This window comes from Canis lupus, chromosome 1 (assembly GCF_003254725.2).
Source record: "Canis lupus dingo isolate Sandy chromosome 1, ASM325472v2, whole genome shotgun sequence".
NCBI classification, from domain to species: Eukaryota; Metazoa; Chordata; class Mammalia; order Carnivora; family Canidae; genus Canis; species Canis lupus.
Window position 1 is genome coordinate 40,109,121 of NC_064243.1, and position 124,372 is coordinate 40,233,492.

The 124,372-nt window shown below is 37.5% G+C and overlaps 1 protein-coding gene across 8 annotated transcripts; it reads left to right on the top strand.

The window, feature by feature from the left end:
• Positions 1-10,545: 10,545 nt before the first annotated feature.
• On the top strand, positions 10,546-101,457 carry TAB2 (TGF-beta activated kinase 1 (MAP3K7) binding protein 2). 8 transcript variants are annotated; one of them, XM_035706779.2, is made up of 9 exons: positions 10,554-10,686; positions 34,304-34,452; positions 40,674-40,717; positions 52,149-52,339; positions 63,307-64,822; positions 88,448-88,608; positions 88,802-88,895; positions 90,192-90,272; positions 99,403-101,457. In XM_035706779.2, the coding sequence occupies exons 4-9, from the start codon at positions 52,238-52,240 to the stop codon at positions 99,543-99,545; spliced, it is 2,097 nt and encodes a 698-aa protein (XP_035562672.1). In that variant the 5' UTR covers positions 10,554-10,686; positions 34,304-34,452; positions 40,674-40,717; positions 52,149-52,237; the 3' UTR covers positions 99,546-101,457. The 8 variants fall into 8 exon arrangements, with proteins under 8 accessions (XP_035562674.1, XP_035562672.1, XP_048969604.1 ...); XM_049113647.1 differs by lacking the exon at positions 40,674-40,717 and adding an exon at positions 43,700-43,804; XM_035706774.2 differs by lacking the exon at positions 40,674-40,717 and adding an exon at positions 43,704-43,804.
• The last annotated feature ends 22,915 nt before the right edge of the window (positions 101,458-124,372 follow it).

Consider the following 124,372-nt stretch of genomic DNA (forward strand, 5'->3'; position numbering starts at 1 on the left):
GTAAGTTGAACTTCTCATCCTTATACACTTAAAAGGTAGAGAAGGCTTGAGAGGGTCCCCAAGACAACTAAAATCATTGTTCCACACATGAAAAATTTAATTCATCATTCCCACAAAAGCAATTTGTCCACCTTACTTCTCTGTTTCTGTTAATAGGATCACAATTCCCTGTTATTCAGGCTCAGAATCATATAATCTTCTTTGATAACTTTGTTCCCCTTCACCCCTTATTTTATCTCATTGGCCTAAAGTAATTTTTTAAAATCTACTATTGCAATTTCCCTTGCTTCTGTCTCTTCCCTTTCATTGCCACAGGTTTGTTCAGGTTCTCTAACTCTTTGCCCAGAAATAGTGGCTTTCTGGTCTCCTCCCCTCCCTTCTCTTCCTTCTGCACCTGAGAAAGAAGAGATGAAGTCCAGACCCAATTATATTCCATTGTTAATCAAACTTGAATGGTATACCAGTGCCTCCTAAATTTGTCTCCCACCACTATTCTACTTTTTTTCTGCCGTTCAGCAAAACCAAACTACCTAATATTCCCAAAATATTCTCTATGATTTTCTGACTATACCTTTTCTTCTGCCATCACATGCACCTGGAATGTTCTTTTTTTTTTTTTCTTTTGCAAATCCATCATTTCCTCAAGGCTCATCTGAAACATCATCTCCAAGAAACCTTTCCTGTGATCTCCAACTCTTCTGAACTCCCAGAGTAACTATGTTTCTCTTAAACTACTTACCCTATTATTATCACCACTATAAATTGTTTAAGCAAAGAGAGTATGACCTATATGATGGTATGATGAAAAATCCTGGCATATGTGGTCAGAGGATCTGTTGAAATCCCCACTGTTCACTTACTAATTGCTTTAGATTGGGTACGTCATTTAGCCTCTTACCTTAAGATCTTTAGTTGTGAATTGGTGGTGGTAGTAATCATGTCTGTAACAAAAGAAGTTGTAAAGAACAAAGAATATAATGATGTGAAGAAAAAAACCTGTAAATTGTAAAACACTGTAAAATAAATAATGGCTTAGAATTGACACTTTTAGTGTGCCTTGAGTGCCTATTTGCATATCATGCCAATGTATCAAGGTGCCATATTCCACATAAGACAGTAGCAATAATTTTTAATAAGATTTTGCATCACAGTCTAACCTCAAAAATGGAAAGTGTTATTATTAGTTGGTTGAGAAAGAACAGACTTTTTAAACACTGGTTTTATTAAAGGTAAAAAAAAAAAAATACTGGACACCTATGCCCATGTTAAAAATGTGACATTGTTACAGATTGTAAACAATTGCTAATCATGCTGACAGAAATTTTTCTGAATGAAACATATTTTTATTAAAGAATCTATGATACACACACAAAAAAAGAATCTATGATACATGGTGACAGAGGGAGATAAAAATGAGATTAGCCATTCTAACTCCTGTTTTCAGGTCTAGTCCTGAGGCAAAGGGTAGCTGAGTAAACAAAGAAGACTGTTGATTTCCCGTGAACTTCATTGTTATCGTTCTCCTAAAATAAGTTTTTAAATTATTCATAGTAACAATGTCTGGTGCTTCTCCCCACAGTGGCATCACACAACACATACACACCATATTTCGTACACATAAGAGTATATGTACATATACCACCTTATCTATCCTAAAAGAGATAAGACAAAAATGGATGAGTGACTCTTTCTTCATATCACTGTCTTCTTTCCATGAATTTGCAATCTCTCATCCAACACTCTTACTCTGAGCAATAGACCTTGCTTTCTGATATCTGAAAGTTTAGAGGGCCCATAACATGGCTACCATCCTTCTCTTTCTTTTCTTTTCTTTTTTTAAAAGATTTATTTATTTATTTGAGAGAGATAGAGTGCACAAGCAATAATAGAGGGAGAAGGAGAGAGAATCTGAAGCCAACTTCACATTGAGCACACAGCCCAGTGCAGAGCCCCATCTCACAACCCTGAGAGCACAACCTGAGCAGAAACCAAGGGTTGGACATTTAACTGGTTGCGCCACCTAGGTAGCCCCTATCCCTCTCTTTCTAACCTTAAATTTTCTACATTGTCATTCATATTTCTTCATTTTTATAAAATTTTTATTGAAGTAAAAAAAATATTTAGTAAAGTGCCGAACTCACGCTTAATCTTAATGTATAGCTCAATAGGTTTTTTGCAGATGTTTGAATCCAAACAACCACCACTCAGATCAAGTTGTGAAACATTTCTTGTACCCCAGTAGACTTCTTCATAACTCCCCATAATCAAACTCCTTACCCAGTACCCTCTAGAGGTAACCACTATTCTGACTTAAATCACTATCAATTAGTTTTGCCTGTTCTTCACATGTACGGAATCATACAGTGTGTATTCTTTTGTGTCTAGCTGCTTTCTCTTCCCAGAATATCTATGATATTCATCTATTTTGTTCATCAGTAATTCATTCTTTTTACATATGTAACAGCTGTATTAAATATAATTCATATGCCATTACATTCACCCTTTCAAATTACAAAATTTTGTGGGTTTTGGTATATTCAGTTATGAAACCATCACAATACAAAATTTTAGGACATTTTTATCATCCCCAAAAGAAACCTTATACCTATTAAGCTACTCCAAATTCCTCCCATTTCTCCACCACCTGGCAACCACTAATCTACTTTCTGTCTATGGATTTGCCTATTGTGGACCATTTGTATAAATGGGAACAAAGAGTATGCAGTGTTTTGAGTGTGGTTTTTGTCAATTAACATATTTAAAGTTAATCCATGTAGTAGCATGTATCAGTGCCTCATTCCTTTTTATTGCCAAATACTATTCCACTGATAGAAATACCACATTTTGTTTGTTCATTTAAGGGTTTTGGAGTTGTTTCTACTTTTTGATTCTCATGAAAAATGCTGCTATAAATATTTATGTACACATTTTTGTGTGGACACATGTTCTCATTTCTCTCGAATATATATTTTAGTTTCCAATTTTGATGAAGCCCAGTTTACCTATTTTTTAGAAGTGACAAAAGAAATAATAGTGAATGGAGGCTGTCAAGTTCAAAATCTAGCGGATGAGCTGGTAGGTTGAAGGCCTAGGAAGAGCCAATGCCACAGTTTCAGTTCAAAAGCCAGTAGGGTGGAGAACCTGAAAGAACTGATATTCTAGTTCAAGTCAGAAAGCCATCTGCTGGAGAATTTCCCCTAGGTGGGGGAAGATTGGTCATTTATTCTATCAAGTGTTTATAATGATTGGAAGAGGCCCATCCACATTATAGAGGCAATCTGCTTCACTTAGAGTCTACCAATTTAAATGATAATCTCATAGAAAAACACCCTCACAGAAACACTCAGAATAATGTTTGGCCCAGCCAAGTTGACACATAAAATAAACCAACACAGTTGGGTCATAGAGTGGGCATATGTTTAGCTTTAGTAGATACTGCCAAAGAGTTTTCCAACGTGGATGAACCAATTTATACTCCCATCTGTAGTGCATGAAAGTTCAGGTTGCTCTCTGTCTTTCTCTGTCAACGCTTGGCACTGTTGGTCTTTTAAATTTAAGCCATTCTCGTAGGTAAGTAGTGAGTGATATGTCATTGTGTTTGTAATTTGCATTTCCCCAATAAGAAAGCATTTCCCCAATAAGAAAATATGTTAAACACTTTCCTAGGAACCTACTGGCCATTTGGAAGTCATCTTTGTAGAATACTTCTTCAAGAGTTTTTCCTCATTTAAAAATTGCATTCTTTGGTTTTACTTACTGATTTATAGAAAGGTTTTTTTTTTAAAGGTTTTTTTAAATGTATTCTGAATATGAGTCCATTGTCAATGTATGTACTGAAATACATTCTCTCTTCCTTACCACTCTCTTGATAGTGTCCTTTGATTAATAGAAGCTTTTTTTGTTTTTAATTTCCCATTTAGGTCTATGATTCATCTTGAATTAATTTTTATATATGGTGTGAGGTAGGAATGAAGTATCTTCTTTTTCCGTATGAGTAGCCAATTGCTCCAGCTCCATTTGTTGAAAATATTATCCTTTCCTCACTGAATTGCTGCAGTGCCTTTGTCATAAATCACATTCTATTTCTGGATTCTCTATTATGTTCCTTTGGTATATTCATGTATCCTTGTGCCAATACCACACTGTCTTAATTACGGAGTCTTATAATAAGAATTTAAATTTGGTAGTATAAGTCTTTTAACTTTGTTCTTCTTTTAAATTTATCTTGGATATTCTAGGCCCTTACATTTTCACATAAATATTAGAATCAACTTGCAGTTTGCATGCACATGCACGTGTGTGCTCACACACACACACACATTTGGGGACATTGTCTTCCTTTCTTACTTATTTTTGTCTCAGAAAATATCCCTTCCCCTAAAAAGTTCAGATTCTCCTTTTGTGCCTCTTAATTGTCTAGGTTTCTCTTGCACAGTCAAGCATCATCACCTCATTCCTGCACCTTCAATCTTTCACTGTCCTTTGAATTGTTCCCCTCAGCAGATAAAAGCTGCTAAATGTCTCTTATTTCCTGCCAAAGCAAAACAAACAAGCAAAAACAAATGTTTCTCTCTCTCTTTTTTAAGATTTTATTTATTTATTCACAAGAGACACAGAGAGAGAGAGGCAGAGACATAGGCAGAGGGAGAAGCAGGCTCCCTGTGGGGAGCCTGATGCAGGACTCAATCCCAGGACCCTGGGATCATGACCAGAGCCAAAGGCAGATGTTCAACCACTGAGCCACACAGGCGCCTGACAAATGTTTTTCAACCTTACATTTCCCCCAGTTTCTATGCTCTGTCTTTGTCATCTAATATTTTTAAATATATGCATATGCATTTTAATTTAAAAATTGCTGTAACATTACACAAAATGTGAAACACTCATTGCTCAACCGCTCCAAGACAGTTGTGATTATTTCATAGTATCTTTGTACACACATGCATGTATACTCTTTGGTGTTGTAATCTATGTGTGTTTTTGAGAAGTTTCCTATCTTCTTCTTTCACTTAATATTGTAAAAATTTTTCCATACTGCTCCATAATCTTAATAATTACTTTAAATGACACAATTAATTACACAATAGTATATTCATAAATTTTTGTTTCTTCCAATTTTTAGTCGTGTAAGTAAATATTCCTATAAACATGCTCATTCATGTAGCTCTCCCTTTCATGACTACCAAACCTTTTGAAAGAATAATCTGTACTTCATACTTCTACCTACCTATCTGCTCATTCTTTAACTCCTGAAATCCACCTGCTCCTACACTACTATAAAAAAAAAAAAAAAAAAAAAAAAACCTCTCTTAAAGGTCACAATGATCTTCTCTAGTCGGCAACCCAATGCTTCTAAGTCTACATCATCCTGAATCTCTTCATAGCACTAAACAACACTGTGATCTTTTTGAAACTCCATCCATTCTCCTTCATTTCTGTACTATATATAGCCCAATTTTGCCTACTTCTCTTGCTTTCTCTGCTTCTACTTCATCCTCCAGGGGTGTGTTGTAGACCCTCTCCCCTCCTCCTCTCCTTTGGCAATCTCATAGCTTCATTTATTTTCTCTTTGTTGATGACATCCCCAAGTTTGATCTTCTTTCTGAGCTCCAGTCCCATGTTTTTAGATGCTGATCATCTAGATAGATCTTTGGCATCTCAAATTAGAAGAACTATCACAAAGATCATCATCTTTCCTTCTACAACTTCTCTTCCTACATACTACAGTCATTTAGGCTTAAACCCTGAGTTATCTTTGACTCTCATCTCTTTGTCTTTGACTCCTCAATATTTGTTTCATCATATAAACCAGGAACTGTTTCATGAATGGGCATGTGATTTAATTTTGGCCTAGGAGATGGGGTGAGGAAGTGGCTCTGAAAAATATTTTCCCTCTTAAGAAGATCTCTCTTATTCCTCTGGACATTATGACTTTGAGATATGATCATTTGAACTGCCGTTATCATCTTGCCATTAGCCAGATAATGATGTCAACACCCAACACATCAGAGCAGAGATGGAAAGAACTTGGTCTTTGATGATATTATCAAACTTCTGGATCTTTTAAACCTGAAGTCTACTCTAGTTTATAATATCCAAATTTATGAGATCCAAATTTCCTTATTGTGTAATCCATTTTAAACTGAGATTTGTTACATGCCAGTGAGAACATCCTTACTGATAGACCACTTTACATCAATTCTTCATTATCTCTCATTTGGGCTATTGCAATGCTATGTGATCTTTACACATTCAAGTCTAATCTATTTCATATACCTACTGCTAGATTATCCTTCCTACTGAAATATTTCATCATGTCTTTGGTCTTGTCCAAAGACCTTTTGTAACTTCCTATTGCCTAGAGAATAGTTCAGACTCATCAGCTCAGCATTTGTGGTTTTATGTTTTACATACATCATATTATAGACACACAGAATTAAGCGTTATTCTTCAAATATGCCTCTCCCCTTCCTGCTTTCTTCATGTTTTCTTTCCCTGGAATACTCTTGTTCCACCTACTCCTTTCCATGTGCAATTTTTTTCTTGAAACTCTCCCTTCCCTACTTCCATCTCCGGCAAAGTAATCTCTCCTTCCCCTAAACTACTACGGTCGTTATTACTGTCTACCTTGAATTGGCATTATTTATATAGCATAATCTCTTCTACTACCAGTGCTGTCCCATGGAATCTTCTGTGAAGATGGTTAATGAGCATTTAAAATGCAACTGGTGGCCTGGATTTTTCATTTTGTTTCAATTAATTAATTTGAATGTAAATAGCTATAGGTAGGTAGTGGCCACTGTATTAGACAGCATAATCTTAGACTAAAAGGCTCTTGAATGTAGCACACGGATTATATCTTATCTCTGTAATAACCACAGAGAGTACCGGAAAGGCACAGTATGTTTTATTCTCTCTTATTTTCTCCACAGAGCCTTGTGGCTAATAGACACTGAATATCTACTGGCTCATTACATTTGGAAAACACATTTACCAAATGTAGTATATAAGAAGGGTTCCTAACTATTTTTATTCCAAATTCAAGTAGATTAAATAGGGGAGAAGGGTAAGCTGAACGGACAAAACTCTCACCTATTACTGGGAAACAATGGCTAGCTAGCCCAATGTAAAAGGACCTATTTCTATTGACCTGTTCACCTTTCAACTTTACTCTCTTAATCAAGCAGAGGAACTCTGCAGTTGAAAGCTCTTTGTTTTTTAAAACCTTTAATTTCGCAATATATTTCAAATTCAGTGAGAAACTGCAAGAACAGCGCAGAAATTTCCATATTCACCAGGTTTTAAAAATATTTATAAACATTTCTTAGAATTTAAAAATAATCCTGTAGTTGCCAAAATTTGGGGGAAGGGAGAGAGAATTAATTTTTAGTTGGGTATAGAGTTTCAATGTTGCAAGATGAAAAAGTTTTATAGCTCTGTTGTACAATAATGTGAATATACTTAACACTATTGAACTGCACACTTAAAAATGGTTCGGATGGTTAAGTTTTACGTTACATGGTTTATTTGTTTACCACACACACACAAAATACACACCACTTTCAAGCACAGGAACAGTTAAACCATCTTTGAAAAATAAGTTATAATTCTGGTATAGACTCCAAAAAATAAAACTTCCCTTATCCTCTGAATTGTTCTTCCAGAAGTCAAACTGTTTTTGTATTTTCAAAGCCTCACTTTTTAAAAGTCCTTCCCTATGGCTCATTTTGAACCCCTCGTTTTACAAGGGAACCCCTTTTTCATCATATTCCAACCTCAGTAGAAATAAAACTCTTTAATAAAAATAACCTAGATACAATAATTTCTAAATTTTATCAATGTATAGGTGCATGGGACACATGAGAAATGTGTATGTGTGCACGTGTGTGTTTGTGCATGTGTGATTTATTTTTTCTGAACCATTTGGGAGAATAGTCCATAATAATGTCCATTTACCTTTGATATTTCACTGTGTTTTCTTATGAATAAGGATATTCTTCGACATATACTCAGGAAATTTAACATTGATACAGTAGTTTTATCTATTCTGCAGTCCATATTCCAACTGCACCAATTATCCCCAATAATGTCCTCTTCTTTTCTTAAAAAGATTTTATTTATTCATGAGAGACACAGAGAGAAGGCAGAGACATAGGGTGAGGGAGAAGCAGGCTCCTCACAGGGTGCGGGATGCAGGGACCCAATCCCGGAACCCCGGATCACACCCTGAGCTAAAGGCAGACGCTCAACCCCTCAGCCACCTCCCAATAATGTCCTTTATTGCAATTTTCTCCTCCGGGAAAGGATCCAGTTCAGGGTCACATTTTGCATTTAATTGTCGTGCTTCTCTAGTTTCATTTATTCTGCAGCTTTTTTTTTTTTTTCATGACATTGACAGTGTTTTAAGAAAACAGGCCAGTTATTTTATAAGAATTTCTTCTTTATGGGTTTGTCTGATGCTCCCTCATAAGTAGGTCGAAGTTAAAGCACTTCAATGTATGTTTGCACCTATCATACTCCTAAGTTTATAAAGCATTGTTTCTATTAAAATATTTGTCTCATTAAATAAGTCTCTAAAATATCTTTGTATAAAATTCACAATTATACCATTTCAAAACCAATTGTTGGTTGTGCTTTTTTACTGATTTCAAAGACGAGGGGGAAATTTACTTAATAATAGATCCAATTTCTCCAAATGCATTGATTCAATTATTATAACATTGGGTATGGAAATAATTCTTCAGGCAAGGACTACTCAAAGTATCAAGGTTTGGTGATTTCTTATTACTCACCAGAGAATAAAACTATATCATATCCATTTTTTTTAACCCTATTTCTACATCTCTTAATGATATCAATGGGAGAGAAAATATTTAAATTGATATTGTAACAAGTACTTTCTTGGCTCTTACAATGAAGGTTTTTTGAAATGGTCCTTTATTCGAAGATTACAGGTATTTTTAAATGATGAATGAGGAAAAAGGAACTGAGAAAAGCTCTTTAACTGTATAGAAACCTGTACTTCTTAAAAGATATTTAAAAAAAAAAAGTCATTATAGCTATAGCGCTCATTCTGGAAACAAAAATAAAATGGTCCTTCAGGATTTTTCTGGGGAATAAGTAAGAATCGTTTCAAGGAAGAAACTGGCAGGGATATGGACATCTTGGACAGGGACAGAAAAATGCCGTAGTGTTTTGGACACCATGAAAGCACTAGAATCTTTAAATAAATATTTTACATTGTGAGAAATGTCTGAGTGTTAAACACGTTGTCTTTTTTTTTTTTCTCCTAGGGAAAATTAAACAAATATTTCTTTAAGAAGATAGAAACAAGTCTCCCCTTCTCCCCCCAAGTTGAAGTGTCTTTGGCTCTGCTTCTAGGACTTTCTAGGAACGTGCAATTAAAATAAAATCGAAACGACAAAACCCTTGCAGCATCTAGAGTTTTCTTCCGAGCGTTCTAACCCCAACCTCAGGAGTCCGAGGCTTCTCAGGTCTGCAAGGTGGGAGCGCCGGGGCTGCCGGGGCTCCCGCCGCACGCGCTGCGGGCGCTGCGGGCCGCGGCCGGGTCACGCCGTCAGCCGGCGGCCTCCGAGGGGGTGTGTCGCGGGCCCTCCGCCGCCTCCGCCGCCTCCGCCGCGGGCCCACCTGCTGCCCCCGGCTTCCCCCCCCCCCCCCGCCCCCGCGCGGGCGCCGCCGACCCCGGGCCGGTCCCGCTGCCCGCTTCCGGACGGGCCGCGCAGGCGGAGCGGCAGTTCTCGCCTCTCGGCCGCGGCGGGGCGGAGGACTTGCACTTTCTCCGCACGCGCGGACGCACGAACACGCACACGCACACGCACACGCACACGCGCCGCTCTGCAAAGTACGGGAGGTCGGCATTTAAACATGTAGGCTCGCGGGCTCTCCCCGCCTCCCTGCGACCGCGGCCCCTCTCGCACTGCCCCGGCGGCGGCCCGCGCCCGGCCGCGTCGCCGAGCAGCCTCCCGCTCCGGCCTTCGCGAGGCGGGCGTGGAGTCTGCGAGCGTCGGGGGAGGGGTGCAGGGCGGGGAAAGAGCATCCCCGCGCCGCCGCCGCCGCCGCCGCCGCCGGCCGGCTGGGGGAGGCCTCGTCACAGCCGCCGCCTCAGCAGCGGCCGCAGATCTCGCGGTGTTTGCCGGCGCCGCGCCGCCATATTGTGTGGCAGTATTTTGATTTGCACTGGGCTGGCGGAGCCGCGGCGAGAGCGAGCGAGAGCTGGGGGGGTGGGGGGAGGGCAGGCGAGCGCGAGGGGGGTGGGGGCAGAGGGAGGTAGGGAGGCCGAGCGAGCCGGAGTCGAGGAGCGGGGAGCGGGGAGCGGCGACGCCACCCAGCCCGCGGTTTTGATCTGCAGCGGCCGCCGGCGGGGCGACCCAGCCCGACCCCCTCTCCTCCCCTCCCCCTCAGCCACGAGCGGCGGCGGCGGCGGCGGCGGCGGCGGCCGGAGGGAGTTGGCGGCGGCGGCCGATCGGAGGGGCTGAGCGGGGAGGGAGGGAGGGCTGAGGTGTCCCCCCTGCCGGGTGGAATCGGCGGCGGCGGCGGCGCTGGCGGCGGCCGTGGTGGCGGAGGCGGCGGCGGCGGCGGCGGCGACGGTGGAGACGGCTGCCCTAGTGGGAGAGGCGGCGGCGGCGGCGGCCGAGGAGGAGGAGGGGGAAGCGGCGGCGGCGAAGGGTAAACGGACAGCTCTGCCGGGCCTCGGCGGGGTCCCCGGTCCCGGCTCTCCCCCCAGCTCCCCGCACCCCCCTTCGTCTGGAAGGGGCTCTGCCGACTCGCAGGGCCCTAGCGGGGCGCCCGCGTCTTGCTCTCAGCCTTCCTCCCTCCGCCTCCTTCCTCCCCCAGTGGCGAGGCGGAGTGGGAGGCCCCCCAAGTCCTCCCGACCGGGTGGGGGTGGGGAGCCTCGGGCCGGGCCTGGGCTCCGGGGAGTTAGTGGGGAGGGGGAGGGGGAGGGGGCATTCATTGGAGTCGGGAGCCGGGGAGAGCCCCGGGTAGGGGAGGGTGCCGGGGGGTGGGGAGGGCCCCCGCCTGCACCGGCGCCCCCGGCCCGCCCCTCCGGCGTGTGTGAGATGGGGGTGGGGGAAGCAAAACTCCTTTTTGGGGAGCCTTGGTTCGGATAAAGATGACTTAGCGAGGGTGTTGGGGAAGAGACTGAACGAGTTGTGCGGGGATCCGGGGAGAGCTGAGCTCGGTTCTCTTTGCAGCGCTGGTTTTCTGCAGCCTTCGGGAACTGGGGGAGCAAGCCCCGCTGTGACTGTGTGGCCCCGTGGTTTCACTGGGTCATCCCCGTGTTGTGCCCGCTCGACCTCCAGCCCCGAGATTGTGGTTGCAGCAGGGAGGCTGAGAAAGGGTGCGGGTGTTGCCGAACAGGTGACAGGTGTATCTTTCTGCTGCTGATGCTGTCGGATTGCTGGGGCAGAGCTGTATACCAAAGTTTCCGAGACCGTGCGAGTTTGTATTTATGTGTTTGGCCACGTTTCATTCCATATATAGTATATTTGAGATGTTAGGTTTCCATTCTTCGAGTCCGCTTAATTGTTGTGGAGAAATTCTTCAAATGCTTCTGATAAGAGGAGTTTCCAGGAGAGCGGCAGCTTCATGGGGGGGGGGGGGGGTTCTCAGTAGTTCATGAAATTCAGGTCCCCACTGCGAGGCTGTTTTCCAGGGCCTTTTATTCACTGGAAAGTTCTTGAACGCTAAGGTCGTTTTGGAGGCAACAGTGAGGCGGTATAATTTTGCATCCATTTTGTCTGTTTTAGGTAAGTTTGCAAAGTGTCAGATTTTAGGGGCAGGTTGATTCACTTTTTATAAAAGGAACTGGTCTGTGCTTTAGCTCACTCAAGAAAATGTTGCTCATTATGCAATATCAGATTTGGCTGGGAGTTTTTGGTGGGCATGGAACAGAATTTTTGCTTTCAGTTTTTACACTCTTAACTGGTTGCCACACTTTTCTTCGTACAGTAGCAGAGTACTGGCACCTTGTGTCTGTGTGTGTGACAGTGAAATTGTGATTGGTTTTAATAAACCCTGCAGTTTGAAACTTTAGTTTTGAAACCATTGCATTTTCTAATAAAGGAAGACATGCTTTTCATCTTATTGTATGTTTTGGCTGAGCACTTAAATTAGAAAGAATGGAAGGAATTGTCAGTTAAATGAGCTACAAATTAAAGTAGGGCCAAGTTGGTTTAAAAGGGATCCTGAAACATTTAAAAATGTGTATGGAACAAATATATTGAATGATGGTACTCTCAGTGTGTTAACAGGAAATAGAGCAAAAATTCCAGTGATTCAGAACTTCTGTTGGGTTTTTTTTTTCTTTTTTTCCTTTTAAACTAATCAGTTTCTAATATAGGGTCTTATGATTTAAATATTTAAAGGATCAACTGAAAGTTGAATGCGTTAATTAAATGAGTAAGTCACTCACTGAATATACTCCATTATTTCATTTTTTTCTCTTGGGTGCATGGAATAACTTTCTGAGTTAGAAGGTATTCTCAAAGGATACTGGTGAACTGCCACCATTCACCCCTCTTTAATGAACTGTCCAATAGTAGAGCCTGTGTTTTTGTAACTCATTAAGAAGTGAGTAAATGATAGGAGTCTCATCTGATAACTGGTTTCCTGAAAAATATATTTTGACCTAAAGCAATCCTGTTTGATTGAAGTAACATCTATATTTGGTCCTCTTTTTAGTAGAAAGGAATACTTGCCTTCAACTACGCATTGTTTTAAGATTTGCATACAATTATTACATCGATGAGGTTCTTAAACTCTGCAGATTAAGTAGACACCACCCAGATCCCCAATTATGTTAATGAGTATTTCCTCATTAGTATTAGTAACATGGATAACTATCTTAACATGATTAGTCTGTTTCTTGACAAATAAAAACTTATTCTGTCATTTTCTCTGTAAGGAAAATTCTTTTTTCAAAATACCATTCAGGATGAAATGTACACATTATGTCTCTGAACATACTGCATTTTGAAAAATAGGTGTAATACAGACCATTCACATGAAACTACAGTTTATGCTAAAAATTCCTTGAGGGATGTCTGAATTTTCTAAACATTTTTTAAGATACATAAACCAATTAAGACTAAAAGTTTATTTATTTTTAACAATCATCAACATACTTTGAGAGAATTTTGGTCTTTTATAGATCTTTTGGGAAAAAGTGTCTGATAATCTTTCCAATATGTAAAATTCATAAGTTAAACTGTAATTCAGAAAGGCTTCAATTCTATTATGTCTCTACCTGGCCAGGCTCCCATGACCCAGAGGAGAATAGTAGTAGCACTTTCCTTTGTTTTACTTATGTCATCTTTATTTGATCCATCTGAGATTGGGACTGTCTGTAATAGAAGAGTTACAAGGTAATTACAGAGGCAAATTGGAGATTGGGGCAAAATAGTAATAAGGAGAAGAAGATAAGGGATTATTAGATGAACAATTTTAAGTAGCTGGAAATAACGTAGATGTGTATAGTGGTGGCTAGGAAAATGATCATGTTGAACTGTACCAAGGAGATTTGCTCTGAATTTTTTGATAGACTCTGACCATATGTATGTCATCTTATTTTAAACCCTCTGTATCAAAATGGTAAGGATTTGGGAGACATTGAAATTAAGTGAAATTTAAATGTATATACGTTCATATTATTTACCCCTGGCTCCTATTGAGAAAACACTTAGAGTAGTTTAACATTTCATTTCTTATGATTCTGGTCCTATAAAATCAAGGACACTAGCTTAATCAGAAAGCTAAAAAACCCAAGGAAGTACTTCAAGGGATAGGTAGCTACTATTGTACTTCCACCAACCTGTGATCTTGATAAGAGTCATAGGTTAAGAATGGCTTTCTTTTTCTTTGTTTTCTAAATATTTCCATCCCTCAAAACACAATGTTTAGTACCAAGTAATACCACTGGCCTTCTGGCATTAAAGTGAAGCATTTCATTTAGACTTTCACTCTGATTTTTTATTGACTCATTTTACCAAATATGCTTAGTTTCTAATTTCTTAATCCTCAGAAAAGGAATGAGCACATTCATACTGTTCAAAGCACAGTAAAAAAGTGTCAGCTGGTAAGTTGTTACTTCAGGAGATCCAAGTCAGAATTGCCACAAACTAAAATCATCGATACTAATATCAATAAAACATACCTATGAAAATCAATTAAAGTTTAGGCACTTAAAAGTGTATTTGTTCAAAATATAATTTATATATATATCCCCTATCTCTTGATGTTTGATAAATTGCTGAATGTCTTTTTGATTTGCTTAACATTTTTAGGTAAAACTTTAATAAATTTATTACATTTCTTATCATCTGTTCCAATTCAAAATTTGATTATCAAGGGAACAAAGAAATTTTTTTTTACTTTTAATAACAATATCTTTTTAGTGTTTCTTTCATAGTAAAGGAAAAAAAAAAACCCTGATATTTACTAAATGCCTACTGGATGCCAAGCTTTCATTCACCTCACAAATATTTATTGAGCACTTACTATGTGCCAGGGACCTTTGAGGTGTTGGAGATGGCAGCAGTGACTGACAGACAAAATTTCTGTCCTTATATAGTTTACATTTTAGTAGTGAAAGACAAATGAGTAAAATGTATGTCTGGGATGAAAAAGTACTGTGGAGAAAAATAGGAAAGTTGGTTGGAGAATAGACATTGTTTACTTGCTGTTTTCAGAACTGTATTATCAATATTATCCTTGATTTCAAAAACAAGTTACATTATACATAAATTTTTTCTTGAATATACTTTATAACTTGCGAACACAATTACGTTTGTACTTTCGAGTTACAGTTTCCATTGATGGCAGTTTCCTTTTGTTAGTACTTGAGAAAACTGCTCAGTAGAAAATCTGGAGACTGCTATTCTGATTTTGCCACTGACTAGCTCTGTGATTTGGAGAGGATTACAATTATAAATTACACATTTTGTGTCAATTATCTGATATGTAGAAGGAGTTCAGTAAATTGTAACATTTTTGTTTACACAGTATGTGTCAATTATCTGATATGTAGAAGGAGTTGAGTAAGTTGTAACATTTTTGTTTACTGTTTATTGGAAAGTTCTGTCAAACAGTTGAAATCAGTGACCCTTCCAAGAAGCTTTCATAACACTGTGGGGCATTGTTTAGTATATATTTCATTTGAACCAAATCTTTCTTGTCTGATAGCATAAGGTTAATTAAAATGCATCTGTAACTTATAGTACTATCTGGGAAATTGGTACAGTTGTCTAGTCAGTGTGATATTGGGTGTAAACCTACAGTGTTTTTCTGGTGACAGAACATTGTGACAGTCCTTATCACTTAGGTTGATGAGCTGGATCTGAGCATTTTGACAAATACAAATACTGTGGAAGATTTCAACTTACACAAATACCTAATGAAACAGTACAGCCTGGCATATTTTAAGTATTTGGTAAATGTTCACCTTTTTCATGATTTATGACTCCTTTATTGTGTGAAGAGGTAATCCAAAGAATTCACAAAGTATTAAGGAAAACTTTTATAAAGATAAGAGTGCAGATTTGGTGTTTTTTTGTTTGTTTGTTTTTTGAGGGAAAAGTGGAATAGCCAATCAAATTGCAGGGTTTTGGGTTTTGTTTTGTTTTTTTTTTTTTCCGTTTTCTTTTTTATTCTGGAAGGTCACTAACTGAGCTTCTCAGGGACAGACTGAGCTTATTTTCATTTCAGTCTTGACTTCACCATATCATCAGTGGCTGGCCTCTGCTTAAGAGCTCAAGAAATACTGTGTGTTAAATGTTGAATGGTTCGTAGTTTTCCTGTGTATCACAACTCATTTTGGTGGTAAGCCACTTCTGAGTTTGAAAAGTGACTACTGGACTTAAGTCTTTGAATCTCTAGTTTAAGTATAGACTAAGATGTTAGGCAAAGTCTTCCAAATGCTATTTTTTTAAATCTAGCCAACAATTTGGAAAAATATAGAAACTGAAAGGAAGAAATCAATTCTTTGCAGCTAGATTGGCACTTACTAGCCTATTCCTATGAAGTTGTTGACAGTCAAGTGAAAAAGTAAATAGCAGTGTTTATAAGAAGAATAGAAAAAATAATTTATGCATAATTATAAATTCATAAAATTAAAAGACAAGTTTATCTTTCTCTTTAAGGCACTTTCAGTGAAACTGTAGATTTATACTGGCTTTAAATTAAATGGCACAGTCACGTTTTTACATTCTTATGATGTGGGGAATATTGGTGTTTTCACAGAAGAAACATCCCACTCCACCCTACTTTAACAGTAATCATTTTTCATATGTTTACGTCTTAATATCAACTTTTTCCTGTTTTGTGGCAAGTTATCCTCTGCCTAATGAATAGTAATTTTAGCTTTCTTAAAACCTAAGATTTCCTCAAGTTCTGAGGCATTTAGTCATTTATACAAAGTATTTCTTGGCTTTAAAAAAATGTTCTTCAAAGGTATATAGGAGCAAATTGCTTTATTCAAATATGGTATGTTACAATACTGTTTTAGAAATGAGATAGAAATATATACAATTGAGTATTTCTATATTCTTGTGGGGTTTTGTTTGCTTGTTTTGAACTGTAACCTACCACTAAAAAGGGATACTCCTACACAGTGTCAGTTTGAGTGGTTTCAGAAAGCAAGTCTCAATTTATCCACAAACATGTAGAACATAGATGAGGGCATTGTAAGAATCTGTAGTATTTTGACTGTGTTCTTAAAGAAAATGGCATTCTTGTTTCCCTTAAAAAAACAAAAACCGTCTGACCTACTATAAGTCACAGAAGCCAAATAATAGAGGTTGGGAACGTTCTACAGAGAGAGAAATAAGAGTAATGTAGAATTTAACAAAGATTTTGGTGGAAATATGTGAATACTGGTTGTTACTAATAAATTATTCAAAAGAATTAATCCATCAAAGTCTGTGATGCACTCCCCCCCACTCAGTCTTGCCAAAACAGTAAGTCAAAGCAATGCCACATTCCTAGATACATTACAGAGATTAGTGCTACCGTCAGTAGTCTTGAACATTTCTAGAGGGTAATTCTGACTATTTAACTTGCTTTTTTGGCTGGTGCAGAAGATAGGTTCTGGGAGAATGACAGCAAATTATTGCCCTTTCCCCCAAAAAATGTGTGGAAGAGTCCTTTTGATTACCAAATTCTACCTATCCCCTGGTACTTCTAATCTGAATTATTAAATAATAGTTACTTTTTTAGCTTAAAGTTTTTCTCAACATTTATATTAAGGGGAAAAAAATTTTGGCCCTTTTTGGTGTCAGCAAAACTGAGCACATCACAGATTTGCTTCTTGTCATTTTGCCAGCTGGGCAGGCCAAAGATACTGCCTGTTTGATCAGTATAGAGCCAATGGCGATTCACTGGGATGATTTTCCATTCCCTATCAATGAGAGAAAATACCTGCCAATACAAAAGAAAACTTGAAATTGGTAACTTGACCTTGCAGAACATGGTTCTCACACCAGGCAAGTTTTGCTTAGTCAGACAAATCAACAAAAACAGTAATTCTGTTATGAACTAGAGAGAGAGGAGTTGAGGGGAGTTTACCTAGTTTTAATTGTCAGCAACTGAAGAAAGTATTACTTTGATTTTGAGTTGGTCTCTCTTAACTTGTCACCTTGTCAGACAAAGTAATTTTAGTTACTTCAATAATATACTCTTCTGTAACTAAATATCTTAATTTTACCATGGTGAGGTTCAGTGAGGTCTAATAAAAGACCTGCGCTTTAAAGTCAGATGAGGGGATCCCTGGGTGGCGCAGCGGTTTGGCGCCTGCCTTTGGCCCAGGGCACGATCCTGGAGACCCGGGATCGAATCCCACATCGGGCTCCCGGTGCATGGAGCCTGCTTCTCCCTCTGCCTGTGTCTCTGCCTCTCTTTCTCTCTGTGACTATCATAAATAAATAAAAATTAAAAAAAATAAATAAATAAAGTCAGATGAGCCCCTAGTCAACCTCTGGGTTGTATGTATAAACATATATCTGTAAGTATGTGCCCTTGTATGAATGGCTCAAACTCTTTGAGCCTAGCACTTACTTTAGACAAATATGTATCTAATAGCTATCTTGAATGGTAGTTTTAACTACATTATCTGTATTTTTTGTTACTTAGTACTGTACCAACATGGAACCTGGTGTAAGCATAAATAAACGGTCAAAATGCAAAATATATTCTATGTAATCCTGTACTTTTCAAGGCAGCTTTTCTTCTCTAACTTTCTCATGTCAACTTCATATTGAGTACCTTCTATTTAGTTAAGTTTAATTTTTTAAAGTATTAATCTTTCAAATAGAACAAGGCAAATTCTTGTAGTCACATTAGACATATAGCTTGAATCGTTAGAAGTAGTTTTGCATTCAGAATTTTGCTTTGTTAGATTTTTTCTTTCAGAGTACTTATTCACTTTATTTTTCCTCAACAAATAGAGTGAAAAGGAAGTAATTTACCTACTGTTTAATTTATTGTTACTCTTTAGAACAAGGATGAAATAAACAGAACATCACCGTTATTTTTTAATCACAAAATAAATGTCTAACTTCTTTGTATTTTCCTTACCCTTTCCTGTGAAGAACCTTACATTTTCAATTTGAAAGTAGTCCACACTCATTATTAAGTTCTTTCTAATGAAAAGCATTAGAAAATTGGCATGGATCATATTTGAAAACACCTTAAATATGAGGTTAGATATAATACCATTAAACTTGTGCTAATTTATATAAAATGATCTTTGTATCTTTTCTGTTTTAAATTCCTAGTTAATTTTTTTTAGTTACTTCAATAATACTCTTCTGTGTCTGTAGGGATATAGTGCTAAGTTTCTTGATGTTTATTACTGGATTAACTGTGAATTTTTGTTTTGATTTTTTTTCCTAAAAGTTTTTTTATTTTAATCTATTGAGTGAACTAATGTGATTGTTGTATTTTGCTCTGCCAATTAGTATTAAGTGCTATCTGCATAAATAATATCTTAACCATATTAATAAATACCATCTGTTTATTGATTGCCCAGTAAGTAAACTTCAGAAGTATCCTTGGTATTCTAAGTAATACAAATAACTTATTACTAAAATATAATTGTAGTTACTGTTTAAACAGAATGAATGAATGAATGAATGCATAAATAAATAAATGCCTGCACTTTAACAAGTATGTTTAGAACGTTTTGTAGTATGTATATGAAATCTCTAATCCTAGAGGTAGTAGATACACTTTCGTCTTACGCACGTGCAGTTTTTGTGCAGTCTGTAAAATAAAGCCAGAAATACAAAGAATGGAAATCTAGCCATTAATCATTAGTAACATTATTGCAGAAAGGATTGTGAAGTATATATTTTTTTCAGTATTGTTTCTATACCTAAATAATTTTTCTTTCAGCAAGTCCGAATGTAGTGTATAGGATTATTTATATACACACAAGTTCCATTTTTGTTTTCCTCAAATACCATTATTTGGAAAACTTAACATGTTTTTAGAACTTTTCAGATGGGTCACTTGATGCCAGTAATTAGGTCAGCAGATTAATTTTGCTTTTTTGCCCTTTGCAAGAGAGCTAATCTTCTATGTAGCAAATCAGTAATCAGTTGCATAAGAATTTAAATTGAAGAATCTTCCCTTTAAACATTCATTACATTCACATTTGTGGTATAAAGATAGATATGTGGGCTGTCCTGTCCTGTCTTTTATGCTAGCATTTCCTGATCATAGGTTTTTATTGGTGCTAAGTCATCCCTAGAAAATAGTTATAGAGAAGATAGCAGTTAGGCCAAAAAAAACACTTGCTTTTTGAAGGGAATTCAGAGCACAGTGCATGTTCCATTTTAATCCATTGAGCATATTGTACAGCTACTTGGCTAACTTTTAAAAGGCAATTAGTGACCTGATAAACATGGATGTTTTACTCTTTGGAACTGAAGCAGATGTATGTAGGCATCACAGTTAAGTAGTTGGTAGAATTGAAGAGAAAAGGTACCCAAGGAGATAATCTAAGATACCATTGTCAAACAAAAGTTGGTGGAAATACGAGTACTGTGTATTTGCATTGAGAGTAACTTGCTCTTTTCCTTGGAACTAGCATTTATCTGAATGGTACTTGACTAAGGTACTGTTTGCCACTTTATGATGATTTTCTAAGGAAATGGAAAAATAAGCTTCCATTTCCACATGGAGGATTCTGCTTTTTTACATAGGAAAATGTATTGACATGAAGGGTTGAGCTTGCTGACTTGTCTTTCTTTCATTTTTGAGGTTGTTTTGTTTTTCAGGGTTTTTGTAGGTGAAGTGATTGGTTGGCCCAAGTAAGACACCCTCATTCTCTTCAGGAGATTTTCCCCTCATGACCAATGGCATGAAATTATAGGATCAGTGTTCAAAGCCATTCCTGTATGTCTGCAAGCAGAACAAGAAGTACTCTTTTGGGGAAGGTAGTTGGTTCATGGGAAAATTGAATGGATGATCTTAGCCAAACCAAGCTATAGGATTAGTACCTCAACTTTTATAGTCAGGCAATCAAAAGAATAGAAAGAAACTCCACAGAGTTTGTTTCAGATGCCTTCTATGATATACTTGTGGAAAACACTGGCTAACCCAAGGACTCATTCTTCCACAGTATCTCATCACTGCATTATTTATTAGTCAACCTAATTCATTTATCCAGTAGTTTTGAGTTAGTTTTGAGTTTCTGCCATGTGTTAGGTACTTTGCTAGGTGAAATGGAAAGATTAATAAGATACAGTTCTTGCCTTCAACAGACGTGTATACAAACTAGTATGCTATTCTGTAACAAATGCAGCAATAGTGTTAAACGTAAAACCCTTAAGGAATCTATAGGAGGGAGTGTCTGACTCAGTGAGGGATAAAGGGATACAGAGGGAAATCTTCATGTGAAAGGTGATATTTAATTTGAGGGTATGTCAGATTAGGAGTACAAGCTGGGAGAAGAGAGGCTCTTTCTGCCAGAGAAAACAACATGTGTGAAGGATGGAGGGAGGGAAGTGCACACACCTTCAGCAACTAAGTAGTTTCACCATGCATGAGCACTAATGAGTTAGTAAGAAATGAGGTGGAAAATTAGAAGACAAAATGAAAACACCTGTGTGTTCTGTAAGGTAGATTTGCCTTCAATCTACAAATGATGGAAGGCTGGTGCTTAAATTAACATTCTAAAAAGATATTTCTGGATGCAGTTTACAGAATATTTAGAAAAGAGCCAGGCTTAGAAGGGAGGGACAGGCCTTATAACCATATATTTGGATAAGGAACTGGATTAGTGAATTAAGGCAATGATTAAAGAAAAGAGTAGGTAATGAATTTGAGAAGAGAATACGGAGTGTGAAATAAAACAAGGTAATGATCACACATGCCCTGGCTTGAGTACCTGAGTGCATGGTGTAGTGCCTGCCATTTACAAATGTAAGAACATACCAAAGCAACAGCAGGTGAGGAATTTGAGTTCTTTTTGTTGGTTTCAAGGTTCCTAATAGAAAAGAGCAGTGAGATACCACTTTATTGGGGAGAGACAGGGAAGTCTTCTCTGATTAGACATTTGAGTAGATACCTGATGAAATGACAAGGGAAAGAACTTCCAAATAGAGGCAGTAGCAAGCACAGAGGCCTTTAAGTGGGGGCATGCTTGCCATATTCCAAGAGCAGGAAAGCCACCACACTTGGAGCTGAGAGAAAATGGTAGATGAGATCCAAGTATTCATTTCAAGTAGTGTCTTTAGATAGTAGTAAAGAACTTAGATTTTTTTGAGGATGTGATAAGAAACAGTGAAGGGTTTTAAGACATGATCTGTTTGCCTTTTCTCCTCATTTTATAGAACATATGTTTGCATTGTGTATATATGGCTTTTGTTAAGTCTGGGAACTCATTGCTTAACCTGCAATCCCAAATTTTCTTCTGTTTTCTTCTAAAAGTTTTCTAAAAACTTTACATTTTGGATGCACTTAGCACTCTGTGACCCACTTTGACTTAATTTTTATTGAAGATGTGAAATTTTGATTCAGGTTCATTTTTGTCTATGGATGTCCAGATTGTTCCAACACTGTTTTTTGAAAAATTATATCCTCCTTCCATTGAATTTCTTTTGTACATTGAATTTTTTGTCAAAAATCAGATGATAGTGCTTCTAAGGGTCTATTTCTGGATTCTCTGTTCCACTGATCTTTGTGTCTGTCCCTCCACTAGTAACTATCAGTTGTAGCTATAAATAATAAGAATTAAAATCAGATGGTGAAATTCCTCCAGTTTAATTCTCCTTTTTTCAGATTTTTTCTTAGCTACTTCAGTTCCTTTCCATGTAAAAGTTATAAAATTTTGCAGAAGTCCTGGGATTTTGATAGGAACTCCATTAAATCTATAGATCAATCTGAAGAAAATTTGCATTTTTATTTTGTTGAGTGTCTCAGTCCATGAACATGGTATATCTTTCCTTCCAACTAGGTGGTCTTTGATTTCTTTCATCAGCATTGTGTTTTTGCCAACACACAAACCTTGTACATGTTTTGTTAGACTGCTACCTATGTACATTTTTTGGAGCAATTATAAATGATACTGTGTTTTTAATTTTGGTTTCTAGTTGTTGCTAGTTTATAGCAGTATGATTAATTTCTGTTAGTTGACCTTCTATCCTTAGACCTTGGTAAACTAAACAATTTTAGAAGTTCTTTTGTGGATTCCATGGATTTTCTAATGTGTCTGTTTTATTTCTTCTTTGCAATCTGTATGCCTTTTATTTGCTTTTCTTGCCTTACTGCTCTGGCTAGTACTTCCACTGTTGTGTGGAATAGGAATGATGAGATCAGAAAGGCTTATATTGTGCCTGATCTTAGGGGTAATGCATTCAGTTTTTCACTATTAAGAATATGTTCTGGGATCCCTGGGTGGCGCAGCGGTTTGGTGCCTGCCTTTGGCCCAGGGCGCGATCCTGGAGACCCGGGATCGAATCCCACGTCGGGCTCCCGGTGCATGGGGCCTGCTTCTCCTTCTGCCTGTGTCTCTGCCCCTCTCTCTCTCTCTCTCTCTCTCTCTGTGACTATCATAAATAAATAAAAAATTAAAAAAATATATGTTCTGTAGGTTTTTTGCAGATGCTGTTTATCAGATTGAGAAAGTTCTCTTTCAAGTTTAAGAATTTTTATCATGACTGGGTATTGAATTTTATCAAGTGCTCGTCCTACATTAATTAATAGAATCAAATTTTTCTTCGTTAAACTCTTAAGTGCTGGTAACTTTTTAAAGATTCACTGAGGCTGCTGTGTAGAATAAACTATGCGGGTGGGGCAAAGATATAAGCAGGGAAACCATATTGGAGATTATTGCAGTAGTCCAAGTGAAAGACGATAATGGCTACTTGTGTGGGCAGGAATTGCTGATGAATTGTATCTGAGGTATAAAAGAGAAGTCAAGGATGACTCCTAAGATTTTTGGCCCAAGCAATTGGAACTATAGAGTAGCTGTTTACTGAGTTGAAGAAGACAGTGTGGTAGCAAGTAGATGATTGCCTGGGCTGGGCAACCAGGAGTTTTGTTTTTGAGTATGTTAACTTTGAAAGGCCTATTAGACTTATAAATATCAAGTAGGTGATATGATATACAAACTAGAATTCCAGCAAGAGATTTACATTAGAAATAGAAATTTGGGAGTTATCAATTGAGTTGATATGTGAGAAATTATAGTGATATTTATTAAAAACGGTATTATAATATTTTTCTTTTTATTATATTTATTATATTTGTATATATTTATTATATTTATATATACCATATTTTATTCTAGCATTTTTCTTTATGGCTTATTAGCAAAAATGCTGTATTTTCTGCCACATGAAGAACTTTGTTTCAATTTGGATTGGTTCTGTTTATCAGCAGACTGTGTATCTGACATTAAGTGCACCAGAAATTATGAGATTAGGGGATATATATTTCCTGTAATAATGTATTTAACTGCTTATTTGGTGAGAAGATGACTATAATAGTAGTATAGGCACATGTGTCTTACTTATTTTCAGAAATTGGTCCTAAACCTTTATAAAAGAAAGTATTTCCATGTGTATTGTGAAAAAGCTTTGACACTATTATTTAAATGCCTTATAGGCTTTCTGTGGCAATATTTCTCTTGGGGGTAAAAACAGGACAGCCAGAGAGACAGATCAAAAACAAATACTAAAAACAGGGATGCAAAATATCTAGCAAGGAAGAGACTGTGTCTATTTAGACCCAAATATAAATCAGTAAAGGGAGAGGCTGAGCCTCAATTTAGATAATTGGTAAAAAGACAGATCTTCTGAATTCCATTCAGGTATATTTACTTCATATAAACGTATTTCAGAAAGTATTTTTTAAATGCCACAGTCTTTTCTGTTGTAAATGATTAATATTTTCTTATTGATAATTTTTCTATCTCTAGCACTTTTAGTTCCTCTATAGTAGGATTTACCACATTGTGTTATAATATTCTGTTTACTTTCCAGTGTCTCCCACCAAATGTAAGTTTTTACAGCAGTAGTACAATGCCTTAGCACTTAAGCTCTCTGTATTTGTGAATAAATGAGTGAACTCACACACTCAGCTAAAATTTAGAGCTAGTAACCTTGCTTGGTTTTGAAAGTTAATGAGTTTTTGAGATTCCAGAGTATGAGTTAAGGTCATATGTCACTTCCGAGTACCTCATTTTGAGCTGATGCTTTCAAATGAACATTTTATTCTACAGAATGCACATAGCAACAGTACTAAACCAAAGTTAGTGAGGTACATATTTGCTTTTTGTTATCTGTTCTTTTTTTTCCTTGTGGTAATGGATTTATACAAAATCATCTCAACTTTGGCCCAGACATCTTGTGCTAAGTGGGCACACATTGCAAATAGTAGGCTGGGCTTAGAGTTTAGCCCGTAGTAGTATGTCTCATAGAAAATTCCCTGTGCACATTTTAAAAATCTTTTACCTAGTCCTCCCCATTTCCAGGTAGATGGTAGAGTTACAGGCCAAGCTTCTCGTCAGTAATAATTATACTTTATAATTTATTCCTTTCAGCTTTACAAGACAAACATACCCTGAGCCTTTATTGTTCCAATGCAGATTTAAGTACCCTGAGAACATTTATTTTTGCAGCCATGGTATTTTATTTCTAGATCCATAGTGTGTACATGTATGTGAATATATATGTGTGTGTGTGTGTATGTATCTATATATATGTATATGTCACATTAGTCCATAACAGATTAATAAAGTTTATAGAAGAAGCTGTCTCTGATATTGTTGATGCAATAATAAATGCTTATAAATGTTAGCTGTTTATAGAAAATATTTTATATTATAAATTAGCTATAAAATTATTACCAAAATAATGAACTTAAAGCTCTAATCATTATTGTTATGCTTATTTTCACTTGGCTTTCTTGACCCCACTCTTTCCTGAATTTTATCTAACTCTTCTGATTCTTCTGTTGTTAAGTTCTTGGTCTTCAAGTCTCTTTTCCTGCTTATACCGTTTCTGTAATTCCCTAGGTCATTGCCCCCACCTTCTACTGAAACTCATTACTGTATGATTCTACAAATCCTGTTAACCTCTCTCAGGGAGAAATGTGAGTGATTTAGCTGTTTTAAGAGCTGGAGAATTTGTTATCACTATGAAATAACAGCTTAGGAAGGTCTAAGAGTAGAATAAGCCACCAGATAAGAGACTGTTGTGTTACTGTGATTGTCCAGGTATCAGATACCTGAACAAGGGCACTCTGGGTATAGAGAAGGGGATGAACACAAGAAATATTTGTGGGAGTAATCAGTGGAACTTGGCTATTGATTGTATATAGCAAGGAAAACAATTGAAAACCCTGAAATTGCCAGCTTCAGAATCATACTTTATTATTAATAATTGACATCGAGGTCCATTATTGGTTGGGAGGCAGTGAGATAAGTTTTGGACAGGATAACTTTGGGTTCCTAGCTTGGCATTGTCAGGCTGTTAGTTTTACTTGTTCCAGTCTGTCTACACCCAGCCCTTGCTAGCCTTCCCCCTCACTCACTCTGAATGTTATTGCTATTGATCTAAGAACTTCCCTATAGGAAAAGTAGCTTCTTTTTGGTTACAATCAATAGTAGAAATTGTAATGTGTGGAACATAATTCCTTGTTTCCTACCCACATTGCCATTCTCTTCTTTTAACCCTTCCCTCTAGAGAAAAAGATTATTTAGAATAGTATTTACCACCATCACTACTACAACCTCACCTGACACCCATCCAACCTCTGGGATATTGGTACATAAGTCTGTATATTTTTTAAAATAAATGAATCAACTTAGTAGAGATCTTTGAAGAAAAACTTTGTGAAGTATTCATGATTAAAACAATCAATGAGTAGAGTAACACTCATTCATCTGGTTTCATTAGGTAATAAATATGGTATATAAGATAACTGAAACTTATCCCAAAATGTTTTTTAGATTTTGTGAACAGAGATTTTTATATTATATATACACTATGTAGGTTTTACACACATATATATACATGTATGTGTGTGTATACATTAAATAGCTCCAAATATGTTTCTTTATAATGTTTTACATGAGATTTACTACATTCTGAAATAGGGACATTCGCCTTGCTCCACACTTAACCTGTTGTGAAAGATAGAAATAGCTTTTTGTTTCAGAGCTTCAGAATGAAAGTCAGGAGCCCTAAGTTCTAGTCCAAAGTCTAACAGTAAATTCCTGTGTGAGATATTTTGGTTTTTTTTACCATTGAATTGGTGGAAAGTGGAATAGTGCCTGGCATGTAGTAGGTGCTTAGCAAATATTTTTGAAACAAATCATTGTCTTATGTCTACTTCACTCCTTTTCTGATTTATCACTTGGGACTTCTTTACTACCTAGTAAATAAGCTTCTGAGTTTTTAATATAATAGGAGTATCTAGGTTTTGATTGAAGTGAACTATTAAACTTAATTTATATCGTCTTTTAGCTGTTTAGTGGAATTTTTGGCCTTTTTGATGTGTTTTCTTGTATACTTAAAAGTTGTCAAACAAATGATTTCTAATACTTGATTTATTGAGAATACTTTCCTTAATATAATCTGCATGCCTTTATAATATGTAAGCAGTGTCTTATTTACAAGGATATAACCCATGTCCCCAGGGGTCTTTTAATACAGATGAAGAGACATACAAGTGGAACTGTATGAGAATAATTAAATATTAGATGATGAAGAATTAATCCACAGGTATAGATGGGAGTTCTAGGAATAGAGAGAGCCACGTGGGCTGAAGCAGTAACAAAAGAATTCAAGAAGTAGATGAGACTTGAATTGGTTTTGGAGAGTAGTTAAGACTTTGATAAGCATCAAGATGGAGAAATGACGTTCTAAGCCAGGGCAGTAGCTTAATCAGGAAAGAAAACTGGATTAAACATGTTCAGACAAGCCTGACTGGATTCCTATGGGTGTGAGGACTAGTTGGAAATAAAAGTTAAGTGGACTTAGTATGAGTTTTACTCTAGACTTCATGAAACTGCAGGGGTCAGAGGATAGAATTTAGAGAAATCCTGCGTTTAGATGAGAAAAAAAAAAATACCTCACATCTTTATGTTTTCACTAACAGGAACCTGTAACTGAAATTTAACATTTCCTTGTATTGACAGTCCCCTATTTACAGTGGTTTGGCTTACAATTTTTCGACTTTCTGATGGTGCAAATGAGATACGCATTCAATAAAGATCATACTTTACATGTTGAATTTAGATCTTTTCCTTGGCTACTAATAGGCAGTGCCAGACTCTTTTGTATGTTGGGCCATGGCAGCAAGCCACAGCAAGCCTTCCCCCTATCCCTCTCCCACCCCCCCCACCTCCTTTAGCCACAAAATCATGACTGTAAACAACCAATGCACTTATAACCATTCTGCACCCAAACAGCCATTCTGTTTTTCACTTTCAGTGCATATTCAATAAATTAAATGAGATATTCAACAATTTATTATAAAATAGACTTTTTGTTAGGTGATTTTGCCCTCATGTAAATGTTCTGAGCATTAGCAAGGTAGGCTAAGCTAACCTGTGATGGTATGTTAGGTGTATTCAATGTATTTTTGACTTACAATGCTTTCAGTTTACAATGCGTTGGGAAGTAACCTCATGGTAACTCAAGGAAGATCTGTATTATGATTTTAAGCAGTAAAGCACAGTAGAATTAGCAGTGCCTGTGACTTTATTACTAATAGTAAAGCACAGATATTTTCATATTACTTTATAATTGTTGATATTTCTGAATATAATTTATGTAGATTACTACTTCAAAATTATGATTATTAGACTTTTAGATTTTATTTTGTTGAGTGTTAATAAAGAAGTATATATATTAACATTGCAAATACAGGTTTTAAAAGAAACTTGGTAACTTTCAGTATAATTGGTTTTGTTTGTAATCATTTATGCATTTAATACCATATTTTTAAAAGATAATTAGATTTTTAGTAAAAGTGACTTTCTTTGTAATCCTGTGTACTGCATTTAATGCATTTAGAACTATTCTGAGAGAATATCTGTAGCCAAAGAGGTCAGTGATACCAGATCTAGTAAAACCAGATGGGAAAAGGCTTTAAAAACCATACCAAAGAATTTTAGTTGGAATGATAAGTAGAGGAGGAGGCTAATAAGTTTTTTAATTTGTTTAATTACAGAATGAATACGAGTTAACTTAGAAAATTAAAAAAAAATTTTTTGTTTTAATTTCATTAAGCTTAAAAAAGGATTTATTTCACAGATATAGATAAAGTTTACAAGGTAACAAAAACATGTCAGTAATCTCACACTCATTATTCTTATCTTCTTTTCATGTGTCTGTTCCAGTTTATTAAGTTCTTATGCAGAGGAGTGAAGTATTAAAGTGATTATATAGGAGTATTTTTAATCTTCTGTACTATACTTGATAGGTCAAGTGGAATGACGGTGGTGGTGGGGAGTTAAGCTTTGGGTCTGGTCATTTAGATGTGGGATGATTTGGGTAGTGTGGTGGTGGTAGGGGTAGAATAGAATTGGTGATTCTAAGAGGTATTAAGAAAGAAAGGGCTTGGTGGTAAATATGGGGACTGAAATGCATGGAGTGGTTTAAGGGAAAGTAACAAAGTTAAGGACAGAATGCCTAATTTAGGATAGAAATAATAATAACTGTACAGGTTCACAATACTTTATCTGTAACCCAAGGCCAGCTGTGTTTTGGAATTCAGAATTTTTTAAATTTTAGAAAGGCAAGATGGTATTTATATTGTGTATTACGTAACACCTCCAGCAAGGCCTGAGACATCACCCAATAATTAAACACTAATATTTCTGCAGTGAAACATAGAAATAGTCACAGTAAGCAGGTTAACTAACGCCTATAAATAGCCTCAAGTCAGTTCAAAACAGCTTTTGCCACTACCAGATGAAGTGTTTTATTTATTTATGTATTTATTTATTTTATAGATTTTAAGTAATCTCTAGACCCAATGTAGGGCTGCAACTTACAACCTTGAAATCAAGAGCCACATGTTCCACCGATGCCAGGCACCCTGTCCAGATGAGTTTTGACATGAAGCTTCGTGAAAAAAATCTCTTATGAACTTTTTAGATTTCAGAACTATGGAAGTTCTTGTAGACTAGTGACTATGACATCCAACGAGGAGAGTCTTAAGAGTTGTGTTTTGAGGAATGTTGATGATGAAATGGATTAGATTTGAAAGAAAGAGGGGGAAAGAAAGGCAAGAGAAGAGTTTAGGTTACTTCAGTTTTCAGGCTAAAAAGAAAATTACTATTGATATAAATGGGAAGTTGAGGAGGAAAGCTATTTTGGTAAGGAATTTAAACTTCTCTTTTATTTTTCCAAGTATTCCATATTGGTAGAATGAGCTTAAAAGTTTACAAATGGAGTGTAAAACTTCTTTTAAAATGAACTCTTAATTTTCAGAACCCATGATTCTGACTTTGAGACATGGAAGTATTTCACGGTTGAGACATGGAAGTATTTCAAGGTTGAGAGTCATTGAAGAGGTGTTCCTAGATAATTACGGATTGTGGTCCTACTCACCAAAACAAAACCTGGAAATAGACCGAAGGAAGTAGAGTGAGATACTTGTACCCTAATAGGATTCTTTTCCACGTGGTTGAATCTGATACGGCCATAATAATTTATAATGATGTGAACACACACAGAAGTAGTAACTGTTGCAGCGGCAGTGGTAGCTGACATGTTCTGTTTGCTTTCTACATGCCAGGCAGTGTTCTGAATGTTTACAGCAAACCTAGTGGGGTCATGAAGGCAACTAGGCAGGAAGCATTAACATAGGTAGTATTATTTTGATTCCCAGTTCACTTTAAAAATCTGGAATATAGATAATTCATGAATATATAGAATTGAGTAGGTTTTTTTTTTTTTTTTTTTTTGATGGAGTAGGTTTTAACTCAATTGCCATTCTGTGATTTCTTTAAAAATCTACTTCAATAAGTGGACTCCTACATTAATACTGTCATATAAATAAAATCTCTTAGAAATAGGAACAGACAAGTCTTTAACAAAAATGAAATCAAGTTCAGTAGTTACTCTTAAAATTAGTTTAATTACTTTATATCTACTGTATATAAATGTATTCATTTACTTTATGATTCATAGTTTAAAAAGGCAAATTTTGTCTTAAGCCTTTATTCAGATTCTGCTACTGACTTGTATAATTCAAACTTCATATTTTTATTAAATAAGGACGTTGGTCTAGATAATACATAAGGTTCCTTTCAACATCAGTCTCTACGATTCTGAATGTTTAGGTTTCATCAAGTAGAAGAGAAAGATTGAACTACAACTTAAAGGAGATTCTCCTTTGATTTTGCTGTAAGTGCAGATGAGATGCCTGAGGAAGACAAGCGAGGATGTGTCCTACTGCACCTGCATCCTTTTGACAAATGTTAAGAAGCATAGAAATAACGAGAAGAATGTGTACGCTCTTGACCAGAACAATTTTCAAGGAAAGAATGATCAGTAATCATTCAAGTTAGTAGTCAATCAATCAAGTTAATACAACATAGAGGAAGGCACTGTGGACCTGTAGTTAGAAAGACACAAACACATTTCTGGCCCTCACTCTCTCACTGATTGAAGTTTGGTAATTAGTAGATTACTTAATTTTCTGAAGCTTGCAAAATGGAGAGTAATAACTACCTAGCCTGCTCAGTGGTTTTTCATGAGGATCAAATGATATGATGAATTAGAAAGTACCCAATAAAATTTAAAATATTCTATGGAGTTATGTTATTGCAAAATGGTGGATGAGAATCCTGAAAGGGTTATTTATTGTATTTGATCCGAATAAAACGATTATCAAGGAGGAAACTTAGAGGCAGATTAAAATTGAAGCCATAGTAATGACTAAGTAGAGAAATTTGGCAAGAGGTGAATGGTAAAGACAGATGGCCTAGCATAGCATGTTCAGTCCTTACATTGCTATTGCAGTTTTTTGTATGTGTATGTTTGTGTTTCTCACTTGAGGAGGAAGAGGGTAGGAAGTACACTCATTCTCTTTCCTCAGTGCATTGAATAAAGTAGCAATTTTAAGAAATAGTTTTGTGAATACTTTCTGGACAAGACTTAACTGGTAAGGAAATACTTTGTGGTATGAGTATATACATCGATGTATGTTTTAAATGGTTAAGACTTAAATATGTTCATAGATTGAAGGGCGAGATCGAAAAGGTGGTTGGTTTCCTCAAGGAGATGTGGCCAAAGGAGATAGCATTGGGAGCTATAGATGAAAATGCTGGTCTTACTAGTAAGAGACTATTCCCTGTAAAAAGCACCAGACCCAGTAGATTTTACCATTGAATTCTTAAAACTTCAAGCCCTAGATAACTATTTCAGAGTGTAGAGGAAGAAGGGAAGCTTCCCAGTTCTTTTTACAAAGCCAACATAACATGATAAAATATGAGTGTAAAAGATTATACACCAGTCTCAAAAAAGTCGGTGCAAAAAATGTTTAATAAAACTGTCAAATGGAAATTGTCGTTATGTTAACAGAATAATACTGTAATGAAGTAGTATTCACTCTAGAAGGTGTAATGATAAATTTATTCATATGTTAGTAGGTGAGAGGGGGTTATAAATATCTTAAGGGATACCAAAAACAGGGAGATCAACATTTATTTCTAATAATCCTTCATGAAACAGTTATAAATGAATAGATCTAAGATTCTACATATCTCAGACCAGAAGTCTGCATTTTGTTATTAGAAATATTAGTATTTAGTGAAATATTAAACTTTTTAAAAGTCATTAATCAAGAAAAGTCTGGCCAGTATTAACTATTCTATAGTATTGTCTTTGGAATACTGTCCAAAGTAATTAGACCAAAAAACAAAATAATTATTGAAAGGGAAGAGGCAGATTTATTAGTTGTAGATGACATTGTATATATGGAAAGATAAATCTATTTACACATTACTGTGAGTAATGAGATTTCATTATAGCTAGTTAAAAATTGTTTAAGATTTTTCTTGATGGTCTGTAAACTAAAAGCCCATTGATATGGATTAATGAATGGGAATCCTCATTCTTAAATACTTTTTTTTTTTTCTTTGCCTTCTAGGGAATACAGACTGAATTTAATCCTGTCATCTCCAAGTAAATTGCAGTGTGTTTTGAATGAGACACTTTCCATGTTAACTTTTAAAAACTATTTTGAAATAACATTGTAGCAGTGAATACAGTGACTTTAAGGAAATCTTTTTTTTTTTTTTTTTAATTCCTTGTTACTTTTGATACTTGCTGTATTGCTTGGTAATGCTAGGGAAGGTGTAATCTGATCTTTGAGCCATATTTGGTAAATAATAATTTTGTATGGAACCCACAGTTCTATCAGTAAGAGGAAAATTATTGCCCAAATGTAAGGCTTTTCTTTGCCCTTACAGCATTTCCTGACTTAAAGACCAAGTTATATCATGCATGGAATTGTTTTTGTTTTGTTTTGTTTTTAATGTATGGCATATACCAGGGCAAGGTATTTTTTAACAGGAGTGTGTGGACAAAGGTATTTTCTACTTGTAGGGAGAAGAATTACTTGTCTCCTTGTTTACCACTGATTCTGTTTTTATTCTGAAAGTTAATTGTTACATTTTTATTCATTGTCAGCTCTTGACTTGAGCTCTTACACATTTCCTTTGTAGAAACGACTGCAGAGTTTTAGTTCAAGGCCATCCTGAAACCAGATTTGAACCTAGATCTGTCTCTCCCAGAATATTTTCATCAACAACATGCCATCACACAAGATGGGACATTTACATTTTTCTTAAGAACTACTTAAATTCTGTTTCACTGTGTTGTGTTCCTAGTCACTAGAAATGCAGGGAGTTAAGTTCTTTGAATCCTCGTCTTCACTATTTTTTTTCCTGTTAGAGTTCTCAGTCTGCCATCATTTTGACAGTAGCAGAGCATTCAATTTATTTTGACTGCTCTGACATTTGTTTCTTAGAGAAATTCCTATGGGTGCCAGTTCAGCTCACCAAGCATAAAGACATTTTCCGGCCCTCATACAACAGTCTGCCAATTTTAATACCCCTCCATTTCTGTAACCTTTGTAGTTACTGGGTTTTTTTTTTTTTTTTTTTTTTTTTTTCTAATATGGACCTAACAAATTTACACACACACAAAAATTTGAATCTATTTTGGTAATGGAAAAAAAGAATTTCCAGTGTGGTTATGAACCACATCTTATGAGCTGTTCTTTGCCTCCCACTTTTAGAATTACCAAGTATTTTTAAAAATTGGAACCTGAAATTCAGTTCATTGCTTGGACTCATTTCTTAAGAAATGTCTGAGAATTGATTGTAGGAAATTAGGGGAGCAGTTAGAAGATGATTGGAAATAAGATAGCAAAAGGAGCAAAATGACCTGAAAATGAGGACTTTACACTTTTACCCGTGAAAATGGATTTGTTGTATTTCTTCTATATACTCTGTAGTCCCATATTGGACATTCTGTTGCCAAAAAGTACCGCAGATAACAAACACATAAGCCACTGTTTCAGTATCTGGAACTGGGAGTCTAGAGTAGAATTGGGTAAAGTAAGACAATGACTTTAACTCACGTAAATAGCATTTTCTGGTAGCTTGTAACTTAAGAGATCCTTTTTCTACCTCAGAATATTTTATGTGAGACACACTGGGAACTACCTCTCTGCTATTAGATCTCATAATGTTATCTGGTCACGTTTCTTATTCTGCCTACCTCTAGTTTACTCTAGTTTCTCTTCTGCTTTCAAGGCTCCAGACCCAGTTCCTGGACCTGCCCTGGAAAAGAAGTATCCAGTAGAGATGAGCTCACTGCAGTTACTTAATTAAAAATTTGTAAGCTGCAAAAATGGCAATGGGCCAACCAAGAACAGCTACAATTTGAATTTTTCTATTTCCAGGTATGCTAAAGTCCATGGCACCAGTCAAGCTTAGCCTGCGTAACTGCCTTACTATGACATCTATAATAACCAAAACTTTACTTTCAAAATCTGTGGTCCTCTTGCTTTCAAGTACAGTAACATTCCTAACATCTAGGTAACATGCAGCTACTCTTGACTTTAACATACCTTTTGCCTGAATATTTCTAATTTAACTTGTTTGCTAGTAGTAGCAAACTAATGCAAAAACAATTTAAGAAAAATAGATTTGAAATGCTATTGAGTTAGGCCCTATATATGTACAAAAAATACTCCAGTCTTCATTGAAAAGTAGATCTTAATGACAACAAAACTGTCTTCCTTTAAGAGGTTCACATACAGTACAAGTATTACTGGGAGTTAAATAAATGACCCTAGTTCTCTCAACTGTTCTACACTACTAGTAGCCTTTACATAGAGTTAATGTATTCTTCAGTAATTAGAAATCATAAGATTTCTAATGGAACCAGATACTGTATTATGTAGTACTTTTTACCTGAAGAATTTTAAATGTAAGTATATAACTATTATTTGCTGTATTTTTACTTGGTTCAAAATAAATCAGGTGAGAAAGTCATAGTACTTGGAATTGTCCTGGAAAATAACAAAACCAAAAACTGAGGTTTCCTGTTGCCTTAGATTTTAACGGAATCAAAACTGTTTATGGATAGCTAGAGGGCAGAGGGCAGTTAGCTTTTAGGGACTTTTATTGCTTTTACCCACTTTTATAGATTTAGAAACAAGATTAATTCATAAAAGGTGACTTTTATTTACTAAACTGACAGCCATACAAATCTTTGTTTTTATTTTTTCTAAAGATTTATTTGAGAAAGAGTGGGAGGGGGTCTAGCAGAAGTAGAGAATCCCCAAGCAAACTCCTTGCCAAGTGTGGAGTCCAGCATAGGGCTCAGTCCCACGGCCTGTGAGATCATGCATGACCTAGCCGAAGCCAAGAGTTGGATGCTTAATTGACTGAGCCACTCCCCATATCTTTTGTTTTTCAAGTTCAATTCAGAGGAATTGAACAGAGGAATTTTATATCCTAAGTGTGAATTTAAAAGATGATTCTAATATCCTAGCTTGTACTTTAAAAACTCTCTCCTTTATGTTAACATATATTGAATTTAATGTCAGTCAGTGTAGTAAGCATTGGGTCACTGATTATGTCCCACATGATTTGTTTGGTACTGAAAGGATTGTATCTTATGAAGTGTTGAATTAGGACTGGAAAGGGTTACTATAGGATCATTAGGGAATTAGAGGGGAAATTCAAGAGACAACTGCATTTGAATTTCAAGTCTTAACTAGTTATCACTGTGACTAGTAATGGTGAAACTTTTCTACATTACTGAATGTGAATTTTGTATAAAATACCATACTAGACACAGAAGGGATGTGGAAATGAATAAACCTTGCTTTCAGTGATCTTACAGACAAGTAATACTAAAAAAGTACCAGAATAGGAGTGTGAACAGTGTACTGGAGAATACCGGAGAGAAGCAACTTTGTGGGGAAGGTAACACTTCTACCAAGCCTTGAAAGATAGAAAAAATTCTTTTGAGAGAATGGCAAGAATATTTCCAAGTTATGGTATTGAAAAGTGTGTAACATGTTTTAGAAATTGTAAGCAATCCATTGTGCATAGAGAATAAGTATACAGGATATGTTAGAAGATCTATATCATGCATGCTCTCAAATAGGTGAATAAGTTGGGACTTAAGTAGTAGGTAATGAGAATCTGTTGAAGATTTCTTAGCATCGATGCACTTAAGTAAGTGAGTCTTTTTGAAAAGCTGACTGTGGTAGAGTAAGGGTTGACTTGATGAAGTCAGAAATTAGACAGTTATAATACCTAATTAAGGATAGCATTTATTGGTCTATGTGCCAGAGTTCTCTGTGTGTGAAGAGTTTTACCTACAAATTTCTCATTTAATCCTTATTACAGGAATGTGAGAAGCAACTGAAAATTACTTATTGCTAGGCATTTAGCACAGGACCTGGGCAACAGTAATAGTAAACTTAGTAATGCTACATTGTGATTATACTATAAACTCAGAAAAGTATTGTCCACTTTTATGTGTGATAACTTTCTATAAGATACTGTGTTTATTGAGGGATTCATAGTAACAATAAACCTCCTTTTTCTACTACCACCTGCCTTTTTCTTTTAAACAGTTAAACCATCCCATTGGTGGATGAGTACTTTCTCAGTTTGAAAGCTGCACATTAGTTACATTGAGTTAGCCTTGGTTGAAAAAAAAGGGGGGGAGGAGGACCGGGCTTTTTTGTTTCAACAGGACTGAACCTAAACTTACAGCCCATACATAACATTTAAATCAAAATGTAACTATAGATCTCATCTGTCAGATATCTGGAAAAGACAGAATTGTTGCAGCTGTTAACTGAAACAGTAACAGTTTCAGCATTGATAACCATAGGTTCTATTTGGAAGTATATATAGTTGGCTAAGTACAGGTACTTTGAAATTATTCTACTCTTATTCTCCTGCCTATATATCAGAATACAAAGAATGATGGATCGTCTACCATCCACGTGTCCCTTTACCTTGCCCTCTCCAAAATAGTGTGTTCTTTCAGAACTTTTCCTGTGTATTCATATAACAGCTTTTTAAAATCTATTTTTTGTATCCCCCCTCTTTTTTTTCCCTAACCACAAAGGATATCCTTACACATGAATTCTGCATCTTTTTTCTTTCATTAAAGTCGTAAAAGGTCTTTCCATTTAATTGTTTGGATATCTTAGTCCACTTAAAAAAAAAAAAAAAAACAGCTGCATGGTATTCCTTCATATTGCTATACAATAATGTACTTATTCATGCCTCGATAGAGGTTGTTTTTAGTAATACACATTGAAATTAAACGTGTTTGTCTCAAGATTAGATTCTTTTATCGATAAAGGAGACCTCCAGTACTTTAGTATTTGTAACAGATTTCATTCAGCCCACCTCACAGCTGATTGCAGTAGCAGTGGGTTAGGGACACCACAGTTATGAACTGATGGTTTAGAATTCTGATCCACAACTCACTTAGTGGGAGCTGTGTATATATCTCCTAATGTGTCTACATATGATTCTCTTCCGTTAAAAGGAATGGTGTAACAGTTGTCTCTGCTTCACATGTGGGGAAGATAAAGTGAGATAATAGATACATATGTTTATAGGAAGTCCAGTATAAATCTGAATTCTAAATTATAATCTTTTCAAAAGCAAGGATTCTATTTTATTCATCTTTGCTGATTTAGAGCACACTGCATGGGATAGAGTGGGCAGTGTTTATAGAATGGTCCCCAGAAATAAAGGTGGCCAAAAAGTAGTTCAGGCCAGTGGAATTTTTTTTAGATGTATTTTCTGCATTATCAGGAATCTGTACAGTTTTCACTGAAGATTACACACCTTTTCAACCTTATTTCTCTGCTCCACTCAGCCATAATTCTTCAAATTTATCATGTTCTTTCATGGCCTTTGCCCCAATAACCAACAGTTGTCAGAGATAACCTGTAAGACCTTTATTATTCCTGACTAAACTCAAGCACAGCATTCTTTGTGATGTTTCCCCTGCCTTTCCTTAGTAAGTTTTAGGCACTTCTTCCTCTTAAGCTTCATTGTAGCTCATATACCTGCAAATGGCATAGAGTACCTGTTGCTGGCTGAAGACATGCCCGCCACTGGGGCATGGTGGTGGGTTTTGGTGGCAGGGCCTGGAACTTCAGAGATAAATCACATGAATCGAGAAAGTGAGAGGCATATTGTTTGTGCTGACTTGTGGGAGGCAGCATGTATGATGCAGAGAAGGGCCATTAAAATCTTGTGTGATATGCCCATCCTTACCTCACTTCTACAGCCTCCTCTTGCATCACACTGTCTCCCTGTGAATCTCACTCCCTGCACTTCAACATTAGCCAACTACTTAGGGCTTCCTGAACTTCCATGCCATTTCACTCCTTTAAATCTTCCCTCAGCAACTGCCTGTGCCTGAAATATTCTTTCCCTCTCACCTGTCTACCTAGTGAACACATTTTATCTTCCAAGACCCTGCTTAGGTGTGCCCTGGTATAATGAATCCTTTCCTTAAGTCCTCCCCTTCCCTCAAAATAGACTGGCCCTTCGTTTCCCCTTTTCTGCACATTTTATCTGTAACAACTTCTTATTACATTTATTTATTGAATGTTTTGTCTTCCCCTACTAAAATGTAAATTTCTTGAACATATGCAACTGTGCCTTTATTTTATTCTCTCAGCACCCACTGTAGTGTAGAATAAGTAGCAGGCACTCAACAAAGCTTGAGTAAGCAGTGCATATAGTACATATTGAAAAATATAAAAATGATAAATAAGAAAATAGGTTCATAAATAAAAATGTTAAGTAGATTGTCACCTTTATGTATATTTTACAGTTCAAATTTCCTATTAGGAAACTCCAGATTTATGGGTGTTTGTAGGATGGGATTTCTGGTTCTTTATTCAGTTATATTATACAATTAAAAATATTAAATCAAAATTCTTTAAGGGTATCTAAATTGAATTATGAAATAGATTTAAATATATGTATATTATATATATATATAATAAATTTGCTAATAAAAGTTTCTGTATAGATCTGAGATTACTCTTGACCATCTAATAAAAAATTCATTCACCGGAACTATAACAAGACTAATAGCCAACTACATAGAACAGTTTCACAGTGTAAGATTTCAAAGATAGGCACATGCAAAACAAAATGAGATTGCATTGTGTTGTGTTTTATTTTATTTTATTTTTTATTTATTTATTTTTTGCATTGTGTTGTGTTTTAGAGATTTGGTTCAATTTAATAATTTTACCAATTTTACCTTTGTTCATTTGAATTCTCTGTAATTTCTTTTTAAAGTTCTGAATACTGTTATAGTAATGAAGTATTTTATTTAATTGTTCTTTACAGATAAATTTTTATATATTTTCTCCATTAGCAGGCTTGGTAGTCTCCATTCACCACAGTCATATTACCAAGCAGGTTTATACGTATAATTTCAAAATTGCCAATTTAAAATACCTATCTATTTACACTATGTCTAATTCATGAACATAATTGACACATGCCCAATGCGGTAGCACAACACATATCTAGTACCTGACCAGAAGTCCACTCTGGGGAGAAGTCTGTTGAGGGCCATGACATTAGAAGGAAGATGGATAAAGTTATAGGAGATGTACCAAAAAAAACATGGGGCCCAGTAAATTTTTTTTTTAAAGATTTTTATTTATTTATTCATGAGAGACATAGAGAGAGAGAGGCAGAGACACAGGCAGAGGGAGAAGCAGGCTCCATGCAGGGAACCCGACATGGGACTCCCATCCCGGGTCTCCAGGATCCCTGGGCTGAAGGCGGTGCTAAACTGCTGAGCCACCCAGGCTGCCCCCCAGTAAGTATTTAGAACTGCATGGGGATCAGTTGATGAAACTTCTCGTAGGTTTCTCTCACTCTTCATATTAAGATGCCATTTTAGATTATATTTTAACTAGCTTATTAGAATCTTCACATGCCATTGAGTTCGTTGATTCATTACAGATGTTTATGGTTGATATAAGATGCAAACCAGTCCTTCCAAGTACTTTTATCTTCCTTTATCCTCTCTTTTTCCCTCTTATCCATAATAGGAACTTATTGTCATCATTTATTTATATTATATTTTCTTTTAAAGATATTATGCACAGGATGGATTATCCAAAAATTACAGTAGAAAGGAGACACTGAAAAATAATTTTGTCTCCCATCTTAAAGCCCTAATGTATTGGAAAAAAGTAATGAGATATGAATTGGAAAATACACACAAGGTAGTTAGTTATATAATATGTTTTGATGAATTATAACCATTCTGTCTTAGATTTATTGCACTTTTCTTGATCTTTAGAAAATGGTAGCACTCACCACAAAACCACAATACATAAATTGCCAAGTGTGGCTGACTTGCACATTCTTTTAGAAGAACTTATAACTAGTAGACCTTTTAACCATAAGAAATTCATGGACTTGAGGCAATGTATTAAAAGAAATTGGAACATTTTCTTTTTAAGAGGAGATAGTGTATAGATCATTATGTACTTCAACCTTTGATGTTTGTTTTTTCCTTTACAAAGTAAATTATTGCAGGGTTTTAAAGTTGAGAAATCAATTTTCTGCTAACATAATCCTTTGCTCCTTTCAGGCTTTTAAATAACACAAAAGCCGAACATGATAGCTAAATTTAAAGTAAGTAGCATTTAGATGACTGAGATGGTATGTTTCTGTTACTTTATTTTTATGCAAATAACTGCCTATGTAAAGTGGTTCAATATTACAACTGTTTCATGCTAAAGTTTATGTTAAATGTGGGTTATAATTATCTTGCTCTTAGGCTTAAATAGTGATAGTATTTGAATTTTAGATTTTAATTGCATAGCTATAGTTGCATTTTAACTCTTGAAAATAACAATATTGTAGATTTGGTGGAGGTGGGGTTTGCTTTGCCTTAGTAAAGTGGTAACATAATGCTCCAAGAAATATAATTCTAATAATTTGCTCTTAAAACTTTGTTGAAATTTTTCACGTTCAATTAATGACATTTGTAAATTCTTTTGAGATTAATCGGATGTGAAGTGCATCAACTATTACCTAACTAGAGCATTTGATGACATGCTTAGATAAGGTATCAGTAGAGTAAAAAGTAATTAAAATAGTGTATGTAATTAGAAAATATATATTTTTAAGGTTTAATTCTGAAATCATATTAAGCCTAGAAGGTTTCAAAATTTGCTTTAACCTTAATTTTTTAAATGATAGCATCATTCAACTATTCTTACTGCATTACCAATGCTTCTTTCTCTGATGAAGATACTCTTTAAGAATAGCTCATCCACAGTCTGATAATGTCAGCCAATCCACAGAAGACACACAAACTGTCATAGTTATGAAAAACTATTAACATCATTTTGACAATAAATAGAGAAGTTGAAACATTCTGCCTCGCAGTAGGCATCTTGGAGAAGTTCACAGTCGTTGAGGTCAGAAGGGCTTTGCAGTACATAGTTCTGTTAAAATTTAACATACGTGTTTCTAAAAATCACTGTGCTATGTAAATCATGAAGAAAAAAGCCACAGGGCTTATGGAAAAAGTGGAATTCAGGATACAACACTCAACGACTATCAGAGAACATTAAAAAAAGATAGGAACCTTAGAAAATGACAGTATAGTTTTAAACATGTTAAATGATTAAGAAATATGTACTCATACACAATATACAAAAGATATTGTACTTTGATAAAGTCTTGAAGTTTGCTTGTGGAAGTGAGCATAGATGTGGCAGCTTGTTATTGGAAGTGGTTGAAGAAGTGTTTCCTAAAATCAGGAGGAAAGTTGTAACACAAGATGTGGATAGGTGGGACCATATGAAGACATGGTGAACTGAGATGGCAGGTATTTGAGGTGTGTTCATAGTTACATTTTGTGTATTTACAAGCAGCTTGTTTCAGCTAAGTGTGGTTTTTCTGTATTCACCTAGTGTTTCTTGCTGGTGAAATCATAGCAAAATTCACTTAATGCTGAAATTGTTCCCTACTATATCAATTGCATAAGAACAAATTTGCAGTTCCAAAACAAGTAACTATAGCAGCATTGACTTACAGCTGAGGGTAATGGATAGATACATGCCACTTTTTATAGTCGTCTTCAAAATCTAGACATTATCTGATGCATGGAGATTTATTGCAGCAAGTATTTACTGAGCATCTATTATTTGGTGTATACTTTCTAAGTATTTAGGATACAGCAGTGGACAATGTAGTCTTTCCATTTTGGGACTAACAGTACTTGTATAAAGAATTTTGTTTGTTGTCAAGGATTGGTTTTAAGAAATAAAATTAGATGGAAGAGGAAGTCTAACAAAGTCTACTGGGCAACAGGCTTTTCTCTAAAGTTTTATATAAAATATTAAAACTTTAATGTTCTTGTATCTCAATGAAGGTCTTCTATAATAAAGGCCTTTCTCATCTTCTGTAACCACTTTCCACCCCTTCTGTCCCTCCTTTCTTCTAGCCAAGCAGATGACTGGTTCACTATCTCCAGAATCTGCCTCCTATTTAGTTGTCTTCATACTTTAACCTTTAAAAAAAAAAAAGTTAGTTTCCAGGGCACCTGGGTGGCTCAGTCAGTTAAGCATCTGCTTCCCAGGGTCCTGGGATTGAGCCCCACGTTCGGGGCTCCCTGCTCAATGGGGAGCCTGCTTCTCCCTCTCCCTCTGTCTGCTGCTCCCCCTACTTGTGCTTTCACTCTGTCAAATAAATAAAATCCTTTTCTAATGTTAATTTCAATTTAGTTAGCATATAGTTCTATTAGTTTCAAGTGTACAGTATATGAACTCACCAGTTCTGTACATAATAAGTATACTCTTAATCCCCTTCACCTGTTTCATTCATCCCCCTACCCACTGCCCCTCTGGTAACTACCACTTTGTTCTGTATAGTTAAGAATCTGTTTTTGGTTTCTCTCTTTTTTTTGTTTTATTTCTTAATGCACACATAGAGTGAAATCATGTGGTGTTTGTTTGGTCTTTCTTTGACTTATTTCACTCAGTATTATACACCTTTAGATCCATCCGTGTTGTTGCAAATGGCCAGATTTCATTCTTTTTTATATTCTTAAACTTCCTAAGTACCCATGATTATAGATCCCTACCCCCCCACCCCCACCTTCCTTCAGCCCAGAGAGTCCTTTAAACACATATAACACAATTTATACCACTTCTCTGGCACTTGTGTACAGCCTAGTACTGTTTGGTTTTTCAGGGAGCTTTGCCTGAGTTTCCTAGTTACATGAGTTATTTGTCCATATACTTGGAAGAGGAAGGCTTCAAAGGTTCAGTCAACTTTTTCAGTATTCTACAGCCAGGTTAGCATGCAGTCCTGTTTGCTAAGGTTTTGTTCCTTTGTACTTTGTAGGAATTCATGGTATTTAGCATAAATAATTATTACTACCAATGTGTATTTTTTTTGCTACAGGCCAGGCAAGTGCATTGCAATTTACTTTTACTGTGTTACCACTAATCCTTGAAATTCCTTGAGCTCTTTTCTCCTTTTACAAAGAAGAAATGATAGTATTAGTGACTAGTACTTGCATAAGCTATTTTATTTACTTGTTTGCTTACTCTCGCTATTTAAAAATTATTTTATATGTATTATTTAATTTCATAATATGAGGTAGCTACTCTATCATCGCCACTTTATAGATGAGGAGACTGAGGCACAGAGAAGTTAAATGATTTGCCCAAGAAGATACTGCAAGTGGCAGATTCAGTTTCCTAAGTAAGTAACCACAAATTACAGAATCCTAAATTTATATTTAAGCAGCCACCACTATGTGTCCAATACTGTGCATTTTATATACATTATCTCATTTGTCTCATTAAATGAAACAGTGCCCACTAATACAGAATTGAGGTTGAAATATGTAGCAATGTTTCTCTGCTTTTAACCATTAGCATAGCATGTTCTTTCACCAGAGAATTTTAGAAAAGGATGGCTAAAATAGAATACTGTTTCTTGAAATTCTATTCTTTGGGAAAATTTTAAGTCTATCTCAGAGTAACATTTAATTTATTCACTGATTTCTTTTTTTGATAAGATCTTACACTAGCAAAAGTCAGTACTTTGTCAGGTTTAAATTTTGTAGATCTAAGTAGTTTATACAAGGTACATTATCAATTACTCCTTTTATTTTTAAAGTTGGATCTCATCATTTGTTCTTTTCATTTTAATAAAACTTTACTTTGTATGTATGGCACCTCCTGAACAGGAGCAGTCAACTTTAATCTTTGATACACTTTTACTATGTCCATAGTCACTGTCAAGGCAGTTTGCTAGAAAGCAGTGTATCTCATCTGAATCTGTAACTTCACTAGAATAGTAGTGATTCCTCTTAACCTCACCTCACCCTATCTTACCCCCTTTTTCTCATTTCCCATGGGATGAGAATTGTAAAAGCTTTGTTGTTTATTGTACTTGATGGAAAACTAATTTTTGGCCACATGTGATTAATATTCTATATTTTTTCATTAAGAACACTCACACTTTTCTTCCCAAATGCCAGTATGAGAAAGTACCTTGGAGATGGAGCTCATCCCCTATAGTAGACCAACTGGCTAGGCTAACAGTATTTACCCAAGAAAAAGTAATATAAACTCTGAATATGGATTTAAGCAAAAATTGTGAAATAAGTAATTGGGCAGATAGGCATAGGAGTCGAGAAGCATGGTGGTGTGTATATATGGGAACTGAGTTGCAAAGCTAAATCTTCATTATCTACAGTAGGAAATCCATAGATAATGTGTAAAATCCATAGATAATGTGTAAAAACCAAGAAATAACCTTATGATCGTCTTATGTAGGAATATGGAGAAACAGCCCAGTGTTGATAGGGTTTACTCTATAGAACAGAATAAGAGTAGGAAGGCATGAGGTCTTAGAAGTTGATGGTTTCCTGATAAATTTTATAGTACTATTTGACTTGTAAACTGTGTACATGTTTTTGTCTTTACAGTTTTATTTAAATTTTTCATTATAGAATATGTCCTGTTAAAATATTTTCTAGATAAATAAGGTCTTTTAATTTTTTTTTTTTTTTTTTTTTGGTATATACTGTTTAGTTGTTTAGACTGAAAGGAATGTTGACCTTTAGGGAAGAATTAATAATGACTGTATAATGTTTTATATATAATATAACCAAGAATATTTTTCTTTAGGTGTTCTTAAATTATATAGTAGGATTATTTACAGCACTCAGGTTTTAATTAATGCCAGCACCAGAGATGCTTCTCAGATGTTTATCTGCAGCCCAGACCTACTCTCTGAGCCCTGGACCCATCAATCTCTATTCCTTCTGTGATAACATCTTTTTGGGTGTTTTAAAGGTGCCTGAGACTCAGTGTGTTCAAAACCACACCAAGTAATCTGCTCTTTTGTTTCCTTGGTCCTATTCTATCAGTCATTATCCGAAACCAACCTTGTCACCTACTTCTTCACCCCAATATTTAATCCAACAAATTGCATTAATTTTTACTTCCTAAATATCCCTTCAGGTTTTCCTTCTGCTCAGCCTCCACTGCTGTTTCTGCAGACACAAGCTATTAGCATTTCCCAGCTAGCCTCCAGCAGTGGTTTTCTAACAGGGCTTCTCATATATTTTGCCCTTTTCTGCATACGGTAGCCATTTGTCATGCATACATGATTTCTTGATAGGGTCCCCTTCCCTGACTCTGAGCTTAAATCTTCAGTGGTCGTCCATTACTCTGAAGACAAAACTTCCAAATTGTAATAGCCTCGAAGGTACCTCATGACTTGGGCCCTTTTTCTTGCTCTCTGCTCTCCACAGTTTTTCCTCATGTACCATACTCTCTGTCTCTGAATATGAACAAATATGATAGCCACAAGCTAGACTAAGCTGGCAGCAGGAAGCAGACAGAAGATAAAATAGTGTGCAAGTTCCAATAAGCTATCTGAATTAGAAACTTGTGTCGATGTGCCTCTGATACAGGAGTTTCTGTGACTGGAGAGCAAGGACATGGAGTATACTTTATCTTTGGCACAGTATCTGCTGCATTTTAGGCACTCTTTGAATGTATGGGTTGTGGATAATTAGAGGAGGATTATTCCAGTTTTTGTATCTAGTTGCCTCATAAATGAATCAGACCTAGAAGTCCTGTTGCTTTTCTCTTTGTTGTTTTTTTCATCGAGGACCATGGTCTCTCTTCTTGTGGGTACAGTTTAAAAAATTAGCTGTGTTACATACTTACAGTCCTGGAAAAAATCACTATGACAAATGATGGTGAACATGAAGACTTGCTAACTATCATAGCTTAAGGTGTCGGTGAGCTGTTTTACTGTACTTAGTACTCTGCACCGACACGATAATTGTTGAGAGGTCAAAAACAAATTGTTTACATAATCTTTAAGAAAGGAAAAAATAAGGCACATTTTTATAAGGCTTTCCAGTATATTTACTGTTAGATTCTGTAGTATTGTATCTATTCTACTATTTAGAAACCTTAAGAAATTAATTCTCTCAGATCACTTGAGGTGGTGACAGTTCATGTGCCAACACTTTGTACCAAATGCTAGAAACATTTCTAGAAAGTATGATTATTTTCTCCAAAGATCAGTCATGCTGCATCTCAGTTATAGAAAATATGTTTCCATTTATTATTAGAAATAATTTTCCAGATTAAGTTATATTGCATGGTTTTCCTTTTGAAATTAAATCCCACCTATTGTTTGTTTCAATAATGAATTTAGTTGTAAAATTTATTTACTCACCACAAAGGCTACATTAAAAACACTTATCTTGCCTTGTCCTTAGAGACTACTCTCACTTCTTGGGATGCCTGGGTGGCTTAGCGGTTAAGCATTTGCCTTCTGCCCAGGAAGTGATCCTGGAGTCCCCAGATCGAGTCCCATATCGGGCTTTCTGCATGGAGCCTGTTTCTCTCTCTGCCTGTCTCTCATGAATAAATAAATAAAAATAAAGAAAGCATTAAAAAAAAAAAGTTTACTCTTGCTGGATATAGAATGTGAGTTGATGTTTTTTCTTTCAGCACATACATAATGTCATTTGACTGTCTTTTGACCTCCATAATTTCTGATGACAAGTCGACATCATTGGAATTGTTTCCCTCTGTCATTTCTTTTGCTGCTTTCAACATTTTCTTTGCTTTTCAGCAGTTGGACAGTTAGGCCTATGTGTGGTTTTTCTGGGCTTTTCCTCTTGAGGGCTTGAGCCTAACCTGTTTAGGCTTTGATATTCTTGAGTAAGATCTTTTTATTTGTTTTTGTGTTGTTGTTGTTGAAAACAAGCTCTGGCTGGTTTTATTAAGCATTTTGCTTTTTACCAGTGTGTTCTAATGTACTTCTAGTGATATTAGAATCCCCTGGATCAGTGATAGTCAGTATATATATACTCTGCAGAGTTTTCCACATGCCGAGCCCCAATTCAGTAGTATCGCCACCATAGTGACGGACACCATTTTTGGCCCTTGGGGTGTAATACTGTTTCAGATTTCCTCAAGGCTGGGCAGTTGTTAGTGAGGGTGACTGGTTCTGATCATCTTTAGCATTGGCTCCTGCCCTAGCAAGGACTTTCACTTTTCATGAGGAGTTTGAGCCTTGAGTTGATCTGGAGAGCCTAGAGTTGATTGATTCTAGCAACTGTTTTGTCATCTTTGCAGCCACCATCTTCTGCCTTATGTGTGGGATGACCCCCAACCAGTGGCAGCCACCAGAGTGTCCGGGGAGGTAATCAAGATCTTCATGATCTGTAAATTTATCTTTTACTAACTTGAAGAAATTTTTAGCCACTGTTTCTTCAAATAGTTATTTTCTATCTCACTGTCCCCTATCCTTCTGGCTCTCCAGTTTTAAGTACCTTAGACTTTGTGATATTTTCCCACAGGTCCCTGACATTCTCTTCCTCCCCACCCTCAGTCATTAATTTTTCCTCCATGGAAAAATTTCTGATTGGAATAATTTCTATGGCTTTATCTTCAAGTTCACTAACTATTCTGGTATTTCCAACATATGGTTAAATCTACCTAGTAAATTTTTTATCTCAGGCATTTTATTTTTCATTTTTTGAACTTGTATTTGGTTCTCCTCTCTTTTTTAACAAGTTTTTTGTTTTTTGTTTTTTTCTTTTTCTTTTTAACTGAGATTCAAGCATATTTGCCCTCACATCTTTCAGCATAAAGTAGCTGCTTTAGAATCCTTATGTGCTAGTAATTCTAGCCTCTGGGTCATCTTGGTCTCTCTTGGTTGCCTTCTCTCTTGAGTATGGGTCAGTTTTTCCTATTTTTTACATGTTTCTTTTGAATGACATGTAGAGACTCTGGATTCTATTTTGTTCCTCCAGTAGTGAGTATTAATGTTTGGTTGGTTTCCTTGCTTGCTTGCTTGTTTGCTTGCTTGCCTGCTTACATTAGTAGGCAGTTAACTTGGCTGAACTTCTAGCTACAAACTCTGAAATCTGTTATTTTAGCTTTGGCCAGGTTGCTTGGAATCTCACATATGTGTAATTTGGGATCAGAGATGTGTGCAGAATTTATACATAGGATTTGGTGCTCCTTTCTTTCTTTCTGTGATTTACTTACTAGGCTTTCAGCTGTTGCGATTATGCCAAAGTCTAACCTTTGGCTAATTAAGTGAGTAAGGCTGTAGGTTCTCTGTCTAGGTTTCAGCTACCCAAACCATCTGGGGCCTACTCTTTGGCTAAACGCCATTTAAAAAAAAAAAGGAAAATCACTCCATGCTGTTTGTTACCTTCTAAGTACTGACTCCCCCCGACTTCTCCTGCCTATCATCCTTCTATTGCTGTTTATGCCTTCTGCCTTCAAGTAGTTGCTTTTATGCTTTGTCTGGTGTTTAAAGTTGTTTATGAGTTGATCTAGTAGGAGCTACTCAGCCATTATGGGAAATATAATCCCTAAAATACAGTTGTATGTTTGAACAATCTTCTTGTTTGTGTACTTGATGATCTTTGTAAGGAAAGCAAGTGTGATAAGAGTTTTTCAAAAAATCTTGGAAATTTGTGTTTTAATAATGGAAATAAGTCTGAATTTATATTCATGATTCATTATCCTCTAATAAATGTCCTCAATTATACCGAAAATGTATTTGCCTGTCTCTCAAAGGGTGTAAAAATTTCCAGATCTAGATCATTTGAAATGTGTTTTAGAAGCAAAGTAACATGAAGAAACCATGCAATAAAACCTTCATTTCATCCAACAAATGTTACATCTTTGACCTAGGTCCTGGGGTATGGCAGTGAACTTCAAAGTTCTTGATCCTGTGGAGTTAATGTTTTGGGAATAGATAGATAAGTAATAAATAAATACATATCAGGTACTGACTTGCTATGAAGAAAAGCAAGGTATGAGGATGTGATGGGCATTATTTTAGAGAGATTGGTCGAAGAAACTTTCTGAGAAAGTGACATTTGATCAGAGATCTTAATGAAGTAAGAGCGGAGGCCACGCATGTATCTGAGGGTATAAAATGTTTTAGGCAGAAGGAGCAGCAAATGCAAAAACCCTACAGGAGGAAGAGTGGCTTTTTTAGAACCAACTAGAGCTTAGACAACCTGGAGAGTGGTAGAAGTGAAGTCCAAAGGGGTGGCATTTAGCCAGGGGCCTTGTATTGTAAGATCTTTAGCAGGGGATTTTGCCCAAATTTACTTTACACAAAGATCACTAAACTCAGTAGAGTAAGGGGCAGGTGTGGAACAGAAAGTGAAGGCAAGGAGGAAAGCAGTTGAGAGACCTTTGCAGCGGCACTCTAGGTAAATTACAGCGATAGCTCAGATGAGAACAATAACAGAGGTGGGAGAAAGTGATCAGATTCTAAATATTGTTTATAGATACAGCCAATGAGACTTGATGCTGGATTCGAAATGGGATATGAAAGAAAGATCAACTGGATAAATGATGGCACCATTTACTGGGATGAAAAAAGACTACGGAAGCATTGGTTTGGATGGCGGAGGGAATTAAGAGTTTAATTTTGGACATACTAAGTTTGAAGTGAGTTTTAGTTGTCCAAAAGGAGCTGTCAGGCAGGTAACTGGCTATATTAGTGTGCAACTCAAGGAAGAATGCTCCCTTGGCCTTGCAGATAGAAATTTGTAAAGCCTGTGTGTAAGGCAGTATATTGGGATGGAATTACCTGCAGAGGAATGTAGGTGTAGTTGAAAAGAAACTAGTTCTGAACTCCATTGTCTACCAACATTTAGATGTCCAGAAAAGGAAGAAGGTCTAACAAAACTGAGAGGGAGCTGCCAGCGGTAGGAGAAACACCAGAAGAGTATAAATCTCAGAAGCCAAGTGAAGCACTTGTTTAAAAAGGGATTGGCTGACTGGGTCCTAAGCTGTGGTTGGACAGGCACTGAGGACTGCTCTCTTTAGGTCTGACAACCTGAAGTTTTCTGACAGCTTTAATAAGTATAGTTTTAGTGGAGAAAAACTGTGAAAGCCTGATTGGGTTTAAGAGAGATTAGTAGGGAGGAAAGGAAGACACTTAAGTATAAACATCCCTGTCAAGTAGTTTTAGCCCAGAGGAGGGAAGGGGCAGAGAAATGAGCCCATCACTGAAATGAAGTCAAGGGTAGCTTTCTCAAGTTGAGCAGTGCTGTAGCTCGTTCACATCTTTAGTAATTTTTAAGTATCCTTTACTAATTTTCAGTACTTCTTTTTTCTTCTATACCCCATTGTCACTTTTACCTCTGAGATGTAACTAAGCCAAAGTCACAAAGACAAAAGAATTAAGGAGTTTAATTAAATAATGATAAACTAAAAGGCTTTATTTACTGTGAATGGTATCTAAATGAACTTCTATTCTGTTGAGGACTCAGGATTCTACCATAACTGAATTTAATAAAAAATATTTTAATATCCACTGCTCCACTGAACACTGCCTACACAGTGCTAGTTACACAAAAAGGGACAAAGAGATCTAATTCCTATATTCATGGTGTTTACAAATTTGGTCTTTTTTAAGCTTATGTTAGCAAAATTAAAAGAAATACTACAGATAAGTCTGTCTTAAAAAGATTGTCTCATTGTTAAATTTATCATAAACTGAAATGATTAAGCAAGTAGCATGATATTTAAATATTATAATATGTTATTTAGGTTTAATATACTTACATACTATTTATATCCCAAAGAGGCTTTCGATACTAAACATGGTTTACATTAAGAACAAAAACTAGGTAGATAGTTCTCCACTTTGGCCACACATGAGAATTACTTGGGGAAGTTTTAAAAATCTGTGTACCCAGGCTGCTCTCCCGCCAACTAAATCAGGACCTTTGAGGTTGAGGCTCTAACATTAGTATTTTTTAAATGCTGATTTTATAACAACAATAACATCAGGAAGTAAATTGCTACTAATTCCCTGAGGATGAATTCATTGCACATTTAAGAATTGATATATCTGAAAATTAAGATATCAAGTGCATTGGGTTATAGGTCATTTTTAGACAAAGCATGCAAAGTCATTTGTAGAGCCAGACTTTATCAGGATCCAAACTTTAAAAAATTTTAAGTAGAGTAAATAAGATTACTCATCTAGGGCTGTCCTATGATTATTAAGAAAAATGTCAATAAAGTTATTCATTTTCCCCTTTTAGAAGAATGAGGGAAGACATCCTTGACGATAATTTCTTAAATGCCTTTTGGAACAGCCATCCTAAATCATACAAATAGGAATTCGACAGTCTAAAAGTTTGCCAGTAAGAGTTATAATTGAAAATTATTGTATGGAGAGCATTATAGGACTAAATAATATTTTGATAACTTATATGAAATGTTAGGTACTAGGGACTCCTGGGTGGCTCAGTGGTTGAGCGTCTGCCTTTGGCTCAGGTTGTGATCCCGGAGTCCCGGGATCGAGTCCCACATTGGGCTCTCTGCATGGAGCCTGCTTCTCCCTCTTCTTATGTCTCTGCCTCTCTCTCTGTGTCTTTCATGAATAAATAAATAAATTCTTAAAAAAAAATAAATGTTAGGTACTAAAGCAAGTACCCTATGTATTGAAATTTTTAAACCCACAACAATATTCATTCTCTAATCAGTTGTCATTAAAATTTTTTTTCTTTCTTTCACAGAAAATGCTTGGACAGAAGAGATGAGTGCTATTTCCACTAAGGCCTAGAATTGCCTACTGTACAAATAGTCCTGATCAGGCAATATACGAATGGCCCAAGGAAGCCACCAAATTGATTTTCAGGTTTTACATGACCTGCGACAAAAATTCCCTGAAGTACCTGAAGTTGTTGTATCCAGGTGCATGTTACAGGTCAGTGTGCAATGATTTCTGAACTCATTCATACAAACCTGGGTTGCTGTTTTTTTTTTTGTTTTTTTTTGTTTTTTTTTTTTAACATCGGAAGAAAACTTTTATCTTCTTGTTGGCATTAGTGTGCTATGATGAAAAGAAATGAACTCTGGTATCTGATAGTCTGGTGGCCTTTCACAAGGTATTTCAGCTCTCTGGCATACAGACCATACCTACCTTGTAAAGGAGGGTTGAGGACTACATGGGTGCCCAATAGAAAGCTTTGGTACGTGGTCCATGCTTACTATGAGCTTGCTTCACTTTTCCCCCACCTGTTTGCCAGAACATTTTTCAATTCCATCTTCATATGAAAGTGAGAAAACCATTAAATAAAGAGTCAGGAAACATGGATTCTAATCCCAAATGAGCACTCCAAGCAGATTTGACAAGTAATATGTCTCCTTTATACTCTAGTTTGCTTTGTCTGTAAAACAAAGGAATTTGACTTAAATGATGCCTCAGGTCCCAATTCAAAAGAAAAAAGTGTTTTTTTTTTTATTTTTCAATTTAATCTTGTAGGTTTTCCAATTAATATTGCTAACCATCTAATAAATTTTTACATCTTTCTTGTATGTACAATTTTAGAAATCCATAATTCCAAATATTTAGTGAGAGTTGTACCCTCTCATTTGATTAAATTAGAAGTCTTTCTATCACAAACTATCTTTCAGCTTGTAAAAAAATAGAGATATAAAAAAGTAATTTGGGCTCATATATTTACTCGACAAATTATTTTTAAAGTTTGAAATTGTATGAAATTTTTAAAGGCTCAAGTACATCTGTACTTGACACCAAGTGACTACATTTTGTTCATGCCCTTATCACCTTTTATATGTACATTTTAGTGCTCCGCCTGCCCTTAGTCTTGTCCAGTTTTGTTCTCCAATCTATCATCACTTCTGCCAAAGTGTCTTTCTAAATGCAGATATTGTCATGTATTTGCCTGCATAAAAACCTCATGATTGTTTTCCATACCCTTGAGTAAAGTTCATATATTGTGACTAGGGCATACTAGGTCTGTGATCTGGAATCCTGCCTCCTTCTGCAGCTTCGTCTCTTGCCTCATCCTTCCTCCTCACATTCTGTGCTGCAGACATCGTCAACTAATTGGAATTCTCTGAACATCCCTGGCTTTTTCTAGAGTATAGTGTTTAAGAGCATATGTTTTGAGTTAATGGTACCATACTGTGTACTTGAAATTTGCAAAGAGTGGATCTTAAATGTTCTCACCACCACTAAAAACATACAGAGATGAGGGATGGGTACTGTGAAGTGGTAGATGACTGATTAACCTGGTTGTGATAATCATTTCACAATGTATAAATATATTAAATCATAACATTGTATATACCTTTTAAAAATCACATTGTACAGCCTAATATTATACAATTTTTGTTAATCATACCTTAGTCAAATTGGAGGGAAATAGGGCAGCCCAGGTGGCTCAGTGGTTTAGCACCGCCTTCAGCCCAGGGCATGATCCTGGAGACCCGGGATTGTGTCCCACATCAGGCTCCCTGCATGGAGCCTGCTTCTCCTTCTGCCTGTGTCTCTGCCTCTCTCTGTGTGTCTCATGAATAAATAAATAATATCTTTTAAAAAAATGGGGGGGGAATAAGTAACAAGTAGCATAGGTTTTATTGATAAACAGACTTGAGTTCAAGCTTTAACAGTTACTAGCAGTAATTTAATTAACCTCTCTGACCCTCATTTTCCTCATCTCTATAGTGGGAATAAAAAACTTCACAGTGAATTAAATATAGGTAAATGCAGGTAAAATAACTGGCAGGATACTTGATTCATGATGAGTGCTCAATAAATGTTAGCAGTCATTACTAATAACAGTAATAATAGTAGTAGACCTATAATAAATATTTGGTGAATTAATCAGTCCACATTAGTTGATACAGTATGTAAAATAAAAAATGAAAAGTAAAAAAAAAAAAGAGTGGGGTCAGAAGTTAAAGTATGGGGAGGAACAGAGATAGTGAGAGGGAAGGTGTTTCCCCCTAGAACACAGGTACTTCTTTCTAACTTTTCAAGTAGACTTTTATAATAAATTAATACTATATTGAGAGAGTTTAGTGAGTAACTGAAAAATAGAAAAATAATATAGGTCCTTCAATAAAATGTTATAAGGCTTAATATGAAGGAACTATCCAGAATACTCTCCCATAGCACAGCTGTAGAGATTTTAAAGAACCTTAACTGAGAGTAATAGAGCATTTTGTAGAATTTAAAATATTTTCAGAAAAAAATAGTGCTGCAGTATGGTTTTTCCGTGTATTTAAAACAAAACGCAGGATAGTATGTATAAGTGAGGATGAGGGGCATCTGGATGGCTCGGTCGGTTATGTGTCTGCCTTCAGCTCAGGTCCTGGGATCAAGCCCCGCAGCAACAGGGGCTCCCTGCTCAGCAGGGAGTCTGCTTCTCCCTTTCCCTCTGCCCCTCCCTCACTCTCTTGAGCACACTCTCTGTCAAATAAATAAAATCTTTTAAAAATAAATGAGGATGGGAGAATAAATATAAGTGTGTATATCTGCCTCTATTTGCATAAAGAAATACCAGAAAGATTAAAGACAAAATTAATAAAAATAGCCACCCATAGTGAGCAAGAGGGAACAGGCCAGATAGGGATGGAGGCAGAAGTGAGACACCTCAACATTAATCTTTCCCTATTGTTTTGATCTATATAAATTATCTATTTTTTTAAATTAATAAGCATGTGTTCAATTTTACTAAAAAAAAAACAAATGATTTTGAATTTCTTTTGGGCTCCTGGTAATAACACCTTCATAGTGTTTATCTGGTTTTACAAAGATAAACCGCCCTGAGGCATGCCTCCCAACATCTAATGATAACTAAAATGAAATCCATTTTGCTTGCAAATTACCTGTGAGACCACATTATTTTAAATTGAATTGATAATCATTCTGGGCATTCAAGTAATGTGGGTTTTAGCTGCTATAACAAGAAATGTTCAAAGAAAGAAATGGGAATGCTCCTCTGGGAACACATCTTCCAAAACCTGGGGAAATATTTTTAAACTGTAAAGGTAAATTTAGCTACCTCTGAATGTACTTGTAAACATCTTTTATTTGGTGACAGCCTTTTCTTTTGGGAGCTGCTCTCCCTTTCTCGGTTGGGTAGGCTTCTCTTCTTTCTCTGGAGAGAGCTTCCCTATAAAATACTCCTTCAGAACTTTTCTAGGTGAAAAAAGCATGGCATAGGAAATAGAAGAAATTAGTCATCAAAGAATGCTATGCTGCCCTTTGTGTATATGCTCTTAAACATCTTGCTTCTTAAAAGAAGAATGGAGGTATCTATCCTCTGCTTGCTGCTTTATTTACTGCTCAGATTCCTCTTTTTGGAACTACTCCTATCCATTCTATTTGATAATTAAATCTTAGAATACTGTAAAAATATTGCATAGTTGACACTGATTTTTTTCCTTTTTTAACTGAATTTTTCAATTCTCTTAAAATGACAATTGAATCTACAAGTTAAAAATTTGCTATTTCTTTTCAAAGTAACGCATTAATAGTGTTTACTCAGTATTTCTAAGACTTAGTATTTAAGTCCTGTAACCTTAGTTGAAGGCTTTTCAGATGACCTCCACCAATAGTCCATATCCATATTCTTATTAAAACAACTGTCATGGGGATCCCTGGGTGGCTCAGTAGTTTGGCGCCTGCCTTCGGCCCAGGGCGTGATCCCACGCCAGACTCCTTGCATGAAGTCTGCTTCTCCCTCTGCCTGTCTCTCTCTCTCTGTCTCTCTATCTCTCTCTCTTTCTCTCTCTGTCTCTCATGAATAAATGAATAAAATCTTTTAAAAATAAAATAAAAAACACCTGTCATTCTGTATTATATTTATTTGTGAATATATTAATGTCCTCTACTAGACTAGGAGATCCTTTGCAGCAGTTGTATTCCTTTCTGCTTGCCTAATGGAAGCTCAGTAAATTGAAGAAGCAAATGAATCAGAGTTAGAAAAATGATCGTAGGGGATATTTTGATCCTATCTGTAATCTCCATGTCTGTGCAAGAAGCTTGGGGAAAAATTAAAGAACTGGAAATAATGAGTCAGACCTTTTGTAACTTTGAAGAGAATGCAGATTTGCATATATACAAAAAAAGCAATGATTTTCAACCTTTTAGAAACTCATCCCACACCTTTTGTTACACTTAAAGGAAGTCTCACTAAAAATAACCAGAGTGTCTTTGAGAAATAGGTGATTCCAGGTCTAGGATAGGAAGTGTTCAAAGATGATTTTGGACTTGTTATATCAGAAAACAAGCTGTGAAAGACTCCTAGGTTCATGTCATGTATACATGAGCCAACTTGAAGTCATTCCCACTAGCCTAAAGATAGGATATAATGATCATAATCAATTGATACACATCAAAATGTTAAAGATACTGAAAAAAATTTTAGGTTGGTAGGGACACCAATTCATTGTTCTAAAAACCAGTAGAGAGGGAATTTATTTATTTATCTTGTTTCTTCTGTGCAAAGAGTACTAAGTAGTTGAAGAGAGCAAGTTCTTTGAAGACGGATTGCAGCTAGTACATGAAGAAGGAATCTTATAATTGAGATATCACCAATATCATCATTTTGCAACCCCTAATGAAATAAAGATTCTAAACGTGATTATCAGTAACTGCTAGAAATCAAGCTGGATCAGGCTGATAACATCAGAATCTGCCAGTCAGCTTTAAGATCACAAAAGGCCAGGCAGACATTATTGTGTCTCCTTGTGTGACTCAGTAAGAAACAGACCCTATTAAAGAGACTTGCCAAAAATTCACACGTGAACCTGCTTACACATAGAGTTACAACTACTAGTTCCCAATGAAATACAGCGTATGTTGACCCCACGGAGTGCATCCATCCGGTCTAGATGGGAAATTCAACTGCACAAGTTATCAAGTTTTCAACAAACAAATGGCTCAAAAATTTTTAGGAGGAGGAGGATTGATATTAGAAATAATAATAAAAGGCATATCAACCAAATTAAATATGTGGACCTTCCTTAGATCCTCATTCAGACTAACTAAAAAGACATTTATGACACAAATGGAATTTCGACACTGTTTAGATATTAGATGTACTAAATATTGAATATTTTAAGTGTGACTTAAGTCCCTTTTTTAAGAGAAACATACTAAAGTATTTACAGATGAAAACGAAATGTCAGAGACTTGATCTAGCTTGGTGAGGGGAGTAGTTGGGGCACATACATTAGATGAGAAAAGATTTGCCATATATTAATATTGTTAAAGATCGGTGATGAATAGAGGTGAGTTTGTCATATTTACTCTTTATTTTTGAATATGTTTAAATTTTTTTTTAATAAAAAGTACATTTTCTTTTATCCTATTGTGGCTTTATAAAAATCCCTGTAAGTACTTATCAGTGTTTTGCTGATAAAGTGATATCTGTAGAGGGTGAATAACCTAAGGACATGTGAGTTACTGGCATAGCTGGGACTAGAATATATTAAATCATCAGATTTTATAAAGAATTGAAGGGATTTTTGAGAGCTCGAGAGAATTAAGGAGGAAAACTTTATAAAAAGGAGTATCCACTTTTAAAAAGGAAGCGTGAGATTGGGTTTAGCAGACAATACACATTTTAATTTGAGGATGTTGGCAGAGGAGATGAGAAGAACGGGATCTTTGTGAGCTTTGGTTTAGTAGATGGAATTTACTAAGAATATCAATAAAGTTTGTTTGAAGCAAAAAGCAAAAAGGTTTGGCAAAAGATAAGATCTAACTAATAAGAAGTAACTGATAAAGATTGTGGTGAATTTTTAAATTTTATTTGAAAAACTAATAATCAATTCAGAATTACGAATAGGGTAAAATTTTTATAGCATGAGAAATTTGAACTGTTAGTTTGGGAGGGAAAAAAGTCAAACCTTGCTCACTAACTTTGTTTTGCATTACCCGTTCAAACTGTGAAATAGTTTGAACAATACTTCAAGATGCATTTGGAAGTTCAGTTTCCTTTAATAAGATTTTATCTCCTATCAAACCACCTGTAGACATTTTAACTTGATTATTCATTTTTTATGTCCAAACCTGACCTTTTTCTGTCAAGCTCCTAATCTTCCAACCCTCTTTGAAGTCTCTTTCTCTCTTTTCTTTTTTTTAAAGATTTTATTTATTTATTCATGAGAGAGACAGAGAGAGAGAGAGAGAGAGAGAGGCAGAGACATAGGCAGAGGGAGAAGTAGGCTCCCGGCAAGGAGCCCAATGCGAGACTTGATCCATGGGATCAAGGACCTGAGGCAAAGACAGACGTTCAACTGCTGAGCCATCCAGGCATCCCAAAATCTCTCTTATAGCCAAATTGTATTGATATTTCTTTGTAGTCTTTCATAATTTGTGTCCACTATCAACAGTCATTATTTTCGTGTCTTCCAATGATAGTCTTGTCAAGAGGTTTTCCTTTTCCTATTCATCTTGAGTATCAACAGACTACTTTCCCAAAATAACCCTTTGTCTTTACTTCTCAGTTCATTCATGTTCGTTCAGTGGTTCTCCCTGTTGCCTATCTCAGAGTCCAGACTTTAGTGTGACTCATTTTTCAAAATCCTCAATTATAGGCATACCTTGGAAATATTGTGGGTTTGGTTCCAAACCACCACAATAAAGTGAATATCATAACAAAGCAAGTCAAGTGAATTTTTTGTTTTCCCAGTGCATATAAAAATGTATACTATTTTGTCTGTTGATAGTGCAATAGCATTATATCTAAAAAGACAATGAACATACCTTAATTTAAAAATGCTTTAGTGGGGTTCCTTCATGATTCAGTTGGTTAAGTGGCTGCCTTTGGCTCAGGTCATAATCTCATGGTCCTGGGATCTAGCCCCTCGTAGAGTTCCTGCTCAGCGGGGGGTCTGTGCCCCTCTCCCCACTGGTGCTTTATCTTTCTCCCTTTCAAATGAGTAAATAAAAACCTTAAAAAATACTTCATTGCTAAAAAATGCACCATTATCTGAGCTTTCATTGAGCTATAATTTTTTACTGCAAGGGTCTTGCCTCCATGTTGTTGATGGCTGGTGACTGATAGGGTGGTGGTTGCTGAAGGTTGGGGTGGGTGTGGCAGTTTCTTAAATTAAGACAACAGTGAAGTTTGCCACATCAGCTGACTCTTGCACAAATGATTTCTCTGTAGCATCCAAGGCTATTTGATGGCATTTTACCCACAGGAGAACTTCTTTCTAAATGGAAATCAGTCAGATCCTGCCGCTGCTTTCTCAACTAAGTTTATGTAATATTCTAAATCCTTTATTGTCATTTCAACAATCTTCCCAGCATGATCACCAGCAGTAGATTATATCTCAAAAAGACCACTTTTTCTCTTCCATTCATGAGAAGGAACTCCTAGTTTGTTAAAGTTTTATCATGAGATTACACAAATCAGTCATATCTTCAGGCTCTGCTTCTAGTTCTCTTGCTGTTTCCACCATATCTGCAGTTACTTCCTCCTCTGAAGTCTTGAACCCTTCAAAGTCATTCATGAGTGTTAGAATCAGCTTCTTCCTCACTTCTCTTAATGTTGCTATTTTGACCTCTTCCTGTGAATCAAATGTTCTCATGGTTTTCAATTTACTTTGCCTGGATCTATCAGAGGAATCACTGACTATGGCAGCTATACCCTTACAAAATATATTTCTTAAATAAAAAGACTTGAAAGTCTAAATCACTCCTTGATCCATGGGCTGTAGAATGGATATTATGTTAGCAGACATGAAAACAAGATAACTCTCTATACATCTCCATCGAGCTCTTGGGTGACCAGGTGAATTGTCAGTAAGCAGTAACATTTTCAAAGGAATCTTTTCTGTTCAGTAGGTCTCAACAATGGACTTAAAATATTCAGCAATCATGTTGTAAACAGATGTGCTGTTATCCAACCTTTGTTGTTCCCTTTATAGAGCAAAAACAGATTTACCATAATTGTTAAAGGCCCTATGGTTTTCAGACTCATAAACGAGCATTGGCTTCAACTTAAAGTCTTCAGCTGCATTAGCCTCTAACAACAGAGTCAGCCTGTCCTTTGAAGCTCTGAAGCCAGGCATTGGCTTTTCCTCTATAGTTATGAAAGTCCTAGATGGAATCTTCTTCCAATATAAGGCTGTTTCATCTACACTGAAAATTTGTTGTTTAGTGTAGCCACTTTTATTAATTATCTTAGCTAGATAACTTGCTGCAGCTTCTACATCAGCACTCATTGCTTCACCTTGTACTCGATATTATAGAGATGGCTTCTTTCCTTAAACCTCATACACCAACCTCTGCTAGCTTTAGACTTTTCTTCAGCTTCCTCACCTCTCTCAGCCTTCACAGAATTGAAGAGAGATTAGAGCCTTGCTCTGGATTACACTTTGCCTCAAGGGAATGGTGAAACTGGTTTGATCTCCTATCCGGACCACTAAAACTTTCTTATATCAGCAATAAGACAGTTTTGCTTTCTTATCATTACTGTGTTCACTGGAGTAGCACTTTTAATTTCCTTCAAGAACTTTTCCTTTGCATTTACAACCTGGCTCTTTGGCACAAGAGACCTAGCTTCTGACCTCCCTGGCTTTTGACATGCCTCACTAATCAGTTGTAGCTTTTGAAAGTTGAGATACGTGCAGCTCTTCCTTTCACTTGAACACTTAGAAGCCATTGTAGGGTTATTATTATTCATTAGCATAATTTCAGTATTGTTGTCAAAGAGAATAGGGAAGTCTAAGGAGAGGGAAGGAGATGGGGAAACAGCCAGCAGTCAGAATAGTCAGAACACACGCATTTATCAGTGAAGTTCACTGTCTTATATGGGTGTGGATCATAGCACCCCAAAACAATTAGAGTAATAACATCAAAGATCCCTGGATTGGATGCCTAGTAGCTCAGTCAGTTGAGCATCTGACTCTCGGTCTCAGCTCAGCTTGTGATACGGGGTTCATGGGATCAAGCCTCAGGTCAGGCTCTGGGCTCAGCACAGAGACTGCTTGAGATTGTCTCTCTCTCTCTCCCTCTGCGGCCCCACCCTCACCACCCCCACCCCCACCCCCGCGCTCATGCACATGTTCTCTCTTTCTCTGTGATATAAATAAGTAAATCTTAAAAAAAAAAATCACTGGATCATGGATTGCCATAAGAAATATAATAGTAATGAAAAGGTTTGAAATATTCTAATGTGACACAGACTTGAAGTGAGCAAATGCTATTAGAAATACGGTGCCAATAAATTCACTTAATGCCAGGTTGTCACAAACTTTCAATTTGTGAAAAAACACAGTATCTGCAAAGTGCAATAAAATGAGGTATGCCTGTATTTAATCCCAATCTACTTTTCTTAAAATTTGTTCCACAAAATCTCCTATACAAACCTTTAACTCCAACTAAGTCTATTCCAGTTAGCTTGTTTAGAATATGCTTTTACTTATTATCACATTTATGTCTGTCTTTACTCATCCCATTCCCTTTACCAGGAATTCTTTTTTTCCTAGCCAAGTCCTGCATATACTACTATATATGAATATGAAGCCCATCAGACTATGCCTTTGTATAGTAGTCTACAGTACTAACTCTGTTGAACTTAAAAACCATTTATTATTTGGCACATCATGTTTTAATAATGTTACCTTTTCATAAATCCATGGTTTGTCTCTAAATTGAGTTGCAGAATTCTTCTAGGGAAAATTTTGGTTTTATATGTCATTGAGTCTTCCACAATCTCAGAGTACAGTGCATATTTTAGGTGTCCAGTAAATATTTTTATGGATGATTTATGAGTAGTGATCAGTCTCTTGAGGATTATTTAGAAATAATCTGTTGCTGTTTTTTGTTTTCATTTCTGTGGAATAGATTTATATGGTGCTGTTTAAGGAAGAGAGATGAGCTCAGTTGTTCTAGGTGCTACCTTGAGTCTATATTTCATATATATATATATATATATATATATGTGGGAGGTTTTTTTTACACAAATTAAGAGGAAGCATATACAGAATTGAAATGACTTTGTTGTGTATTTTAGGGCTTTTTATATTTAAATACTATATATATAATTTTTTAAGATTTTATTTATTTACAGAGTGCGAGCATGAGCAAGGATGGGAGAGAGAATCCTTAGCAGATGCCATGCTGAGCATGGAGCCCAACACAGGGCCTAGTCTCATAATCCTGAGATTATGATCTAAGTGGAAATCAAGAGTCAGATGCTTAACCGACTGAGCCACCCAGGCACCACCTAACATATATAATTTTTTAAAAGGTCATAAGTTTAAAACAATTCATATAGCACTTGAATGTGCAGAATATTTAATTATATGGTATTATATGCTAAGGAATATATTACTTGAATGGTTATGTTTTGTTCATTATTCAAATCATGTTTTTAATTAGGTTATCATTTTACTATATTTGCATGAATCCATTTTACTGTAAAATAGCTCCTAAAACAGAACAGTGATTTGGTTTGCTGTCAGCTATTGCTTTTTATTTTATTTTATTTTATTTTTTAATTTTTATTTATTTATGATAGTCACAGAGAGAGAGAGAGAGAGGCGCAGAGACACAGGCAGAGGGAGAAGCAGGCTCCATGCACCGGGAGCCCGATGTGGGATTCGATCCCGGGTCTCCAGGATCGCGCCCTGGGCCAAAGGCAGGCGCCAAACCACTGCGCCACCCAGGGATCCCCAGCTATTGCTTTTTAGAAAGCTTTTCCATTACATTTGTAGTGAGGATTTGTAATTCAAGTATTTGCACAAGAAATACCTTCTTCTTCTCAAAAAGATTCAAATATGTCTGTTAGAATTGTATTAACTAATCACTTGTTAATCATGTAATATTTTAGTAGTGATGAGAATATAAGCGTTACCTTCTGGTGATTAACATCAAGCTATTTTTATTTTGTTTTATAGAATAATAATAACCTGGATGCCTGCTGTGCTGTTCTCTCTCAGGAGAGTACAAGGTATCTTTATGGTGAAGGAGACTTGAATTTCTCGGATGACTCTGGAATTTCTGGCTTACGAAATCACATGACTTCTCTCAACTTGGACTTGCAGTCACAGAATGTTTACCACCATGGAAGAGAAGGAAATAGAATGAATGGAAGCAGGACTCTAACGCACAGCATTAGTGATGGACAACTTCAAGGTGGTCAGTCCAATAATGAACTCTTTCAGCAAGAGCCACAGACAGCACCAGCTCAAGTTCCTCAAGGCTTTAATGTTTTTGGAATGTCTAGTACATCTGGTGCTTCAAATTCAGCACCACATCTTGGATTTTACTTAGGCAGCAAAGGAACATCTAACCTTTCTCAACAAACTCCCAGATTTAATCCCATTATGGTAACTTTAGCCCCAAATATCCAGACTGGTCGTAATACTCCTACTTCTTTGCACATACATGGTGTACCTCCACCTGTACTTAACAGTCCACAGGGAAATTCTATCTATATTAGGCCTTACATTACAACTCCTAGTGGTACAACTCGACAGGCACAGCAGCATTCTGGCTGGGTATCTCAGTTTAATCCTCTGAACCCTCAACAAGTTTATCAACCTTCACAACCTGGTCCCTGGACTCCTTATCCTGCATCTAGTCCTATGTCACATACCTCAGCCCAGCAGCCAAATCAGCAAGGCCACCAGACCTCTCATGTCTACATGCCCATCAGTTCACCTACTACTCCACAACCACCAACAATTCATTCATCTGGTAGCTCACAATCTTCTGCCCATAGCCAATATAACATTCAAAATATTTCAACAGGACCTCGAAAAAACCAGATTGAAATCAAACTTGAACCCCCACAAAGAAACAGCTCTTCAAAATTGCGTTCTTCTGGACCTCGAACCTCCAGCAGTTCCTCTTCAGTCAACAGCCAGACCTTAAATAGAAATCAACCCACTGTTTACATAGCTGCCAGCCCCCCAAATACTGACGAGGTGATGTCCCGTAGTCAACCCAAGGTCTATATTTCAGCTAATACTGCCCCAGGAGATGAACAGATCATGCGGAATCAGCCCACCCTCTTCATATCCACAAACTCTGGAGCATCTTCTGCCTCCAGGAATATGTCTGGGCAAGTGAGCATGGGCCCTGCCTTTATTCATCACCACCCTCCCAAAAGTCGAGCAATAGGCAATAACTCTGCAACTTCTCCTCGAGTGGTCGTCACTCAACCCAATACAAAATATACTTTCAAAATTACAGTTTCTCCTAATAAACCCCCTGCAGTTTCTCCAGGGGTGGTATCCCCTACCTTTGAACTTACAAATCTTCTAAACCATCCTGATCATTATGTAGAAACAGAGAACATTCAGCACCTCACGGACCCTACTTTAGCACATGTGGATAGAATAAGTGAAGCACGGAAGTTGAGTATGGGATCTGATGATGCTGCCTACACTCAAGGTAATAATACTGAAGGTGGGGTCACGTTCCATGCCGGGCTTTTTGGTGTACGTTTGGTTTCACTGTAGAAATGGCTATCCCCATTATTATTTCATCTTTTAAGTGTTGCCCCAAATCATACTATTTTTAAAACCTCTTGAGAATATGCAGATAAATTTTGAATTTTAATTTTACTATCCTATAACTTAAAGTTTGGAGTATAGGTTTATTACATCTTCAGAATAATCCACTCTGGTTTGTCTACTTTCTTAATGTTTTAACACTTTCTTTTCAGTTAACTCTCTTCTTGGTGGTGATATTGACTTGCCCTTTCAAATTTCTGCAAATAAAAATTCATAAAAACACATCTTAGTAAGAGATTAGTGGCCTTGTTTAACCAGGCAAATTCTCTATTTAGCTATTTTCATTTTTCTGATATGACATTGTTAGTCTTATTTAATATCAAAATCTAACTTCCTACAAATCCTAGAATAATTACATCTAAGAGAGTTTTTAATTCCGTTCTTGATAATTAGTTCTTTCATCCTCCCTCAAACATCAGTTAATTCAGCCTTTCTTTTTATTTGGAATTGTGGATAAAAACATGAATCTATCTGACTTGATTATCCCTTTCTGAAATAGACTAGTTGATATTGGCATAATACTAAGTTATATCTGCACTAATTCAGGTAGTGATCATTTCTGTCATATATTTTACTTGGTCACTAAGTTACTTAATCTTCAGGAGGAAATCATTAAACTCATTCAGATAAGAAAGTAGAGGTTAAGTGTTTGTTTTCTTGAGTTTTGATGCAGGCTTGTAGATTAGCTGGGAGTCCTTTAGAGCAACAACATATTGTAGTCATCTTTGCATATCCAGTGAGTTGTTGCAAGTATGTAGGTGGAAAATACTAAATTATCACCCCCTTGCAACATGCACCCTAATACTACCTCTAGTATCACTTGTCCTTTTAAAAATTTCTAAAAAGAATGATTTTACCTGCTGAGTTTCTCAGAGGAGCCTGATTGCTTGGGCTTATTTTATGTTTTAAACTATTATATTCTTGTGATTCTCAACTTAAGCTGGGCTTTGGTTCTTTCAGATTTTATAAACATCTATAGGGCTTTCAAAGAAGGATGCCCAAGGCTCATCCCAAACTTGCTCAGTTAGAAGGTGAAGCTTAGGTCTGCATGTGTGTTTTAAAGGTCCATGGGTAATTCTGATTGCTCTAGAAATTGTGCTAAAACTTTTGTTTGTTTTCCATATATCTCTGATGAAATTGGAAACCTTTTTGTTTCACTTTAGGTAGTACATAAATTTTAATATACCATTATTCATTTCACTGATACTTAATTCCTATTCTTCTCCCAAAGTCTTCTCCTATTCTCCTTCCATCAAAATAACAGATTTCCTGTATTTAGATAGTTGCTGTTTCTTAAATAGAGGGTAAATTATTATATGAAGATAACTTGATGTGGGGAATTTTCTATTGAAAGAGACATAGTCACATTTAACTGGAATATGAATAAACAGTATTGCTTAAATTTGCTAGCTCCAGTTTCTCTCATTCTCTTCTGAATCTGCTCCAGTCAGGATTTTACCACTGTAGTCACCCAGAATTGCATTTGTCAAGGTCATGAGTGACAGGATTGTTACAAAATCCACAGTCTCGGGATCCCTGGGTGGCGCAGCGGTTTAGAGCCTGCCTTTGGCCCAGGGCGCAATCCTGGAGATCCAGGATCGAATCCCACGTCGGGCTCCCGGTGCATGGAGCCTGCTTCTCCCTCTGCCTGTGTCTCTGCCTCTCTCTCTCTCACTGTGTGCCTATCATAAGTAAATAAAAATTTTAAAAAAAAATCCAGTCTCCTTTCAGCCCTCATCTTCCTTGATATATGTATCAGCAGCATTTACCAGTCAAGCACCCTTTTTACTGTGAAATATTTTGTTCTTTTGACTTTTAGGATACTACTCTAGAATTTCCATCTCTCTTTTTATTCTTAGCTGGTTCTCTGTCCCTCATCTCTTATCTCTTTATCCTTCCACTTCTCAAAGAAATGAGATCAAAGCCTCAAAGCTTAATCTCAGCCTTTTTTCTGTCTGTATCATTCCCTAGGTGATCTCATTCAGCCTCATGACTCTAAATATTATGTGCTAGTGCTGGAATGCCTGGGTGGCTCGGTTAAGCATCCAGCTCTTGATTTCTGCTCAGGTCATGATCTCAGTGTTGTGGGATCAAACCCCACCTCAGGCTCTGCACTCCGCACAATCTGCATAGAGATTCTCTCTCCCTCTGCCCCTCCCACCCCCATTCTCCCACGTGTGTGCTCTCCCTCTAAATAAATAAATAAAACCTTTTTTAAAAATAAATATTATGTGCTTATGATTCCCGAATTTTAACTCTAATCTGGACTTAGTCCCCAAATTTCAAGGCAGTTTATTTAACTGGTTATTTAACATCTCTATTTGAATGTTTACTAGGCATCTCAAATTTTCTATATCTGAAATACTTTCTGACATTCCTCCCAGCTTACTTTTCTATAATCAGTCCTCCCACCTCAGTTAATGGCAACTTAACTCAGAAACTTCACAAACACCCTTGACTCCTTCTTTCTTTCAGATTTCACATCTAATTTGAGAATAAAATCTATCAGTTCTAACCTTCAAGGCATATCAAGAGTTCTCCCTCTTCATACCACCCTATTGTCACCATTCTGGTCTGAGCTAATGTCATCTCTCAAGTGGATATTGCAGTAGCTTACATGCTTTCACTCTTTCTTCCTTATGGTCTTCTTTCAACTCAACAGCCAGAGAGACACTGTTAAAAACATAAGTCAGATTATATCACTCTTTTGCATATGATGGCTGTTTCATTCACAGTAAAAGCTGTGAAGCCTTACATGATCTATTGCACATCCCTCATCTCTTTGCCTTCTATTTACCACTTCAGTCACTCTGTTCCAGCCCTACTGGCCTTCTTGCTATTCCTTAAACATGGAAGACATGCCTTAGGACCTTAGTACTTGCTATTCTTTCTGTCTGAAATTCTCTTCTCCCAGAAACCACAGTTAACTCCCTTCAGATCCTTACTCAAATGATGCTTTTTTCTGTGAGATTATCTCAGGGCTTCCTATGTTACTCTCCACCCCAGTGCTTCCTGTCTTTCCATCCTTGCTTATATTTGCTGAGAGGGGGAAAAATCTAATATTAAGATACATAATAAGTAATACTTACCGGAAGCTTACTGAGTGCTAGGCAATTTTCTGAATGCCCATTTATTTCTCACAACCAACTATTATTGGTATTATTCCTATTATTTTATTTTCAGATTAAAATATTTAGGAACAGGGACCACCTCAGTTAAGCGTCCAACTCTTAATTTCAACTCAGGTCATAATTTCAGGGTCGTGAAATGGAGCCCCATGCGGGGCTCTGCACTGAGCATGGAACCTGTTGGGATTGTCTTCTCCCTTTGCCCCTCTTCCTGCTCGCTTGCCCTTTCTCTGTCTCTGTCTCTCTCTCTCTTTCTCTCTCTTACGTAAGTAAAATAATAAAATACAGTACATACTTAGGAAGAGACTGGGTAAGTACCTTGTCAAAGGACAAGTAGCAGAGTCAAAGATTCTAACCTAGGGAGTTGACAGTGGAGCCCACAGTCTTAATCACAGCACTTTAACATCTTTGCACATTTTCAAAATAAACCCTCTGGAAAGATGCTTCAACTTTGTATTGTAGCTTCACATAACCCCTGGTACATCATTGTGTGGTTCACATGTGCCCCTATTTAAGAAATGTGAAGCTAAAAGATCATTTAGTAAAAATAAGTAAAACAAAAGCAGCCAAAAGGAAAGAAATCACAACATACAGATATAATTAGAAAAAGAACTTGAAAAATAAAGTAATACCCTGAGAAGATACAGGGAGCACCTTCTAAAGGTACCTAAACATTGAAAAAAGTTGCTGAAGGGCACCTGGATGGCCCAGTCCGTTGAGAATCTGCTTCTGAGTCAGGTCATAATCCCAGAAGCCTGGAATTGAGCACCATGTCGGGCTCCCTGCCCTGCTAGGAGCCTGCTTCTCCCTCTGCCTCTGCTCTTCCCCCCTGCTTGTATGCTCTCTCTCTCTCTCTTGAATAGATAAATAAAATCTTTAAAAATTAAAAATTAGGATGCCTGGGTGGCTCAATGTTGAGTGCCTACCTTTGGCTCAGGGCATGATCCTGGGATCCTGAGATCGAGTTCTGCATTGAGCTCCTCACAGGGAGCCTGCTTCTCCCTCTGCCTACATCTCTGCCTCTCTTTGTGTGTCTCTCATGAATAAATAAATAAAATCTTTAAAAAATTTTAAATTTAAATTAAAAAAAATTTGTTTTAAGTTTCTGATGAGTGAAGCCTCTGGTTTGAGAGTTTGAAGCCTACCCAAATAGCAAATAGCAGAGTTCCTTAGAATCTGCCACTCAAATTACTTCTCTTCACTAATAGCCTTCAGACAGCTTAAACAACCATACTCACTTTCTTTAGGCATATCTACATACCTGTGGAATTTCTTAACATCCGTGTGGCTGTGTATCCTTGTATTATCTGTCTCCGCACACACTGTTTTGGGGTAGGTACTGTACTGCAACCTTTCATCTTGTTTCCTTCTGTTTAGTATGGAACTGCTGTTGACCCAGATTTACGTATCATCCAGTGACAAAGTCTTGATCTAGTGTTTCTTTGACTTGGTTCTATTAAAATCAAAGGATTTTTCTTTTCTAAAATTCTGTCTTATATGATGTTAACTTACACGTTTGTGATGCCTTGTAGTTTATACATATGGTGACCCAAATAATACTGATTTTTTTAAAAAGATTTTTAAAATTTATTCATGAGACACAAGAGAGGCAGTGACATAGGCAGAAGGAGAAACAGATTTCCTGCAGGGAGCCCAATGTGGGACTTGATCCCAGGACTCCAAGATCACAACCTGAGCCAAAGGCAGACGCTCAACCACTGAGCCACCCAGGTGCCCCAATACTGATTTTTAAGCAAGGATCTTTTGTGAACTATTGATTTATGTAGTGTGGGTAATAAAGAGAAAAGAAATCTGCCTGCTTCCTGCAGTGAAATTGATCTTTCTAAAGCTCCTGGAACATACTACTTCAGAATAGGAAAAGAAGTTGAGCCAGGTACTAGAGTCATAGGAAAATATTTTTCTCAGATTGAGGAGGGAACATACGTAAGTAAACAAACTGCATATTTTTCATTTGTATTCCATCTAACATTTTAGATCTACAACAAAACATTTCAAAAATGAGAATGTATGTTTATAAAAGATACATTGTTTGATATGCCCTCTGCTATAGAATGAGCAGAAGAAAAAGATAAATTGAAACTTCTACCCCGATCCTGCTCATTTCATCACCAAGGCTCCAACCACCACTACAAAAGGAAATAAATTACACTTGAGCCTTTAAACTACCACAGGAATCAGAGACACAAATGAGTGCCCAGTAGAAGAGAAAAATTCAGGTTAGAGAGAAATTCCATTTCAAAGTATATGGATATGAAGAAGACTCACTCTTCTTTACCTGCTAAGAACAAACATTGAACTCAAAATTCTCATTAGTAAGGTTATTGTGTGGCCAAATAGCCTCATTTTCCCCTTGAGTCATAGTACCTGACTCTATCTAACTTCTGAAAGTGCCAGTAAATACCTGATCATTCACTGTATTCTGAGACTTTCTGGTGTCCTCTCCCATTCATAGAAGTATGCTTTTAGTAACATTGGCAACTCCTATGAATATGGAGAACAAATGTTTCACTCATTCAAACCAGTTTTCATGGCAAGGCAGGGAAAGGGCCTGCTTTCTATGCCAGAGGCTTTTACCAGACTACCACTGCTGTCAAAATGATTTCTTCTTCTTTGTTATTTCTACAAAAATCCATCGTGGTATTGGCCTAAATGGTACTCTACAGTGTTAAAAATTACATATGTAAGGTCATAAACATTTTTAATGGTACCTCAACACTTGTTTTCCAGTTATATTTGTGATACTATCATATTGTTAAAGCAGTACTCTTGACTTAGAACCTAAAATAGAAAAATAAGAAAAATAACAAGATGAAAATTAGCTTCTTGAACTTTGTATTTCTCATTCCTAGTTTTTTTTTTTTCTAATATGTCTCAATCACAACATCTTTCTATTTAACAAGATTTAATAAAAATGTTTAATCATGGGACACTGGGACACCTGGGTGGCTCAGTTAAGCATCTGCCTTTTGCTCAGGTCATGATCCCAGAGTCCTGGGATCAAGCCCCATGTTGGGCTCCTGCTCAACAGTCTCAGAAGAGACTGCTTCTCTCTCTCCCTGCTCGTGCTCACTTTGCTTGCGCTCTCTCTCTCTCTCTCTGATAAATAGATAGATAGATAGATAGATAGATAGATAGATAGATAGATAGATTTTTGAAAATGCTTAATCATGACAAAAATTGAGAGGGCTAAATGTTCTTTTCAAGAGAAAATATAACTTCAGTTCAAATTTTTAAATTTGCGTTTTGCCTTTATGCATCTGCTGATTGGAAATGCCTTTCTTTACAATGTTGACTTACTATGTTGACTTTGAAATTATGTTTTTTTTTTAATAAAGATTTTATTTGTTTATTCATGAGAGACAGAGAGAGAGAAGCAGGCTCCCTGTAAGGAGCCCGACGTGGGACTCGATCCCAGATTCCTGGATCACGCCCTGGGCCAAAGGCAGACGTTCAACCACTGAGCCACTCAGGCGTCCCTGAAATTATGTTAAATAATTACATCAAAATTAAGCTTAACTAACATCAAACCTGTACTTCAGAATTTTCATAGGTTCTTCCCTGTCTCCAGACTACCTTTTTTAATTTGAAATAAATCTCAGGGTTGGAAGAGACTTTAAAAGTCATCTCAAATTCTACAACCAAGCTTACCCAGTCCACTTGCCTATCTAACACTTAGTCCTTACAAGATTCCTAGTAAGTATAAATCCATTCTGTACATGCTTACATATCTTGAGAGAAACAAGCTGCCTCCCGAAGTAGCACACTCCACTTGTGTACAGCTCTGCCTCCCAGCAAGTTATTTCCTATATTAAACTGATGTCTTTAAAAAGTATTAGGCAAGTAACATACGCATATGATAAAAGAAATTTCAACTTCTTCCCAACAAGGAAGATAGAATGAAAATGTGTCTCCTTTCAACTCCTGCCTATAACATCCCACCAGCCCTCCCACCACTTAACTCTCAGAAGTAACCTCTGTTAGCTGTTTTTATCCTCCTTGTCTTCATAATCACATGCACACAGTATCCATATATGGGTATACATAAATACACCTATGCAGAATTTTAATAATCTACACATACCCTACAGTATATATAAAAAACATTTTAGAGTGCGACTACACAGTTTTTGCTTAACCTCTTAAGATCATTGCATTTCAGCATGCACAAATCTATTTCATTCTTCTAACTTTTTAAAACAGGTTATTTTTTTTTTTTTATTTATTCATGAGAGACACAGAGGCAGAGACATAGGCAGAGGGAGAAGCAGGCTCCTCGCAGGGAGCCCGTGTGAGACTCAGTCCCAGACTCTGGGATCATACCATGAGCCAAAGGCTCATGCTCAACCGCTGAGCCACCCAGGCATCCCAGGTTAGTTAATTTTAATAGCTTTATTAAAATAGAGTTAATCCATGAAGTTCACTTATTTACAGTGATTTTTGGTATAGCCACATACAAGTCACCATAACCACAACCAACATAAGCATTTTTATCACCTCAGCAGAAACTCCATACTCTTTAGCCATTACCTGCCTATCCCATTACATCCCCACCCTTAGCCCTAAGCAGCCAAGCACTCATCTACTTTTCTGTCTCTAGGTTTTCATATTCTGGACACTTCGTATAAATGGAATTACATAATAGTCTTTTGTGACTGGCTTTTTTCACCTAGCATGATGTTTTAGAAGTTCATCCGTGTTGTAGCATGTGTTAGTACTTAATTCTTTTTTATAGCCAAATAATGTGCTATTCCATAGGTATATACTACATTTTTGTTCACTCATCAGTTGGTGGACATTTGGTTGTTTCCATCTTTTGGCTATTATGAATAATAATATGAATACATATACATATTATGAATAATGCTGTAAACATTCATGTACACTTTTTTTGTGGACTTTTTTTTTTTTTATTTCTCTTGAATATATACTGGGAGTGAAATTCCTGATTCATATGGTAATTCTGTTTAACCATTGAGGAACTGCCAGACTGTTTTCCAAAGTGGCTGCACCATTTTGCATTTCCACCAGCTGTATATGAGGATTTTTATTTCTCCACATCATAAACAGTATATGCCATCATTTGACTTTGAATCTTGCCATTCTAGTAACTATAAAGTGGTATTTCATTGTGGTTTTGATTTACATTTCTCTGATGGCTAATGACCTTGAGGATTACTGCATGTATTTATTAACCATTTTTGTATTTTCTTTGGAGAAATGCCTATTTATATCCTGTGCCCCCTTTTAAATTGGGTAATTTGGCTTTATTACTGAGTTGTATGAATTTTTTGAATATTCTAAGTGTAAGTCTCTTATGTGATTTGTAATTATTTTTTCCCGTTCTGTGAGAGTTTTTTGTTTTGTTTTGTTTTGTTTTTTGTTTTTTGTTTTCATTTTAAAAACTCTATGCCCGATGTGGGGCTTAAGCTCACAACCCCTGTGATCAGGAGTTGCAGGCTCTACTGACTGAGCCAGTCAGACTCCCCTATCTTTTCATTTCCTTGATAATGTCCTTTGAGGCACAGAAGTTAATTTAGTGAAGTCCCAACTTATTTAGTTTGCCATTTCTCCTTTCATTGCTCATATTTTTGGTGTTATATCTAAGAATCAGTTGCCATATCAGAGGTCATGAGAATTTACTCCTATGTTTTCCCCTAAGAGATTTATAGTTTTAATGCTTGTATGTTGGTCTTTGATGTATTTTGAGTTAATTTCTATATAATAGTATGAGGTAAAAGTCTAACTTCATTCTTTCACATGTGGCTTATCCAGATATTCCAGCACCATTTGTTGAAAAGACTTTTCTTTCCTCATTGAATGGTCTTGGCACCCTCATAGAAAATCAGTTGACCATAAACCCATGTGTTTATTTCTGGACTCTTAATTACTTTTCACTGATCTACATGTCTATCTTTATGCCAGTACTACACTGTCTAGATTATTGTTGCTTTGTAGTAAGTTTCGAAATCGAGACATGTAAATTCTACATTGTTTTTTTTCCAAGATTATTTTGGCTATTTGTAGTACCATGATGTTCCATATAAATTTTAGAATCACTTTGTCAATTTCTACAAAGTCAGTTGGGATTCTGATAGGAATTGCACTAAAATATTTTTCTACGTGTACTTGATTAAAAAAAAAAAAAAAAGCAACCAGAACAAAAGGATGCGTAGAGAAAAGTTCCCCTCACCAGACAACAAATATTTCATTTTGTATTCTTTTAGAAATTGAAGTTTTTATACAAATGAAATATAGCGTTTTGCCTTTTGTCTTACCAGTATTTTTGTCTGTATCTCTGAGAGTATTCTATGTCAACAGGTACAGATCTCTTTTCTTAAAAAATGGCTGCATAGTATTTTGTACCATAATCCATAACCAGGATTTTCTTGATAGACCTATGGTCTTGTTTTTAGAAACTGCTTCAGTAAAAATCATGTACATACATATTTATACCCATGTACAAGTATGTTGGCAGAAGACATTACCAGGAGTGAAGCTTCTGTGTCAAAGGATATGTGTATTTTTAATTTTGATAGATATATCATTTAGGCTTCCTTATGCTTCAGTAACAAACTGTGTTTAACAACCAAGGTTTATTTCTAGCTCACTTGCCACTATAGATTAGGTGATGGGCTCTGTTCTATATCATCCTCACTTAAGGACCCAGGTTGAGGGAAGCTCTATGATTGTTCAGGCAAGACAGAGGAAATATAACAAATCAGTACTGACTCCTTAAGCTTCTACGTTGACCTGTTACTCTTTAGTAAAACAAGTTACAGAGCCACACCTAACTATATCTGATTCCTAGAGAATGGGGAGGCATAATTCTCCCGTATACACCTGGAAGGCAGAAAGCCAGAAATATTTGGTGCAGGACACGGATGACTACCACAGAACATGTTGCCAATTTTGAGATTCTATCTACCAGTTTATACTCTCTCATATTTGTAAATAGGAAACACTTTGAGCAACACTTATAAGAATGTTCAATTCCTCCTTCCCGCCCCTGCCCATCACTATAAATGATTGAAAAAAAAAAATCTTTGTCACTCTGGTAAGTGAAAATGTATCGTTTTGGTTTTTAAAAATTTGTATCTTTAAATATGAGTGAGGTTGAGCATCTTTTCCTGTATTTTTAAGCTGTATTTTGTGAACTTGCCTGTTTATGTAGGATACATAGTCTTTTTTTCCTAATACATAATTACTTTTAACATGGTCAATAAATTTTTTTGTTTTATTTATTTATTTTTTACTTTTACATATTCAAACTTACCAATCTTTTTTCTTTCTGGCTTTTCAGTTTTATGTCTTATTTAGAAACTAGCCCTTCACAACATTCCAAGATTGCAAAAGACCAGAGAAATCTTACACATATCCTCTCTTAAATTGTAGTGATAATCTTTGAAACCATATTGAACTGGCCTCATTTTTCTGTGGTGACCTTTCAAAAACTTGAAAGTAACTACCATATCCCCCTTTAAAGGATAAGCCTTTCTAAGCTATAATATAAAAGTCCCCATTTCCTTTAATGGTTCATCCATTTGTGGAAACTCTTTTGGTATCTCTAGGTCTGGTTTTCTTTTGCTCTAAAACAAAAATAGTAGCCAGTGTCTGTATGTCTTAATGCTATAAGATTGCATTTAGAATCTTACATACAAATAAAGGACAACAAAGTATTTATCTACCAGAAGCCTCTTACTCATCTATATCTATTTGATATGAGTGTATAAATAATTTGTTTCTTAAAAATAATTACAGGACTTTAGCATCATTCCTCATAGTTTTATTATATCTATTGCCCAGATACAGACCTAGTTGCAGCACTGTTGAAAGATCTGATTTCAGACTGTCCTTAAAAATGGCAAAGTAGGTATGCCTGAGTGGCTCAGTGATTGAGCATCTGCCTTCAGCTCAGGGAGTGATCCTGGAGTCCCAGGATCCAGCCTCTATGCAGGCTCCCTGCATGGACTCTGCTTCTCTCTCTGCCTGTGTCTCTGCCTCTCTCTCTCTCTCTATCTCTCATGAATAAATAAATAAAATCTTTAACAAAAAAATGGCAAAGTAGATGAAAACATCAAGATACTTTATTTTAATGAGTAATTGCCATCTTTGAATCTTTTGTGATTCCATCACTGAGTGACAATAATTATACATTGGTGCATAGAACAGACACCCCTACTCTCAACAGTTACAGTCTAGAATAGCCTTGATTTATTTTAGAAGCAGACATTTTACCTCATTAGGTATAGTGACGTAAGCATGTACTTGACTTAGGCATATAAAATTGTTATGACAAAAGTATAAAAGACTTTAGAAATAAGTACCTATTATATTTCCAGTGGCAAATTTCTCTCTTTTTAATAAGCCATAGATCTTTGTATCCATAAATACTTGATACATTTTCCAGTATCAAAGGTATTCTTTTAATATGTACATTGCATCATTGTACTATTTTTTTTTAACTTTTGGAGAAATTAGATGTTATTTAGGCTGTTGAATACCTAAAATTAGTAAAATTAACACCATCTAAAACTTGGAAGCGTGTTTTTCTGATTACAAATAAAGTTGAGAAAGAAACTGTTTACATCATTCACTGGAAGTTGACAAAAACTGGGTAAAAACTAAGCTTTTCAAAACTACCACTTAAAAAAATGCCTAGAAATAAATAAATAAATAAATAAATAAATAAATAAATAAATAATAAATATAAATAATAAATATAAAAAAATAAATATAAAGAAAAAATAAAAAGGGCTCAAATATTTGAATTAACTAATAGTTATTTTAACAACCACAAAAGGGAGTTGCGTGCTTAAATTATTTAAAATTTATTAAATGCAATTTGCTAAAATGCAATTTTGGTGGGTTTTTTTTTCTTTTTTCTTTTTTTAAAATTTAAATTCAGTTAATTAACATATAATGTGTTATTGGTTTCAAAAGTAGAGGTCAGTAATTCCTCAGTCTTCTATAACACCCAGTGCTCATCACATCACGTGCCCTCCTTTAAAGTCCATCCGGTTACCCCAGCGCCATACCCTCCAGCAACCCTTATTCCTCTGCTAAAGAGTCTCTTACTGTTTGTCTCCCCCTCTGATTTCATCTTGTTTTATTTTTTTCCTCTCTTCCCCTATGAATCCTCTGTTTTGTTTCTTTATTTCTAAAATGTAATTTTAGAAAAGAGGATTTAAAAGGTACTGACTGTTGTCAGTCCTCCTTGCATGTGTATTTCAAAGTAAAGTAGATAGGTTTAGAAAACAAAGTCAGTGTGTGATTAAGATGTTAAACACATCAGTTATTTTCTTGGTAGAACTCGCATATTTTTAAAAAGCCACCTTTCTGCATTGTGAGCAATCTAAAAGTCTTACCATATTTCAAACTGTATTCTGTTGTGCTAAGTGATAAATAAATACTAAAACTGAACATTCAAGGAGACTCTAAAATAAATGTCACGTTTTTGTTTTATCAATATTTCTATTTCTTGGACCTAAAATTAGTATTTTACTCTATCATTCATTAAAAGTCAAATTGTTGTCATTATTTTTCATTTAATAGGTATTTATCAAGTGCCTACAATTATCAGGGTTTAATAATAGATACCCAGTGGGTACAAACTTGAATTCAGTGTTTACTGTCAAGAAGCTTGAGGTTTAGTTGAGAGATGTACTTGATAATGGAAAATAGAAAATGCAGAATTTTTCCAGTGTAAAATGAAATGAACTCATATAATAAAGTTTCTCCTTTAGTGAAATACTGATCTATAAATACAAAGTAATAATACATAAGTTATTGAAATAGTTTAACTTTGCTTCCTTCACACTTTACTCATGATGTTAATTTATTTAATGCCCTTTGAACAGGTAGTACAGAAATTAACTTAAGCTCCTTTACTATTAAAATTATCTTGGGGTCACCTGTGTGGTTCAGTTGGTGAAGCATCTGACTCTTCAGCCCAGGTCTTCATCTCACGGTTGTGAGTCCCAGCCCCACTTTGGGTTCCACGCTGGACAAGGAGCCTTTGTTTTTTTAAAACAAACCAATAAACTTAGATTCCAGAATAATGAAAATTTAATTAATGTGGTTTTGGCTGAACGAAATATTGTTATAATGCAAATATTACAAAAGTATAGCACAGTCTTTATCAATGCCTTATTATAGTTTACTCATATATGACTGGATATTTTAATTTTATCAAGGTATACATACTTGTATATATATACTTTTATATGTATTTTATAATATATGTTATGTTTTCTGTCTTCTGTGTAGAAACACAATGTGTCTAGGTTTAGGTTTTTCTTTAAATCATCTTTGTTCCACATTCAGTGAATTCCTTCAGTTTAAAGACTGGTGTCTCGCTTTAGTTCTGCAAATCCCCTCCTGATTCCTAGCTTGTCCATTGTCTCTTTCTAGAACTTGTTCAGCTATTTGGCAGCCAAGACCAATTTTCTACTTCTCATCATTATATCCTCAAATATTCTACCTCCTTATCTTTCTGGTCTATTCTATAATTCAGTAGATTTCCTTAATTTGTGTTCTAACCTATGTATGAAATTTTCATTTCAGCAATGATGTTTTTAATTTCTAAGAGCTAGTTCTCTAATTCCTTTCTCATAGCAGATTGTTTTATGGATGTATGTATGAATATCTCAGATCTCTTAATGATGCTAATTAAGTTTTTGTCTATCTCCTGAGTTATCTCTGCTTAATCTGGGTTTAGTCTTTATCTAGATCTTTCACATGTCAGAAGTTATTGCAGTACATGGTGAGCCATGGCTATTGGTTTAAGGACTGTGAAAGCTAACTGGAAACCTTGTGTAATAACAAGAGACTTGTCACTTGAGAGACTTTGCTTTGCGAGGAATAAGTGAGGAGCCCCAGCTAGTAGGAGAGAACACTCTGCGATCATGACCTGGCATTTGTATATGGGGACTAGCTTGAGAAATGTGTGTTGTGGGGCCTTACAAATAAACATGCAGCTACTTATCCTGCAAGATAGGGTAAGGTTGACTGTTCCATAAACAGATACCAATTAAGGCCCTGTTTTCTGGCCCATTCTTTACTTACTTCCACCTCCTGTCCTCAGGTGCATTCTCCAGTCTGAAACTTCTTTGGGTTTCTGCAGTGCAAATTAGCTGCTGCTTTGTCAGCAGTGCCCTCCTTGTCTTTGAGATTATGGCTTTCCCTACCCTCCTTCATTAGGCTGCTATTCCATCTGCTTTCAGTCTTCCAAAAATGTCTTGAAATCTCTTATCCATTAATTGCCTTCTTTTTCTTGTTTATAATTGGATTGTACTGTCTTATTCCTCCTTGCCATTTTCTTGGGGTTTCAGGAGGTAGAAGATTATGTATTGTTTAGTCATCTTTAAATGAAAGTCCTGGCTAGTATAAATGATTCTTCAAAACTTGGCTTTTTTTTTTTTTTTTTTTTAAGATTTTATTTATTTATCATGAGAGACACAGAGAAAGAGAGGCAGAGGGAGAAGCAGACTCCATGCAGGGAGCCTGATGTGGGACTCCATTCGGGACTCTAGGATCACGCCCTGGGCTGAAGGCAGGCGCTAAACTGCTGAGCCCCCCAGGGATCCCCCATAGTTTGGCTTATTAAGTCCATATTAGTCTATATATAAATAAATGACAAGAAAGGAGAGAGAATTTTTCCTTTAGCTTACCCACTGAAGTCTGTGTTACAAATCACCCCTCCTCCCATATAAGTACATACTACTAGATAGCATATGAGCCCAAATCATCTGTATGTGTGGTTGATGTGATCTTGTTTGTAACATTTTCTTCACATGTCAAAACAAAGAAACAAAACCCAAAAGCCAGTCTCAGGTTTCTCAAATCCTTTTCAAAGTAATTTCTTATAACAGAGGTAGAATTTTCTAACCTCACCCTGTGGCTACAGCCCAGTTTGTAAGGCTGCCTGACTCTCTTTCTAAGCTTCCTAAGCTTTGTTTGGACCCCGGAAGTATAATCGTCATGTTTCTTTCTCTGGAAGCTAGCACCCAACCCTTCTCATTTAGTAGAGCCTGATTCAGAGCAAAAGTGATTTTATAAATGAACACTTCAATTACTTTTCTTCATTATGAGTCTAATAATGGTTCTTAGTGGATATGTCCTTTATGATAGTTTATACAGTGAAGGTTAAAATTGGAGACAGACCACAACTAGAGAAAGAGTTCATTGGCTTTAGCTGAGTTTTCAGTGATTCACCTTGAAACCTTCTTTTCTTTGTCATTCATCTTTCTCAGATTCCTATCTAAAAATCCCAAGCCACATATGAAAAATTAACTAGACACATAAAAATCCAGGCACTTAGAAGAAAGAATTGCTAAGAAATAGAGGGTCATATCTCTTTCCTACTATCTTCAGAGCACTTTTTATTCTGTTTATAATCAACAGACATACTTAAGAGATCCTGAATAGTCCATAAACTACATTTGTCATTTCTAAGTAATACAGTCATTGTAACTCTTCTCTAAGATTTTGTTTTCACTGGAAAGAAACCTCTCATAAATTCTGAGAACATGGATTCACAGTATTTTACTTTAGGGCTTCAGTCTAATCATAGGCTATATCTTGCCATTTTTTGCAAAGGCAAGCCATGTTTTTAGCCATTGCAAAAACTCCTTTCTTTGTGAATCCCAGGGATGTATATTTTTTCGGTTTCAGAAATGTTCTGAAGAATTTACTCTTTAACTTCAAAATATCTCCACAATCTCAGCAACTCTGGCTCCTTCATTTCACCTAAGTCTTTTTTTAATCAAATTTCTGCCTGTTGTTAAAGGGTATCTCCTACTAGTGTTGGTCTTCTGTATAGCTCTCAACTCTGTGGTATACTTCCCTATTTTGATAGAAACATTAAAAATACCATATTAGGGATTACTAATGAAGCTATTATGACAGAGAGAGTGTGCAGCCCCTGTCCCAGAATGTCTGAGTGTTCTGAGATACATTGGTTGGAAAATTTGAACTATTTCTATGGTTTTCCAAACAGAATTAAAGTTCGATGCTTAGTCTCCCCTCCCCCCCGCCATCATTAAGTAAAGAACCCTCTTTATTTCATAACATATTTTGCCCTATCTGAAATGAATATTACTATACTTGCTTTATTTTGATTCTATATTTGCTTGGTATTATCACTTTCAAAACTTCTCTTGTAGGGATACCTGGTAGCTCAGTCCATTGTGTGGCTGGCTTTTGATTTCAGCTCAGGTCATGATCTCTGGGTCCTGGGATTCAGCTCCCTGTTGGGCTCTGCACTCAGCAGAGAGTCTGCTTGAGGATTCTGTCTCCCCTCTCCCTCCGCCCCTACCCTCACTCACACACTCCCTTCAGCTCTCTCCAGTAAATAAATAAATTTTTAAAAAAGGAAAAAGGAAAAAAAAACACTTCTCTGGTGGCCTTGAAGATTTTCTCAGTATTTTTGGTTTTCAGTAGTTTGACCATAGTTGGTCTGGTTTGTTTTGTTTTAATACTACTTGGAGATCTCTGGGCTTCTCTATCTATAATTTATTGTCTTTAATTAATTTTGGAAAATATTTGCCCATTTTTTCTTCAAATATTTCTTCTGACTGACTTTTCACTGATTACAAGTATATTTAAACTGTTTGATATTTCCTGCATCTCTTGGACGCTTTGTTCTTTTTTCTACTTTTTTCTTTGTGTTTGAGTAATTTCTGTCTTTCAAGTTCACTGATTCTTCTGTATCCAGTGTGCTGGTAACCTGTTGAAGGAATTCTTTATCTCTGATGCCATAGTTAATTTCTAGCATTTGACTTTTTTTTTTTTTTTTATAATTTCCATATCTCAGATTATCTTTTTGTTCCTGACTCTTGTGCCCCTTTTTAACTAGATCCTTTAAAATTAATCTTAGTTATTTATAAAATCCCTGTCAGGTAATTCTAGCATCTTGGTCATCTTCTATTGATTGCCTTATCTCTTGGTGATCAGTTGGATTTTTCTCTTGCTTTTCTGTGTATCTCGTAATTTTTTGTTGAATGCCAAATATTGTGTGGGGGAAAAAAAAAACAGAAGAGACTGGGATAAGTAGTGTTTGAACCCAGAAACAAAAACACCTTTCTTTTCTGCAGGTTATTAGTGTAAACGGTTGAGTCAGTTTAGTCAAGAGTGGAGCTGGCTTCAGGTTTTGATGTTGCCTTTCACATAGCACAGTCTTCGAATATCCCCAGCAATTGGTTGCTCTTACTTTGTGTCTCTTAGAGTGGTACCCAAAATACAAAATATTTATTTTACTTTAATCCTTTTACTCCTGACCTTTCTGTGCTGTGATGGGTCCCCTTTTATTCAAATGTCCTAGTATGATCAAGTCTCCACATGATTTGATAAAGGACCAAATGGTAAACTATATGATTTTACAAGCTCTGCAGTTTCTGTCACAACTGTTCAGTTCTGCTGCTGTAATACAAAGCAACCACAGACAATAAGTAAACATGCGAGCTTGGCTGTACTCCAGTAAAACTTTTTTCACAGAACAGTCAATGGGCCATATTGTCCAGTGGTCCATAGTTTGTTGACCACTTGTTTAGAGCCTTGTTCTGGCACACCACCACCACCACCCTACCTCTATAATACAAGCTCCACAAGGGCAGGGATTTGTGCCTATTCATTGATTTCACAAGTAAGCTCTCAATATATTAAAAGAATGTGTGAGTAAATGGTTTTAAATGTGCTTCATAAGAACAGCATATAGCTAAATTTTAGAAATCTAGTGTGCTGATCTCTTGTATCTAAACGACATTTAATTGTAGTTGTGATTACTGATATATTTGGAATTATTCTTGTCATAATTTTTTATTTTCTATTTCTTTCCCCTTTTTCCCCCTTTCCTGCCATCTAAGTTTAATCAGATCTCCATTATTTCTCCTTTTGTTTGGTCTTTTAATTTAGAAACTACATTCTATTTAGCTTCTTACAGTAGTGATCCCTAAATATTTAACATGTCTGTATGTATGTGTGTGTGTATATATATATACAGTTATGTTTTGTTTTTTATAGTTATGTTTTAAGTAGGCTCCATGCCCAACATGGGGGTGTGAACTCATGACCCCAAAAGATCAAGAGTCACAGTTTCTATTCACTGACTGTGCGGGTCAGGCACTCCTAATATGCATATTTGGTTTAGCAACATTTGCGAGTGTTCTTCCTAAATACATCTAAGACCTTAGAAAGCTTCTCTAGTCTTCCTATTTCCAATTTCTCATTATTTGGCAATGTTTTACTTTTTTCTAAGCAATTTATGCCACCCCACCCACTGCCATGGTCTTTCTCCTTAGTTATAGAATTAGAACTTTATTTGGGTTTATTCATCTCTTCTTTCCTTTTATAATAATTTCCTTTTTATCAAAAAACATCATTAGTAGTTCAGCAGCAGTCTGTAGTCAATAAATTCCCCTAAACTTTATCTAAAAATGTATTTATTTATCCATGCTCTGATAACCTAGTTAGATGATCAGATTTTGCCATTATCTTCTGGAATCTGTTATTTCTTTTCTTTAGTTTTGGAAAATTTTCAGCAAGCATCTCTTCAAATTTTGCCACTCCTCCATTCTTGCTGTTGTCTCCTTCTGGAACTCCTTTGTAGATTTATATGAGATTTTTTTAATCCCTTTCATGTCTATTGTCACTTTATCTCTGTGTGTTCTGGGGAAAGATCTTAGATTTATCTTCTAGGTCTTTAACCATGTCTGATCTGCGGTTTAATCTATTTGACTTTTTCTTTTCAATGACCATTTTTCATTTCTAGGGTTGTTTATGATACTTTTCCTTCTCCCCCCCCCCCAATTTTTTTTTAAGATTTTATTTATTTATGAGAGATAGAGAGAGAGGCAGAGACACAGGCAGAGAGAAGCAGGCTCCATGTGGGGAACCCAACGTGGGGCTCAATCCCGGGTCTCCAGGATCACACCTGGGCTGAAGGCGGTGCTAAACCACTGAACCACCCGGGCTGCCCCCCACCCCAAATTTTTATTTAAATTCTAGTTTAGCATATAGTGTAATATTGGTTTCAGGTGTAGAATTTATGGATTCATCACTTACATACAACACCCAGTGTTCATCAACAACAAGTGCCCTCTTTAATGCCCATCACCCATCTAGCCCATCCTTACCTAACTCCCTCCATCAACCCTCAGTTTGTTCTTTGTTAAGAGTCTCTTATGGTTTGCTACCCTCTTTCTCTTTTTTTTCCCTTCCCATATGTTCATCTGTTTTGTTTCCTAAATTCCACATGTAAGTGAAATATGGTATTTGTCTTTCTCTGAGTGACTTATTTTGCTTTAGTATATCCACTATGGCTACATCCACATCGTTGCAAATAGCAAGATTTCATTCTTTTTGATGGCTGAGTAGTATTCCATTATACACACACACACACACACACACACACACACACACATATGCCACAGCTTCTTTATTCATTCATCAGTTGATGGACACTTGAGCTCTTTTCATAGTTGGCTATTGTTGATACTGCTGCCATAAACATCAGCATACCCCTTCAAATCTGTATTTTTTTTTATCCTTTGGGTAAATACCTAGTGGTGTAACTTGCTGGATTGGAGGGTAGTTCTATTTTTACCTTTCTGAGGAACCTCCATTCTGTCTTTTAGAGTAGCTCCACCATTTTGCATTCCCACCAGCAGTTTGAGAGGGTTCCCCATTCTTTGCATCCTCTCCAATATCTGTTGTTTTCTTTGTTGTTAATTTTAGCCATTCTGACGGGTGTGAGGTGGTATTTCATTGTGATTTTGATTTGTATTTCCCTGATGCCAAGTGATGTTGATCATCTTTCATGTGTCTATTAGCCATCTGGATGTCTTCTTTGAAAGAATGTCTATTCATGTCTCCTGCCCATTTCTTAACTAGATGGATTATTTGTTTTTTGGGTGTTGAGTTTTATAACTTTTTCATAGATTTTGGATACTAATCCTTTACCAGATATGTCATTTACAAATTTCCGTAGACTACCTTTTAGTTTTGTTGATTGTTTCTTTCACTGTGTAGAAGCTTATCTTGATGAAGCCCTAGTAGTTCATTTTTGCTTTAGTTTCTGTTGCCTCCAGTGATGTGTCTAGTGAGAAGTTGCTATGGCCAAGGTCAAAGAGATTGCTGTTTTTATGGTACTTTTCCAAATCTATCTATTCTTTTATTCATGGTATCTTTTGTTACATTATTACTTACTCTGTTATCACTGTAGTCATCTTAGACTTTTCCACAGCTTCTTTCAGGCTATCTTATAATCTTTAAGTTTAGAGAGCTCTTTCTGGGCATTGATTCTCATGGTAGATCATTTTCTTGTTTGGTCATAACTTTTCTATTGAGAGCTTCTCTTCGTTGAGGATTTTTCCTTACGGATTTCCATAGTAATAGCTCCTTGGTAGTGGAAGTGAGTTGCCAGAGCACTTTGCATTTGCTTCTGCCAAACATTCCAGGAAAATCACTATCCTGGAGATAATTGTCATAATACACTGTGAGGTTCTCTTTCTGCCCTTATAATATAAATTTTGATCCCCCAAATGTGATATAAGCTGGGTTTCAGTTTTTCAGGAAATCTGATCTCATCCCTGCTTCATATATAATATTGAATAATACCACAAATGTATGTCTTGTTTTATAATCTCATGCATATAAACCACCATTATTTAGTCATTAGAGACTATTGAAGGATTTAGTCATTAGGGAGAAAATCTTCATTAATTTTAAGGAATGCTACTTTTAAATAAAATAATCACTAATTTGAACAAACTTCTAACTAATGCCACTTGAGAGACATTGTTGGTAGATGGTTGGAGTTTAGAAGTGAAGATAAGTATATTATTTCTTTTTCTTTTGCCTTGTCCTTTATTCTTACTGCAGTCCTGCCTCCATCTTTTCTTCTTTTTGTCCCATCAAAAAATAACAACCCACATCCTCATCTTCTTTTAGAATAATGAACAACCCCTAATGTAGAATTCTTATATTTTACAGGATAAAACTGCAGTTTAAATAAATAAGCCAAATTGATATAACTTTGACAAAACAAGTTTGATAGGGAAGTAACAAACGTACAGCAATTTTCAACCAGGAACATGTATATCTCCAAAAACATCTCCCTGCAGGCACAGAATATATCTTAAAATGGAGAAAGCTTTTATCGTTTATCAAAAAGAATCAGCCATGGTTTTTAAAACTTGAAATGTAACTCCCTAGTATTTATTTCTTCTAGTAAAAAAGAATTACAGAGAGAAGCATCTGTAGATTATAACAGTGTTAGATTCTGTTGGGAAAAAATTATCTACTACTTAAGGTTAATTTTGAAGTACTTGAGCCTAACAGCCTCTCCTCCTCCACATCCTAATTCTGATCTAGAACGTACTACCAAATTGAATGGCCCGAATATACTTTAATATGCCAGAGTTTTTTTCTTATTTTTGAGATTCATGGAAATTTGAGATTAGTTGAAGACAGTTGTTCAGCATTAACCTAATCTGGTCACTCTACTTGATTTCTTCGTTTTAGTAACTAGTTTTCATTTTTAAAGGTTGTTAATTGTACTTTTCTAAATCTGCCTGTTTTCTCATGGTAGAATCATTGCAAGCTGACTTTTTATAGAAATAGATACAGGTATCTGAACTTCTAGTCCAGTATCCTAAAAAAATGAGGCCTACATTGTCCAAGGACTAATCACAAGAACATACACTGATTTTTATGGCTTAATAAGATTTCCCAAGCACTTTATCATTCATGCTACAAGAATGATTGCATAATTTCTTTCTTTTTTTTAATATTTTATTTATTTATTCATGAGAGACACAGAATGAGAGAGAGAGGCAGAGACACAGGCAGAGGGAGAAGCAGGTTCCATGCAGGGAGCCCGATGTGGGACTCGATCTCAGGTCTCCAGGATCAGGCCCTGGGCTGAAGGCGGCACTAAACCCCTGAGCCACCTAGGCTACCTGCATAATTTCTTTGTTTAACAATCTTTGGACAGGGCAGCCCAGGTGGCTCAACGGTTTAGCGCCGCCTTCAGCCCAGCGCCTGATCCTGGAGACCCAGGATCAAGTCCCATGTCAGGCTCCCTGCATGGAGCCTGCTTCTCCCTCTGCCTGTGCCTCTGCCTATCTCTCTGTCTGTGTCTCTCATGAATAAATAAAATCTTTAAAAAAAAAAAAAATTTTTTTTTGAACAATAGGGGCACCTGGGTAGCTCAGTAGGTTAAGCACATGACTGTTGATTTTAGCTCAGATCATGATCCTCAGGGTCATGAGATTGAGCCCCATGTTGTGCTCCCTCTCCCTTGCCTCTGCCCTTCCCTACCCTGTGCTTGCTCACACTCTCTTTCTCTTTCTCTCTTAAAAAAAAAAAAAAAAAAATTTACAAAATATAAGTGATTTCTCTAAGTAGTATCATTTTTGTTTTGTAATTTGAACAATTAAATTACTAACCTTTAACAATTTGGAGCACCGTATGGCTCAGTTGGTTAAGCATCCAACTCTTAATTTTGGTTAGGATCATGATCTTGGGGTCTTGGGATTGAGACCTACATCGGGCTCTGTACTGAGGGCTCTCTCTCTCCCTTTGCCCCTCTCCCCACCCCACCCCTGTTCATATGCACAGCTCTCTCTCTTAAAAAAATTTTGAGAGTGTTAACATTCATCTGGATTGAAATCTGTTTTATTTGTTGCTTACATCAAAATGGACTTAGCTTAACCCACATACCCTTTTAAAATGTCCATAAGGTGTTCATACTAGAATACCTTATGCAGAGTCCAAACATGTCAGGCTTCTTGGAGTGAGAAGGTTTTATCCTTTCAAAGGGTCAAAGTATGAATTAAATGGTAGTTAGTGGAGCCTTTAGAGAAGTAACAGGCTAAAAATACTGTCGTTAGCCATAAAGTGGATTTATCCAAACACTTTATCACTCGTATGTGGACTATAAGAAATAGTGAAGGTGAGGGAAGGACTGAGTGGGGAAAATTTAGAAAGGAAGACAAACCATGAGAGACTCCTAATTCTGGGAAACAAACAAAGGGTTGCAAAAAGGAAGTGGGTGGAGGGATGGGGTAACTGGGTGATGGGCAGTAAGGAGGGCACATGATGAGATGAGCACTGGGTGTTAAACTCTATGTTGACAAATTAAATTTAAATTTAAAAATTTAAACAACTAGCAACATTTGCTTAAATAATTGAAATAATTTTCAAGTTAAAAATTTTGAGATTTCAAGCATTTAAACTCAGAATATCTTAAGGTATCTTGGCATACTCTTATTTGTCACAGAAATATTCACTTGTTTTGTTTTCCCAAGGCTGCTTCAAGGTTAGTTGACTAAAAGTGGGTGGGTCCTCATGTTCACTAATATGTATTGCAGCTCTGTTGGTACACCAGAAGGCCAGAATGGAACGGCTTCAAAGAGAACTCGAGATTCAAAAGAAAAAGCTGGATAAACTAAAATCTGAGGTCAACGAGATGGAAAATAATCTAACTAGAAGGCGCCTGAAAAGATCAAATTCCATATCCCAAATACCTTCAGTAAGTCTTTCTGCAACTCTTGTGACCTCTCTGCTTGAACATGAGAATAGGCATTCTGGCATAAGTTTTCTAGAAATGCTTTTAATTCATAGTTGTTTCTTTGCCCTTATCTTTTCCTGCCAAACTCCACTCTTTCTTAGCTGATGATAAGAGAATTCAATGTAGATCCTTCTCACATGGAATTATTTTTCAGCTCGAAGAAATGCAGCAGTTGAGAAGTTGTAATAGACAACTCCAGATTGACATTGACTGCTTAACCAAAGAAATTGATCTTTTTCAAGCCCGAGGTAAAGTTCAGTATATATTCAACTGAAATTCATTGTATTAATTTATCAACTCTTTTCCTGAGCTGAAAACAAATTTAGCAATTATAATCATATTGTCTCAGATTTGACTTTGGAGCCAGGTAGTACTAAAAAACTATTGGGTTTTTCTCCCTGTCCCCCTTCCAAAAGAAATTATGTATTTGATTTAGGAGTAATTTGATAAAATTTATATTCAAATTCACTTCAGTCTTGTGTTAAGGGAAGACAATGATTAGTATGTCTGGCTGTATTGTCAAAAGTATTGCTGTTATATATTAATAGAATCTATAATATTATTGTATTTATTAAGATTAAAAAATAGGTACTCCTGTCTTTTTCCTATTTCCCTTTTTCATTTTACCTTTTAAGAATCATAAGTAAAAAGGCATCCCTTCCCTAATGTCACTATCTTAATTGATAAAATAGAGAAGAGAATAAAAATATGGCTTATACATTTTTAGAACAGCTTATTATGAAAACTTGAGCTATTAGTGATAAGCGATACTTGGTTCTTATAGCAAAAAATCTTGACAATTTAATTCAGTTCCATAGACAACTAAAAAGAAATTTTATAACTTAAATCTGGTTTTGAAGTTAGGGAAATAATAGAAATATATGAAGTGGAAAAGACAAGAGAAAGAAGCCAACAAAAAAAAGTCCTTAATTACTCTTTTGAGTGTGTACTAAAAATCCATCACACTGAAAGTTGACAATGTTGTATTTTCTCTTAAAACTTGTTAGTCCTGTATCTTGAAACATGCATAGAAAATACCACAGTTTAACTTTAAGGAGAGAAAAAGGAATTTAGTGCTGTGCTAGCTAGCAACTGTAGTTCTTGAACTTTTTCCTTTTATCATCTGAACTATTATTTTAAGTTAGTGCAAGATTTTTAATACTTATTTGGGGCCAAGCTATGTAGTTGCCTAAGACCATGTCTGATCATTTGAAATTATATTTTAAATTGTTACATTTTAAGTTATTTTACCTTGTCACATAGAACAGTGGTCTAGTTCTAATTCTTTTATTGTCTTACTAACAGTTTGATTTGACCTCTTACCCCAATTACCATTTAGACCTCTGTTATGAGTACTGTATTATACCTACCTCAGCTGTTTTGACATCCTTATATGTAATTTGAGATTAGATGTGCAAAATAAGTGAAAAGCATTTCTTCTATTTATACTGTGATCTTTTTTAAGAAAGAAAATATTTGCTTTTTAAAAAATTAAATATTTTTGAGCTATAAACATTGATGTATTTACTTTTTATATATTTCAGGACCACATTTTAATCCCAGCGCTATTCATAACTTTTATGACAATATTGGATTTGTAGGTCCTGTGCCACCAAAACCCAAAGGTTAGTGTATCCATTAAGTGTGAAAACCGTTACATTTGAAAAGCAAGATTTTAGAAAATTTTGTTTGTAGCAACCTTCCACTCTAGAAGTGCCTCAAGCTTTGGCATTTTTGGATTAATTCATTAGGAAGATAGTTATTTATTTTCACTTAAATGCTGGGGATGGGGGGGATGCAAAAGTAAAAGGATTACTCTTTAAAAGTAATATTGCATGTCCTTAGGAGTCATTATATACTCCTAAAATAGCAAGTCTTGGAAATAAAATAATCAGGTGCAAAAATTTGTACTCTTTAAAATTTTAGATAACTAATGAAGAAAACACCTTAGGGAAGTTTATTTTTCATGAGTATTCTGCTTATGCATGATTCTGTATAATCAAAATACTCTGAATTTCAAATGAATTATTTTTGAAAAATCGCTACCTATCATTTTACACCATTGGTACTTTTGTATGCATACAAAACTCTAAGGTGTGGATTTTTTTACTCAAGGAATTAAAGTATAGAGAGAAATGAGAACAAAGAAGAATAAGGATGTTACTAGCTCTTTGGCTTGTTACAAGGCTTTTCACATTCTCACCAGGTATCCTATTCTCTCTATTCCCTCTTTTTATAAAAAAAAAAAAAAAAAAAACTTAATTTGATTAGGACTCGTATCTTCATGAGTTTTTTGGTTTTTGTTTTTTTTAATATTTCTAAATGTAGTTAGCTGGAATGCAATGAATGATTACTACAGAAGAGCAAAAGTGATAATAGGGCATTTGTCACAGTAAGTAGTGGTTAAAATACTGGATGCTGTTTGGATATTAATTGAATAAAGGAATAAAGAAAATAGTGGCATACCCTAGTTCCTTAAAGTAAGCAAAGTATTTCTAGATTTTGAATGAGTTGCTTTAATATAATTTTTTCATTCTCAAAAACTAGTTTTTCTTATAAAAGGATTCCTGTTTTGCTTCAACATAATCTAGTACTGATGTGTTGAGTATAGGAGAGAATATAGATGGAGGGTAGGTGGAAAATAATGAAATAAGATTAGTCTTGACAGTTTGAACCAGGATAAGAACATGAGGATTTATTTTACTATTCTATTTCTATATATGTTTAAATTTTTTCATGATAAAAAGTAAGGAAAGGTAGAACAGTAAAAAGCACAGATGGAAGCTTTTCCTTAAATTTATAATATGTCAGGGGGAGGGGTCCAAGATAGTGTCATAGAAAGATCCTGAACCCACCTCTTCTCAAAGACATACTATATATACACCTATGTATAGAGCAGTTCCTTTGATGAAGAACTGTGGTCTGATTTAACAGCTTCTTCAGAACAAAGGATAGAAGGACCATATAGAGATTAGGAGAAATAGAGAAACAGAACCATGGGAACCCCACCCCCTGTGTGAACTCAGTGGAGAGAGAGAGCACTTGAGGGACCCATGCACCAATTTGCCCACCTTGGCCCCCTAAAAAACTATAAAGGGTAGCTAGAGGAGTTCCTGGGTGGCTCAGTTGGTTAAGCGTCTGCCTTCAGCTCAGTCGTGGCCCTGGGGTCCTGGTATTGAGCCCTGGATCAGGCTCCCTGCTTGGTGCAGAATCTGCTTCTTCCTCTGCCCCTACCCCCGCCCTGCTTGTGGTCTCTCAATCTCTATAAAATAAATAAAAAGCTGCTTTAAAGAAATAAAATTAAGGGCAACTAGAATATAAGTGAATACAACCCATTTACCAAGTATCTGTCAAATGGGAGAACTGTTGGAACTCTCTCTAGGGTCTGAAGTGCAGGCAAGCACCATGTTTACCTTCTCCCACCACCTTGACAGCATACATGGCAGCAGAGTCTAGCCACTCTAGTCACCCTGCCCTCTCAGCAAAACTTGGACCTCTTTCCACACAAGCTCCAGCCATTTTTCCAGAATAGCCCCCCTGTCCTTGTGCCCACCTGAGCTCTAGCTATCCCACTAAGGTGGCCAACAGTTCAGTGCACACTAGTACTCCCTCAGCCTGCACCCACTACAGCTCCAGCCATCCTACCAGGGCATTCCTGCATGGAGTACTCTAAGACTTCATTCATACTTGGTATAGCTCCAACAAGCCAGCCAAAGCTGCCAGGCACATGTGGTCTATACAGGGACATTCCTACACAGAGCTTCTCCTTCATGACTGGGAAAGGTAGCTATGTTGCCTAATTCATAGAAACAAACACAGAAAGTCAAACAAAATGAGACAGGAATGTGTTCCAAACCAAAAAAATATTACAGAAAAGGAACTAAATGAAACAGAAATAATAAACAATCTACTTGATAAAGAATTAAAAGTAATGGTCATAAAGATGCTCATCAAATTTGAGAGAAGAGTGGGTGAGTTCAGTGAGAACTTTAACAAAGAGATACAAAATATTAAGAGTTGAAGAATACAATTAGTGAAATGAAAAATACACTAGAGGAAATCAGATTAGAGGATGCAGAACAGATAAACCATCTGGAGCCAGGGTAATGGAAAGGACCCAAGCAAAAGAAAAAAGAATATTAAGAAATGAGCAAAAAGAAAAAAGAACATTAAGAAATGAGGATAGATTAAGGGACCTCTGGGACATCAAGAATAGAGACATTCATATTATAGAGGTCCCAGATGGAGGAGAGCAAGAGAAAGGCAGAAAACTTATTTAAAGAGTTGAAAGTGTTCCTAACCTAGGGAAGAAAATAGATATCCAGGTTCAGGAAGCACAGAGAGTCCCAAATAAGATGAGCCCAAAGAGGTCCACACCAAGACACATAATTAAGATGTTAAAGATTAAAGATAGAGAATCTTAAAGCAGTAAAAGAACAGGAACTAGTTATATATAAGGAAAAATCCCATGAGACTGTCAGCTGATTTTGCTACAGAAACTCTGAAGCCAGAAGGAAGTAGCATGATATAGTCAAAGTGCTGAAAGGAAAAAACCTGCAACCAAGACTACTACTCCACAAGATTATCATTTAGAATTGAAGAGCTAGAGTTTTCCAAACGAAGGTTAGAGCTCATCACCACTAATCCAGCATAATAAGAAATGTTAAAGGGATAAGAAAAAGCCATAACTAGAAATAAGAAAATAATGAAATGAAAAAATTTCCCAGGTGAAAGCAAACATTAGAGCACATGGACTTAACAAATAGAGAATATTTCATCCAAAACCAGCAGAATACATATGGTCAAGTATGCATGGAACATTCTCCAGGATAGATTACATTAGGCCACAAAACAAGTCTCAGTGAATTTAAGAACACCAAAATCATGTCAAGCATCTTTCCAACCACAATGCTATGAAACTAGAAGCCCAAAGTTAGTAGAAGGAAGGAAGGAAATAATAAAGATCAGAGTAGAAATAAATAAAATGGAGTCTAAGAAAAATGGAAAAGATCAATGAAACCAAGATCTAGTTCTTTGAAAACATAAGCAAACTGATAAACCTTTAATCAGACACATCAGGAAAAAAGGAGAGTGGATAAAACAGAAATGAAAGAGAAGTAAAAACCAACATCACAGAAATACAAAGGATTATAAGGGATTACTATGAAAAATTTCAAGCCAAGATTTCAGCAACCTAGAAGAAATGGATAAATTCCTAGAAATAAATTTGCACTATTCCAGGACTGAAGAAACAGAAAATCTGAACCGACCTATTACTAATAACGAAATCAGATCTGGAATCAAAAAACTCTCAACAAACAAAAGTCCAGGAGCAGATGGCTTCACAGGTGAATTCTGCCAAACATTTAAAGAAGAGTTAGTATCTTTCTTAAACTATTCCAAAAAATAAAAGAGGAAGGAAAACTTCCAAATTTATTCTACAAGGCTAGCATTATGCTGATAAAACCAAAGACACTACAAAAAAAGAAAATGACAGGCTAGTATCCCAGATGAACTTAGATCAAAGAATCCTCAACAAAATATTAGCAAATGCAATTCAGCAATACACTAAAAGGATCATTGACCATAGTCAGGTGGGACTTATGCCAGGGATCCAAGGATGGTTTAAAATCAATCAACATGATACACCATATTAACAAAGTGATGCAAAAAACGCATTTGCCTAATTCAATCTCTTCATGATAAAAACTCAGTATTTGAAAAGAACATACTTCAACAAAATAAAAGCAATATATGACAGACCCATAGCTAACATTGTAACCATTGGTGGAGAACTGGAAGCATTTCCTCTAAGATCAGGAACAAGACAGGGATGTCCATTTTTGACATTTTTATTCAACATTTATTCAATTGGAAATTCATACCTGCAGCAATCACACAAGAAAAAGAAAAGGTATCTAAACTGATACGGAAGGATTAAAACTGTCACTATTTGCAAATGACATGATTCTTTATGTAGAAAATCCTGAAGAGGCACACCTGAGTGGCTCAGTGATTGAGCGTCTGCCTTCGGCTCAGGCCATGATCTTGGCATCCTAATTAAGTCCCACATCAGGTTTCCTGCAGGGAGACTGCTTCTCCTTCTGCCTAGGTCTCTGCCTCTCTGTCTGTCTCTCTGTGTCTCTCATGAATAAATAAATAAAATCTTAAAAAAAAAAATCCTGAAGACTCCAAAAATACTATTAGAACTAATAAATGAATTCAAAGTTGCAGGATATGGGGATCCCTGGGTGGTGCAGCGGTTTGGCGCCTGCCTTTGGCCCAGGGCGCGATCCTGGAGACCTGGGATCGAGTCCCACGTCGGGCTCCCGGTGCATGGAGCCTGCTTCTCCCTCTGCCTGTGTCTCTGCCTCTCTCTCTCTCTCTGTGACTATCATAAATAAATAAAAATTAAAAAAAAAAAAAAAAAAGTTGCAGGATACAAAATTAATATGCAGAAATCCGTTGCATTTCTGTACACTAACAACAATGTAGCAGAAATTAAGACAACAATCCCATTCATAATTGCATGAAAGAAAACTAAAATACCTATGAATAAATTTAACCAAGAAGGAAAAAATACTTGTTCTCTGAAAACTGTAAGACATTGATGAAAGAAATTGAAAACAACACAAACAAATGGAAAGGTATACCATGCTCATGAATTGGAAGAATTGTTACTGTTAAATGTCTGTACTACCAAAGGAATCTACATTGAGATTCAGTGTAGTCCATACCAGAACACCAATGGGATTTTTCACAGAACTAGAACAAATAAGGTATGGAACCCAAAAGACCCCAAATAGCCAAAGCAGTCTTGAGAAAGAACAAAGCTGGAAGTATCACAGTCCCAGATTTCAGATACGGTACTGGGACAAAAATAGACACATAGATCAATGAAACAGAGTAGAGTGCCCAGAAATAAACCCACACTTATATCATCCATTAATCTACAAAAAGGAGGAAAGAATGTACAATGGAGAAAAAAATAGTTTCTTCAGTAAATTGAGACTATTAGACTGCTATAAGCTCAAAATGGATTAAAGACCTAAATGTAAGACCTGAAATGAAAAAATTCTTAAAACAGGCAGTTACCTCTTAGACATTGGCCTTAGTGACATTTTTCTAGATATGTCTCCTCAGACAAAGGAAACAAAAGCAATTATCAAACTGAAAAGCTTTTGCACAGCAAGGAAATCATCAATAAAAGGAACAGGGGGCAGCCCCGGTGGCGCAGCGGTTTAGCGCCGCCTGCAGCCCAGGGCATGAACCTGGAGTCCCGGGATCAAGTCCCACGTCAGGCTCTCTGCACGGAGCCTGCTTCTCCCTCTGCCTGTGTCTCTGCCTCTCTCTCTCTCTCTCTCTCTCTCTCTCTGCATCTCTATGAATAAATAAATAAAATCTTAAAAAAATAAAAGGAACAGGCAACTACTGAATGGGAGAAAAAATTCACAAACCATATATCTGATAAGAGATTAATATCCAAAATATATAAAGAACTCCTATAACTCAACACCAAAAAAACCCAAATAACCCAATTTTAAAATGGACAGAGGACCTGAATAGACATTTTTCCAACAAAGACCTGCAGATGGCCAACAGACATGAAAAGATGCTCAGTACCACTCATCATGAGGGAAAGGCAAATCAAAACTACAGTGAGATAACACCTCACACCAGTCAGGAGTGGCTAGTATTAAAAACACAAGAAATAACAAGTATTGATGAGGATGTGGAGAACAGGGGAAGCCTTTGTGTACTATTGGTGGGAATCTAAATAGGTGTAGCTTCTGTGGAAAATAGGATGGAATTCCCTCAAAAATTAGAAATCCCACACAGTTCAGTAATTCCACTGCCGGGTATTTACCCAAAGAAAATGAAAACACTAGCTTGAAAAGATACATGCACACCTATGTTTATTGCAGCATTATTTAAAATAACCAAAATACGGAAGGAACCTAAGAGCCTGTTGATAGATAAATGAATAAAGGTGTGGGGGGGAGGGGGGTGTGCAATGGAATATTATTCAGCCATAAGAATGAAATCTTGCCATTCATAACAGCATGGTGGACCTAGATAGTATTATGCTAAGTGAAATAAGTCAGACAAAGATAATACACCATATGATTTCACTTATATTTGGAATCAAAAAAAAAAAAAACTGCCAAAACAAAGCAGATGCAGACTAATAAACAGAGAACAAACTAATGGTCACTGGGGTGGGAAGAAATGAACAAACTAGGTGAAGGAGATTAAGTGGTACAAACTTCCAGTTATAAAATAAGTCACAGGGATGAAAAGTACAGCATAGGGAATATAGTCAATAATATTGTAATAACTTTGTATGGTGATAGATGGTAACTACATTGTGGTGAGCATTGTATAACATATAGAATTGTTGAATCACTGCGCTGTATGCCTGAAACTAATACAACAGTGTACATCAACTATACTTCAATTTGAAAAGTTTATAACATGTCAAATACGATGAAATATGGCAATTATTACCCCAAAAAGGAAAAAAAAAATCCATTAAAAGCTTTTTCAGAAACAATAGAAGCTTGTATGCTATTTTGGAGAAATATGAATCAAATATTTTTGCCTTCAGGCTAAAATAGAGAATTTACTAGTTTCATTTGTAGAGGTTTATTTAGTTAGAACTGATTTTGCAGTTCTGCTTTACACTGCAGTGTTTTATTTTTTTAAATAGCTAAAATTAGTGTGGAAATCACATGCCATTCTTTACAATCTAACTTCCTCTAAATTCTGGTTTCCAAATATCTGTAATAAAAAGATTTGTAAGTTTAAATACCAAATGAGATTGTGCAGACATAGGAAAATCATTGGAGATTTTTCATTTAAAAAAACTCTGTAGGGGGATCCCTGGGTGGCGCAGTGGTTTAGCGCCTGCCTTTGGCCCAGGGCGCGATCCTGGAGACCCGGGATCGAATCCCACGTCAGGCTCCCGGTGCATGGAGCCTGCTTCTCCCTCTGCCTGTGTCTCTGCCTCTCTCTCTCTCTCTCTGTGACTATCATAAATAAATAAAAAATTAAAAAAAAAAAAAAAAAACTCTGTAGGTCTCCTGTTGATTACCTTAGATATTAATAATAGTGTTAATACAAGTAGTCTACCTTCCTAAAAGTCTTTGTAGTTAAAAAGGTTAGACAGTTTTTTAAATGTGCCAGGTGGGAATGTTTTCTAACACCTAAGTGAGACCAAAATTCTAGTAAGTAGGATGGAGGCCCGGATTAAAACAATCATCCTATAAAATGTTTCCCAAGTATGAAGTATAAAATTATTTTATGTGGTAAAAAGTCCAAACAAAATTTTAACTATTTATTTTAACTAGTATTATCAGACCCTCAATTTTTCAAGTATTTTTATTTAAATGAGCCTTAACTAGATATTTTTAAATTACTCAATTTAAAGAAAATTATTGTATAAATAGTACTCTCAGGTTGCTCTTGCCTGTGTCAAAAATGGTCATGATGCCTGAAAATTGTGACTATTTCCTCAGGTTGACAATTTTGCAATAAAGTGTTCCTTTGGACTAATCAGTAAATAATAGTGCTGCTAAATAGGTCAGAATGCCAAACATCACTTAATTATTTTAGATTTGTTGTAAAAGCTTGATTTTCTCTATTTTACCTGTTTATCTTTTAAATTAACAGAAAAGTTATATAGTTACCAACTCAGTAGAGTAGTGGAGTAGGTGGAATTTGCAAATTAATACACAGTGTTTTAACATAGTTTGAATCTTTACATGGTTAACCTTGACAGGAGAGCTCTAGCAATGCATGCTGCATTTTTTTTATACCTCCCTAAACTAATTTGTAGGAATATTACCCTAAATTTCTAATGGGATCTGCCCCCTTCCAAAAAAAGTAGTTTCATAAATGTAATTTTCATCTTAGGCACAACCTTGGAAGAGGAATGTAATTATCCCTTACATTTAAGCTATGTTAATCCTTCCAAACACTGTAGAACATCAGCCTCAAGGCTGCAGTGGCTTCACTTTCTAGGAAGGAGTAGACCTGAAGACCTGGTTTATCTAAGATCAGAGAACAAAGAAGAGTGAGAAGCAGAGCCAGGAGCAGAACTCCACTCTTGCAGCCCTCAACCTCTATTGTTCTGTAATAAATAATGATTTCAAACTAAACTAAGAAATAAAGTAAGGTAGAATTTTTACACAGATTTACTTCCCGAAGTCTACTATTGAGATACAGTTAAGACTTTAGAAATTAGCTCATGTTTCTCTTTTATTTGTGTTGTTCAAGGCTTATATTTTTAGCAGATAGAGAACATTTAACAAAAACATCCATTCCTGATAGAAAACAAATATAAATACTTCTTCAGTGGGGAACAAAAATCTAAGTTCAGTTCAGTAGGCTCACTGTCTACTACTGTATGGTAGTAGGACATTTTTCACAGTCTCAAGGTGACATGGGAATCGTTGCTGTTGGTTCCCATATGGATTGATTTCCCTTTTCTCCTGCTATCAACTCAAGAAAAGAATGCTCTTTTCCCCCTGAAGGAGATAGTGAGGGGACCCCATCACGTCCATGTTGGTATTCCCCAGCAGAGAAGCGCCAGAGGTTGGTGAGAATGGAGCACGTGTGTCAGCTTCAGCTAGCTGCATTATTTGGTTGAACAGGCTGCTTCATGCTTTGCAATCCAAATGGTGCTTAAAGTTGCCAGTAATTTATGACTTTGTGATTTTTTGCTTCTAAAATAATTCGTTTGCTTCCTTACAGATCAAAGGTCCACCATCAAAACACCAAAGACTCAAGACACAGAAGACGATGAGGGGGCTCAGTGGAATTGTACTGCCTGTACTTTTTTGAACCATCCAGCCTTAATCCGCTGTGAACAGTGTGAGATGCCAAGGCATTTCTGAGCCAAAAGGCACTATAGCTCTAAAACCACATTGGAAGTTCAAGAAACCTAGTCTGTCATCAGGGGAAAAGTTTCACTGCTACATAGGATTTTGTCAAATTGAAGGTGTGACGAGATGGTGTGTGCTAATGTTAAATGTCAGCCCACAGAGCTAATAATACCTCAGTCTAATGTCATGGGCAGTTGAAATTCATCACATGAGGGAATCTGCTGAGAGACTTGGTTGCCCGCTGCCTAACTACGTACAGTGTTACCAGTAGCCCATTGTGGATAATTGTCGATATATTAATGCCTAGGTGTGCCCAGTACCTTGTCCCCTCATGTCACTACTGAATTTTGACAGGAGGAAGGAATAGAACGATGGCCTTTTTTTTTTTTTTTTTTGAAAGCTTTCGGTGAAACACTACAAACATGAAGAAAAGGAACAAGGTATAACTATTGAAAAACTGTTTGCTGCCGCAAGGTGCCAATGGGTAGGGGAAGAACTCCATGAATCTGTGGTACTCTTGGCCTCGTCTTTGTCTTCCCTGAAAACGTCTCCACTCTGTGAAGCCAGCATCTGGGGTCTAAAGATGAAAAGGAAAGCAGCATGCATTGTCTGTACAAACATGCAGTGAAATATCCCGAAGCTTTTCCTACTGTACAGATCTCTCGAGTCTGCTTTAAGTGATTTCTTTTCTTTATTATTTTCTTATATTTCTATATGTATAGTGTAATAGTCTTTTGTTAACTAATTTTCTTTTTTCCTTTTAGTGATTAAGCACGATCATGTCCCTTTTTAAGCCTTACCTGAGAGAAGCAGTGCCTTAAAATAAAAAAGCATTAATGAAATGAAACTGTGCACAAAATAACTTTCCTCTACTTATTCTGTACTTTGCCCTCATGAGTACCGCTGTTCTGTGAAGACATGCAGATGCTGCACACTGCATTGCAGGAGATACTACAAGGCTTCTGTCTGTAAGTCACACTATATCTGCCGACTTCAGCAGTGGGTGGCACGACACACTGATCTTCCACAGGGAAGCTTAAAACAAAAGATATTTTTAACCCACTGACAGAGCAACAGGTTAAGCTTGCTTCATCTGCCTGGTGTCCCACAGAACTTTCACAAGAGATTACTATTGGGAAAGTACAGTTTTCAAAACCAGCAACAGCAGCAGTTACCTACAGCCCTGGTTTGGGGAGAAGTTTAAATGCTTTACTGTCGGGGCAATCCATTTCTAAACCTGACTTGGTGGCAGTATCATGTGTATTTATAAAACGAGGCTAGTCATATTTAGGACAACTGAAGGAAAGCTGGAAAAAAAGAAAAACGAGCAAACTTGAACACTGAAGCAACCTCAAGCATCTCTTTATTTTGATGATATATTTTTATAAGGAAAATAAATATTCAGATGATCGGGAATGTATATAACTAAATGAAATCAAGAAAAGGAAATAACAGTATGCATTTAAAAAACAGAATTATGAAATTATATATCAGTGCTTAGAATGGGGCTAAGGGAAGTGCTGAAATGTAGCAAAAGGTAGGAGATGATGTTGACTGTCACCCATTGTAAATGTCTGCAAATGGATATTTGTTATACAAGCAGGATTATTACAAGTGATCTATATGAATGTCAAAGCCGTGACTTCCAGGCTTTGCATCTTGTATATGGGAAGAAATACGACAATCCTAGTTAATTAGACCATAGACCCAAAGCCCTTACATTTGATGCATTTTGTTTTAAAAGTAGGCCTTGTTTTTCAGCTTCATCTGCAGTTCTATGTGAAGATTGATAAATCAGTTTTTACTTGTTTTATTAATAAAACGTAATTTGGATATCTTGAGTTGATGGTTTTGTGATTTAGCTGGGTAAACTATCTTTGTAACAGATAAGTTATTTATAAAAATTAAAAAACTTATATTCTAATTTGGATTTTGTGACTTGTTTTTAAAGTTTGTGGGATAGAAGACAATTTATACCTCAGCAGAACATTTGATAGTTAATTGAAATCAGAGAAAACTCATTCTCTAGAGTCTTCTCGTGACATCATGGCATTCAGCTGCCTTTCTTGGATTATTTTTCTCCATTCCCCCAGGCTTTTTAACTAATGGAAGAGAGTGACCATTGTTTCAGCTGAACCTCCTCCCCAAAAGGATATTGCTTTTTCATACTTATTATTTCTCCTTTCATTTCTTTTGGGTTTTTAAAGCTTACCTCACTGAAAACAGGATATCTTGGGGTCACTTGGCCTGAGGAGTCATTCAGTTAACAATGTTTGATTCCATAATGTGTAGGTGCTGAGGATCCCAGTGGTGCTTCTCTTGAAGAGAACCTCTATATTAAGAGTTTTCAAGAGACATAACTTGGTTTTTCTGAGCTTGAAAAAGGCGGAGTAGCATTCGCTGGTCTCTTTGCCATGACTGTAGAAAGCCCTACCTTGCCTCCATTGGTCTTTTAAACTTAGTGGGACAGAAATACTCTTTGCCAAGGAATATGAAGCTGGTGGTCTGGAAACCACCTTCAGGAATTACTGCACTAAAATAGAATTATAGGTACTAAGAACCTCAGATGGAAAGATAAACTTCTGTTTCTCATCACTAATTATCCTTGGGTGCGGATATTCTCTATATTTAAGGGGGAGGTGGGCAATTGGCAGTTCATGTAACTTGACTTCTCAGGAAAACCTCTGTATTAACAGAATAGTGGCCAGTATGTGCTATTATAACTAATACATTATGCAAAGATGCATGTTGTATTGCAGATTTTTCTGGGAAATAGGAAAATTAATTTTTTCTTGTAAAATTTCCATTTACTTCTTTAAATGACTGATCTAGATCAATCTGCAGCCTAATATTAATTGACTTTATGTTGGAGAATTTAAATTATGCAGACAGTCCTATCCATAGACAGTCAAAACTATGTTAGCCATTAACTTCAAACATATTTTGATCCAAGCACAATAAATTGCAGACTTTACTGACATTTCAATTACCTCTATCCTGGTTGAATATTGTTGGGACAGCTTAGTGAGCAGTGATGGGTTTAAGAAGTGAATGGCATAAGGTCTAATATCCCCTCCATGAGTAATTGAAGTTGGCTCTACTGCCTTAGAAAATGCATAGTTTCCCTTATAATATTACAAAATACTTACATTTCTCTATGATAAATGAACATATTTTTGGCACCAGTTTTTAGATGCTACAATTATTATATCCATATTACTTGAAGATGAAATGGTTCAGGGCTGCATTTTAATTTTTATTGCTTCCATCTGAAAATAAGGCAACTTGAGAGAAAAGACTTTTAAAGAAAACAGTTTTGTAGCTTTATATTTGTTAAAAGTGGGGAAAAAAACAGTATGTTTTGGTTGGTTTTTTTAAGGGAGTGTCATACAAAAATGATCAGTAATGCATTGTCTTTGCAACTACAGATTCCTATATTATAGGTTCAAAAATAGAACTGCTGTGTTACATTATAATAGTTTGACTTGCCTAGTTATTTAGAAAGATTATGAAAGCGCTTGCATTTTTTTATTTTTTAAACTCCAGTAGAGTTAACATACAATGTTATATTAGTTCCAGATGTAGAATATAGTGATTCATCAATTCTATATTCAGTGCCTTTGCATTTTTAACACCACGGCACCTTGTTTCCTAGGTGGACCACTCAGGCCCTACTAATCAGCGCAGTTGAAGTCCAATTCAGGTATCTCCCTACATTGACCCTGTAACCCTAGGAGAGTTCTTTGCTTTTATTTCCCTTCGTTGTTAAATGAAGATAATTATATTAATTATGTTAAACCGGCCTCATAGGAGCACTGAGGACATTAATGTGAAACTAACTGAGCCAACCCCTTCTCACTAGGAATTTCATTGTCCTAAAACAGTGGGCCATGTTTTTGAATGAATGGTTTTGATGCATTTTTCTCAACAGTATCAGTGAATAAAACGGTAAGTTTGCTGTTATTTGTCTAAATTGGTCTAGGGACATCTCAGTGGACCAGAATTTGGTATTTCACTGACTGCCTTTTAATGTCAAAAGGTTAGTTGCTTTGCAAAAATTACAAAATTATCAAAGGTTGACCTAAAGATCAGGTGTGTTTATATTTCTGTTGTATGTCCAGCTATCTAAAGAATGTACAGGCATGCCCGGGTGGCTCAGCGGTTGGGCGCCTGCCTTCGGCCCAGGGCGTGATCCTGGAGACCCGGGATTGAGTCCCACATCAGGCTCCCTGCGTGGAGCCTGCTTCTCCCTCTGCCTGTGTCTCTGCCTCTCTCTGTGTCTCATGAATAAATGAATAAAATATTTTAAAAAAATAAATGTACATTTTATGATGGAGTATAACAAATTCTTCAAAGGACTTACTCCAATGTTTGCACATTAGCATTTGTTTTAAGACTAAAATTGACCAAGGTACACTTTGTTCTAGCCTCTCTCTCTTTACCAGTCCCCTTCTTTTAGCCTCCTTTTTCACCCCTTAGGGCAGGAATACATCCGTCCCCTGATCCCAACTACATTCCAAAAATGTATGGATCCTCGTAGCACAGAGAACAAATACTATAGTATTTTCACCATGGAAGTGCTTTCCAGAGATTTTTGAGGGAAACACTCCCACCCGTGAGCCCACCCATCACTTCCTGGCAGCTCAGTGCCTTTTCCACACTGCTCTAAGTGGTTCTCCTGCCTCCAGTTTAACTCTCACCTGGCCCAGTGCAGCTAGGATTGGGATTAGAAGACCACACCCATACGCTCCTGTTTGGAGATCTTTATCGTCTCCCCATTGCTGACTGGGCTTACTTACAATATTCTGTAGCCTCTCACCCACATCTTCAAGATGGTTTCTTACTTTGTGACAATACTCTTCAACTAAATTGGCCTGTTCACTTCCTTTAATCTTGCACGTCCCCACTAGTGTACTTTCATCCGTCCCATTTCCTCTACTTAAGTTTAAACCTTGAAGGATCAGGTCAGGGGTCAAGGTTATGAGGCCTTCCCAAACTGTACCTTCTTGTAGCACTTGCTATATTTTGTGCCCACGTGGCATTTATTGCTGCCTTGACCTGTCCATTTACTGACAGGGTTGGTATTAGGAGCCCTTTGTGTCTCCACAGTAAATGATTCTTGAGGACCAGTTCTCTTAATTCCAAGTTAATCAATGGGTACAGCCATTTTGAATTTGGTATATGTTTTCCCATTGGATCAATAGTTGAAGATTCCCAGGCCAGGCCAGGAATGCTTTGCATTTTAAATACTGGGAGATAGCACAATACTATTGGGATATGTAAATGTAACTAATTAATGGGATGTTTCCGTTATCGTCTGTGTGGTTCTGCAAGAGTATAGAGAAGTAGAGACCTTATGGAAACCGTGGGAATATAGAAATTGGCATTTGAAACGGAGGCTTCTGATTTATATCCAATTTTACTTGAAAGCTTAAATTTTGCCTTTTCTTGGATTCGGATATTTGAGTGGCTGCTTGTTCTTAGACATCATGAGGATCAAATGTTTTAAATATTTTATTTGAGAAAGAGCATGGGTGGGGTTGGGGGTAGGCAGAGGAAGCAGCAAACTCCCCACTGAGCAGGGAGCCCAACGTGGGGCTCAACCCTGATCCTAGGACCCTGAGTTCATAACCTGAGCTGAAGATGCTTAACTGATTGAGCCACCCAAACACCCCTCAATTCTTTTTAATCTCACAAAGCAGAAGGACGTGGAAGAATTTTTTTCCTGAGAAGACTAATCAAGAGAAGAAGGAAACCCAGAAAATTGAATGCTAAGGATGTAATAACCCTCTCCTCCCCTTTTCCAAGAAAGGTGAAAAGGACCCAGACTGCCTATATGATGCATGCTGTAAAACAAGTGTACGTTTTATACAAATTGGCTTGGAGTCTATTATTACCTTTTGGTTTTTAACAGAATTATTTCACAAACCCATATGCTGAAGAACCAGATACTTTTCATAGACAGTCTACACATCTTAGAACACTGCTAACCCAGGCAGCCACCCTCTACTAAGTGACTGAGAAGCAAGTCGTGCAATCTCATTGCAATGAATGATAGGTGTTCTTTGTTAAGACTGAAGTATCCTAATAAAAAAATGCATAATTATATTTAATATCAAGTGGCAAAAACATGACAGCAAAGTTTTTGAAACTTGCCACTTGCATTTCTCTCAACCACAAACTCTTACCGTTCACAACCATTAATAACCTACAGCTAAATGCAGTGGGTTCACATTACACGAAACAAATGGCCCCCACATTCTAAGACAAGTGAAATAAAGAATAAGCAGGACTCGCTGAAAACCTTAGGCCAACTGTCATTTTTTTTTCTCTGAGCATCTGTGCTGTGGAATCTACATTTGCTGCAGTGCAGAGATCTTGAGACTCCCTTGGATTTGTACAAGGCTTTCATTTTCATAGCATTTTGACAGACTCATCCATCCACAAGTAAAAGGATTTTATAATTGTAAGGAACTTCATTGATTCTACTTTCTCAGTTTTCTACAAGCATGATACTCAGAAATTCCCTTTCATTCTCAAAAAGTACAACTTAGTAACATTTTGGCTTTTTCTTCTCTAGACAAAATAAGTACCTTCGGTTGTTCCTCATACACTTTCACTTAGGGACTAGCTTCCTCTAACCATTTTTTGGAATTATGCTGGGATGTGGGGACTTGGGCATCCTGGTTGACTTAGAGAATGGGCTTAATGCTTGTCTTCTGGCACTTGCATGTCATATGCTTTTGCATTGGAGATTTCTTACTGTGGGGGTGACCAGCAGAGCACACTGCCTATGCTTTTCAGAGCGGTTCCATGGAACCTAGCTGACCTTAGAAGGATGCTATCCAGTCACTCCCCCTGCTCTTTGCTTTTGTTGTCTGTTTTCATTCCGTCAGTGCTTTTATCTCGTGGCTGTTGACAGTTTTATAGAAACACTTTTTCTAGTGTTTTAGATTAAACTTTAATTTCTCTCTCAGTGTTTACTGTAAAGAGAATCCTAAATTAATCCTTCTCTACACATCTGGGCATTTTTTCAGTAGGTTTGTATGTCACTCACCAAGGGACTGAGCAGTATGGCTGTGCCGATTCTTAGCCTCAGGACCAACCATGGTTCAGTCCTGTGGGGTCAGAACATCTCACGATCTTGGGTGGCCAAGACTGCATTTTCCATGTAGATGTAACTACCTCATGTTCCATTTACCTGTTTCTCTCACAAACATAATTAAATTGATCTGACAAGATCTACTTCTTCAGCAAATTGGATGCTATGCATCTTTTTAGATAATGACCAACATGCGCTTTGTGCCTCACTCTGTGAAGCACTATTCTAAGTGCTCTACAAATAGGAACTCATGTAATCCCCAGAAGAGCCCAAAGAGGTAGATGTTATAGTATCCCCATTTCATAGTTGAGGAACTGAGGCAGAGAGAGATTGAGTGACTTGCCCAGGGTCACACAGCTGGTAAGACTCAGGGCCAGAATTTCAAATCAGGCAGTCTAACTCCAGTCCCACTTTTAACCAAATTGATGTTTATTCCTACTTATTCCAAGATGGCTACAGTGAGTTATCAGCTCTCGATCTCTGGAATCATCTTTATTATTTTAGTAGACAGTTTACATTTCAACTCGTGCTTCTCCCTCCTTTGCCAGTCTTCCTAATCCTATTCTAACTTGCGAGGCCAAGGCCTCTTCCTGTGCTCGCCACTGCACATCCTGTTCCCAACGTGGACCTGGCACTCAGCAGATGCACAACAAATTTTAAGTTCACCTTATAAACTCAGTGACCTAGCATGGCTTTATTTTTCAGCTACTTCCCTCAAATGCTTCCCAGCAGCACATTCCTACCATCAGCCAGGCAGTGTTACTTGACAAGGGAGGGAAAGTCGCTGCCTTAGAGCTTCAAAGGGGAAATAAGTGTGCACGCACAGCCAATCCTCACAATCTCAGATCCCGTAGCCTGTGAATTTGCCTGCTCACTATATAGCCATTCATGGACGTGTGCAGCCCGGTGAAAAATCCAAGTCTCCTGACTCTCACATTCCCAGCTGAGGTCAAAGGGCCAGTGCTCTGCCTTCTTGCTCCAGCCTTCCTACCATAAACAAGTGTCTGTTTTTACGGTTCAGTTAGTGCCACGCTTTGTGCACTTGTGTGCTTTCTTGTCAGTGATTTTGCTGTTTAAAATGATCCAAGCATAGTAGTGCTGTGTAGTGCTCCTGAGCGCAAGCAGACTGTGATGTGTCTCACCGAGAAAATGCACTTTGTTCAGGCATAAGTCATGGTGTCCTGGCCTGTGAGTTCAGTGTTAATGAGTCAATAATACACATTAAACAGGAACACAGAAAACAAGGGCACGTATCAATTGGTTGATGAAATCGCGACCAGAGGCTGTGGGAACTTCACCATGTATTTGCCCTAGGCGCAGTGGTTTAGTACTTACTAATTCAGTGTTTGTGATGACTTTATAGGACTTACAGAACATAAGGCAAGTGCTGAACACAGAGATCCAAAGCCCTGGCAGATCCCAGAAACCACAGGGGCTTCACGGAGATCTGCAGGTAACCTCACATGGCTGAAAGGTGAGTACAGGAAAGAAAAGTCATTTGAATCATGCTGTGAAGCAAGATTAAGAGTGTACTTGATTTGATAAGTAAAAAGAGCAATGAGAATGTAAGTCCATAAACATGGACAGTGGCTGTATTCGTAGTAGCCAAAAAGTAGAGACCAACCCACATTGAATAGGTGAAGGGATAAACAGATTGCAGCCTCTCTGTTGGGGATGCTCAGCATTCAAAAGCAATAAATACTGTGCAATGATATCCATGAATCTCAATGCTATGCTGAGTGAAAGGAGCCAGACACAGGAGTACATCTTCATGACTTCATTTATATAACATTATAGAAAGGGCAAAACTATACTGTGTGCAGAAGCAGTGGAATAGGATTCGCTGAAAGGAGGCACAAGGGAACTTTCTTGGGGTGATGTGTATGTTCTACATCTTGATTATGGCAAGCCTCCATGGGTATTTGCATTCGTCAAAACTCATTTAAAAATGGATGCATTTGAGGGTGCCTGTGTGGCTCAGTCAGGTAAGCATCTATCTGACTCTTGATGTTAGCTCAGATCATAATCTCAGGTTCGTGAGATCAAGCCACAAGTCAGGCTCTGTGCTGAGTGTGGAGCCTGCTTAGGATTCTCCTCCCTCTCCCTCTGCCCCTTCCCCCAGCTCTCATGCACTCTTGCTCTCTCTAGAGAGAAAGAAAGAGAAAGAGAGAGGAAGGAAGGGAAGGAAGGGAAGGAAGGGAAGGGAAGGAAGGGAAGGAAGGGAAGGAAGGGAAGGAAGGAAGGAAGGAAGGAAGGAAGGAAGGAAGGAAGGAAGGAAGGAAGGAAGGAAGGAAAAGGGAAGGGGAAAGGGAAGGGGAAAGGGAAGGGAAGGGAAGAGAAGGGAAGGGAAGGGAAGGGAAGGGAAGGAAAGGAAGAAAGAAAGAGAGAAAGAAAAGAAAGAAAGAAAAGAAAGAAAGAAAGAAAGAAAGAAAGAAAGAAAGAAAGAAAGAAAGAAAGGAAGAAAGAAAGAAAGAAAGAAAGAAAGGAAGAAAGAAAGAAAGAAAGAAAGAAAGAAAGAAAGAGAGAGAGAGAGAAGAAAGAAAGAAAGAAAGAAAGAAAGAAAGAAAGAAAGAAAGAAAGAAAGGAAAGAAAAAGAGAGAAAGGAGAAAAGGAAGAAAGAAAAAGAAAGTTTTTAGAAGTGTATGCATTTTGCCACTCTGGAGAACAGTTTGGAGGTTCTTCAAAAGGTCAAAAATAGAACTACCCTATGATCCAGCAATTGCACTGCTAGGTATTTACTCAAAGGATATAAAAATACAGATTTGAAACAGTGCATGAACTCCACTGTTTATAGCAGTATTATCAACAATAGCCAAACTATGGAGAGAGCCCAAATGTCCATCAACTGATGAATGGATAAAGTAGATGTGGTATATGGATGCAACGGAATATTACTCAGCCATCAAAAAGAATGAGATCTTTCCATTTGCAATGACATAGATAGAACTAGGGTGTATGATGCTAAGTAAAATAAGAGAAAAAAAATACTATATGATCTCATTCATATGTGGAATTTAAGAAGGAAAATAGATGGGATTCCTGGGTGGCTCAGTCAGTTAAGCATCCAACTCCGGGTTTGGCTCCACTCATGATCTTGGCTTCTCAGATTGAGCAGTGCATGGGGCTCTGCACTCAGCAGGGAATCTGCCTCCCTTCTCCCTCTCCCTCTGCTTCTCTCGTGCTTTCTCTCTGAACTGAATGGATAAATCTTTTTTTTTTTAAATGGGAAAAAAAGAAAGATAACAGATGTACATATAGGAAGGGGAGAAGGAAAAAAGGAGAGAGGGAAATGAGACATAAGTGACTCTTAGCAATAGAAAGAAAATTGAGGGTTGCTGGAGGGAGATGGGGAGGTGGGCTAGATAGGGAACGGGGATTAAGAAGGGCAGGTGTTATGATGAGCACTGGGTGCTGTATGTAACTGATGAATCTCTTAATTCTACTGCAGAAACCAATATTGCACTATATGTTAACTAACAAAATTTAAATTAAAAAAATAAATGGATGCTTTTGTTACATAAAATTGTGTAATTTATATGAGTGTATTTTTATTATATATAAATTAAAATGGTAAATTTGTTTTAAAAGAAGCCTTGGGAGGGAAAACATCTGATATATATTTCAATACCTTTCCCCCATCCCGATGAACAAACACCCATGAGAAAGGCAAGTAAGTGGAAAAGCAAAAATACAAAACAAGTGACCAACAGATGCTCCCTTAGTAATTATTAGGCATAAAGTAAAACCTTGACATATCTAACGCTCAAGACTCCAGACATCATCCAAACGGGGAATTTCTATTATTCACACTGTTGCTGACTTGTATTTGATTTACAACTTTCTACTAATAGTATATATACCAATTCTTCTCTATCACCACTATATCTATCTGGTGACCAATATATCTGGTTGATCTAATTCTCAAACTGTAAAACTATTGAATTAAGATAACTGCATGAAGTCATCCTGTGTTTAGGAGCATTGTGTTGTCATCTTGTTCTAAGGGAGCTCAGTGTGAAATCGGTACATACTTGTGCACTGTGAAGAGGCCAAGTGAACTGTGCCATACGTATACCAAAATCAGTGCCACCCTAGTACTTTGGCTCTTCTGGTTCTTCCAAAGGATCGTTCAGTATTGGGGAGGGAAGAGCCACCTTGTTCTGGTGGTGCTCACACACCCATACAGCCACCATCTGATGTTCCATAGTCACCAGCATCAGGAATGGACACAACGGAGGCACAGCCTCTGGCCTTCTGGTAGCTTCAACTCTGCAGTACAAATAGAATTCTGCAGGGAGCTACCCACCTTTAGTTTTCCCAGCTTTAAATATGTTTTCATTAAGATATATGTTTAATTTTAGTAATTCTCTTATATGTAAAATTAATGTCTCTGGTTATACTCACTATGCAGTATCTTATGCTGACAAATCCCAAACAACTTTCTCCAGTTAAACCTTGATTTAGAAATTTTATTTCTTTTTTATCCATTCAAAAAATGCTATGTGCTAAACATACTGGGTCTCGGTGATGTGACAGTAAGTGAGACCCAGTGATACTCTTGGGCTCTCCCATAGCTCTGGACTGTCATGCCATCTGCTTCATTATGTCCCTTCTCTAGATGTTGCCCAATTGCTTTGAGAGTGGTCTTGTCATATATATTTTGTTCTCAGATTCCCTCTTAAATAGCATATGCTCAAACTCAGAATAAACTTCTGTGAGCAAACATTGCCTTTATTGAAAACTATACACTTTAGTGCTCTCTGCCTTCTGCTTTTGTGATATAGTGGAGAACCTCGTTAGTCACGGGATGTTACTAAATGCTCAGAACATTAGCTTTTAATCACTTCAGAACTGGTTTTCGTGGCGATACTGGTGAGGTGGGGTGGAAAGGGAAATAATCAGGTAAGCCGCACTGACATTGCAGCTCCCAAACGCTGGTACATTTTGCTCTAAATACTGCACTCTTTGGATCTTGCATTTGTGGTATGCTGAGCAGCATCTGATTTTCTTTAAGTTGGATGGATTCCCAAATCCAACATCGTTTTTTGTTGTTGTTGCTTTCTTGCTGTCTTTGAGTCCATATTGTGTTTAACAAGGACAGGGGTATGGAGGGTACCTCAAAAAGTTGACTCTTGCCCGCCTAATGCCGCACTGGGAAACCGCACGTGTGGTTTCTTTCCTGGGGCTCGGCGTTCCTGCTTTCTAAGCACATCCCGAGGGCGTCTTTCATCAGCTGAGCCCTATGTGGCACCGTTCCTAACTGCTGAATGAACAGAATGGAAGTCAAGCAAAAGAAAAGCACGAATACACACACAGGCATAATTACAAGGGAACATTTTTAAGTTAAAAACATTGCTCACCCGGAAAAAACTTGACAGAGAGAAATTTAAGCTGTTTTCAGTTTTCCCTTCAGAACTATTCTCTTACAGGGCTGATATTTTCCACAGCTCAAAAGAAACTATGAGCAGAGAGCAGAGGATTAAAGTTTCGATTAATTCCAAAAGACAGCACAAACATGGTCTGGTGGGCCCCAAGGCACCTGATGTTGATCAAGGCCTCGAATGTCAAGCGGAGGAAGCCGCGGGGGGATGGGTGGCGGGGGGGGGGGGTCCTGGGCCCCAGGGGAGCCGTCGGCATCCCCACACCCGCCCCTCTCAACTCCATCCCAGGTGGCACTGCCTGCAAATGCACGTGAAGCTGTCACCGCGCAGCCTGCGAGTACAGGCCTTGTCGGCCGCGGGCGTTCACCCACCGCCTATGCGGGCCCGCGGGGGCCTCAACCCGCGCCCGACCCATCCCCGTCCTCGCGGACAGCGGCAGCTGTGCCGGGGCCCCGGACGGACGGACGGACGGACCCACGGACACGGACGGCGACCTTGGCCGCCGCTCCCAGGTGCCGAGCTCCGGCCTCCCGCCTCCAGCCCCGCTTCCCTGGCCGTCCGCGACCCCACAACCCCGGGCGCGATGTGCTGAATTTGCATAAAGCAGGATCCCTTTGGGTCCGCAGGCTGCGGTTTCGGTTCTAACACTCCGCGTTCCAAGCCCCTCGGCCCCTGAGAAGCGGCCGGACGCGAGCTTTCCCGCCCCCGGACCCCGGGGGGGCCCAGCCTCCTGGGGGGGGGGGAGGGGGGAGGGGAGCCCGCGCCCCCGCCCGAGGACCAGGTCGGCCGCGCGGTCCGCGGAGGGGGCGGGGCCACACGGGCGGCCTCCGGGTCCTCCGCCGCCGACCGAGCGATCATCATGATCAAGGGACGATCTTGTTTCGTTTGCTGCGTGGGATTCTGCGTGGGTGGGTGAGGCCCTCGGGAAGCGCCTGCAAGGACGCTGCTGGAGCTCTCTGGGCAGCACAGCCAGCCCCAGCAAGAGCAGGTGTCTATGAAGAACAACCGCTGGCCCCTCCAGGACAGGGTGGGTCAAATGTCGACGACTACCCGCAGGCTGGTGCTCGTCCTTCAAGAAAAGGACTAGACCGCACCAGGGGCTCGACTTTGGCCCCCAGGGCTGAGAGCCTAGAGAGGCAGAGGCAGAGGCAGTAAGTAACTCGGTTGGCCTTGGCAACTGACACTTCTGTGCTGGGCATGCACTAACCTCCATCGTTGCCCCCACAGCCCCTCCACTCGTGTGCCCATCATGCCAGTTCCAGGGGGTCAATAACAAAATCTGACCAATGGCAACTGGCTGAGTCATTTTGTCTGCTTGATTGTTCATCGCCTCTTCTGTAGTGATGCTTTCCAGTGCACATAATGTGTGATGCAAAAACCTTATTTCACGCCCACTCCCATATAGCCATCACATGCCTCCACCCCAGACCTCCTTTTCTCCCGTTGTCCAGTCCTTTTCTTTGCAAGCACCTCATCAGACAGTCAGACCATTGGCTACTGCCCAGGGATCAGTATTAGTCTCTTAGGGCACTTCTCCTTCCGCTCAAAGGGAATGGCCATGTGCACCGCTCACAGCTCCCCACACCAGAAGATTTTCCCTCTCCGTTGTCTTTCGGGATCACCCTGAGGGCCACCATAATGTAGCCATCCAGCATTTTCAGCTCACACCCACATACCACAGTGACCCCATTCTTTTTTTTTTTTTAAGATTTTATTTATTTATTTATTTATTCATGACAGACACAGAGAGAGAGAGGCAGAGACACAGGCAGAGGGAGAAGCAGGCTCCCTGCAGGGAGCCTGATGTGGGACTCGATCCCGGGGCTCCAGGATCACACCCTGGGCTGAAGGCAGCGCTAAACCACTGGGCCACCCCTAAACTGACCCCATTCATAAACCAAGCTTGGGCTTTTTCTTCCTCCTTTGCTGGTCATACAGGACCCACCCACCCCCATTTAAGGCCATAAGTGTGAGCTGGGTCCCACTGGTGTCGTGGGGCCTGGCTACCTGCTCATGTAGCCTACATGTGCCCTCTGGTCCTGCTTGGGCTTGATCCTGGGTGGATTGCTTCCACCTAAAAATGAACGGAGGTGGGTCCATTCAGTTTTATGATTTGATGAGTCTGACGGAACCCAGCTTGTATTAGACAGTTCTAGATGCATGGTCAGTTGGTGCCCCACAATCAAGGCCCAGTAACACCCGATGCTATTTCTCAAAAGAAGTATAATTCTCTGCTGTGGCCAGCACCGCCTTGCGCGCGGGGGTCTGTGCTGTGATTCTCCCACTGGGACTTGCCGTAAGTCCTATCTTGCTTCTTGTTCCACCGCTGACACCTTCAACAACACCTTATGGTCCAGGCAGCAGGTTGCTTACACTGCCTCCTAGGCCTGCTACAAAGCCCTTTCCCATCCCTACCCCACCCGAGCTGGCAGTCTTTCATACCACCTGGTATATGGGCTGGCGGAGTATTTGTATGGGATGTGTGGCCTCCAAACCCCAAGGAAGGGGCACTTGTGTGTGGCTCAGTCGGTGAAGCCTCTGCCTTCAGCTCGGGTCGCAATCTCAGGGTTCTGGGATCGAGTCCCACGTCTAGCTCTCTGCTCAGTGGGGAGGCTGCTTCTCCTTCTCCCTCTCCCTCAGTGCTCTCCCTCTCTCTCTAATAAAATACATTTTAAAAATCTTTTAAAACAACAAAACAAAACCCAAAGAAGCCCATCAGGCACTGTGCTTTCTTTGTGATAGATGATGTAACATAACAGCAGTGTGTCCTCTATTTTGAAAGAGACATCTGAGCATGCCCCTGCCCATGACTAAAAACTTCACTGAAGTAAGCCCCTGAAACTTCACAGGGTTTATCTCCTACCTCTGGTGAGCCTCTTACCAAGCCTTCTGCTTACTGGTCACCTGCTGCTCTTCCCCTCTGATCAGCGTGAGATCATCAATGTAATGGATCAGCGTGCTGCTCCGTGGACATTGCAGACAGCTCGGATTCCTTAGACTGCATCCTGACAGAAGGCAGGAGAGCTAACACAGCCCTTAGGCAAAATTGTAAATGAATATTTTCCATCCAACATGAATACAAATTGTTTCTGATCCTCTTTCCTAATTGGAAAAGAATGCATTTGCCCGCTCAATGACTGCACACCGTGTACGTGAGGCCTTATTAACCTGTATTACTCTGGCGTAGTATCGTATGCGACCCAACAGTTGAAATCAGGGCTCCGGCTCCATAGAGCCTACCGTAGTCTCTGGTCAGTCTCCAGGGTGCAACCAGTTTCTGCAAGAGCCAGACTGCTAAGTTAAATGCAGCTATGATGGGGACCATCATCTCTGCACTCCAAGTCTTCAGTGGGTTTACTAATCTCCACCCTTTCCCCTAGGATGCAATATTGTGTTTTATTTACTTTCTTGGCAGGGAGTGGAGGTGGCAAGGATGAGAGGGGGAAAATCCCATAGGCCTAGGACCCAATGTGGTGGTGACTTCAACTGCCAAGTATATCAACTCCAATTATATACTCAGGGACTGGGGAAATGATCACTGGATAGGTCCATGGACCAGACTTTAGCCAGGACTTCATTGATCATCTGACCTCAATGAGTCACATCTCTAACAGAGCATCATAATGACACTTCAGATCATGCATATTAAAGTCAACTCAGACCCTGTGTCCATAGTCCTCCAAATGTCTAGGTTTTGTCCTTTCCCAGTATCTAGTTACCTGAGTAAATGCTACAGGTCCCTTTATGGAAGGACTAGGGGAATATTACTATATATATTTGTCATGGTTTTAGAGGATCCTTCTTCCCAGGGACATGGCACCTCTTCAGTTAATGGGTTGAAAATTTGAAAATAAACTCTGTTCCAGGAACGAAGAAGGGGCCATGACTTTATTTAGGCAACTTCCCTTAGCTTTCTCACTTCCATTCTTGACTTTCTATTATAGATGTAAAGCAGCAACCATATGATTCCTTGCTGGCCAGGTCCCCGTGGCCACCCCTTCCCTCTTGCTGGTCATTATAGTCTTTGCAACCTCCCAGCTTCTGGTGGCAAGTGCTGCCACTGGCATCTATTACTTCATGGGGGTGGGAAGCCAAGTATTAATGAGCCCAGCTCTGTGGCCATCCCTTTTACCATCAACCCTGGGCTGCAGAGGAAAGCCACCACTGAACTTCCTAGCAATGCTGGGTCCATCACCAGTGCATTCCCAATGGCCTTGGGGAACCCCAGAGCCCTCCCTGGAACATTTTCTCTGGCAAGCCTTCCACCCTTATATAAGATATGCTTTCCAGCATGACCACTCTCCTCTGTCTCTTCATTCCTTCCTTTACCATCTGGGGCAACTCAAGCATTTTCATTTCACTCTGTGTTGGCCACCACACTTCCAGGCTTCTATCAGCCATTCAGCAGGACTTTGCCCCCTCCTCTGGAAGCCTTGCTAGGGTATTAAATCCTGTGTCCAACAAAGTGCCCCCAATCAATAAATTCTGCTTATCCAATCTCAAATTCTAGCTCCTTTAATCAAGCTCCTCAAAATCCAATGCTGGGGATACTCCCTAGCTCCTGGCAGTGCACTAATTCTTGCAACTCCTTTAGCATATAATCATTTTCCTCCCTAGTGAAGTGCTGTCTATATACAACCAAATTATACCGGGATTGAACCCTAGTTATCCGTCTGTAGGCAGGAGAAGGTTTGAGGGTGGCTCTGTAGGACAGAAGCCTCTGCAGCGTCTTCAGCTCAGGGAAGTGTCACTTCCCACTAGGGAAGGGCTGGTCACCTCTGCAAGCCCAGAGGGTTTGAGGGAGTCTGCAGAGCCAACATCCTCAGAAGCATCCCCCCCACCCCCAGTTATCCCCACCCCATGCTTGTGAGCCAGGTTCTCCAGCCAGGGCAATGATCTTGGCAACATGACAGATCTGCCTTGACCAAGTATTTAAACGTCTTTGGAGCTGTGACTTTGTGACTGTTGGGTCCTCCATTCCCTGTTTGCCTGTGTCAGTTCTTCCTCTACAAGGAGACAAAGGCCTCTTTGTAAGGAGGCCCTCTGGCTCTCACCCCCAGCCTCTATCTGCTCATAAGAGCCTTACCGTCTCCCTGCAAGGCATCAATATGGTGTGGGGGTTGCCAGCTGACCCTGCTCCCCCTGTAGACGTTGTCCTCCCTTCTTTCCATCTGAAGGATGGGTCCCTCCACCAGGACCTTCTCCTCAGGTCACCACTGGTGGGATCTTTAGCAGCGGGGCTGCCACCACGTACCAGGCACTCTGTGTCTCACAGGCCACTCAGAAGGGTAGCCTTGTCGCCCTCCAGAGAGTGAGTGGGTCATCCAGTCCTTAACTGCCTCTCGTTTCCTTGGGCCTCTCCCAGCAACACTTGTGTTGGTTCAGGTCCCATGAGAAGGAGATACTAAGATGGGTGAGATGTGGGAGAGATGCAGTGGGGGCAGAGCTGTGAAGGATAAAGAAGGAAGAAGCCAGAGAAGGCAGGAGAACCTCCAGAGGCCAATACACACCTCACCCCCTGAAGGTGAGAGGACAGGAAGGAGGGCTGAGCTAACCTCAGTCCTTGCTCAGAGTCCTGGAAAGAAAGTTGTGGAACAGAGGAGAGCTGTATCCCAGGAAAGGGTCTGAATGAGTGCTCCTGTCATGCTGTCGTCCTTGGCTGGGAGCAGCTCGTCAGAAAAGGGCCTTAGCACAAGGACGGTGTGAACCCGGAGAGGAGTGGCTGGGGCTGTCTGTCATCTGTGCTACCTGTAGTGAGGGGTCTGAGGGGTGCATTTCTGTGGCCGCCACAGCCAAATCCCCCGCCCACCTCCACCATTAGCTCCAAGGATGGCTGACTCTCAAAGAGCAGCGGATTTTGACAGCTCCCACGGGAGGTGCTCCATGACCGATAGACGGGTGCTCTTCCTGGCCAGTGGGGAGCAGGGTGATTCAACACAGATCTGGTCTAAGTGAGATAATTCAGAGAAAAACAAATTCCATATGACCTCACTTATATGTAGAATCTTAAAAAGCCAAATTGGGAAACTGAGCCAGGAATAGGAGGAGGGGGGTAAGTACTGGGAGATGCTGGTCAAAGGGCATGAACTTCCAGCTATGAGGTGAAATAGGTTCTGGGGATCTAATGCACTGCATGGCGATTGTAGTTTACAAGACCAAATGACACACTTGACAGTTGCTCAAAGAGTAAATCTTCAATGTTTTCATCACACACACAACAAAAAAGGGTAAATACGTGAGGAATAGAGGTGTTAACTAGCCCTACTATAGTTATCATTTCACAGTGTGTACGAGAAGGAAGTCATCACATTGTGTAGTTTTAAACTCATATCGTGTTCTAATATCACAGTAAAGCTTGGGTGGGGGACGTCAAGCTGGTAGACAAAGCTGCATTTTTTCAGGCTCTCTTGGTCTAGTATCAATAACGCAGCACCATGATTTGGTTTTTTCTATTGTGAAGCACAGTGTGTATGAGATTTAATGACATTCTGAGAAACTCATCTTCATTAGCCATGAAAGAGAATGGCAAGTATGGTACCTCAGACAGTTTTGGTGCAAATATTTGTCATTATATGTATTTTTAAATCTTGTGACAGCTTACAGCCTTCACATATTTAGAAACGATATCTCTTCTTCCCAACTCTGACCCGCCTTATCCAGCAAGGGCTTGAGGAGAAGAAGTAGATGCGGCACCAGCTTAATGAGGAGAACTGGAAGGGGAGAGATCTAGCACCTGTATGCCTGGTGCCTTGGCCTGCCATAAACAAGACAAGCAGACTCTCAGAATTCAGATTCACCGGGTGGGGTGTGAGAATCCAGGAGGAGGGAGGCTGCCAGGAGGGCAGTGACTAGTGAAGGTACCCTGAGGCTCCATGCTGTTCTGGGCTTGGAGAATTTCAGGAGTTTGGTTGGGAGGTGGGGAATGAGAGCAGAGACCCTGTGGCAGGAGAAACCTGGTCTCTCTGAGGAGCTGACGGACTGGCAGGCAGCCTGGGGTCCAGAGAGAGGAAGGGAGTGTGGCCTGCACGAAGGTCACAGTGGGAGATGCTGGCTGGATATGCAAGTCTGTGGCCACATTATGAGTTTGGAGTTTCAAGAGGCCTAGGGGGCACTAAACAGAGTGGGTGCCTGGTCAGAACTGCCTTTCCTAGAAGCTTGCTATGGCAGCAAGTGTGAATGGAGTAGAGGGGCAACAGGCTCTTATATGGGCAAAGGTCACAAACAGGCAATTCTCAGACATGGAAAACATGACAGCCAAGGCTCAAGGGAGAAGAGCTAAACCTCACTGTAAACAGGAAAGTGCAAATCAGAACCACAGTGACATCAACATGAGAAAGGATAAAAACCATATGATCATTTCAATAGATGCAGAAAAAGCATTTGACCAAGTACAGCATCCATTCATGATAAAAACCCTCAACAAAGTTGGGTTAGGGGGAAACATACCTCAACGTAATAAAGGTCTGAGATAAAGAAAACCCACAGCTAACTCATATCCATTGGGGAAAAATTGATAGCTTTTCCCCTAAAGTCAATAACAAGATAAAGATGTCTACTCTCCCTGTTTTTTTCAACATGGTACTGGAAGTCCTAGCCTCACCAATCAGACAACAAAAATAAATAAAAGGCATATAAATAAAAAGGAAGAAGTAGAACTTTCACTATTTGCAAATGACTTGATAATGTATGTAGAAAACCATAGATACTCCACCAAACAATTGCTAAACCTGATAAATGAATTCAGTAAAGTTGCAGGATACAAAATCAATGTGCAGAAATCTGTTGTATTTCTGTACACTAATAATTAAGCAGCAGAAAGAGAAATTAAGAAAATAACCCCATTTATAATTGTAGCACATATAATAAAATATCTAGGAATAAACTTAACCAAAGAGGTGAAAGACCTGTACTCTGAAACTATAAAACATTGATGAAAGGCATTAAAGATGAAACAAAGAAATGGAAAAATATTCCACACTCATGAACTGGAAGAACAAATGTCGTTAAAACTCTATAGTACTTAAAGCAATCTACAGATTTCATGTAATCTCTATCAAAATGCCAGTAACATTTTTCACAAAACTGGAACAATCCTAAAATTTATATAGAACCACAGAAGACCCCAAATAGCCAAAGCAATCTTGAAAAAGAAGAACAAAGCTGGAGACATCACAATTCTAGACTTTAAGTTCTATTACAAAGTTGTAGTCACCAAGACAATATGGTACGGGCACAAAAATAGACACTTAGATTAATAGAACAGAATAGAAAGCCCAGAAATAAACCCACAATTATATAGTCAATTAATCTTTGACAAAGGAGGAAAGAATATGCAATGGGAAAAAGTCTTTTCAACGAGGGGTGTTGGGAAAAGTGGACAGCAATATGCAAAACAATGAAACTGGATCACTTTCTTACACCACACGCAAAAATAAACTCAGAATGGATTAAAGACCTAAGTGTGAGATCTGAAACCATAAAAATCCTAGAAGAGAGCTTAGGCAGTAATTTCTCTGACATCAGCCATAGTAACATGGCTTCTAGATATGTTTCCTAAGGCAAGGGAAACAAAAGCAAAAATAAACTATTAGGACTACACCAAAATAAAAACTTCTGCACAGCAGAAGAAATTATCAACAAAACTAAAAGGCAACCAACCTATGGAGTGGGAGAAGATATTTGCAAATGACATATATGATAAAAGGTTAGTGTTATGAAACTCACCCAAAAAACAAATATTTCAATTTTAAACACGAGCAGAAGACATGAACAAACATTTCTCCAAAGAAGACATGCAGATGGGGTGCTGGGTGGCTCGGTTGGCTAAGCATCTGCCTTCGACTCAGGTTGTGATCTTGGGGTCCTGGGATCAAGCCCCATTATTTACAATAGCCAAATTATGGAAGCAGCCCAAGTGTCCATCAATAGATGAATAGATAAAGAAGTGATATATCATCTATCTATCTATCTATCTATCTATCTATGGAATGGAATATTACTCATTAAGAAGCTGATTTTTTTCTTGTCATTTTCCTGTAGTTCCTGTGTTTTCTATAACGAGTATGTATTTCTTTAATAATGCAATGTACATGCACATTATTTTCCAAAGAGAAATCAATCTTAGGAGTCTTCAGTGGATGCGTACATTGCGTGGTTATAGGAGGTAGGGCACAACTCCCCTGCTTAGGAGAAGGAAGGCAGGGCAGTAAATTCTGGGGTGGCAGCTACGCCGGCCATCAGGTGACATTTTTCACTGCATTGTTATTTGGGTTCAGCTTCAGTTGCTTGTTTATGTTTCCCCAGGGAATATGATAGTCTTGCATCGTTTATCACATTTCTTGAAGAGCCCATTTTAGCGAGGAGAACAGGGAATACAAAGACAAAGCTACACCCCAGGCCAGCACCACACACACAGCTGGATTTTGTACAGTACAGCAACCGTGAGCCATGTGTGGCTATTTAAATTTGTAAGTAAATTAAATAAAATTCAGAGTTCAATTCCTCAGTCACAGGAGCCACATTTCAAATGCTCAATAGCCACATATGTGTAATGACTACTCTCTTGGACAGAGCAGAACATTTCTGTCATCATGGAAACTTCTATTGGTCGGTTCCAATGGAGAAAAGTAACTGGCTTTTCCCATATACAAAGATGGCTCAACAGTAAAAAAAAAATTATAAATGCACACTAACAGATTAAAGGGGGAGATGTGATCATCTTAATAGATGAAGACAAAACAGGGAATTAAACATTTGTTCGTGCAAAAATAAATAACACCAATAATAAACCATGGGAGTGTGTAAAGAAAAAAAAAAACAGAACTAATTCATAATAACAATAAAACTCTAAGGTACCCAGGAATTATTTCAATAAGATATGCACGCATACCTTTGTAGAGAAAAAGATAAATCACTACTACAGAAAATAAAGGCAACCTAAATAAATCTACAGATATGCCATATTCTTAGCAAGATTCAGTATCACCGAGACGTCAATCCTCCACAAATTAGTACATAAACTCAAAAAAAGTATAATAAAATTTCTAGTAAGATGTTTTGTAGAACTTGACCAACTGACCCTGACATCACCCAGAACAATTGAGGACCAAATATAGCCAAGACTTTCCTTAAAAAAAAAAAAAAAAATAGAGAAGAGACCTGCCCTATCATTCATCCGTTCATATACTCATTCAACAAATACTGAGCACCCACTGTGTACTCTAGCTTAAAGAGCCGGGAACATAGCAGTGAACAAAACAGTAATTCCTACCCTCATAGGGCTTGGTCGCATTCCGAATATGAAGACCTGCTCTAAAGCTATAATAATGAAGATGCTGTGATGTTAGCACAGGCACAGATGAACAGAATAGGGAGACCAGGGGAAAAAAAAAAAAACTTGACATAGGATGGGGTTTGAGAGAGGAACACATTGCCCACATGGAGAAAAGGATTTCTCACCACCCACAAAACCCAACTATAGGTGAAGACCTAAGGGGAGATGAAAAACTTTAAAACTTTGAGAAGAAAATACAGAAAAATATCTTTGTAACCTTAGGATAGGGAAATACTTCTTATAAGACATGAAAAGCACAATCTACTAAGAAATTGTTGATTATCTGGCTACATAAAAAACTACAACTTCTGTTCAACAGAAGTCCCTAGAGTTTAAATAAACCACAAACTGGGAGAAGATATTTCCAAAGCATATAACTGGGGGGAAAAAAATCATTACCTGGTATATATAAGAGATTGCTCCATATCAATAGGAAAAAGGTAATACATTAGAAGATGAGCAAACGGTATGAATAGGCAATTCACAGAATAGGAAACTCAAAAAGCCAACAAACAGCAAAAGATAGAAATTAGGAAAATGCAAATCGAAACAACAATATGGTTAAAATCAGATTGGCAAGGAAAAGAACAAAACTAACGAAAGGGACAAAAGAAATATGTTACGAATGTGGCCAAAAATAAGTCCACACACCACTGGTTAAAAGTGGAAGTTAGTTCAACCACACAACACACAATGAGGCAGAATTTGAGAATCGAAGTGCATGTTCCCTTGGCCTTTGCACATGAGCACAGAGACTTGTGTAAGAACAGCCATTGCACAGAAAGTGGATTAGTGGTTGCCTAGGCTAGGCTGGGAATTAACTATAAATGGGCCTTAGAGAAGTGATAGAAAGGATAGGGAGTGATAGAACTGTTTGAAACTTGACTGTGGTGATGGTTGAACAACTTTGTTAATTTACTAAGAAAAAAAATCACTGAATTGTATACACTTTAAAGGGGACACACCATATAGTATGTAACTTATACCTAAATAAAATTGTTTTTAAATTGTCATTTCAGGGTGTCTGGGTGGCTCAGTCGATTAAACATCTGCCTTTGGCTCAGGTCATGATCTGAGGGTCTTAGGATCGAGTCCTGCATAGGGCTCCCTGCTCTGTGAGGAGTCTGCTTCTCTCTCTCCCTTTGCCCCTCCTCCCTGCTTGCTCGCTCTCTATCTCTCTCACTCTCTCAAAGAAATAAATACAATCTTTAAAAAAATAGTCATTTCAGCCTTATCTGCAATGATAACAAAATTGAAAACGGCCAATAATTTTATAAATTGACTGTCGTAGAGACCCAATCGAATACAATGCAGTGGTTCAAAAATAAATAAATCAGAGCTACTTACAGTGACAGGAATAAACCTCCAAAATGAAAAGTAATGGCCAAGGTGGTAAAAGCCACTTGCCAAATGATATAACGGAAATGGAAATATTTACATAAAATTTGAAAACATACAGAACGATGCTATATAATGTTTATGAATACATATAAATATAGTGATGGCATTCAAATATGCACAAGAATGGTAAACACCAAATTCAAGATAATGACGGTCTCTGGAGAGCAAGGAATGAGAATACAACTGCATCTGCAACGTTTCATTTCTTTAGAATAAAGCAAAACACTGAAGCAAACATGGCAATTCAGGAGTTTGTTATAACGTTCTCTGTAATTTTCCTGTACATTCGACATGGTTTATTACGAATTTAAAAATACAACATAAAAGTACATTTTATTTGTCCTTCCAGCTGCTCCAAATTCTGGCTGCTTTTACATCTTCCATCACAAAGAGCTGTAACTGCCAGGGTGCAGAGTATTGGTAAGTGTTCCCTATATTTTATAATCATCGTCAACTGTTGACTGGTTACTGGCCTCAGGATGGGCACTGCTAGACTTTTGGGAACCCATGATGATGCAGAAAGCCAAAGGCGGATCAAGTTGGAGCGCGGTCAACGGTCTGGAGCCCAGGTCAATTCAAGTTGGTACAACAGTGACACCTAATGGTCAGTGTCGGTACTTGC

Excerpts from the sequence above, each read along its gene's own strand:
- TAB2 (XM_035706781.2), top strand. The coding sequence starts at position 52,238 with ATGGCCCAAGGAAGCCACCAAATTGATTTTCAGGTTTTACATGACCTG. Across the intron at positions 64,823-88,447 it reads TCAAGGTAATAATACTGAAG|CTCTGTTGGTACACCAGAAG; the intron begins GTGGGGTCACGT and ends TATGTATTGCAG. Across the intron at positions 90,273-99,402 it reads TGTGCCACCAAAACCCAAAG|ATCAAAGGTCCACCATCAAA; the intron begins GTTAGTGTATCC and ends GCTTCCTTACAG.